The sequence below is a fragment of the Orcinus orca genome, chromosome 16, assembly GCF_937001465.1.
Source record: "Orcinus orca chromosome 16, mOrcOrc1.1, whole genome shotgun sequence".
NCBI classification, from domain to species: domain Eukaryota; kingdom Metazoa; phylum Chordata; class Mammalia; order Artiodactyla; family Delphinidae; genus Orcinus; species Orcinus orca.
Window position 1 is genome coordinate 58,032,458 of NC_064574.1, and position 144,179 is coordinate 58,176,636.

The 144,179-nt window shown below is 41.7% G+C and overlaps 2 protein-coding genes, 1 long non-coding RNA gene and 1 other non-coding gene across 22 annotated transcripts in view; 3 read left to right on the forward strand and 1 right to left on the reverse strand.

Annotated features, from left to right (window-relative positions):
- Positions 1 to 10,650: 10,650 nt before the first annotated feature.
- On the forward strand, positions 10,651 to 83,924 carry ATF7IP2 (activating transcription factor 7 interacting protein 2). Of its 18 annotated transcripts, XR_007472058.1 has the most exons (14): positions 10,651 to 10,776; positions 23,304 to 24,160; positions 25,174 to 25,298; positions 29,106 to 29,240; positions 29,801 to 29,899; positions 40,315 to 40,475; positions 59,711 to 59,781; positions 60,886 to 60,947; positions 61,387 to 61,453; positions 76,647 to 76,849; positions 77,100 to 77,284; positions 80,173 to 80,254; positions 81,685 to 81,770; positions 82,372 to 82,421. XR_007472058.1 is itself a non-coding variant. In XM_033428821.2 (12 exons), the coding sequence occupies exons 2-12, from the start codon at positions 23,314 to 23,316 to the stop codon at positions 82,436 to 82,438; spliced, it is 1,923 nt and encodes a 640-aa protein (XP_033284712.1). In that variant the 5' UTR covers positions 10,651 to 10,776; positions 23,304 to 23,313; the 3' UTR covers positions 82,439 to 82,537. The 18 variants fall into 18 exon arrangements, 10 of the variants coding, with proteins under 10 accessions (XP_033284712.1, XP_033284710.1, XP_049555059.1 ...); XR_007472059.1 differs by lacking the exon at positions 80,173 to 80,254 and having other exon boundaries at positions 82,372 to 82,537; XR_007472056.1 differs by having other exon boundaries at positions 80,173 to 81,770; positions 82,372 to 82,435.
- A 19,426-nt stretch (positions 83,925 to 103,350) lies between these two features.
- Positions 103,351 to 143,062, reverse strand: EMP2 (epithelial membrane protein 2). 2 transcript variants are annotated; one of them, XM_004270188.4, is made up of 5 exons: positions 142,914 to 143,061; positions 114,740 to 114,874; positions 112,454 to 112,544; positions 108,110 to 108,256; positions 103,351 to 106,896 (listed from the first exon to the last, which is right to left on the reverse strand). In XM_004270188.4, the coding sequence occupies exons 2-5, from the start codon at positions 114,815 to 114,817 to the stop codon at positions 106,709 to 106,711; spliced, it is 504 nt and encodes a 167-aa protein (XP_004270236.1). In that variant the 5' UTR covers positions 114,818 to 114,874; positions 142,914 to 143,061; the 3' UTR covers positions 103,351 to 106,708. The 2 variants fall into 2 exon arrangements, with proteins under 2 accessions (XP_004270236.1, XP_033284709.1); XM_033428818.2 differs by lacking the exon at positions 103,351 to 106,896 and adding an exon at positions 107,290 to 107,693 and having other exon boundaries at positions 142,914 to 143,062.
- Positions 130,329 to 130,404, forward strand: LOC117201556 (small nucleolar RNA SNORD66). The gene has a single exon (XR_004483620.1). It is a non-coding gene; the product is annotated as a small nucleolar RNA SNORD66 (small nucleolar RNA).
- LOC125961403 (uncharacterized) overlaps positions 137,665 to 144,179 on the forward strand; it is a 9,767-nt gene continuing 3,252 nt past the window's right edge. The window contains exons 1-2 of the long non-coding RNA XR_007472104.1: positions 137,665 to 140,326; positions 141,264 to 142,818. This is a non-coding gene — a long non-coding RNA (uncharacterized LOC125961403). The remainder of the gene's footprint in view (positions 140,327 to 141,263; positions 142,819 to 144,179) is intronic.

Sequence of the window (144,179 nt, forward strand, 5' to 3'; positions counted from 1 at the left end):
AGAATGTTAACTGCTCATGGATTGGAAGACTCAATATTGTTATGGTGCCAATTGTCTAGGTATGCAATACAGTCAAAACCAACATCACTGCAGTTTTTTTACGTAAAGTGACAAGTGGATTCTATAATTTATATGGAAATGAGAAGGACCTAGAATAGGCAAAACAATTAGAAAAAGAAGAACAAAGTTGGAGGATTTATACCCTCTGAATTAGAGGCCTACTATAAAGCCACGGTAATCAAAGCCATGGAATATCGGCATGAGGATAAATATATAAATCAATAGAAACAAATAGTGAGTCCAGAAATAGATATGCATATGGTTAAATTGCTTTCTGATAAATATGCCAAGTAATTCAAAGAGGGAAAGAACTGTCTTTTCAACAAATGTTACTGAAACAACAAGAAAAACAGTATGAACAAAAAAGTGAACCTTGATCCTAACTTCACACCACCTACCAAAATTAACTCAACATTGATCTAGACCTAAATATAAAAGCTATAGCTATAAAATGCCTAAAAGAAAACATAGGTGTGAATCATTGTAAGTTGGTTGCCAGGGTTCAGCAAACTATGGGCTGCTGACCAAATCTGAGCCACTACCTGTGTTTGTGAATAAAGTTTATACAGACATGCTTGTTCAATTATGTATCACCTATGGTTGCTTTCATACTACAGTAGCTGAACTGAGTAACTGTAACAGAGACCCTATGGCCCACAAAGCCTAAATTATTTACTTTCTGGTGAGAGAAAACGTATGCCAAGCCTTGAAGTTAAGCATATGCTTATTACATGCCTTCCCAGGTGGAAGAAAAACATACGATCTCTGAAAGACTTTTGCACAAATGTTCAGAGCAACTTTATAGACATAATAGACAAAACTGGAAATAACCAAAATGCCCATCAGCAGGTGAATGGATAAACAAAGTGTGGTCCGTCTACACAATAAAACTCTGTTCCCCATTCAAAAGGAAAAAACTACTGAACACAAAGCAACATGAATGGATCTCAAAAACGCTGTGCTGAATGAAAGATATAAAGAGCATATGCTGTATAATTCCATTTATATGAAATTCTAGAATAGGCACAACTAATATATCTTGATTAAAATCAGATCAGGAGTTTCTTGGGGCTGAGAATCAGAGGTTGCGGGTGATTACAAAGGGAACAGGGAACTTTGGGGGGGTGATCTTGACCATGGTGGTAGTTACATTACGCAGAACTCATTGTTTGCTTAAAACGTGTGCATTTTATTTTATGTAATTTTTATACCCATGAAGTCGATTTTAAAGTAAAAAAGAAAAAACATTTTTTTAGATGTTTATTTGTTTATTTTATTATTTACTTGGCCGCACTAGGTCTTAGGTGTGGCACGCTGGATCTTCGTTGCCACGCGCTGGATCTTCATTGCGGCATACAGGATCTTTTTTCTTTTTTGTTTTTTAGTTGTTACATGCGAACTCTTAGTTGCAGCATGCGGGATCTAGTTCCCTGGCCAGGGATCAAACCTGGGCCCCCTGTATTGGGAGCATGGAGTCTTAGCCACTGGACCACCAGGGAAGTCCTGAAAAAGATTTTTAACGAATCAAACTTGAACTCATAAAATAGAAACAAATAGTAAAGCAAAGTCTCACTTTAGGACAATATTGAAATAATCTATGCAGAAATGGACCACAGGTCTGAAGTCTATTATTGACATAAGCACCTTGGAGACTAACCCTTGATCCCATTAAGTAAATGGTCAGGAAAGTGCTGAGTTGGTTTGTGCTTGTTACCAACTGACAAGCATAAAATAATGTAAATGTGTTGGGTTGTGCTGTATAGATTTCCCATCAACACGCTGGAGACCAGAGACTTGTGATAAGCATATGGTAAACGAGCAGACATAGAATTTAAGTCTTCCCTCTAGGGAGGGGCCATAAATGAATACAGACCCTCAAATCAGGAGGGGGAAAAGCATCTGTAGCCTGCAGAGTCCTCACTCTTGTTGGGCCTTATCATCCACAGCCATACAACCACTGGGGACGTCCAGGGAACCAGAACCTAGTACCTTTACCTGTTTACATATTACCACCCTGTGGATGTTTCCATAAACTTTGTTACCAGAGTGTAGGTTCTTGTTTCATTACAGAAGGTATTCAGAGATAAGACATGGAGACCAAGTAGGTAAAGCAAGCATTTATTAACAGACGGAACGCTCTCAGGAGGGAGAGTGGGCAGGCTGAGTTCCTTCTGGCAAGCTGGTTATATGGGGTGTGAAAATGACTGGGCAGAATATTCACTGAGGAGGGTTTGGCGGGTAATTTCGTAGGTTTTGTCCCAGCTCCACCTTCCCAAGGGGAGGAGGAGTTTTTGTCCTTAGTTGGTCTTGCTCGGATCTGTCATGGTGTCAGTGCATGATGGGTACTGCTCTGGTTGCAATGCTAATTCTATTGAAATAAGGGCATAAAGAGCAAAAGGTTACTTTCTGATGCTAGAGATTCCCACTGTTCTTTGTTTGCCTCTAGGACCCCTGTCATCACAAGATGTATCGTTTCCTGTCACATGACTCGTGCCTCCCTTCTCTGCTCATATCTGGCTAACTGCCTGCTCTACAATTTTGCCATCAATGACACCTCATATTCTGTAACACTATCTGTGGGCATCTTTTAAACACATCACAGTCCCCAAATCTGATACCCATGTGGTGTGAATCCCCCAAAACTAAGCCTTTGACGAAAGTGAAATAATTTCAGAGTTGGCGGACTGAGTGCATTCTAATGTATATTATCTCTTAATATTTCAATTGCTAAACAGACACATCATCCTTTATCAAGATTAGACTTGAAACATGTATGCTTCCTTGTCTGCAAATTCGTCAGAAGAGCCTAAAGTAGGCAATGTCATGGTCATAATAGCCCTCACCAGCCTCTGTTTTCTCACAGTTCTGCAGGCTGGGAAGTCCAAGATCAAAGCACCAGAAGATTTGGTGTCTGGCAAAGTCCTGCTTCCTGGTTCATAGTTGGCTATCTTCTCACTGTATCCTTACAAAGCAGAAAGAGTGGGAGAGAGCCCTCTGGGGATTGTTATATAAATGCTCTTTATCATGTTGAGGATGTACTCTACTATTCCTAGTTTGTAAGAGTTTTTATGATGAGAGGGTGATGGGTTGTTTTTCAAATGGATTTTCTGCATCAATTAACTGATCAAGTGGTTGTTTGTTTTTTCTGCATTCTGTAAATGTGATGCTTTACATTCATTGATTTTCTTATGTTGAACCATCTTTGCATTCCTGGGATAAATGCCAATTGGTTATGGTGTCTCATCCTTTCAATATGCTGCTAGATTTGGTTTGCTTCTATTTTGTTGAGGATTTTGCATTCACATTAATAAGGTATATTGGCCTGTAGTTTTATTTTCCTGTGCTGTCTTTATCTGGCTTTGGTATCACAGTAATTCTAGCTTAACATGAGTTAGAACATGTTCCACATCTATCTGCGGGGAAGGGTTTAAGAAAGATTGGTGTTAATTCTTCTTTAAATAACTGGTAGAATTCATTGCTGAATCTATCTAGTCCTGGTCTTTTCTCTTTTGGGAGGTTTTTGATTATTGATTCAATTTATTTACTTCTTATAGGCCTGTTCAGATTTTCTATTTCTTCTTGAGTCAGTTTCGGTAGTTTGTGGATTTCTATGAAGTTTTCCATTTCATCTAGGTTATCTAATTTGTTGGCATACAGTTTTTCATAGTGTTCTCTTATAATCCTTCTTATTTCTATGTGGACAAGAATGTTGCCAGTCTTATCAGTAAACAAAGGATGTTGTGACCATCAAGCCATCAGCCACTACAGGCGCCCCAGAAGGTGTACCCTGAGGGGATTTAGGATGGAGAAAAACAGGATACTGGCCCTATATAGTTAAGGTGGATATCAAAGGAATAATTTCATTAAGCCCAGACTCTTGCATCTTCCCATACTTGGAAAGTGCTAAATTCATTAACCTGAGCTGTCTGATTTTTCTTTAATTAATAGTAATCTTTTGATGTTTGACAATTTGGTTTTTTGAAAAAACTCCTATGTATCCTGGCTCTTCCCTTACCTCTTTGGAAAAGTCCCCCGGAGCTACCTGAGAGGCTGTATCCAGGCTTAAGTCCTCAGTAAAGCTCCGAATAAAACACACTTCTCAACTTTCAGGTTGTACATTTTTTTCAGTTGACATCTATAAGGGTATTAGTAATGTTCCCACAATCATCCCTGCCTTTAGTGAGTCTTCTCTATTTTTTCCTTGGTCAGTTTAGCTAAAGATTTGTCAATGTTGTTGATCTTTTCAAGTAACCAATTTTTTTTTACTCTGTTGATTTTCTCTATTTTCTGTTGGTTTTCTATTCTCTATTTCCTCTATCTCTGCTCCAATTTTTATTATTCCCTTCCTTCTGCTGGCTTTTGATTAGTTTTAGGAACTTTCTCTAGTTCCTTAAGGTATAAAGTTTGGTTATTTATTTAAAACATTTTCTCTCTTTTAATATAGACATTTACAGCTATAGATTTCTCTTGGAGCACTGTTTTTGCTGCCTCCCGTAAGTTTTGGTATATTGTGTTTTCATTTTCATTTGTCTCAAAATATTTTCTGATTTCCCTTGTGATTTCTTCTTTGGCCCAGTGGTTGTTTAAGAACATGTTGTTTAAGTTCAACATACATCTGAATTTTCCAGTTTTCCTTCTGTTACTGATTTCTAATTTTATTCCATGTGTCCAGAGCATATACTTTCTGTGATTTCAATCTTTTTAAATGTTTTGAGACTTGTATTGTGGCCTAACATATGGTCTATCCTGGAGAATTGTTCCAGATGCACTTGAGAAAAATGTCTAGTCTGCTGTTTTGGTAGGAAATATCCTGTATATGTCTGTTAGATCTGGTTGGTTTATACTATTGTTCAAGTCTTCTATTTCCTCATTGCTTTTCAGATTAGTTGTTCTATCCATGTTGAAAGTGAGGTAGTAAAGCCTTCAACAATTATTATAGAATTATCTGTTTCTTCCTTCAGTACTGTCAATTTCTGCTTCATATATTTTTAGCTCTGTTTTTAGTGTGAATATGTTTATAATTGTTATATATTCTTTTTTTTTTTTTTTTTGTGGTACGTGGGCATCTCACCGCTGCAGCCTCTCCCGTTGCGGAGCACAGACTCCAGACGCGCAGGCCCAGCGGCCATGGCTCACGGGTCCAGCCACTCCGCAGCACGTGGGATCCTCCCGGACCAGGGCACGAACCCGTGTCTCCTGCATCGGCAGGCGGACTCTCAACCACTGTGCCACCAGGGAAGCCTGTCACCCTCTTTTTAATTGGAGAGTTTAATCCATTTACATTGAAAGTAGTTATCGATAAGGAACTCCTTACTCTATTATTTTGATATTTGTTTTCTCTGTCTTTTTTTTTTTCTGGTTGTACCTCAATTTTTCCATTACTCCCTTCTTCTGTTTTTTTTTTTTTTTAATGATGTACCATTTTTATTCCCTTCTCATTTCCTTTTCTGTGAAAATTTTAAAAGTTATTTTCTTTGTGGTTACCTTGGGGGATTACAATTAGACTCTTACACTTATAACAATATTTTGTATTAATACCACTTTAACTTCAATGGTATACAGACACCCTGCTCTTTTACAGATCTTTCCCTCCCCCTGTCTGTTGTTGTTATCACAAATTTCATCTTTACACATTGATTTACTTAAAGTCAACTTATTTGTAGCTGTTAATCATATCTACAAAATACCTTCACAGGAACATCTTTTATAGTGTCTGACCAAACAACTGGGTACCATAGCCTTGCCAAATTGACACATAAAATTTAACCATCACAACAATCACACCAACAAAAAATTATTCAAGATAATAATAGTTTTATCCTATAACTTAATGTTGGATTCATAATCAGCAATGTTTTAATCTTCCATTTTCCCTTAAATAAAATTTAGTTGTTCTATTTTGATTTATGCTAACAGAAATGATACCATAAATGATATGCTGAAAAATTCCTTCTGAATGAATTCATTCATTTGCTTTCATTTTATGGACTTTTAATGAGCACTTATTATGTACCAGATAATGGAAATAGGAATATATAATGATAATGAGAGGGTGGCAATGATGATTTTATTAGTAATAGTAGTTTTAAACTTTTATTAAGTACATACTATGGGTCAGGCACATCTTATTTAATATAATACATAAAAGATCGGTCACTGTTCTCAAGGTGCTCATAAGCAGTGGGAAAAGACAAATGAAAAAAGAGACAAAACACAGTATAATAAGCGTTATGGGCTTCCCTGGTGGCGCAGTGGTTGAGAGTCCGCCTGCTGATGCAGGGGACACGGGTTCGTGCCCCGGTCCGGGAAGATCCCACATGCTGCGGAGCGGCTGGGCCCGTGAGCCATGGCCGCTGAGCCTGCGCATCCGGAGCCTGTGCTCCGCAACGGGAGAGGCCACAACAGTGAGAGGCCCGAGTACCGCAAAAAAAAAAAGAAAAAAAGTGTTATGCTGTAGATAAAGATGGAACCACCTGACTTAACATGTGAATAGACATTAGCCAGGTGAAGACGAGGAAAAAGACTTTTCCAAATAGTTGGAGCAACTATGCAACAAATGCAAATTCCCAAGTCTTGATTTAATATGGTATTATTATCTCGATAATAATATAGCCTCTGGAAAGGCTGGAGATCAAGGGGGCAGAAATAAGAATGGTTAGCTAGGCAGGGGTTACTTCCCTGGAAAGTTACCACAAAGGTGTTTTTTCTCTCTGCCATTGCAGGCTTCCAGACTTCTCCGATGGCTTTTGAAAAAGATCCAGTAAAGACTGGTATAAAATCAACTGTCTAACCCCAGAGTTGTTTTTCACAGTTGACAGTGCTGAGAACTATATATAATCCTGAGTTCTTATGTTATAAGGTACTTTGTGGCTGCTAAAACTCCTCAATAGGTAGAGTACTGACAATGTGTATGTGTTTTCAAGATAGGAATGTCGATGATAGGTTTGGAAAACGGTACAATAAATTGGCATTTGGTAGTGTCAATTTTGTTAATCTTATGAATAACCCTTTAGATAAAATAGTAAAAACCATTTATTGAGCACGTACTGTGTGTTCAATATTCAGCACTTAAAATGGATTTATCCATGTAATTTAATCCACACAACAATTCTAAGAGGCTACTTTTTACTCTGTGTCATGCATTATTGGTAATTTCACTTTATAGATGAGGGAACTGAGGCATGGATAAGTCTATAAGTAGGGTTCAATCATGAAAATAGAAACTGCTCCAGGTATTTCAAGCATAATGGTATTTAGGACAGAGAATTAGGTGCTTAAAAGCCTTTGGAAGGGCTGAAGGAGCTAATGTCACATTAATTTTCATTTGTGCCCCTGCTTCTATGGTTGGTCCAGAGAATAGAGACGTTGCTGCTGCTGCCACCCAAAAGCCAGAAAAGTTCAGAAAAGCACTGTTGACTGTCTACTGAGGCAGAAACTGGCAGGGAAGCAAGCCAAAGCCCAAGCAAAAAACACCGAGCAATAATTTATGTCTTTCTGCCACTTTCCAGATCTCAGGAAATACATCCCACTTGACAAAATGTAAACGAATCCAGAACACTGGTGGTAAGGGCATCTGGGAAATGTAGTTCCCAGGATTCCAGTATGCCTTGGGGAGAGCTGAGAAGGGTATGAGAATGAATGCTATTATTAGTTTTCTATTGTTGCCATAAAGTTACCACAAACTTAGTGGCTTAAAACAATACCCACTTATTATCTCACAGCTCTTTAAGTCAGAAGCCTAGTGGACTCAGCTGGGAGCACTGTTTAGGGTCTCATAAGACTGGAATCAAGGTGTCAGCCAGCCAACACTCTGGGGAAGAATCTGCTTCCAGGCTTGTTCCAGGTTGTGGGCAGAATTCATTTCTTTAGTGTGGTTTTCATGTGGTTCCTTCCATCTTCAATCCAGCACCCGTGGTTTGGGTCCTTCTTATGTATGAAATCTTTATGAATTTCCTTTCTGCTGCATCTCTCTGACCTGCTATTTTGCCTTTAGGGGGTCATGTGATTATATTGGGTTCACCTGAAAAACCCAAGCTAATCCCTCCATCTTAAGGTGAGTTGATTAGTAAGCTTAATTATATTTGCAAAATCCCTTTTGCCAAAGATGTAACATAACCATGAGAGGAATACCAGGGCACAAAGATCATGGGAGTCAGAATTCTGCCTACCACAATTCTCACTGGAAGAAACTATCAAACAAAAAAATTCCAACACAAAAGGTTAAGAGATTTGCTCAAGATCATCCATGTTATTCAGCTTTATCAATTTTAATAATAATAACTACAATGTACCAAGTGTCTACTATAAGTCTGGAAATATTCAAGGAGGTATCTCCCTACTATCCCATGTATTTTTTTAAATCAAATATAGACTATATATATATATATATATATATATATATATTTTGCGGTACGCGGGCCTCTCACTGTTGTGGCCTCTCCTGTTGCGGAGCACAGGCTCCGGATGCGCAGGCTCAGCAGCCATGGCTCACGGGCCTAGCCACTCTGCAGCATGTGGGATCTTCCCGGACCGGGGCACGAACCCGTGTCCCCTGCATCGGCAGGCAGACTCTCAACCACTGCACCACCAGGGAAACCCCCTAGACAATATTTTATAAGAACTGTAAATGGAGTATAACCTTTAAAGATTGTAAATCACTATGTTGTACACCTGTAACATTTAATACTGTAAATCAACTATACATCAATAATAATAAATAATATAAAAATCAAATAGCAAATTGAGAGACTTCATAGTACTTCATATACTGAGTTATGAGAATTAATTTAAATAACATGGATAAGTGCTTAGTGCAGTGTCCGGGACAATTAAGAACTCAATAAATCCTTTGTTGTTATTATTCCCATTTTAGAGACAAGATCATTGTGGCTCTGAGAGGTGACCTAACTTGTCCAAGACTACATGGCTAATAAGTAACCCAGCACAATTTTGAATACAGATTGTCCAATTTCAAATGTGGAAATAAATGGGAAAAAATGCATGTAATGAACTTAATTGACACAATGTCCAGTAAATATCGATTCTTATTAAAATGGCACACAAGATACCCAATCACCCTAAATAGGCATGCTATTTCTAAAGGCTACTTACTCACTATTGACTGAATTAAGTCTAAATTCCTTATCTGGCTCCAGTTTACTTGCCTCACACTCCCTCCCACACCATCCTTCTCTCTCAGCAACCCTATACATACCCTTCAATTATATTCAAAATTGTTATTTTCTCAAGAGATCAGATTTGTGGTTAAGAGAGGTGTGGGGGGGCAGTGCTGGGCATGGAGGGAAGCAGTGGAAATCAGATGAAGCTGGTCAAAAGGTACAAACTTCCAGTTATAAGATTAACAAGTACTAGGAATGTGACATAACAACACGTTAAACACAGTTAACACTGCTGTATGTTATATGTGAACGTTAAGAGAGTAAATCCTAAGATTTCTCATTACACACAAAATTTTTGTTCTGCTTCTTTAACTTCGTATTTATATATGATGAATGTTCACTAAACATATTGTGATAATCACTTCATGATGTATGTAAGTCAAATCATTATGCTGTACACCTTAAACGTATACAGTGCTGTATGCCAATGATATCTCAGTAAAACTGGGAGAAAAAATTTTTACGAAACAAAAAAATTGTGCAAAGATTGGCAACATTTTACATTTTCCCTAGTGTTTGATGTAAAACAGCTGGATTCTCACATCTGTTTCTGCATTCAATCTGTTGCAAAAGACATCTCAATTTTCTAGAAGCTTCTGGAAAATTCCATTGAACACTTGCGACTATGAGAATGAAAAAGGCCAATAACATTTTCCTATTGTTATGAAAATAGAATGATCTTGTAGACCTCCAGGGATCCCTGGACCATATTTTGGGAACAGACTGGGTTAGAGTAGGTTTTTCTGTTAATGACCTATTTCTAGATTGTCCGACCTTGGCTCATTTTTCTAGTAGCCAGTAGTTATAGGCAGGCAGCTCCACCCTCCATGATGAGGAGGCCTTAATCGAACTAGCTGATGGTGATATTTCCTGCACCCGGTACAGTGAGGGTACTTAACTATTCAATGAACCCAGGATAATCACCAAAAGTGTGGTTATTCGGCCGCAGAGTAGGTCTCTTTAAGTCTGATGCAGCCTAGCTTGGCAGATCCCTGGGTCGATTTAGGAAACTCGAGAGAACACAATGGGGCCATGACCACTTGCCTGGGTTGCAAAATTTAAGGAGTTGTCACAAACCTCCGAAAGCAAGATCAATTATATTTTATTGTAGTGTTTTAAAAATTCAAATGGGTTAGCCAGTGCTTGCGGACGGGCCGCCTGTTTTTGTAAATACGGTTTTTTTAATAGTGATTTTCGGAAAACTTTCAGTCGCTCAAAGTAGAGGCCCAGCTCAGGCGCTTGGTCGCGTAACCCGCTGGTAGGTCTAACGTCCTGACAAAGAAGCGCGGGAAGGCGAACTTTCCGCACCCCTCAGCAGACTTCCACTTCCCCGCCGCGTTCTCCCCGCCCCCTTCACCCGCTCGTCTCTGACTGGTTGGGCTGCCGCAAGTGCGCGCTGCCATTGGCCGGAAGTCCATCGGGGCTGGGCGCAAGGGAAACTTACCTCAGCTGGTTCGCGCGGAAGCGTTATTGTGCTCGGCGGCAGCGGTTGTCGGCGGTTGTGGGGTGAGAAGCGGCTGGCGCGGCGCCGCTGTAGGTACGTTGGGGCCGGGCGAGAACCCTGCGCGAGCGACAGTTGGCCGGGACGGAGGTTTCTTGCGCGCCACGCGCCTGAGTGCCGGCCTCCGGAGGCCTCGGAGCGCCGCGCGAGCCGGGCGGTTGCGGCGGGGTTGACTCAGATGTGTCCGCGGAGTCGTTGGGGCTCCGACCCGGCCGGCAAGACAACGGCGAAGGGCGAAAGGACGTGTCTCCACCCGCTGTCCGAGCGGGCGGCGGGCAAAGCAGGAGTGGTGGGCGGCGGCGCGGGCGAGTCGGGGCCGCGGAGGGACGTTGCCTCAGGGTTTGGTACTCGCCGAGTAAGTAAGTGGAAGCGTGGGGCCCTACCGGACTACATTTACAGACTAACGGAGAAAATGTAGTAGTCCTCCGCGCAACTTTGGGATTCCGTCGCCAAATTTCCAGGAGTTTCAGTTATAATTTATCTGAGGAAACCAGGTGCCAGAACAGTTAAGTGATCTTCATCAGGCGGTGGGGAGGCTTTCCTTGATGTACATTTTATGCAGAAGGTACTAGAACATCAGGGAAAACAGAAAATTGCGAGCCTTAATGCCCACATGCCTTTTTAAAGGAAAGCGCCTGGAGCACAAACGTGTAATGTACACCTGTGGAGCTCACCAGTGTTGGGATGCTGTGATTGAAGGATGAAAGCCGTGTAACGGCAGGCGTGGTTCTTTAACACAGTTTATTTTTGAGGAAGTTAAAGAGAAAAAAACCATTTCCTGCTTGTCGCCCTTCCCTCACCTACTTTCAATTTTGGCAAGTTCAAGAATGTGTCCTGTACAGAGGAAGCAATTATTTTGCTTTGTCTCTCTGATTACAACCTTGCTGTGCTTGGAAAACTGGCTTGGAAAACTGACTTCCACCTTTCCGTGATACTGTGTTGAAGATGAAGTTTCCAACATTGTAAGCCAGCACGTGTTGCTTGCTTTGTGACGAGCCGGTATTCACTGCTCTGGAGACTCATAGATGGTCAAGACCTAGAAAAAGATGATCATACTGAGTAATTCATTAGGAATAAAATGTTAAAAAAATAGAAGAATTATGTGAAACCCACTTAAACGGGCTGTTATGCTAGATTGGGATTTCATACTCCTTTATTATGATTTTGTCATATATTGTAGCCAGTAAATGACTGGCGACAACTATTTGCAAAACAAATGGGGAAGAACGTTCAAGATAGAAATAATTTATATCACAGGAAAGCTATTGAAAATACAAAAATGAAGCATCTGGCTGAAGGACTGATTACATTGAGTTCAGCTCTTGTGAAGTATGTCTTCTTAGTTCGTTCATCCTTCAATACATTTTTGGAAATGTTGAGTCTGACCGTAATCAAATTAATCTACTTAACTCTCAGTCTTATCTGCAGATTTGTACAGACTACATCCTAAGATTGACTTCTGCCTCAACAGAAGTGCATGATTTGCATCTTTTAAGAACTGGTGTATCTAGGTACATCTTGAATTTTCAGCTGTTTATCTTATTGACGCTCGTACTTCACCTCAACCTTCAATTCTGCTGTATTTCCTTGCTACTTAATATCTTGAATTCTGGTATGAAAATATTGCATGATCCCTGCATCTTTGCATGTGCAAATCATGTAGTTCTCTTATAGTGGGTGTGTACAGATGTATTTCATTTGATATCAAATTTTAAATAATATATTGGATACTTGTTAAAAATAAACTATGATTTTAAATGCACAAGAGTACTAGTTCTCATTAAGTTGAGTGAGATTATATTAAAATACAAAGAAACATATTCTTATATCTTATTTTGTCTCATGTCCTTACATTGTTTAAATACTTATTCTGTTCTCTAAAGCTTAATTAAACCTTGACCCATACCTTTAAAATGCATTACTATAGACTCAGGTAACTTCGTATCCTTTTTTTATCTTTACCAATCTAAGTAGGACAGAAAGATTGTAGTCGGGTAATATCTAGAGGGAAGTAAACATAACTGTTTGGGTAGGGGAGATAATTGGATATAATGTGAATTTTTGAATTTCTGATTAAATTTCTAGGCATATAAGGGGTGTTTGTGTACAGATCTTATTAAATTTAACCATTAATTATATAGAGGCACTATATGTATCTACTAAATGTGGTATCATTAGTATACCTTTGAAGTTCTACTGTGTATAGTGCTGCTGATATGAAATAGCTTATGGTAAAGCTATGGCAAAAGTTGCTGAGGCCTGTTCTGGTACTCTTTATTAAGGAAAAAATAACCCTGGGTGGCTTTCCAGAGGTTCATTTTTATGAGTTGAGTATTCATTTAGGCAGCATTTAATAAAACTTCTACATGAAAAGCATCTCACTGAGGTTATAAAAGTAAGACAAGTCTCTGCCCACAAATATCATGACTAAAATATAAATTTCTAATGGGAAATTCAGATAAGGAAGTAGTTCTCTTGGGGGAAGTCTTTCTCTGAAGAGATGATCTTTAAACGAGACCTTGAAGGAGTGGAGAATAAGGGAAAATGTTGGTATATGACCGTTCTGATGAATTTGAAAAAAAAGTGAAGAATAGGTTTATAGGAAATTCAGAGATAAAATTTAATAGCTTCGGGAAAAAGGAAATATAAAAAAGATAATGCAGTCGTGATTCTCTGGTTATGTATTTGCTTGTAACAACTCAAGTATTGATTTAATTACAAATGTGATGAAAAGCTGTATAGGGTATAGAAAAGAGCTAAATCCTCATCTGTATGTATAGGACCTTGATAGTGGCTAAAATTTGTAATTCAAGAAATACTACTGTGAATGTATTTTAAAATACTGAGATTAAAAAAAAAGTTAGTTTAAAATGATTGTTACTAGGCATTGAGTGTTGACAAGCAACTACTTTATTTCACTGTGAGCATTTTATGCTGCTTAATTTTTTTTTTTTTTTTTGGTGGTACACGGGCCTCTCACTGTTGTGGCCTCTCCCATTGCGGAGCACAGGCTGCGGATGCGCAGGCTCAGCGGCCATGGCTCACGAGCCCAGCTGCTCCGCGGCATGTGGGATCTTCCCGTACCGGGGCATGAACCCGCATCCCCTGCATCGGCAGGTGGACTCTCAACCACTGCGCCACCAGGGAAGCCCTATGCTGCTTAATTTTATACCACTACGTCGATAAAATTTTTTTAAGTAAAAGCAAAATTCTACTAGCACTTAGAAGATGCTAATGCTGCTGGTCCATGGACCACATTTAGAGTAGTAAGGATTAGTTCATGCTCATTATAAGATTGTCACCTGGCACAAGTTGGTCATGTTTTGTCCTTTTGTTGACCACTATATATCCCTTAAAGGTAACCTTGTTACTTCATAATATCTGATTTGTACTTGTGATATGAGATTTGAGTCTTACAATCCTGGGTTTAAATACTGGCTCTGAACTGTGTTTTTCTGAACAAGTTATACAACCTAGCTTAGATTTGTTTTGGTGTAAATGTAAAATATAACAGGAATTGTGCTTTATTTAGTATTGATATTTATAATAAGGTAATATCTCAGCAACAAGGATCACTAGAGATAGAGACATTTTGTAATGAGAAAAACCAGTCCAGCACCAGGAATAGAGAAAATAAACTCAATCAGTATGTACCCATGGCTTCAAACTATATACTGTAGGGGGGGAGAGACAGTGATTCAGTTAAAAGAAATAGACAAATCATAGTGGAATAGACAAGTTGTGGAATCATAGTGGATCACTCTGAACACACTCCTGTTTTAATAGCTGGAAGATTATAAACAACACAGCTAAGAAATTTGAACTAGTTGGCGTCGACATAGAATAACACTGTACCCAACAATGTTGGAATACAGGTTTTGCTCAAATACACATGGAGCTTTTGAAAAAATTGGCTGTGAAACTAGCCTCAACAGATAATACAGGATGGAAATTATACAGAGGACATTCTCTGATTACAGTGCAATTAAATTAAGCTAACCTTCAACAACAAAACTGCAACTTGGAAATCTGCAATTGCCTGGAAATAAATGTATTTCTAAATAATGCACAGATCATAGAAGGAATTATAATGGAAATTAGAAAGTATTTTGAACCAAGTAATAAGAGGGCTTATCAGAATTTGTGAGACTTGACAAAGAGACAGGACTTAGAGGAAATTTTGTAGCTTTAAATGCAAAAAAACAAAAAGGACTGAAAAAGATTTGAGTTTTATCTCAAGCTGGAACAAAAATCAAGCCTGAAGAAAATTGAATCATAAAACTAACAGGAAATGATGAAATAGAACACTGCATACAATAGAGAGGAAAGTCAGAATGTCTGTGCTTTGACAGTATTGATTAAATGGATAAATTTCTAGTAAGAGTGACCAAGAGAAAGAAAAACAAAACATGTCAGTAATATCAAGAATAAAAAGAGACATCACTACAGATCCTGCATATATTACAAATGTAATTAGAGAATATTATGAAGAACTTTATAAACTTGAAATTCTGTTAAATTTTGAAACTTTGTGTGAAAAAAACAAAATTAACAGAAAAGTAAAATATGAATGATTCCTATATCTATTTTTAAAAATTCAAACATAATTGAAAACTTTTATCACTAAGTTAACTCCAAGCCCAGATGGCATTATGATGAATTATTTCTAACATTTAAGGAAGGAGTAATACTATTTGCAGACAAAAACTCTTCAGAGAATGGAAAAAGACTTTCCAGTTTTTTAATGAAGCCAAAATAACCCTGATTTCAAAACCTGATAAAGGAAAAGAATGACTCATCTTTCTCATAACATTGATACAAAGTCCTAAAAAAATGTTAGCAAGTTGAATACAGAAACATGAAGCAAAAAAATGGGCATATTATGACTGACTGAGGTTTCTTTCAGAAATAAGCTAGGTTTAGTATTTTAAGAGATCAACCAATATGATAGAAGTTAATTGAAAAAATGAGATTATATTATCTAAATATATATGAAAAGGATAAAATTGAAAATGCATTAATGATAAAATCTGGGAATAGAAGGGTATTTTATTAATCTAATATAGAGCATTTGTAAAACGTATAGCAAAAATCATAGTGGTGTTAGTGAAACTGCACACCCCTTTCAAGATTGGTAATGAGTGAAGGATGCCTGCTAACAGCATACCCATTCATAGCATACTGGAGGTTCTAACTAGTGCAATAAGAAAAATAAGGCTTAGCAAGAAAATTATGACACTACCTAGAAAGTTCAAAAGAACTTACTTGGTTTAATAAGTGAATTTAATGAATTAGTTGGAGATACGATCAATAAAAAAGCACTGATTGTATTTCTATATGATACCAGGCAGAAAAATGAAATTTTAAAGTGATGCCACATAGAAAGTATTAAAAAATGAGTATTAAAAAATGCATATTAAAAAATGAATGCCTATGGGATAGAGGAGCAAAAGACATGAAACATATAAAACAAAGTAAAATGGTAGCCAGAAATCCAGCTATATCAATATTAATGTCAAGTGTGAATGGATTAAACAATCCAGTCAAAAACCAGATTGTCAGACCAGAGGAAAAATAGCATCCAACTATATGCTGTCTGTAGGAGACACACATAGATTGAAAGATACAATTATGTTGAAAGTAAAAGCATAGAAAAAATCATGTGAATAGCAACTATAAGAAAACTAGAGTGGCTATACTAATTTCAGACAAAATAGACTTTAAAATAAATATTAGAGGTAAAGAGGGACATTTTGTAATAAAAGGTGCAGTCCCTTAGGAAGTTATAACAATTACAAACATGCCACTAACTAGCGCCAAAATATATGAAGCAGATATTGACAAGAACAGAGAAATAGCAAATTTCAACAATAATAGTTGGAGACTTCAATACAACACTTTCATAATGGAAAACTAGGTGAAAGATCAATTAGAAAAGACTTGAATAACGCTGTAAATCAACTAGACCTAAGAAACATCTTTTGAACACTCAACCAAACAAAAGCAGATTATATTCTTCTTAAATGTACATAGAAAAATTTCCAAAATAGACATTATGCTAGGCCATAAAACAAACCTCAACACATTTTAAAGGACTGAAACCACAACAAACTACATTCTGTGACCACAGTGGAATGAAATTAGAACCTAAGAAGAAGAAATTTGAGAAATTCACAGCTATGTGGAAATTAAACAACACACTCCTAAATAATGAGTGAGTCAAAGGAGAAATCATGAGGGAATTTAGAAAATACTTTCACATTAATGGAAATGAAGACATAACATACAAAACATTTTGGGTGCAATTAAAGCTTTTCTTAGGAAATTTGTTGTGATAAATGCCTATATTTAAAAAGAAGACTTCAAATCAATAAACTGACTTTTAATCTTAATGCAGAAAGAGGAAACTAAACCTAAGCAGAATGAAGGAAATGATTAGTAAAATCAAGAAAGAAAAAAATAAAATTAATAAAATCAAAAGTTGTTTTTCAAAAAGATCAACAAAATTGACAAACCTTTACCTAGAGTGACCATGAAAAAGACTCAAATTACTGAAATTTGGAATGAAAGGGTGCATTACTACTGATCTTGCAGAAGTTAAAAAGATAATAAGAGACTCCTATAGAACGATTCACTTATATACTGATCAGTTTTATAGATGAACTAGACAAATTCTTTTTTTTTTTTTTTTTTTTTTGTGGTACGCAGGCCTCTCACTGTTGTGGCCTCTCCCGTTGTGGAGCACAGGCTCTGGACACGCAGGCTCAGTGGCCATGGCTTACGGGCCTAGCTGCTCCGAGGCATGTGGGATCTTCCCAGACCGGGGCATGAACCTGTGTCCCCTGCATCGGCAGGCGGACTCTCAACCACTGTGCCACCAGGGAAGCCCTAGACAAATTCTTAACAAGACCAAAATGAACAAAACTGACTCAGGAAGAAATAGAAAATCTGAAAAGCAAGTAAAGAGATTGAATTAGAACACAAAGAAAAACTCAGATGGTTTTTGTTGTTGAATTCTACCAAGCGTGTAAAAATACCAATTTCTTACAAATTCTTCAGAGAAATAGAAGAGGAAGGCTCACTGCCCTGATCATTCTGTGAGGCCAGTATTATCCTGGTAACAAAACCAAAGACACTGTAAGAAAATGACAGAACAATATCTCTTATAGGTGCAAAAATTGTCGACAAAATACTAGCAAGTTGAATCCAGCAATGTCATGACCATGTAGGGTTTATCCCAGGAATGCAAGGTTGGTTTCACATCCAAAAATATATTAATGAATGTACCATATCTATAGAATAGAGAACAAAGCCATATGGTCATGTTAATGCTGAAAAGGCATATTCTGACAAAAATCCAAGGTTCCTTCATGGTAAAAAAAAAAAAAAAAGCAAAGAAGTAGGGTTAGTTGTGAAATTTTTTTTAACCTGATAAGAGGTACCTGTGAAAAATCTACAGTTAACATCATGCATAATGATTAAAGACTGAAGGTTTTCCTCCTAAATAGGGAGCAAGACAAGGATGTCCACTCTTGCCACTTCTAGTCTACATTGTACAGGAGGTTGTAGTCAGGACAATTAGGCAAGAAAATGGAATAGATTGGAAAGGAAGAAATAAAACTGTTGACAAATGACATGATCTTGTATGGAGGAAATCCTAAGGAATCTGCAAAAAGCTATTCTGAGATGAGAATAAGATCAATAGAGTTGCAGGATGCAAGATAAATATACAAAATTCTATTGTATTTCCATGTACTTGCAGTGAAAAATTCTGAAGTTTCATTAACAATAGTATCGAAAAGTGCAAAACTTTAACTCTGAGAAGTAAACATTATTGAAAGAAATTAAATGTCTAAATAAATGGAAAGACATCCTATATTCATGGATCAGAACACTTGATAGAATGAAGGTAATTGCTCCCTAAGTTGATCTAAAGATTCAACACAATCCCTATTGAAGTGCCATCTGGCTTCTTTGCAGAAATTGTTAATCTGGTCCTAAAATTCATATAGATATTCCGAGAACTCAGAATAGCAAAAACAGTCTTGAACATTGAGGACTCACACATCCTGAATTCAAAACTTACTAGAAAGCTATAGTAATCAAGACAGTGCGGTACAGGCATAAGGCCATACCTATATATCAGTGGGATAAAATTGAGAATCCAGAAATAAACCTTCACATTTATATAGACAATTGGTTTTTGTTTTTGTTTTTTTTTTTTGCATTACGCGGGCCTCTCACTGTTGTGGCCTCTCCCGTTGCAGAGCACAGGCTTCGGACGCGCAGGCTCAGCAGCCATGGCTCATGGGCCTAGCCGCTCTGCGGCATGTGGGATCTTCCCAGACTGGGGCATGAACCTGTGTCCCCTGCATCGGCAGGTGGACTCTCAACCACTGCCTCACTAGGGAAGTCCTAGGCAATTGGTTTTTGATGAGAGAAACAAAACAATGAGGGAGAAGGAATGGCCTTTTCAAAAGGTGCTGGAACAGCTCTATGTCCACATGCAAAAGAATAAGTGTGGACCTTCTCCCTCACTTTATTACTAACACACATAAAAATTAACTCCAAATGTATCCAAGGTAAAACAATAAAATTTTTAAACAGAGATAAATCTTCATGACCTTGGATTAGGCAGTGATTTTTTTTTTTTAGATATGACACTAAAAGCACAAGCAACAAATGAAAAAGTAAATTGGGCTTTATCAAAATTTAAAACTTTAGTTTCTCAAAGTATACCATCAAGAAATTGAAAAGACACCCACAAAATGTGAGGAAAAGTTTGGAAATCATGTCTATAGGGACTTAGATCTGGAATATATAAAGATGTCTTACAAGTCAACCATGAAAAGTCAGATAACCCAATTTTGAAGTGGACAGATGAGCCGAATAGTCATTTCCCCAAAAACAATATACCAGTGGCCAATAAGCTCATGAAATAATGCTCATCATCATTAGCCATAAGGGCAGTGCAAATTAAAATGACAGTGAAGTCATCACTCACACCAAGATGCAATACTAAAACAGACAGATGATAATGAGTATTGATGGATGAAGAGGTGCTAAAATTGGATCCCTCATACTTTCCTGGTGTGAATGTAAATTGGTCCAGACCCTTTGGAAAACAGTCTGTTTCTTAGAAGGTTAAATGTAGAGTTACTGTATGATCAGCAATTCCATCCTTGGGCATATACCCAAGAGAAATGAAAACCTGTTCACACAAAAATTTATACATGAATGTTCATAGCATTATTTATAATAGCCAAATCTGGTTCTTTAGCAAGATGTGAATATCCAGAGTTATTCTTGAAAGTACAGTTTACCCTTGAACAACATGAGTTTGAACTATGCAGATCCACTTATGTGGGTATTTTTCAATAGTAAATATTATATAGTACTACATGATCTGCAGTTGAATCTGCTGATGGAGAATTGTGGATATGAAAGCATCATAACTACATATATGAAAGGCCAACTGTAAGTTATATGTGGATTTTCAACTGCATGAAGAGTTGAACCCCAACCCCTATGTTCAAGGATCAAGTGTGTGTGTGTAAATATAATGTAAGAGTAAAGTAAAACCTGGGATATAAAGTTCTAAATTCAGTGAAAAGAAATCTCTTGACCTCAGTGGTTAATGAAATGTTAGCTGAAAAATGCTTTTAGGGAATGTTTAAATATACTAGGCTCCACAGAATTGTAAAGCATTTGTAGACCTTAAAAAATAGGACATTTTCAGGGCTTCCCTGGTGGCACAGTGGTTGAGAGTCCGCCTGCCGATGCAGGGGACGTGGGTTCGTGCCCTGGTCTGGGAGGATCCCATGTGCCGCGGAGTGGCTGGGCCCATGAGCCATGGCCGCTGAGCCTGCACGTGCGGAGCCTGTGCTCCGCAACGGGAGAGGTCATGGCAGTGAGAAGCCCGCGTACCTCAAAAAAAAAAAAAAGACATTTTCATACTAAAATGACATGGAGATAAACATAAATAATAAAATGTAAAACATAACAAGTTATAAAAATCAGAGGGCATAAAACCAAATGTAAACTAAAGCTTTAATGTGTCATTTACAATAAATGTAATTGGATTAAATTCTCCTATTAAAAGACATTAGTTTAAAATATTTTCAATAGGTTTTATAAGAGACATCTAAAAAAAGTTGGTGGGGTGAACAACAATATATTCAGCATGAGTTACATCACCAGATAAAATAGAATAAAAGGGACAGATTAGATTATGTTTTTACAGTTTAAAATTAATAGGATGCTTTCAAACAATTACAGGCATACCTTGTTTCATTGCGCTTCTCTTTATTGTGCTTCGCAGATAGTGTGTTTTTTACAGATTGAAGGGTTGTGGCAACCCTGTGTTGAGCAAGTCTGTGGGCAGCATTTATCTAACAGCCTTTGCTCATTTGTGTCTCTGTCACATTTTGGTAATTCTTACAATATTTCAAAACTTTTCATTATTATATTGCTATGGTGATCTGTGATCAGTGGTCTTTGACGTTCCTATTGGAATTGTTTTGGCATTTTTTGGACAATAAATTATTTTCAAATTAAGGTATGTATATTGTTTTTTTAGTCTATTGTACACTACACTACAGCATAAATAGCTTGTATATGCCCTGGGAAACCAAAAACTTCATGTGAGTCACTTTATTGCAGTATTTGCAGTGTCTGGAACCTAACCTGCAGTATCTCCTAGGTATGCCAGTATACATCTGAGGGAAAGCAAAATTACATCCCTTCCTATAACTATATCCTAAAATCTAGATGGATTGAGGATGTAAATTATAAATGACAAATCTTTAAGACTTGAGAAAATGTAGATGACCTGTCGTTCTGACCTTGTGCTGCAGGACAGTACCACGATTCCAAAGACCTCTGTGAAATGTGGCTTATTTGCAGCAAAGGACTCAAGTCTAAATGTCAGGATGGTGATGCCAGTGATCCCCCAATTAGACTGAGTTGTTGCTTTTTATGCTCCCAGTAATAAATTTCACTCACCCTCACTACAACACGTAAACTATTTCTTCACCTTTTAGGCAGTTACTAGTACAGTTGACCCTTGGAATTATTCTCCTTTTTTAAAATTCTTTTATTTCTATAGCTCTTTTTTTTTCAGACTTCATTTTTTTAGAGTAGTTTTAGACTCACAGCAAAATTAAGAAGAAGATACAGAGATTTCTCATATATCCCCTGACCCCCACATGCATAACCTCTCCCATTATGAATATCCCCCACCAGAGTGGTATATTTGTTATAATTGATCTTGATTCTGGTTAAATGGGTGTATTCAGTTTGTGAAAATTCTTTTAACTGAACACATGATATGTGCACTTTTTTGTAGGTACTTCAGTAACATGTTTGGAAAAAAAAAACCCAAAATAAAAAAATTAAAAATTGATCAACCTTGCTAGAGAAAAGATTTGGTTTGTCTTTGGGGAATATTACAAATATCATATTCATGAAAAGGCTGTCAAATATGTAGTCATATAGAGAAAATAGAGTTCTATTTTGTATCAGGCCCTTAATGAAAATGTGCTGTTTTTCTGGATTTCCTGATTTTTATGTATACATAAAATAAATATTTATTTAGCCTTCAAGTCTAACAAATCCTGGAACTGTTCCTGGTCAAATGATATAGTGAATGAAAAAAATACAGTAAATGAAAACTTCGAGTAAGAAAATAGATAAGGATAAATCAAATTATTCAGGTAGCTTTGACTGGGTTATTTGCACCTTAAAATGTCTTAGATTCTGTCTTCGAGTTTAATAAGTGCCCTATAGTTTGTTAGGTAACTGGTCTATCATGTATTATATAATTTTTTTTTTTTTGCTTGTATTATGCCTTTAAGTGCCTTGTAATTTGGCAGTTTTCCTTTCTTTTAAACCATTTACTTACCTATGGTTCAGATCAGGCTTGATGTGGGTTCTGAGAAATAAATACTAAAATATTTTTCCCTTCTATGTAGTAGATTTTTCTTAAATTAACAGAAATAATTCAGAATTAAGGATGTATTGAAACCTAACTTGGCTTTCTTATTTGAACTAGCATCACGTTGTGTATTTTAGTGCTCATTTCATACTGATGATTGTTGAGAATTACTCGTGCAGTACCATTAATTTGGAAATTTGAACATTAGGAAAGCTTTAAAAAGGTGCCACGGTATGTAGAAAATGGAACATTCCACACAAAACATTGTTGTTTGTTTTTATGAAGAAATGCAACTTAATCTTTAGATTATCTAAAGTATGGCCTACTTGGATTATTTAAATCAGAACTTAATGGTTATAGTAGTGAGGTGATATAACAAAAAGTGGCCAGATAAATTATCAGACTTAGTATCAAACAGAGGCTTACTGACAGTATAAATTTTGACTTTATATAGAGTTATAGAACAAAATTAAAATTATCAATGACAGATGAAAATGGGTATATTTTTCAATAAAAATAATTATCTAAATCTGGAAAGATTAGTCTCGGCATTATTTTAATATTGTAAGTAAATGTTAACTTTTGTCTGCTAGAGATATTCATTTAAATATGGTATCTTAAATTCTAGGATATGAAAGATGGCAAGTCCAGATAGAAGTAAACGGAAGATTTTAAAAGCAAGAAAAACAATGCCTGCAAGTTGCCGGAAGCAAGCAGAGATCCTGAATAAGTCAAAGAATGTTGAAGCACTAAAAACAGCAGCAATTGGGAATAATGTGTCAAGTAGTAATCAGAATTCAAGTACTGATGTCATAAGTAGCAAATGTAGACATTCTGAAAATGATGCTTCCTCTTTGGACTCTATAAAAAATTCAGTATGTGCACCAAAAAGTAAAGTATTTTCTCAGAACTTAATAAAACCACTAGAAATTGTTGATTCGAAAACAAGATTAGAATACACTGAAGAACAAGTTGTGTACCCTTATGAAAAGCCAAGTAAAACAGTAGAATCTCCCAGGAAACTCTTCACACAAGACGCAAAAGATTCACAAAACACTTCTGAAAGCCATTTTGAATGTCAGGCAAGTGTAACACGATCCATTTTTGAACATGAAGAGGATTGTAATCTGAAATCCATTTGCTGTCCATCCAGTGTATTGAGTGGTGTAGTTCAGATGTCAAAGTCTACAATAACCAATACCTTGGATGATAAGAGAACTGACAAGATAGTTTCCTATTTAGAAACAAACTCCAATTCTGAGTTTCGTGATAAAAGACAAAATAACACTTTAACTTTAAATTCAGATATCCCTTTTGTGCCTGTTGATAAAATACCTAACTTGGTAAATTCAGTCATTTCTAGTAACTGTGCTGCTGACATTTTGAAAAGTGAAGAATCCTGTAGAACCTGTCATTCCAGCATTTTAAGTTGTGAAAGTACAGATGCAAAGTGGCTGTCCTCATTTGACACTGATAGTAATAACAGTAAGTGCATACTTACGTTTCTCTTGGAGAAGTTAAAATAGTTACTTTGCTTTGGGCAGTTTCATAATCTCAGAAACAGTAGAGTACACATAAACAGGAAAACAGTAAATGATAATTATTTCAGAGTATCTTATTTCTGAACCATTCTTGGCGGGGAGGGGGAATGGTATCCTCTATGTCCAAAGGGAAGTAATTCTGGCAAAGAAGGAATCAATCACTTTCCTTTGAAAGTACAACAAAATCAAAAGGTTGTTTATAGAAATTGCTTGGTTTATTTCATTTACACCTTTTTCTTTTTCTTGAAGTTTTATTAAATTAGTAAGGAGGCTAGTTGAAAGGCAGAGTGGGTTTTTTAAATAGTTGAACCCATTTCTTTCCATAGAATTGGCCTGTATATCACATGCCAAGTGTAAGCGGATAGATAATAAGAATACATACAGGTTTGTGTGTAGAGTGAGAAACACATCAAATAATTAACCAATGAAGTTCTAGGGTTATAAAGTTATTAAAATAGCACAAGTAAATTTCATTAAAAGGGTGTTTTTGTAGGTTAATGAAATATAAGAAAAACTTGATTTACTAGGATAAATTGTATTTGTTTTCTTGTGTATGCTACAGAGTGATCATTTAACAAGGTGAATTTTAAATTGCTTAAAAATAATAGTAGGATCACCTATTAAAAATATGTAGGACTGCCTAAGTAACTCTAAAAATAATGTAAGACCACCAAGTAAATAACTGTAAACAGAAGATCAAATGCTGTAATTTATTGTTTTTGTTAGTATTAAGTGTATATTAAATACTCTGGAAGGAAAGTATATCTGAGACCAGGACTAAAATACTCTTTTTTTTTAAGGATTAGTTTGTCAGAATTTTTTATACATTTTCTAAAAAATGCTGCTGTGGTCACATTTTAGTTTTTTAATTTGCTTAGGGGTCCCTAAATTAGAGAATTCCCCTGTTTCCTTCGTTAGAAGGAGTATTTTTCTGTCTCATCTTTCCGTCTCCCCAAGGCCATAATCAAAAGAAGAGGACGTTTTCAGAACACAAAGAAAATGTTAAGCGTGTGAAAACTTCAGAGCAAGTTAATGAAAATATTTCTCTAGCTCTGGGAAAGCAAACAGCATTGCTGGAACAGGTAAAATATTGGGCTTAAATATTTGCTTCAGAAATTTTACTTTTGATTAGTAAAAAATGGTAAAAGTTAATTGATCTAAACAATGAGTACAGATAACTTTCATGATGCAGGGCAGGTATATGAAAACTGAATTATTAGCAGGTGGAGATATTAGGGAAAAATAATTGTTTACATCACCAAAACATCTCTAGATCCTTCAAAATGATCCTATGCAGAGTAACCTACAGAATCACATGAAGGTAGAGTGCTGTGGTAGAAAGAGAATGGGCTTTTTAGTCAATATTATGCTCAAATCTCTTCAAGTCAGACACTACCTGACCTTGAGCTTTGTGAACAATTCTGTCTCTTTTGTACTGGTCATGGCGTTCTTGATCTGCAGCTATAGCTGTTTATTATCACAATTGACCACTACTTCATAGACCCAGGCAACCTGGAAGTTCATTACAAAGTCCTGCTACATTCAGGTTTACTTGCCCTAATTTCCAAGAAATTAGGGAAAGGTTTACTTACCCTAATTTACACAGATATGGTGCATTATCTGACGTTTTGCTTTTATAGCATCCTTAAGTGTACTTTTCCTTTTCTTTTTGCCCCATTTCATCTCATTGTACTACAGTTTCCATTAATGTCTGATCAACTCTGACTTTAAGTGTAATGAGCTTCAATTTTAGTAGGTCCTGTATCAGGACTTGTTTTGATGATCATGTTTTGCTATTTTATTACCACTGAAATGCCACAACTAAAAGTCATTATGTGATAGATTGTCGTCAGCTATAGTGGACCAAAAAATGTCCCAATCCAAACTATCCTGCTGTTTCAGAAACAAAAACACTGTTTCTAAAACAGGCCATTACAATTACATAGTTACATGTTATATCAACATATATTCACATAATAAATGGAAACCATTGAAAGACTCATGCAGAATCAGCTTAAAAGGTGAGTCAATACTTCCCCTTTCTACTTCTTATTTTCTTCTGCAAGACCAAAGGAGACATTAATAAAAAATATGTAAATATTCTATTGTTTGCAGGGATGGGGTAGTGGAATTATGTTAAACATGGATCTAGCTTAAGAAGTTGGGCATTGCAGCTGTGTTACTCCCAGTGATTAGTAGCTGATTTCAGAAATAAGTTCTGATACGGACATATAAATACAAAATTTAATCTTTGAACATTTTAATTTCACTGGCACAGAAAAATCAGGGTTTTCATTCACTACTATTATCTATCTCACAAAATACTTGGTCCAAGTTAACAAAGAATATGGTCCTTGCCAGTGAGGTTGAAGGAATGCAGTTTATTTGTTATCCTCCCCCACCACTACCACCAGAAGTTTCTTACATTGTCGGGTGACAGCGTGTGATTTAGCTAATTCCTATCTTTTATCTATCTCTCAGTAACTAGCTCTCCCTCACTTGATATTTTAATTCCTGTCTGAACAGTTAACTCTCTAAACCACATCTGTTTGTTTTTCTTGTTTGAATCCCAGCGGAATAGGGCCTCCCATTCTGATATTGTTCTTCCCTACTGAGAGAGTCCCAGAGCAGTTAACTCTTATCTTTTGAGGTTTCAGAAGGATCTTGGCCTGGTTGATTCCAATTAAATTACTGAAGTAGAGGGGTTTTTCTTCCGAAGTCCAAGTTGTTAACCCTACCCACCATTGCAGAAAGTTGAGGCAGATAGGGGATATATATATATATATACATATATATATATATATATATATATACACACACACACACACACACACACACACACACACACACACACACACACACACACACACATAATTTCCAGTTTTTCTCCAATCTTTAGGCCACTTTGCCTACCATCTGCAAATTGTAGCTAGGACTTCATCTGATTCCATAATTTTTGACACATTACCATCTGCAGAAGATATTTATGAGGTATTTGGTGGAGGTTATTGTGTCTTCCTTCTGTATGAAGACCATAACCACTAAATGAGAACAAGTGTGTACTCTAGAGGACGCATGCCTTGGAGGGCAGTTAATCCAAAGTAACCAAGTTTTAAGAGTCTGCCTCCATCTGAATCACCAGGAGTACTTGTTTAAATTGTGGTGTCTTCAGCTCACTACTAATTGTTTTAAGCTTCTCTTTTCTCAGACTTACCCGATAAGAATCATTAGTGGTGCCAGGCCTCTTTTCAGGAAATTGGTGAATCAGGGTAGGTCCTAGGAATTTGTGAATTTAACAAGTATTCCATATGATTCTTCCTTACCAGGGAAGTTTGACGAACACTGTATGGCTTTTGCTTCTTAGCAAAACAGTATTTCCGTATTCAAAACAGTTAAATTTGTATTCCAAGATTCATCAGGGTATGAACTTCACGTATTGACTTCAGCCAGTGAACTGGCAAGCATGCAATAATCCATAAAAACCACACATGGGGACAGGTAATGGCTGTCAGTAAAAATAGTATGATTTTCTGAGCACTTATTTACATAATACATATGTTTTGAGCTGTTATTAATCAGATATTTAAAAGTTGTGAGAGTACAAATGACAATCATGTCTAATAATGTTGAGAAACCACTGTAGAAATGTTAATGAAGCATTACAGAAGAAATCGAGTAGATGATAATGTTGAAGATCAAGAACAATAGGGAATGAAAAGGAAAAACCTTGGGAATAATCAAATAAAATTACTGAATATGACTAATCATCTGGGTGACATCAGTATAAAGGAGTTTAACATAGAAACTATGTGCTACAGTTTTGAGCACCAAGAAACAAGATGATATGGGAAGATATAAATATTACTAATAAATACCTTAAATATATCATGACAGAATTTGTTATTAAGAGAGACTACCTACTATGTTGTGAAAGTTGCTAAAAGGGGCATATACATTGAGCAAACACCTGCAGTGGATATTTCTGAATGTATGGCTCAGCAAAGCCATTAATATCAGTAGGCACTGAGATTAATTATGCTACCTGAAAATAGGCCAACCTATTTTCTGAAAACTAGCCAGATAATGAAATTCATTAATGTTTCATGTGCTAACTACTATAGTCTGATAGAATAGCATGCATTATGCCAGATAGCATTAGTCACATAATTGCTTTTTTCACTTTAACAATAAGTCATCCCCTCCCCCTGCAAAAAAAAACTAAAGGAGATTATCTTGTATATTTATTTCTTTCATTTCAATTCAGTGTTTTCCATTTTATGGAGCTCTTATGCATATTATCTTTTTGTTCTTATGAAAATCCTATGAGCATCACTTGTTCAACATTGTATGACATCTACCCATTTGTGGACCAGGCAAATGAAGCTCAGAGATGTTGTGACTTCCCGAAGGTCATATAGCTTGTTAATGGTGGGGTCAAGGCTCAAATTTTCATAATTTCCTTTCTGTCTACTACAGATCAACCAGCCATTTTCACTGGGCTCTGGTTTTCAGATAAGTGGAGTCCCTTTTCATAGAATACTAGGTTTCAGCTATGGTCATTAAAAAGTATAAATGGGATATATATAGACTTTTACTATTCCTTTAATTTGTATTATGGAATTCAACCAAAACTGTAGGAAACTAAAATTAACACTAGGAGAATAAATTTAATTTCTAACTTACCCATATATTTAAATATTAGATGTGTTCTGCTGAATTTGGTATTTAACTTTTATAAACCATATTGACATAGTAATATAAATACATAAATAAAGTACCTTTTATTAGTTACAGTAAATCCAGAAAAGAGCAAAGCTGTTTTTAAGAAGTAGAAAATAAAATTGCTTTTAAATTTGAAACGTGGAGTGTTTTGGTTTTTAACATTCTAGGTCGGACATTTGATTCGACAGGAGATCTGTAGTATAAATTACAAACTATTTGATAACAAACTGAAAGAATTGACTGAACGCATTGGGAAGACACAGTGCAGGAGTAAACATGAAGCAATAGCTGATGAACTCTTTGTAAGTTTCTAATTTCATTTTATTTCATTTGAGTCCTTTTAAAAAGTAGAATTTAATGATATTTTACATATTAGGAAAGGAAAACAGTAAAGGTGGACCCAAATCTGATCCCTGGCCACAACCCTGATGTGCTATACCATTGGTAATATAAGTTATTATATCTCAGCTGTATTGGCCCTTGAGAAATACTTGTAGAACCATCAGCCATTCTGTGTCAGTTCAAAATATATTCTATATTAGAGCTTGTATAACCTGTTTCAAACTTTCTTTAGGTTTTTTGTTTTGTTTTACTCTTCTAGGGTTACTTGCTAATTGGTGTTTCTACCAACATTAATTTTATTGTGGACCAATTAGAAGTTTGATTTTTTTAATCTTCTATTCTTGAACATCTTATAGTAGATCAAACCTGATATAAATGTTTGGCTTACATAAGAATTTCTCATTTATTTGGTGGATGCCTAAGTCTCACAAAATTACATTGGCAAATATTTTTCTCTCCACCTCTATATGATATATTATTTGGTACTCCGGTTTTGTATTTATTTGTTTTTCTCTTCTAGACAAAAATAAAAAAACTTCAAAGACGTATTAGAACAGTAATGTTATCTCGAAGGAATTGTGTGGAACCAAACGTGGTATCCAGCAATACAGCTTGTAAGGTTGGTATAAACGTATAGGAGTTTTAATAACTTACTTGCCCCACATTATAAGTAGTTGGATTGTAAGAGCAGAATATACTTCCAACGAAGACATAGGTTTAAAAGACAATAAATTTATACTTAGAATGTTCCTCTGACTCTATCTCTGGAGAAGATACCCTCAGATAGCCAAAAGTAAATGCCACCTGTATTTATTTCATAAAGTGAGTAGAGAGGTGATTTGTGATTGCCTGTACTGCCTCCCTCCCCGCCGTTTTATCATGATGAAAAATTTCAAACATAGAAAAGCTGAGAGAATTTTACAGTGAACGCTTGTATAATCAACGTCTAACTTCTACCTTTACTCTTTTAATAAATTTATTTTTGTCATGTATCTGCCAGCCTACTCATCCCCTAAGCCATGTTCATATTTGGTACATTCATAAGTACTAACGTATTTTGTATCAAAATACACTTTGCAGTGTACACTTCCAAAATATTTCAGCATGGGTATCATTAAGTAGAGTTTAGTATCTGTTTATATTTTTTATATAAAATTTAAAATAGGGCTTCCCTGGTGGCGTGGTGGTTGAGAGTCCGCCTGCCGATGCAGGGGATGCGGGTTCGTGCTCCGGTCTGGGGATCCCACATGCCGCGGAGAGGCTGGGCCCGTGGGCCATGGCCACTGGGCCTGCGCGTCCGGAGCCTGTGCTCTGCGGGACAGGCCACAACAGTGAGAGGCCCGCGTAACGCAAAAAAAAAAAAAAAAAAAAATTTAAAATAATCATAAGTATACATTCACTGAATTTTTTCTTATGTCTTTATTCCCTGTAGTATCATATTTGCGCTAGCCTCAATAAATCAATTGGGAAGCATTTCCTTCCCTGTTTTCTGAAAGTTTGTGCAAGATTTTTATCACTTCCTTAAATGTTTGATAGAATCCACCTCTGAAATCTGGGCAAGGACCTTTCTTTGTAGGAAGACTTTTTCCTGAAAATGTAGTTCTTTCATAGGTATAAAGTAATTCAGATTTTCCTATTTCATTTTGTGTATTAGTTTTGTAAGTTATCTTAGCAAGGAATTTGTCCATTTCATCTAAGTTGATGATTTTGTTGGCATAAAGTTATTGATAAAATTCCCTTGTCCTTTTAACCTTTGTAGATCTGTAGTGATATACTCTATTTCATTTCTGATACTAGTATAATCTGTATTTCCTTTTTTTCTTTCTTTCTTTCTTTTTTACATCTTTATTGGAGTATAATTGCTTTACAATGGTGTGTTAGTTTCTGCTTTATAACAAAGTGAATCAGTTATACATATACATATGTTCCCATATCTATTCCCTTTTGCGTCTTCCTCCCTCCCACCCTCCCTATCCCACCCCTCCAGGCGGTCACAAAGCACCAAGCTGATCTCCCTGTGCTATGCGGCTGCTTCCCACTAGCTATCTACCTTACGTTTGATAGTGTATATATGTCCATGCCTCTCTCATGCTTTGTCACAGCTTACCCTTCCCCCTCCCCATATCCTCAAGTTCATTCTCTAGTAGGTCTGTGTCTTTATTCCTGTCTTACCCCTAGGTTCTTCATGACATTTTTTTTTTCGTAAATTCCATATATATGTGTTAGCATACGGTATTTGTCTTTCTCTTTCTGACTTACTTCACTCTGTATGACAGACTCTAGGTCTATCCACCTCATTACAAATAGCTCAATTTCGTTTCTTTTTATGGCTGAGTAATACTCCATTGTATATATGTGCCACATCTTCTTTATCCATTCATCCGATGATGGACACTTAGGTTATTTCCATCTCCGGGCTATTGTAAATAGAGCTGCAATGAACATTTTGGTACATGACTCTTTTTGAATTATGGTTTTCTCAGGGTATATGCCCAGTAGTGGGATTGCTGGGTCATATGGTAGTTCTATTTGTAGTTTTTTAAGGAACCTCCATACTGTTCTCCACAGTGGCTGTACCAATTCACATTCCCACCAGCAGTGCAAGAGTGTTCCCTTTTCTCCACACCCTCTCCAGCATTTATTGTTTCTAGATTTTTTGATGATGGCCATTCTGACTGGTGTGAGATGATATTTCATTGTAGTTTTGATTTGCATTTCTCTAATGATTAATGATGTTGAGCATTCTTTCATGTGTTTGTTGGCAGTCTGTGTATCTTCTATGGAGAAATGTCTGTTTAGGTCTTCTACCCATTTTTGGATTGGGTTGTTTGTTTTTTTGTTATTGAGCTGCATGAGCTGCTTATAAATTTTGGAGGTTAATCCTTTGTCGATTGCTTCATTTGCAAATATTTTCTCCCATTCTGAGGGTTGTCTTTTGGTCTTGTTTATGGTTTCCTTTGCTGTGCAAAAGCTTTGAAGTTTCATTAGGTCCCATTTGTTTATTTTTGTTTTTATTTCCATTTCTCTGGGAGGTGGGTCAGAAAGGATCTTGCTGTGATTTATGTCATAGAGTGTTCTGCCTATGTTTTTCTCTAAGAGTTTGATGCTTTCTGGCCTTACATTTAGGTCTTTAATCCATTTTGAGCTTATTTTTGTGTATGGTGTTAGGGAGTGATCTAATCTCATACTTTTACATGTACCTGTCCAGTTTTCCCACCACCACTTATGGAAGAGGCTGTCCTTTCTCCGCTGTACATTCCTGCCTCCTTTATCAAAGATAAGGTGACCATATGTGGGTGAGTTTATCTCTGGGCTTTCTATCCTGTTCCATTGATCTATCTTTCTGTTTTTGTGTCAGTACCATACTGTCTTGATTACTGTAGCTTTGTAGTATAGTCTGAAGTCAGGGAGCCTGATTCTGCCAGCTCCGTTTTTCGTTCTCAAGATTGCTTTGGCTATTCGGGGTCTTTTGTGTTTCCATACAAATTGTGAAATTTTTTGTTCTAGTTCTAATGAAAAATGCCAGTGATAGTTTGATAGGGATTACATTGAATCTGTAGATTGCTTTGGGTAGTAGAGTCATTTTCACAATGTTGATTCTTCCAATCCAAGAACATGGTATATCTCTCCATCTATTTGTATCATCTTTAATTTCTTTCATCAGTGTCTTATAATTTTCTGCATACAGGTCTTTTGTCTCCTTAGGTAGGTTTATTCCTAGATATTTTATTCTTTTTGTTGCAGTGGTAAATGGGAGTGTTTTCTTGATTTCACTTTCAGATTTCTCATCATTAGTGTATAGGAATGCCAGAGATTTCTGTGTATTAATTTTGTATCCTGCTACTTTACCAGATTCATTGATTAGCTCTAGTAGTTTTCTGGTAGCATCTTTAGGATTTTCTATGTATAGTATCATGTCATCTGCAAACAGTTACAGCTTCACTTCTTCTTTTCCGATTTGGATTCCTTTTATTTCCTTTTCTTCTCTGATTGCTGTGGCTAAAACTTCCAAAACTATGTTGAATAAGATTGGTGAGAGTGGGCAATCTTGTCTTGTTCCTGATCTTAGTGGAAATGCTTTCAGTTTTTCACCATTGAGGACGATGTTGGCTGTGGGTTTGTCATATATGGCCTTTATTAAGTTGAGGAAAGTTCCCTCTATGCCTACTTGCTGCAGGGTTTTTATCATAAATCGGTGTTGAATTTTGTTGAACGCTTTCTCTGCATCTATTGAGATGATCATATAGTTTTACTCCTTCCTTTTGTTAATATGGTTTATCACATTGATTGATTTGCGTATATTGAAGAATCCTTGCATTCCTGGAGTAAACCCCACTTGATCATGGTGTATTATCCTTTTAATGTGCTGTTGGATTCTGTTTGCTAGTATTTTGTTGAGGATTTTTGCATCTATGTTAATCAGTGGTATTGGCCTGTAGTTTTCTTTCTTTGTTACATCCTTGTCTGGTTTTGGTATCAAGGTGATGGTGGCCTCGTAGAATGAGTTTGGGAGTGTTCCTCCCTCTGCTATATTTTGGAAGAGTTTGAGAAGGATAGGTGTTAGCTCTTCTCTAAATGTTTGATAGAATTCGCCTGTGAAGCCATCTGGTCCTGGGCTTTGTTTGTTGGAAGATTTTTAATCACAGTTTCAATTTCAGTGCTTGTGATTGGTCTGTTCATATTTTCTATTTCTTCCTGATTCAGTCTTGGCAGGTTGTGCATTACTAGGTATTTGTCCATTTCTTCCAGGTTGTCCCTTTTATTGGCATAAAGTTGCTTGTAGTAATCTTTCATGGTCTTTTTTATTTCTGCAGTGTCAGTTGTTACTTCTCCTTTTTCATTTCTAATTCTATTGATTTGAGTCTTCTCCATCTTTTTCTTGATGAGTCTGGCTAATGGTTTATCAATTTTGTTTATCTTCTCAAAGAACCAGCTTTTAGTTTTATTGATCTTTGCTATCGTTTCCTTCATTTCTTTTTCATTTATTTCTGATCTGATTTTAATGATTTCTTTCATTCTGCTAACTGTGGGGTTTTTTTGTTCTTCTTTCTCTAATTGCTTTAGGTGCAAGGTTAGGTTGTTTATTTGAGATGTTTCCTGTTTCTTAAGGTAGGATTGTATTGCTATAATCTTCCCTCTTAGAACTGCTTTTGCTGCATCCCATAGATTTTGGGTCGTCGTGTCTCCATTGTCATTTGTTTCTAGGTAATTTTTTATTCCCTCTTTGATTTCTTCAGCGATCACTTCGTTATTAAGTAGTGTATTGTTTAGCCTCCATGTGTTTGTATTTTTTACAGATCTTTTCCTGTAATTGATATCTAGTCTGATAGCATTGTGGTGGGAAAGGATACTTGAAACACTTTCAATTTTCTTAAATTTACCAAGACTTGACTTGTGACCCAAGATATGATCTATCCTGGAGATTGTTCCATGAGCACTTGAGAAAAATGTGTATTCTATTGTTTTTGGATGGAATGTCCTATAAATATTAATTAAGTCCATCTTGTTTAATGTATCATTTAAAGCTTGTGTTTCCTTATTTATTTTCATTTTGGATGATCTGTCCATTGGTGAAAGTGGGGTGTTAAAATCCCCTACTATGAATGTGTTACTGTCGATTTCCCCTTTTATGGCTGTTAGTATTTGCCTTATGTATTGAGGTGCTCCTATGTTGGGTGCATAAATATTTACAATTGTTATATCTTCTTCTTGGATCAATCCCTTGATCATTATGTAGTGTCCTTCTTTGTCTCTTCTAATAGTCTTTATTTTAAGGTCTATTTTGTGTGATATGAGAATTGCTACTCCAGCTTTCTTTTCGTTTCCATTTGCATGAAATATCTTTTTCCATCCCCTTACTTTCAGTCTGTATGTGTCTCTAGGTCTGAAGTGGGTCTCTTGTAGACAGCAAATATATGGGTCTTGTTTTTGTATCCATTCAGCCAACCTGTGTCTTTTGGTGGGAGCATTTAGTCCATCTACATTTAAGGTAATTATCGATATGTATGTTCCTATTCCCATTTTCTTAATTGTTTTGGGTTCGTTATTGTAGGTCTTTTCCTTCTCTCATGTTTCTTGCCCAGAGAAGTTCCTTTAGAAGTTGTTGTAAAGCTGGTTTGGTGGTGCTGAACTCTCTCAGCTTTTCCTTGTCTGTAAAGGTTTTAATTTCTCCATCAAATCTGAATGAGATCCTTGCTGGGTAGAGTAATCTTGGTTGCAGGTTTCTCTCCTTCATCACTTTAAATATGTCCTGCCAGTCCCTTCTGGCTTGCAGAGTTTCTGCTGAAAGATCAGCTGTTAACCTTATGGGGATTCCTTTGTGTGTTATTTGTTGTTTTTCCCTGGCTGCTTTTAATATGTTTTCTTTGTATTTAATTTTTGACAGTTTGATAAATATGTGTCTTGGCGTATTTCTCTTTGGATTTATCCTGTATGGGACTTTCTGTGCTTCCCGGACTTGATTAACTATTTCCTTTCCCATATTAGGGAAGTTTTCAACTATAATCTCTTCAAATATTTTCTCAGTCCCTTTCTTTTTCTCTTCTTCTTCTGGAACCCCTATAATTCGAATGTTGGTGTGTTTAATGTTGTCCCAGAGGTCTCTGAGACTGTCCTCAGTTCTTTTCATTCTTTTTTCTTTATTCTGCTCTGCAGTAGTTATTTCCACTGTTTTATCTTCCAGGTCACTTATCCGTTCTTCTGCCTCAGTTATTCTGCTATTGATCCCATCTAGAGTATTTTTCATTTCATTTATTGTGTGGTTCATTGTTGTTTGTTTCATCTTTAGTTCTTCTAGGTCCCTGTTAAATGTTTCTTGCATTTTGTCCATTCTATTTCCAAGATTGGGGATCATCTTTACTATCATTATTCTGAATTCTTTTTCTGGTAGACTGCCTATTTCCTCTTCATTTGTTAGGTCTGGTGGGTTTTTATCTTGCTCCTTCATCTTCTGTGTGTTTTTCTGTCTTCTCATTTCGCTTATCTTACTGTGTTTGGCGTCTCCGTTTTGCAGGCTGCAGGTTCGTAGTTCCCGTTGTTTTTGGTGTCTGTCCCCAGTGGCTAAGGTTGGTTCAGTGGGTTATGTCGGCTTCCTGGTGGAGGGGACTAGTGCCTGTGTTCTGGTGGATGAGGCTGGATCTTGTCTTTCTGTTGGGCAGGTCCATGTCTGGTGGTGTGTTTTGGGGTGTCTGTGGACTTATGATTTTAGGCAGCCTCTCTGCTAATGGATGGGGTTGTGTTCCTGTCTTGCTAGTTGTTTGGCATAGGATGTACAGCACTGTAGCTTGCTGGTCATTGAGTGAAGCTGGGTGCTGGTGTTGAGATGGAGATCTCTGGGAGATTTTTGCCATTTGATAGTATGTGGAGCTGGGAGGTCTCTTGTGGACCAGTGTCCTGAAGTTGGCTCTCCCACCTCAGAGGCACAGCACTGACTCCTGGCTGCAGCACCAAGAACCTTTCATCCACACGACTCAGAATAAAAGGGAGAAAAAGTAGAAAGAAAGAATTAGTAGAAGTAGAAAGAAAGAAAGGAGGGAGGGAGGGAGGGTGGAAGGAAGGAGGGAAGGAAGGAAAAAAGGAAAGAAGATAAAGCAACATAAAGTAAGATAAAATATAATAAAGTTATTAAAATAAAAAATAATTATTAAGAGAAAAAAAATAAAAAAAAAAAAAAGACGGATGGATAGAACCCTAGGACAAATAGTGGAAGCAAAGCTATACAGACAAAATCTCACACAGAAGCATACACATACACACTCACAAAAAGAGGAAAAGGGGAAAAAATCATAAATCTTGCTCTCAAAGTCCACCTCCTCAATTTGGGATGATTCGTTGTGTATTCATGTATTCCACAGATGCAGGGTACATCAAGTTGATTGTGGAGCTTTAATCCGCTGCTTCTGAGGCTTCTGGGAGAGATTTCCCTTTCTCTTCTTTGTTTGCACATTTCCCGGGGCTCAGCTTTGGATTTGACCCCGCCTCTGCGTGTAGGTCTCTGGAGGGCGTCTGTTCTTCGCCGAGGCAGGACGGGGTTAAAGGAGCAGCTGATTCGGGGGCTCTGGCTCACTCAGGCTGCGGGGAGGGAGGGGTGTGGATATGGGGCAGGCCTCTGGCGGCAGAGGCCACCGTGACGTTGCACCAACCTGGGGTGCGCCGTGCGTTCTCCCGGGGAAGTTGTCCCTGGATCACGGGACCCTGGCAGTGGCGGGCTGCACAGGCTCCCCGGAAGGGGGGTGTGGATAGTAACCTGTGCTTGCACACAGGCTTCTTGGTGGCGGTAGCAGCGGCCTTAGCGTCTCATGCCCGTCTCTGGGGTCCGTGCTTTTAGCCGCTGTTCGTGCCAGTCTCTGGAGCTCCTTTAAACAGCGCTCTTGATCCCCTCTCCTCGTGTACCAGGAAACAAAGAGGGAAGAAAAAGTCTCTTGCCTCTTCGACAGGTCCAGACTTTTCCCTGGACTCCCTCCCAGCTAGCCGTGGTGCACTAACCCCCTGCAGGCTGTGTTGACGCTGCCAACCCCAGCCCTCTCCCGGCGCTCCAACCAAATCCTGAGCCTCAACTCCCAGCCCCGCCCGCCCCGGCGGGTGAGCAGACAAGCCTCTCGGGCTGGTGAGTGCTGGTCGGCCCCGATCCTCTGTGTGGGAATCTCTCCGCTTTGCCCCCCGCACCCCTGTTGCTGTGCTCTCCTCCGCAGCTCCGAAGCTTCCCCCTGCGCCACCCGTAGTCTCCGCCCGCGAAGGGGCTTCCTAGTGTGTGGAAACCTTTCCTCCTTCACAGCTCCCTCCCACTGGTGCAGGTCCAGTCCCTATCCTTTTTTCTCTGTTTATCCTTTTTTCTTTTGCCTTACCCAGGTACTTGGGGGGGGGGGTTTCTTGCCTTTTGGGAGGTCTGAGGTCTGCCAGTGTTCAGTAGGTGTTCTGTAGGAGTTGTTCCACGTGTAGATGTATTTCTGGTGTATTTGGCTTCTGAATAACTAGGCTTTAAAATGCTTAGGATCTGGACTCAACCTCAGCCAGTTTCTGATTAAAACTGAAGTGGCTCCTTTTTTTCTTGATCAGTCTTACTTTGGATATAATTTGTTCTTCTTTTTCCAGCTTCTTAAGAGACAAAGAGCATTAATTTTTAACCTTTTCTACTAGAAAACATTTAAAGCTATAAATTTTCTTCTAAGCACTGCTCTTTCTAAGCACCTTCTAAGCATCTTCTTAATGCTTATATTATGTACTTTTCAGTGTAGAGAGTATAATATAATCTGTATTATATTGTATTTTTGTTTTCCATCAGTTGAAAATAATTTCCAGTTTCCCTTATGGTATTGTTCTTTGACCCATGGGTTATTTAGAAGGATATGTTTAATTTCCACACATTTCTAGGTATCTTATTTTTATAGATATCTAATTTCATTTTGGTCAGAGAACATACTGTGTAAAATTGCAACATTGAGAGTTACTGACACTTATTTTATAGCCCAAGATATGCTTTCCCTTGTTGAATGTTTCATGTATACTTGAAAAGAATATTCGGTATAATATTCTATAAATGTCACTTCTATGCTAATTGTGTCAAGATGGTTGATAGTGGTGAATCATGGCCCTTAAAGGATGTCCACGACCTAATCCCTGGAACCTGTGAGTATGTTACTTAATGTGCTAAAAGAAGCTTATAGATGAGAAGATTATGCTGGTGGGCTCAATAAAATCACAAGGGTCCTTATAAAAAGGAGTCAAGAAGGCTAAAGACAAGATGGAAATGGGACAATGAAAGCAGAGGCTGGATGATTGCACTGAAGATGGAGGCAAGGGGTACAAGCCAAGGAATGCTGGCAGCTTCTAGAAGCTGGAAAAAAGGAAACAGATTTTTCCCCTGAAGCCTCCAGAAGGGATGCAGCCAGCTAACAACTTGATCTTAATGAAACTGATTTCAAACTTCTGGCCTTCAGAAGTGTGACGGAATAAATTTCTGTTGTTTTAAACCACCCAGTTTGTGGTAATTTGTTATCGCAGCCTCGGAAAACTAATATAGAATGTGGCACCAGGAAGTATGGCATGCTGTTGTAACCGATACCTAAAAATGTGGAAGTGGATTTGGAATGGTAGAGGCTGGAAGAATATTAAGGCGCATGATTTTTCAAAAGCCTGGATTGCCTTGATCAGACTCTTAGTATTATAGAAATATAGATGATAAAGTCTGCACGTGAGGGCTCAGGAGGAAATGAGGAACATTGTAGAGAAACCCTGTATAGTCTAAGAGAATACCTAAATCTTCATAAACTTTTGGCAGAAATACGGATATTTAAAAGCACTGTTGGTGAGGACTCAAAAGAGGAACATGTTATTGGAAATTGGGGAGGGGATGGGGTTCTTGTTACATAGTGGCAGGAAGCTTAGCTGAAATGTTACCTACAGTAATATGGAAAGCAGAATTTGTAAATGATAAACTTGCGTGTTTATTAGGCTGATGAGATTGTTGAGCAAAATGTTGAAGGTTTGGCTTGGTTTCTTGCTTCTTACAGTAAAATGTGAGAGAGAAGAGATAAATTGAAGGAGAAACTTTAGCAAAAAGGAACCAGGATTTGATTGGGGAAATTCTTAGCCTATCCAAAACTCATCAACTAGAAGAGCAACTTGGAAAATTGATTTATTTCTGGTCTTCACTCTTATTAGAAGTATAACAAAAGTAAAAGTTTCCTTGTTGAAGTCTAATGTTTATTCCTAAAGTTTAGTATAATAGGAATAAAATGTTGTCTAAGTACTTAGGTATTTGTTTCTCCTTCTTTCCGTTCAAGCTAGGAAGTTGATTTGTGCTGTCATTATTTTTATTCCTTTTGAAGTATTTTTTAAAATTCATTTTGGCAGAGTAACTGCAATCATGGTCATCAGCCATTGATATACATATAATTTAATATATGTTTTACTGTGTGTATGCAAGAATATTTTGAGAACACTTTCCAAGTGGAATTTTAACCTATCATCAATTTTGTTGGAAGAGCACAATTGGTAACCCTCCCCTCAACTGCTTTTTCCTCACCCAACTAACAGGTTGCAAATTCAGAGACTATGAATTTGGATAAGAATCCAGAGTCAGTTAATAGTCCACAGGAAAGAAAAACTTCTGTGAACGCTGAACCTTCTAACCCTTCAGAAAAAGCAAGTGAAAAGATTAATTTGTCACGGGAACATAATGAGGCTGTTTCTGAAAGGTAGGCATTTCTATAAAAATGCATAAACTTATCTAAATATGTTTGTAAACACATATGCTCAAGCATAAAATACCTTAAAGCTTCATATTTATATGAATGCTGTTTTTGTCCATTATGAAGAAATTGGTTCTCAAAAGCTTTTATTGTTGTTTTAACTGTACTAAATAAACTTTTGAATTGGTTAGGTGATCAGGTTTTTCATTGTGATGCTTTCCATCTTTGGTATGGCAACTGGAGTGATCAACTGGATCACTCCAGTAGTTTCCACTTCTACACATGGAAGAATCAAGGCCCTATGAAACAGTGGTTTTAAAGAATTACACAGAGGAGTAAGACTAGGAGAAAAGTGTCTAAAATTAGTTCCCTGAATGTGGAAAGTAGTATCATGATAACTTCAAACTATAGTGAATAGGTTAACTTATTTGTCTGATTGATCACAAAGCAGCTGAGACACCTAATCTCCAATCTAGTCTAATAGAAGATTTGGGGCTGATAGGGAAGAAATAGTTTAGTTTAACAAAGACCCTTGATTGGTGATCCTGGCCTGGATTGATGTTCAAGGATAGGGGGATGGGGACATTTTAATGAATTCTCTTGACTGGTGATTCTCAACAGTTTTGGAGCTTTATAATATTATTTATTGTTAACATTTCACTCCCTAAAATGTCCTATGGTTTTGCTTTTATATGTTAAATTATATGTCAGCTTTTAAAAAGAGGAAAATTTATAACTAAAAATAAGTGAATTAAATGATGGCCATTGTTTGGAGAACACCACTCTTTCCCCCAAATAACTATGCATACTCAAGGATGCTATAAAATGAAAGAGAAGCATTACAGATCGACACCATTTACAGGAGATTCTTGGTATTTGGGAATTCACATGCAGTTCTGGCTCTTCAGAAGAAACCCTAATATTCCATGATATTGAGGCCTGCATTTTAGTTTTGAGCCAGGAAGCTGCTGTGAAGAAGGCACTTATTTAGTTGACAAAGGAAAGAGTCACATTTCAGTGAGTGTTTGTTGTTACCACTTACTTGATGCCTGTGCTGAAACTCATAAGGTGACAAAAAAGAAAAATGCTGTTGATGGAAGTGAAAGCGCCGTTAAAGTAACATTTTATAGACTGATATGTTAACTTTATCAGTGGCTTATACCCGTGATATGAACAATTCACCTCATGCTCTATAATGAAGGAAGAATGTGCAATTTATGAAACTGTTTCAGCCCATGGTGAGTGTGAGAATAGGTGTAACAATTGTGTAACTTGACCCTGATGGGTAGGTTCAGTGGTGAATTTTATAAAACATTTAAGAAAGAAACAATACCATTTTTAAACAAACTATCCCAAAGAATAAAAAAAGAGGGAATATTTTTCATTTTATGAGACTAGATGCTAAAATTTGGTATAACTCTGATACTCTGATAATAAAATCAATTTAAAAATTTTACAGAAATGGAAAATTACAGTTTACTTTTACCCACAAAATAGATGCAGATATCCTAAACAGAAACTAGTAAACCAAATTCAACAGTCTATAAAAGTTGAGTTTTTTCCAGGAATGCTGCAACATTGGTTTAACAATAGCAAGTCAACTTACATAATGTGCCAGGAGAAGAGTCATCATCAGCTCAAAATAGATGTAGGATTTTATAAAATACATGTTTATGATTAAAAAAAAATTCTTGGCAAACTTGGGATAGGAGGTACCTTCCTTAATTTGGTAAAGAGTATCTATAAAAACCCTAAAATCTGATAGTGAAATATTGGAAATATTCCCTTTGAGATAAAAATAGAAGGATGCCTGCTGTTACCACTTTAAGGTTATACTGGATATCTTAGCTAATGCAAAAATCAGAAAAACAAAAGAAAGAAAAATATAAAAGATTCAAAAAGAAGAAACAATAAATATTATTACTATTCCTAGATGATTGGGGGTATATATGTAGGAAATCCAAAGGAATTTACAGATAAATTATTAGGATTAATAAGAGTTTAGCAAGATTGCTAAACTCAAACATATAAGAAATCAATTGTATTCCTATAAGATATAAAAAATTCGGAAATGAAAATTTTTTAAACATATTATAGTATTAAATGTATCAAGTACCTAGAAATACAATTAACGAGGCATGTAATAACTGAAGAAAATTTCAAAACTTTGAGATATTGAAGAAGAATTCATTGGAGAAACGTACTATGTTTATGGTTTGGACAATACAGTATTAAAAATGCTTTTACTTTTGTTCAAATTAATTTATAGAGGACAGTTTCAGTCAGTTTCCCAGTGTGTAATTTTATGGAACTTGACAAGCTGATTTCATTCGAAAATGTATATATAAATGCAATGGGTTAAGAGGCCAAGATACCCTTTAAGTAGAGAAACAGAATGGAAGGAGTTTGCCATCAGATGTCAGGACATTATGAAACTGCAGTAATTAGGATAATGTGATATTGGCAAGTGCTAGACAACAGAGCTGTGTAACAGAGAGTCTGGAAACCTATACCTATAATGTATTATGTGATTTGTGTTGGAGATTGTATGGCAGATCAATTGGGAAATGATTGACTTTAGTAAATTCATATTGCTGTTCATATTGTGAGAAATATAAAAGAAATTGGATCCCTGAGTCCAATCCCTGTACATCAATCTCAAGTGAATTAAGGAACTAAATATCTAAAGGAAAATTATGAAGCTTTTAGAAGGTAACATAAAATGTCTTCATGAACTTCGGATAAGGAAAGATATCTTCAGACACAAATACCCTTACCATAAAAGAAAAAAAAGATCAATTTTACCACATTAAAATTAGAAACTTCTTTTCTCAAAAGGCACTATAAAGATAGTGAGAAGACAGGCCATCGAGTGGGAGAAGATACTTGCAGCACATATAACCTATAGAGGACTAGTACCCAGAATATATATAAAGAACTTCAACAAATCAATGAGTAAAAGCCAGATAATGCAAAAGAAAAATGGGCAAAAGACTTGTACATCTACTTCACAAAAGAGGAATTCCAAATGGCAAATAAACATATGAAAAGGTGCTCATCTTCACTAGTAATCAGGGAAATGCAAATTAAAACCACAATGAGATACCATTTCATATCAGGTAAGGAAAAGTAAAACATTTTAAAATCTGACAATACCAGGTATTGGTGAGGTTTTGAAATAAAAGGAATTGGTTTTAGTTAATATTTTGTTGGGTGAGTAAATTGGTATAGTATTTTAGAAAAAATTTGGCATTATCTAGAAATATTGAAGATCTGAATATCCTTTGACCTAGCGGTCCTATCCCTTGGTATATACCCTAGCTAGAGACATGTTCACATGTGCAATAGGACATATCTAGAGGAATGTTTATTAGCAGCATTTTCCATAATAGCCAAAAACCAGGAGGAAAAAAAGTCCATCTACAGCTGAAAAGAAAAATAATTGCTGTAAGTCCATACGGTAGAATTTTGTACATTAATGAAAGTGAAGGAACTACAGTCACATGTAACAGTATGTTACTCCCACAAAAAACATGACTGAAAGGCAGACACAAGGAATAGTATGATTCCATTCAAATGAAGTTCAGAAATAGCCAGCAAAAAGTACATTACTTATGAATTCAAAGCTAGATGGTAAATCTAAAGAGTAAAACAAGGGGATTAGTACCACAAATGCTATTTATGGAGGAGATTTATGATTCAGGATGGAGGCACGTGGGTTTCTGAAGTGTTGATAATTTAAAATGTATTTATCTGGGGCTTCCCTGGTGGCACAGTGGTTGAGGGTCTGCCTGCCGATGCAGGGGACACGGGTTCGTGACCCAGTCTGGGAAGATCCTGGGAAGATCCCACATGCCGCGGAGCGGCTGGGCCCGTGAGCCATGGCCGCTGGGCCTGTGCGTCCGGAGCCTGTGCTCCGCGGTGGGAGAGGCCACAGCAGTGAGAGGCCCCCGTACCGCAAAAAAAAAAAAAAAGGTTAAAATGTATTTATCTGAGTAGTGGCTACATGGATGCTAGCTTTATAATTATTTATTAAGCTGAATATGTATTTTTAATCCAATTTGAAAATAATTATTAATTGGAAATTTTAGATTATGTTTAATGTAATCTTACTGATATATGTGGGCTCATAACTATAATCTTAATACTTGTTTTCTATTTGTTACATTATTTTATGGTCCTTTTCCCTTATCTGTGTCTGTTTCTTTCTCTACTTATTTTAGCCTTCTTTTGGATTTCTTTTTCCCATTCCCCATTACCTCATTAATTATACATCTTTCATTGTACCTTTTGAAGTTATCCTAAAGATCATGATATGGATTCTTGAGTCTAACATTAGAGTCTAATATGAATTGCTACTTTTACCATTTTATAGGCAATGCTTGACCTTAGAACACTTTTAACTCCATTTAGTGCTCCCTCCCATTGTTTGTTTCATGCATTTAAGTTTTACATTATTTTAAATCTCATAAGACAATATCATTACTTTGTACAGTCATTCACTTAGAGTTACCCAAATACAGTTGTTGACTCTTGAACAACAAGGGTTTGAACTACTTGAGTCCACTCGTATACATGGATTTTTTTTCAATAAATATAGTACCTATAAACAAATAATTTCTTTTTCACATTTTCTTTTCATTTTTGATGTCTAATGTTTGTAATACATATAACATCTATGGTATTTATATCATTAGGACAATATTGATATAGGTACTGACAGACGATTCATCTTGTAAACAGACAGCATAAACTTATAGTATCAATAAATAGAGGACACTACTGCAACTGTATTTTCCTTATGATTTCTTAATTTTTTTTCTACCTTTATTGTAAGAACACAGTATATAATATATATAACATACAAAGTATGTGTTAATCGACTGTTTATGTTAACAGTAAGCCTTCTAGTCAACAGTAGGCTATTACTAGTTTGGGGGTGAGTCGAAAGTTATACTTGGATTTTCTGATGCCTTCATTGTGCAAGGGTCAAGTGTATTTACCCTTTCTGTTGCTCTTTATTTCTTCCTGTATTTCCATCTGGGATAATTTTTCATCTGCCTGAATAATTCCATTTATTATTTATTTTAAAAATTCTGCTCAGGATAAACTTTGTTTTTATTTGTCTGGAAATAACTTCATTTTATCTTTTTTTTTTTTTCTTTATTTTTTTTTTTGCGCTGTACGCGGGCCTCTCACTGTTGTGGCCTTTCCCGTTGCGGAGTACAGGCTCCGGACGCACAGGCTCAGCAGCCATGGCTCACGGGCCCAGCCGCTCCGCAGCATGTGGGATCTTCCCGGACCGGGACACGAACCCGCGTCCCCTGCATCGGCAGGCGGACTCTCAACCACTGTGCCACCAGGGAAGCCCTTGTCTTTATTTTTAAAGGATATTTCAACATAGGTATTGAATTATAGGTTGGCAGTTATTTTTAGCACTTTCAAGATGTCATTACATTGTTTTCTGACTTCTATAATTTCTGTTGAAAAGTTAGATATCCATCTTCTTGTTCCTTCTTTGAGGATGGTGTCTATTTGTCTAGCTGCTTTCAAGATAGTCTATATATTTTTGGTTTTCATCAGTATATTCTATGATGCTGGCGGTGGGGGGGGATTAATTTATCCTAATTGGGGCTCATAGTTTTTCTTGAATCTGTGACTTCATATCTTTCATTATCTTTGGAAAATTCTTGGATATTATCTTTTTAGATATTGCTTCTGCACCATTCTGTCTCTTCTTCCCTTCTGGTATTCCAATTATACTCTTCTGTGTACACTCCATCTATTTTGTTCTCCATGCTTTTGTCTGGATATTTGCTACAATTTTCTAGTTCATTCTCTCTTTAGCTGTATCCAAGTGGCTGTTAAACTCAGGTATTTAGTTCTTAGTTTCAGTTTTTTTAATTTTCCAGTCTCCTCTTTTCATTGGATCTATTTTCTCTCCATTATTATAACTCTAGAGAAATCCAGGAGGCTTTATAATTGTTTCTTCTGATACCCCAAGTGTTGAAGGAATTAGTGCCACTACTAACTTTCTATGTCTATAGTCATGGTTCGATTTAGAAGTTTAAGCATTTTCTTTTTAGAATGTGAAGAAAATGGGAAAGGCAGTAACAGCTGAGCTGAAGAAGCTCATAGAAGAGAAGGCCTGTGGACCAGAACACATATTTGATGAAGGAACTTGCTTAAATAGAAAGAAAAGGCTTTCATATGCAATCTTTTCCAAAGAGGAAAAGTAAGCATCAAGGTCTAAGGCACCCAAGAACAGACCACTTCACCAGTGTTGATGGAATGAAACATTAATATTGTCTGAAAAATAAGTCTTGCATTGAATTTCATGTGAAGAAATGTTTACAGAGATACAAAGGAGAAAAAAGTAGTTACCAGCCATAGTATTATAAGAAATTTTCCACTGTTTTTCATGTGCTCCTTCCTACTCATTATTAACACTTACTTAATCTCACGTTTATGACATATCCCTCTTTAACAGATCAGGAAACCAAGTTTCCTGTCCCCCAAACACTGAGCTAGTAAATGGCAGAGCCAGGATTTAGACCTAGACAGTTTTGTCTCCAGATCCCATTATTGAACTATGTACTACATTATAACATTACCTGGAGAATTTTAATTACTGATTTTAGACACAGAAGTTTTTCTCCAAGGTAGAATACAAGTAGAAAAATAGGTGCATCTAGAAGACCACGAAAATCATCAGTGTCCTCAGTTTTCCTCCCAGATATGGTTCATTAAAAAAAGAGCCATCATTGGAAGCAGTCAGTGGAACAGTTTCATGAAAGTTATGTATCATTAAATGCTCGTGGAATTCCAATCTTTAGTGTGTAGATGTATAAATGAATTTCTCAGGATAAGCATTAGCAGCTTTACATACATACATACACAGACACATAATTTTTAAAATAAAGTTAATTGACCTATAATACCTACTGAAAACTGCACAAACAGTAAATGTATAGTTTGGTGAATTTTGAAAAAGTAAACACATTTTGTAATTATCACCCAGATCAAAAAACAACACCAATGGCATCTGTTCTGCCTCATGCCAGTCACAAGTCCCACCCCTACCACACTGACTTCAGTAAACATCATCCTAACCTCTAACACCATAAGTTGTTTTCGTTTACTTTTCCCCTTTATATAAATGGAATCATACTCAATGAACTCTTTGGTGTCTTGCCTCTTTTGCCCAACTTTATGTGTTAAGAGATTCATCCATGCTGTTGCTTAGCAACAATAATTTGATCATTCTCATTGCTATATAATGTCCATCATATGAATATACCACAGCTTATTCCATTCACAACTGTTGATGGACATCTGAGTTATTTGCAGATTGGGGAAATTATGATTAGTGCTGCTATGAACATTCCTTTACGTGTTTGTTGGTGAATATACATAGGTAAATTTCTGTTGGACCTTTGACTGGAAGTGGAATTGGTAGGTCATAGGGTATGTGTATTTTCAGGTTTAATAGATACTACTAAATACCAAAGAAGTTGTATCAAGTTACACTCCCAATGAGAGTATATGAGGTTTTTCTTATTCTGTATCCTTGCCAACACTTGGTATTATCTGCCTTTTTCACTTTAGCCACACTGGTATGTTTATAGCATCACATACAGGCATGCCTTGTTTCTTTGTGCTTTGCTTTATTTTGCTTCACAGATATTGTGGTTTTTTACAAATTGAAGGTTTATGGCAACCCTGCGTCAATTCTGTTGGCACCATTTTTCCAATAGCATTTGCTCACTTTGTGTCACAGTTTGGCAATTCTCACAATATTTTTTTTTCCTCACAATATTTCAGACTTTTCCATTATGATTTGTCATGGTGATCTGTGATTAGTGATCTTTGATGTCACTATTGTACTTTTTGGGGGTTGCCACAAACCACACCCGTATAAGACAGCAACTTAATAAATGTGTACATTCTGACTGCTCCACTGATGTCATCTGTCTCCTTTCCTCAGGCCTCCCTACTCCCTGAGACATAACAATATTGAAATTAGGCCAGTTAATAACCTTACAATGGTCTCTAAATGTTTAAGTGAAAGAAGACCTACATGTCTCTCACTTTAAGTCAAAAGCTAGAAATTAAGCTTAGTGAGGAGGGCATGTTGAAAGCTGAGACAGGCCAAAAGCTAGGCCTTTTGCACCAAATAGTTAGCCAAGTTGTGAATGCAAAGGAAAAGTTCTTGAAGGAAATTAAAAGTGCTACTCCAGAACACGTGAATGATAAGAAAGCGAAATAGCCTTATTATTGATATAGAGAAAGTTTAAGGTCAAATCAGCCACAGCATTCCCTTAAGCCAAAGCTTAATCCAGAGCAAGGCTCTAACTCTTCAATTCTGTGAAGGCTTAGAGTGATGAGGAGGAAGCTGCAGAAAAAAAAGTTTGCAGACGTTGGTTCATGAGGTTTAAGGTAAGAAGCCATCTCTATAACATAAAAGTGCAATGTAACGCAGCAAATACTGATGTAGAAGCTGCAGCAAGCTATTCAGAAGATCTACCAAAGATAATTAATGAAAGTGGTTACATTAAACAAAAGATTTTCAGTGTAGAAGAAACAACCTTAAATAGCAAGAAGATACCATCTAGGACTTTTCATAGCTACATAGAAGTCAATACCTGGCTTCAAACTTCAAAGAGCAGGCTGACTCTCTTTCTGAGGGCTAGTGCAGCTGGTGACTTTTAGGTTGAAGCCAGTACTCATTTACCATTCCAAAAATCTTAGGGCCCTTAAGAATTATGCTAAATCTGCTTTGCCTGTGCTATATAAGTAGAAGAACAATGCCTGGCTGACAGCATATCCAGGCTTGAATTACTGAATATTTTACTCAACTGAATGTTTGAGACCTACTGCTCAGAAAAAAGATTCCTCTCAAAATTTACTGCTCAAAGGGGACTTCCCTGGTGGTGCAGTGGTTAAGAATCTGCCTGCCAGTGCAGCGGACATGGGTTCAATCCCTGGTCTGAGAAGATCCCACATGCTGCGGAGCATCTAAGCTCGTGTCCCACAACTACTGAAGCCCGCGTGCCTAGAGCCCAGAGCCCGTGCTCCGCAACAGAAGAAGCCACCGAAATGAGAAGACTGCACACCACAATGAAGAGTAGCCCCCGCTCACCACAACTAGAGAAAGCCCACGCACAGCAACAAAGACCCAGTGCAGCCAAAAATAAATAAATTTATTTTAAAAAAAAATTTACTGCTCATTGACAATGCACCTGGCCACCCAAGAACTCTGATGGAGATATACAATGAGATTATTGTTGTTTTCATGCCTGCTAACACAACATCCTTTCTGCAGCCCATGGGTCAAGTAATTTCAACTTTCAAGCTTATTATTTTAAGTACTTTGTAAAGCTGTTGCTGCCATAGATAGTGATTCCTTCAATGGATCTGAGCAAAGTAATTTGAAAACCTTCTGGAAAGGATTCACCATTCTAGATACATTAAGAACATTCATGGTTCATGGCAAGAGGTCAAAAGATCAACATTAACAGAAGTTTGGAAGAGGTTTACTCTAACCTTCATGGATGACTTTGAGAGGTTCAAGACTTTAGTGGAGGAAGTAACTGCAGATGTAGAAATAGCAAGAGAACTAGAATTAGAAGTGGAGCCTGAAGGTGACTGAATTGCTGTAATCTCATGATAAACTTTAACGGATGAGCAAAGAAAGTGGTTTCTTGAGATGGAATCTATTCTTGATGAAGATCCTGTGAAGACTGTTGAAGTGACGACAGAGGATTTAGAACATTACATAAACTTAGCTGATAAAGCAGTGGTTGGGTTTAAGAAGATTGACTCAAACTTTGAAAGAAGTTTTACTGTGGGTAAAATGCTATCAAACAGCATTGCATGCTTCAGAAAACCAATCACTTGTGAAAGGATGAGTTAATTCATGCAGCAAATTTCATTGTTTTATTTTAAGAAGTTGCCAGAGCCACCCCAGCCGTCAGCAACCACCACCCTGATCAGTCAGCAGCCATCAGCATCAACACAAGACCATCCAGCAACAAAAAGATTACAACTTACTGAAGGCTTAGATGATGGTTAGCATTTTTTAGCAATGAAATATTTTAAAATTAAGGTATGTATTGTTTTTTTAGACATAATGCTGTTGCACACTTAATAGACTATAGTATACAGCACACTATAGTATAGTAAACATAACTTTTGTATGCACTGGGAAATTAAAAAATTCAAGTGATTCACTTTATTGAGATATTCGCTTAATATTGTTGTGGTCTGGAATCAAACCTGCAATATCTCTAAGGCATGCCTGTATTCGTTTTAATTTGTTTCCTTCTAATAATGAAATTAAGCACTTTTTTTATATTTGTTAGTCATTTGGATATCTTCTTTCATAAAGTTTCTCTAAGACTTTTGCATGTTTTTCTTTTGAGTTGCCTGTCTTAAGTTTTTTATCAGATATATTGACAACAAGTATCTTTTCCCATTCCAAGTCTTTCCACTTTCATAATAGTGCCTTTATATGTATTGACTCTTCTTAATTTCAGTGTAGTCTTTTTTTTCATAGATTATGCTTTTCTGATGAATGTTCCATCTGGTTTTGACTATTTTCCCATCTTTCCTCAGTATTCTTAAAACTATTCATCATAGTTTTTGGGGTTTTTTTCTTTTGTTTTGTTTTGTTTTGTGGTATGTGGGCCTCTCACTGTTGTGGCCTCTCCCATTGTGGGGCACAGGCTCCAGACGCACAGGCTCAACGGCCATGGCTCACGGGCCCAGCCGCTCCGCAGCATGTGGGATCTTCCTGGACAGGGGCACGAACCCGTGTCTCCTGCATCGGCAGGTGGACTCTCAACCACTGCGCCACCAGGGAAGCCCAGTTTTTTTTCATGTCCTTGTTTTATAACTCCAGTACCTCAATCATCTGTACATATGTTTCTATTGTTTTTCTCTGTTTCTAGTCATTTGATTCTGTCTGTTAGTGTGCTTGATAGTTTCTGAAGAATTGGTGAGGCTCTGAATAATATCTTTCTATAGACGAGATTTATTCTGTTCTCTGGCAGGTAGAGTAGGGCCTGGTCACCTAATCTGCTCAGGTAATGGTATAAATTCAGGCCTGTTGTTATTTTGGTAAGTCTCCTATATCTACTTCACTCTGGCTTTTAAGATGTAGCCCTTAGTGGATTCCAGCTGAAAGCTTGGAGTGTTCACCAGGGCCTCTCCGCCTCGGTGGCTTCTAAATCTTTACCTTTACCTCCTCAGCCCAAAATTCCAATGAGATTGCCAAAAATTTCACTCTGATTTTTAGTCTTTCTGCTTAATGTCTTAGACTCCTTAGTAACATTATATTTGATATACTGTAGCAGCAAATAAAGATATTTAAAACATTAGAAATATAGAAATATTAAATGAAGAATTTTGAGATTGATAAGAGATTTTGACTATAGTATAATGAAAAGAGTTGCTTATAGTTGTAGTTAAGCAACAAAATAAATACAGCTATTAGTCTTTCATCCACTATATGACTATTATTGAATACTAGTAGAAAAAAGTATATACAAAATAAACTTTGTAAGCTGTGTTAAAGGCCAAAAATGAGTAGAAGAGTAAAATATTATTGATAAAATTTAGATCTGAACTTTTTTGTTGTTAATTGAACTTAGAAATAATAGCTTTTGTCAGAATCTTTTATTGATAAATTTGATATGGAAAAAATTATTGAATTTGTTTAAAAGTGCACATGAAAAACAGTTGATTTCACAAAATGGAAATCAGTGTGTGGGAAATGTATCCTTCTGCTCATGAAGTATTAACTGCACAGGAATTGTTCTTTTGCTGTAAACAAACAGAAAACTAAACTAAAGAAAAGAAATTGTGTTTAGACATTGTTCAACAGGGAGCACACAATTATGATCCCTGTGAGAAAAGAAACAAAAGAAATGCACCCTACCATTGTGCCAGTTCTGCCTGGAGGCATTTCCCAAGTTGAAAAGCAGGGGTGGGAGGAGCCCAAACAGCCTGCTGGTCTTGGTGCATTTAGATCAGATATTGGAGAATATGAAGTATCTAGAATTTGTGAGGCAAAGCAAGAGAGGTAATTGCATAAAGGTAGAGCTCTGGAGATCTGCAAAGGGAACCCCTTGAATCATTGGCTGAATACAGATCTATATGTGCAAAGCATGAAACTACAAGAGGCTGGGTCAAGAACCACTGAAAAGAAGAAGGCCATACATTTTTTGGAGGTTGCACAGGGCTGGGAACATTTTGCTTTCTCACTGGCTGTAGTGAAGAGACTTAGCATGCACCAACAGGTAGAGTCCTTGGATGGGTATAGCTGTAGTGAGGCTAAATTAATTCTGGACTAAAAGACTCCAGTGGACCTACCCCAGAAAGCTAAAAGGACTCAAAGGAGTCAGAACTAATCATGGGTAATTTAACTGTATGCCAGAGCAAAGTCCAACACTCTGATAGAATGAAACATCATCCAACAGTGTGAATTTAACAATGTCTGACATCTAATAAAAACTTACCAAGCATGCAAAATATGAAAAGTAACCCATAACAAGGAGAAAACCAAAATGATAGAAACAGAATTAATATGGTTGTTGGACTTAGCAGACAACATAAAATAGCAATTATCAGTATATTATTCATATCTAACAACATAGAGGAGAATGTCAACGTGATAGAAATGGAAGATGTAAAAAAAAAGACCCAAATTGTACTTCTAGAGATGAGAAAGACAATAAAGTGAAAAGTACATTGGATAGGATTAATAACAGAATAATTACTGGCTTTTTAAAAATCAGTGAAATACCAGAAACTGTTCAGACAAAAGCATGGGGAGAAAACAGGCTAACAAAAAAATGAACAGAGCATCAGAGACTTGTAGAACAGTATCAAGTAGTCTAATATATGTATATATCATTGAAGTCATCACTAGGCAGGGGGGCAGGAAAATATATCTAAAATTTGTCCAATTCTAAACCCATAAATAGAAAGGAAGAAAGAAAGGTTAACAAAGCTAAGCAGAAGCATAAAGGAAAAACACATCATAACCAGACTGCTAAAAATCAATGGTGACAAAATCTTAAAAGCAGCCAGAGAGAAAAGACACATTACATAGAAAGGAACAAAAAATAAGATGAGAATTCTCACTGTAAACTATTCAAACTTTAGCGGTGTCGAAAAGGAGACATCTCTAAAGTACTGAAATGGAGAGACATCTCTAAATCATTAAAAGAGGAACTGTCTACAGTTTCTACAGTTCTACACTCAGTGAAAATATCTTTCAGACGTGTACAAGAAAATGGACTTTTTCATACTCAAAAAAAGTGAAAGAATACATCAGCAGCAAAATTGCACTACAGGGAATGCTAAAGGAGTTTCTTCAGGTAGAAGGAAAATAATATCAGATGGAAATTTGGATCTGTACAAAGGTAAAGTTATGAAGGGTGCTGGAAATTATAAATATGTGGATAAATATAAAATATTTTATTGTTTCTATATAGGGTATATATGTGTGTATATATCACACTATTCCTTTGTACTATGTGGTGTGTATATATATGTTATAATACTGGTTGTCTGTAGTATTTCTGTGTACAGGCAACAAACAGTTGGAATTTTAAATTAATACCATTTACAGTAATATCAGAGTATGATATTCATAGGGGTAAATTACCAAAATACATATAAGACCTAACTCCAAAACAAGATTTCTGGTCCAGCCTGTAAGGTGTCATCATTCCATACTAACAAGTAAAAGCTGAACAGACTGAAAAAAACCACTCTTCTTTGATCCACCAGAGAAGTAAGGTCATAGAGCAAACTACTGACACCCAATTTGGAGACAGAAACAGGCGGAAACAGAATCAAAACGCCCTGGAAGTGGAGCAAAAACCTCCGTGGCAACCACTGCTGGGGTAGGGAAACCTAAATTGTAATTGCTGGAGGCTCAGAGTAAATAAATCTCAGAGATAAAAACTCCAAGGGGGGGGGGGGTCCAGGTAAGGGAGGGGCACAATTTTGTGAGTTTTACCTCTAGAGCTCTACTGATCTTTGCAGTGAATATTGAAGAAAAATCCTCTCATGCTTCCAGCAGGGGGCAAGATAAAAAGAAGCTTTTGAAATACACCAGAGCACTCTGTTCTTAACAAGGCCTGCCATCAGGAGAAAGTATTACCAGAGATTAACCTACCTGGAGGAAAGGAAATATCTAATACCTACTCCCTCCAGCCTTCCACATGGAGGAAGAGAAATACCCAACTCTAGCCCCCTCTAGCCATCCTGTCCCACCTAAGAGGGGTATGGAGACTGGGCTGCATTAGTGAATTTCATACTCTAGGGGCACAGGCTCATTAAAAGACTGAGACCTACTCATAGGACTAGTAGAATGCTTCCCCTTCCCCCACATTTTACCACTACATTACTAAAGGCATGTTTACCATAGTTCCTTTTACCCAGTACATCATGTCTACCTTTCAACAAAAAGTTACATATTAAAAACATATTATAAAAAAAAGACATATTAAAAACCAGAAAACACAATTTGAAGAGACTGAGCAAGCATCAGAACCAGAGTCAGATATGGCAGGAATGTTCAAATTACTAGACCAGGAATTTTTTTAAACTATGATTAATGTGCTTTAATGGAAAAAGTAGACAAAATGCAAGAACTGTTAGGTAATGTAAGAAGAGAGATGGAAATTCTAAGGAAAAGAAATGGTTGAGATCAAAACTACTAACAGAATGAGGAAAGCCTTTGATGGGCTCATTAGTAGAATAGACATGGCTGAGGAAAGAATCACCAACCTTAAGAATATGACAATAGAAACTTCCAAAATGGAAAAGCAAAGAGAAAATAAAAGACAAAAACAACCCAGAATATCCAAAAACTTAGGACAACTACAAAGGGAGTTATATATGCATAATGGGAATTCCAGGAAGAAAAAAGAAAGGAACAAAAGCAATATTTGAAGTAACTGTAACTAAGAATTTCTCCGAAATTAATGTTAGACACCAAGCCACAGATCCAGGAAGCTCAGAGAATACTAAGCAGGATAAATACCTAAAAGAGTACACCTAGACATATCACATTTAGACTTCAGAAAATCAAAGCTAAAATCTTGAAAGAAGCCAAGGAAAAACACCATACGTGTAGAGGAGCAAAGGTAAGACTTACATTCAACTTCTCCTTAGAAACTATGCAAACAAGAAGAAAGTAGAGTGAAATATTTAAAGTGTTGCAAGAACAAAACTTACCAACCTAAAATTCTTTACAGTGTGAAATTATCTTTCAAAGGTGAAGGAAAAAGACTTTCTCAGGCAAACAAAAATTTAGGGTATTAGTTGCCAGTAGATCTGCCTTGCAGGAAATGTTAAAAATTCTTCACGGAGAAGGAAAATAGTATGTCAGAAAATCAGATCTACATAAAGAAAAGGAAGATCATCAGAGAAGGAATGAGTGAAGATAAAATAGAATGTTTTATCTTTCTTATTATTAATTGATTTAACTGACAAGAGTTTGTTCAAATTAATAGCAACAATGTATTTGATTATGTATGCTTGTGTGTGTGTGTGTGTGTGTGTGTGTGCATGCTGCATTCACGCACTTATATATAAGTGAAATGAATGGCAGCAATGATTGAAAAGGAACAGGAAAGAGGAATTAGGAATATTCTGTTATTATAAGGTACTTGTACTACTTGTGAAGCAGTATAGTATTATTTGACAATTGACTTGGATTAGTTGTCAATGTGTATTGCAAACTCTGGGGCAACCACTAAATACAGAAGTATAGTTTGCTAAGAAAGGAGAGAAAATGGAATCATATAAAATGTAGTTTTATTCATAACTGCCAAAACTTGGAAGCAACCAGGATGCCCTTCAGTAAGTGAATGGGTAAACAAATGTGGTATAGGGTTGGCCAAAGTTTCCATCGGTTTTTAAGTAAAAATAAAAGAAACATTTTTCATATTCACCAAGAACTTTGTTGAACAACATATTCACCATTTTGTTCCACTACCTTCTGACATTTTTCAGGCAACTTCATAATTCCATCTTCCCAAAACTTGTTACCTTTTTGAGCAAAGAACTGTTCCAGGTGCCTTTTACAGTCTTCCAGGGAATTGAAATTTTTTCCATTAAGAGAATTTTGTAAAGAGTGAAATAAATGGAAATCCAAAGGTGCAAAGTCTGGTGAATACAGCAGATGAATCAGAACTTCCCAGCCAAGCTGTAACAGTTTTTGCCTGGTCATCAAAGAAACATGTGGACTTGGGTTACCCTGATGGAAGATTATGCATTTTCTGTTGACTAATTCCGGATGCTTTTCATCGAGTGCTGCTTTCTTTTGGTCTAATTGGGAGCAGTACTTGTTGGAATTAATCGTTTGGTTTTCCAGAAGGAGCTCACAATAGAGGACTCCCTTCCAATCCTACCATATACACATCATCACATTCTTTGGTTGAAGACTGGCCTTTGGTGTGGTTGGTCGTGGTTCATTTCACTTGCCCCACGATCTCTTCCATCCTCATTGTTGTACAGTATCCACTTTTCATCACCCGTCACAATTTGTTTTTAAAATGCAATGTTTTCATTATGTTTCAGTAGAGAATCGCACGTGGAAATGCGGTCAAGAAGTTGTTTTTTGCTTAACTTATGTGGAACCCAAACATCAAGGCGATTAACATAACCAAGCTGGTGCAAATGATTTTCAACGCTTGATATATTTTGAGTGTGTCGGCTATCTCTTGCCTGGCATAATATTAATTGTTCTCAATTAATGTCTTGATTTGATCTCTATCAACTTCAACTGGTCTACCCAACCGTGGAGCATCGTGCAGCAAGAAAATCTCCAGCACGAAAGTTTGCAAACCACTTTTGACGTGTTCGATCAGTCATAGCACCTTCTCCATACACTGCACAAATCTTTTTTTGCATTTCAGTTGCAAATAATAAAGCATAATGTGCCGAAAATGTTGCTTTTTTCTTCCATCAATATCAAAATGGCTTCACATAAATTTACCAATTTTGATACGTTTTTTTAAATGCATGCTGATATGGCAGCTGACACAATACAATCTAACAAAATTGTTTTGAATGAAGTTAAAGACATCTAAGCACTACTAGATCCATGTTACGGAAAAAACCGGACAAACGTTTTGGCCAACCCAGTACATTCAGGCAATGGAATACTGTTTAGTGCTAAAAAAAAAAAGATCTATCAAGCTATGAAAAGACATGGAGGAAACTTAAATGCATATTATTAAGGGAAAGAAGCCAGTCTGAGAAGGCTGTATACTGTATGATTTCAACTATATGACATTCTAGAAAAGGCAAAACTGTGGAAATAGTAAAAAGATCAAATGTTGCCAGAGGTTGGTGGGGAGGGATGAATAGGCAAAGCACTGGGGATTTTTAGGGCAGTGAAACTATTTTTTATTATACTGTAATGGTGGCTACATGTCATTATATACTTGTCAGAATCCACAGAATATCCTAACACTAAGAGTGAATGTTATTGTAAACTATGAAGTTTGGGGGTAATGATGTTAACGTAGTTTCATCAGTTGTAACAGCAGTACCCACTGGCAAAGGATTGTGTGGGAGGTTGTGTGTGGGAGGGATAGGGGGTATATGGGAAAACGCTGTAGTCAATTTTGCTGTAAACCTAAAGCTGCTGTAAAAAAAACCCCAGTTAATAATTTTTAAAAGTACAAAATATTGCTGTGAAAAATTAATGGAAATATAAATATATGGTGAGATATGCCATAAATATATGGTGAGATATGCCATGTTTACAAATCAGAAAATTCATTGTTAATATCACTTCACCCAAATTGTTTTGTATATTTAATGCACCCTTAAACAAAATCATGGCATCCTTTTCTGTAGAAAGTAACAAACTGATCATAAACTTGTATGAAATGCAAAAGACCTAGAAGGTGAAAACAGTGTTACAAGAGAACAACGTTGGAAGACATACACTACCTGAGTTCAAGACTTACTATAAAGCTATAGTAATTAAGAGAATGGTGTTGGCATAAGGATAGAAATATAAATCAATGGACAAATTAGAGAATATATATAGAGTCCATTGGTTTTCAGCGAAGATGCCAAGGTAATTTAATGGGGAAGAGAGAGTTGTTTCAACAACTGTTGCTGGAATAACCAGAGGGGAAAAGTGAACCTCAACTCTTACACCATACACAAAAATAACTTGAAATGGATCATAGGCCAAATACAAAGGCTAAAAATTAAAAACATCTATAAGAAAATGGTACAACCCTGTGTGTAGAAAATTCATGTAGCAAATTAAATGGGCTTACTGAAATTTGTGTCAAGGTTTTCTTAACAAAAATTCTGATTTTAAATGTCACATTCAAAAAAGTGGAGTCGGGGTCAAATGGGAGCAAAAGACAGTCTCATGACTCAGAATATTCTGTAACCATAATCAGCATCCTTTATCATCATTGCATAGTAAATATTGCTACTATAGTGATATAGAGTAGTGGCAGAATTAATTTTTTAATATCTTTATTTTTTATAGTTCTATATCAGTAACAAAGTTTTAATCAGTTTCTTTTATACATTGTTTCATTTTCAAGAAGGCAAGTATATGTGCTAGAGTGACTTTTGTATATTTTGTACATTTATATATGTTGAATACTTATAGTTCATACATTTGGATTTATTGTAAATGGATTTCTATTAAGTTTTTTTTAATAAATTTATTTATTTTTGGCTGCATTGGGTCTTTTGCTGCTGTGCGCGGGCTTTCTCTAGTTGCGGCGAGTGGGGGCTACTCTTCGTTGCAGTGCATGGGCTTCTCATTGCAGTAGCTTCTCTTGTTGTGGAGCACAGGCTCTAGGTGCACAGGCTTCAGTAGTTGTGGCACATGGGCTTAGTTACTCCATGGCATGTGGAATCTTCCCGGACCAGGGCTCGAACCTGTGTCCCCTGCATTGGCAGGTGGATTCTTAACCACTGCGCCACCAGGGAAGCCCTCTACTAAGTGTTAAGGGTCTATGTTTATTGTATATCATGAACTTTCGGTCATATAAATAATTGGCTATACACAGGGTTTCTTGGGTACTTGGTTTTATCATTTTCATTCCACATCCTCCCCATTGTTAGATTAAAACATATCAGTTATGGAATGTTAAATTAGAAGAATTAAAACCATTGATTGCACATCTCAGCATAATCACGTTTATTTTATTTATTTATTTATTTATTTATTTCAGTAAAGATGATATCATGTTGATTTCTGTGGAAAGTCCTAATTTGACAACTCCAATTACATCAGATCCAACAGGTATCTTAAAATATGACCTAGCAAATCAGAAAGCCTCAAATCAGTATTTGTTTAAAATAGAGAATTGAATATTATCTTTTAATAAAATAAAAGTTTTAATTCTACTCTCAAAAATGTTTAATTTATATCTGTGATTAATATTACCTGAATAAATCAGTGATTGCTTAATAAAATTGAGGTTTCTTGTTAACTTTGTGTTTATCAATTTATGGCCTTTTGTTTCTTTACTGTGTTTAATGGCTTTGTAAATTATAAAACTACTTAACCTTTCATATCCGTTATTTGTACTTGTTTACTCTGGTCTTGTTGCTGATAGTGATGGTTTATTTTTTGTTTGTCTTTTGTTTTATCGAGTTATAGTCTACTAGTTTGTCTAATCTTTAGTATCTTTGATTTTTTTAAACTTTTATAAATAATACTTCTGTTACTCTTTAGAGTTTCTCATTACACTTAATGTAAAAATCTTTAACCTTAGATTTCCAATAAATTTCCTTTCCCTTAAAATAGCTATCTTTTTTGCCTCATAATTTCTCCTTCAAAATTCCCCATTTCCTTTTCATTTTTAATATACATTAGAGACTTTAATTTGCATCTTAATTTCAGAAAGCTTTGTCTGCACTTATATAGCTACTTAATTGCCACTATGATTTGGGCTGTTAACATTGTAAATCAGATAGTTAAGGGATATTAAGCATTTATCTGAGGCTTTTACTGGTTCTGTGAAGAATCCTCCTCAGCCATCTCAGGTGGTCTAGTCTAAAGATACTATGAATAAAAAATGTGTAAATTTCCAAGTTATTTCCTCAAATGCTATAGTGGTTTACAGATAGATACTCAAAAAAGAGTTACTAGTATAGCTGTAAAGTTACAGAAGGAAAAAATCTTTTGAACCAAAATTAGAGTTTGCTTTTTTTGGACTGGTTCATTGGTCTTTGGAATAAGTAAAGTCGATTGAGTTACATTTTTGAGTTACAACCATGATTATATAATGGTTAAGTAGCATCCCCATTATTATTGTTTCAGCATTCACATATTATAAAGTCCATAAATATTTAATAGTTAATAAACTTGTCAAATGTTCATATTTTAATAATTTTCTTTCAGATACTGGAAAAATTACATCAGGAAATTCTAACAATTCACCTGATGCTGAAACTGAAGCTATGGTAGGTATTAAATATTGTCTCTGAATATTGTTTATTTGAATACGTTAGTTCTAGGAACTTTAGTGTTGCTACATGTTGGATGACTCATCTTTGTCATTCATTCTTTGGGAGATTCATTCTCTGAGAAATTAATGTCTCCTAGTTAGCGTGACCAGGTTTCAGTCCAGCTTAAACATTAAAAAGCAAACAGCTAATGGTAAACATATTTCACAACCATATTTATTACCAAATTAACTCATTTAGACTCTGCTTAGTTATATTCACAGAAACCATATAGTATTTCACGAGCTTCTCTTTCATAGTAGAGTTAAATTAAGCTGTAAGACTTATAGAATGTTCAATCTCTAGCTTCTAAATAGTAATTTTAAATGATATGTGTTTTATTTTTTAAAAACATTTTCTGTTGGGGCAAAATCTTATTTTTTTAACAACTTTTCAGGCTAAAGAGAAGAAACTTGATTCTGTGATTGATCTAACGAAAGAAGGCCTGTCACACTGCAACACAGGTAAAGGATTTGTCTTTTTCAAGAAAGAGGGAAGGGTAACAACTCAAAATACATTTGACCCATTTATGAAGTTTTTTTGTGTGTGTTAGTGTGTGTATTTAGTAGCTCTATGCAGTTTTATCACGTGTGTAGATTTATGTAACTGCCACCACACTCAAATTATACAACTGTTCTATCATTACAAGGTTCCCTCATGCTATCCCTTTATAGGATTTTTTTAAGAGTTTGTTCCCAGTCCCTAAACCCTGGCAACCACTAATCTGTTCCTCACTATTATAATTATATGTTGTTTCATGGATGTTATATAAATGTGATGTAATATGTATCCTTCTGATATTGGCTTCTTTCCCTTAGCTTAATTTCCCCCAAGGGTCATCCAAGTTGTTTAGTAACTATTCCTTTTTATTGCTGAGTAGCATTCCATGGTGTGGATGTGTAATGGTTTATCCATTCACTCACTGAAAGACATCTGGGTTGCTTGGGACTATTAGAAATCTCTTTTCTACCTGTGAGACACACTTTTTTCCTTAACCATAGCAATACTGGCTGTGAGAGGATGCTAGGGCATAACATGAAAATGCAGAGGGAGAGTGACAGCAGTGCCCTCTTTCTCAGATTTAAACAAAAAGAAGTGAAATAGAGTCTTCTGGGGCTGGTAATCAATCATAAGGTTTCATCTCTTAATTGCACTTGAATGTTTATGGTACTCTTGATGAAATATTTGATTCCACTTATTAGCATTAGTAAATTAATATTTAAAAATGGAGATTACTACAGGAACTATATAGTCCAGTTCATTCTCTGATCTCAACTGTGGATCCAAACAAAGGTTGGAACCATTGGAATCTTTAGGCACCCCATGATAGAATCAAAAAACCCTTCAGTTTCCAATTTCATGAAGATTAGAATGAATTAAAAAATGAAATTGGAGTCCATAATGAAGTATCATTAATGATTAACAATTTTAACATTAATATTAACAATTAAGATTACTAAATATTTTTTAAAGTACACGATACAGTATTCGAGTTGCAGTAAAATAAAAACATAGATTCATTCAGTGCTTGATAAAATAAGTTATACCTGTAATGGGGTTGAGGGGGGATTCACTTTGAAATCGAGCAGTTGGAAAGATAAATCATGCCAATTCATGATGCTAACTCATGATAATGTGAATGTGAATCTGTCTTGTAAAATGTTCAGTTCTGAATAAGGGTATAGTTAGTTAGTCAGATGAAACTTGGACCGTTTCTCACATTCCCAGGCTTGATGAATGGTATCACCAACTCATCCAGTTTCTCAAGCCGGAAGTAAGAGTCACTTTTGACTCATAGATATGCCTCATTCCACTGTGTAGTCAGCTTTCAAGCTCATCAGTTGTCTCCTGAAAAGCTAACAGATGTAGTCCATATATTTCCTTATTTCAGAATTCTATCATCTGTAGTCTATTGCCATAACTTAATAACTAATATTTCTGTCCTAACTTACTGCTTTTAATGAATCTTCTAAGTTGCCACTAAAATATTATTTCCTGTATCCAAATCTGGTTATGTTTTTGTCTTTAGGATAAAATCCAAATTCTTTAACAAGATATACAAAATTCTTAATGACTTAAACCCTGAAAACGTTTCTAGATTTATCTTCTACAGATTCCTTACCTCTTCTTTGATGGCTTCTCAGTAGGTAGTGCTTCTTCTCTCCTTGCCATCACCACATATCCTGTTCTCTTTGCCAGGAGTGCTTCACCAGGCTTGTCTGATGACCCCACTTCTCATCCTTCAATATTCAGTTTAGACACTTGTGACAAACTGTTCTGGCAGAAATTGTCATCTTTGCTCTCCTTACCCTTGGTATTTTGTGCATGCCTATATTATACCTTTATTTCATTGTTTCTGTACATATCTGTTTTCCTAAAAGGACTTGAAATTCGTTTCAGCAGCATTAATGTTTTTATTAATCTGTATGTTTTCATCTTTTTAGCACAGTGCTTGGCACACAACATACGTTCCAAAAAAAAGGGTTGAATTAATGCAGATTTTCCACTAAATAGTTTTAAAAGAAATGTAAGTTTATATACTGTGAATGGGAGTGTAAATTAATCTTTCTGGAAGACATTCTGTCAATATCAAAACTTTACAAATATGCAAGCCTTGTGACTCAATTCTTTGAATAGTTACCTGAAGAAAATAAAGTATAGGGGAAATACGAAAATGTTCATTGCAGTGCTATTCATGAAATATAAAACTTTGGAAACCCTTAAAGTTCTAGGAATAAGGAATTAGTTACAAAAATTAGATTTATATGGTACAACCATATTCAACCATTAAATATAATGTTGAGGAAGTATATGTATTGATGTAAACATGTTAATAATATAACAAGAGAAAAAAGTTATAAAAGTATATATGTAGAGTCATGGTGGAGTAAGTGGGCTCAGACTTAACTTTTCTTCAGTAAACAAGTAGAAAACTAAACAAGATATAAGAAAAAATTTTTTAGATATTGCAGTACCGGACTGCAGTCCCTGAGAGAAGGGAAATGCATGAGATGAGCCCTATGGGCTGCCCCAGCTTTCTTCCTAGATTGTGGTGCACTGATGGAGATCCCAAGCAGAGAATGGCTGTCTTGCTGAGGTAAAGAGAGATTGGCATTCAGAGAGGCTGAGGCAACTGGAATGAGGGGAAGAGTACTATCAGATGAGGAAGCCACTTGGAGAAAGAGCTCCAAGAGGTTAGCATAGGAGTCCTTTTGAGTCTTTGCGGAAATATTAAGTCACACATGCAGAGTGAAATTGCATGAATCTGGGCAGAGAATGACCAAGGACCTTTACACTAAACAATTTCCAGAGCTCAAACAGCAGTGGGAAATGTTTCAGGTCTGACCAGCCATTGTGGTAGATTCTTACTGAATATACGGGTGTAAACTCATCTTAGAGCAAAGGCAACTCTAGCATTGCCCTAATAAAACCAAACTCAGAATTCAACTCACAACCATGTAAAATTCATAATATCCATCATCCAATTTTAAAAAGTCACTCGAGATATGAGGAAGAAAAATGGAATCCATAACCAGGAGAAAAATCAGTCAAAAGAAACAAACTTAGAAATGACAGTTGACAGAATTAACAGACAAGGACCTTAAAAGAACTGATAGAAGTACACTCAGAGATTTAAAGGAAAACATGAACATAATAAGAGAAATAAAAGATATAAAAGAGAACCAAATGAAATAAAAATACTTGAAGTTCAGTGAATGGAATAAATATTATTATATTAATAAATATTAATTAATTAAATGTTAATAAATATATTTAATAAATATTATTAAACACCAGAGAAAGAAAAACAAATTGGTATACTGGAAGAAATAGTACATGACTGTATAATTTGGAAAGAAACTATACAAATTAAAGAAAGAATATGAAAAGAAAAGAAAAAAGACTGGGAAAAAGGAATCAGACCTTTAGTAAACTGTGGGACAATATCAAGTGGTCTAACATACATGTATGGTCAAAAGTTTTACAAATTTAATGAAAAGTACAAGCCCACCATAACCAAGAACTTCAGTACTCTGCAGGCAGGATAAATACAAAGAAAACCACATCGAGGAACATCATAATCAGTTCCTGAAAACCAGTGATTAACAGCAACAACTTTAGAGCAATCAGAAAGACACCATATATATAAGATATATAGGGAAGAACAAAGAATGCACAGTTATCTCAATTGGAACTATGCAAAACAAATCAAATGGCATTATTAAAAGGCTGGGGGAAAATAATTGTCAACCTAGAATTCTATATCCAGCTAATATAACTTACAAACATGAAAGCAAAATTAAGACTTCTGTTTATTAAGATAAACAAAAGTTGTTGCCAGCAGACCTTCACTGTCAAAAATAAAGGAAGTTCTTCAAGCAAAGGGAAAATATAAGATGGAAAGTGGATCTACACAGAGGAATGTAACAGTATGTTTTGGAGTTTATAATTTATGTAGAAGCTAATGTATGCCAACAGTAGTGTGAAAGATGGTCAGAGGAATGGAAGTATGCTGGCTGTAAGGGTGTTACATTGTGAGTAGTATAATGTTATTTGAAGATAGACTATACGTTATTAAAGATACTAGGTACATACATACGGCAGTGCCTAGAGCAATATTTTTTTAAGTGCAAGTATGGCTGATAGACCAATAGTGGAGGTAGAATGGAATTTTTAAAATACTCAATCCAAGAGAAGGTGCAAAGAACAAATGACACTAAATAGAGAACAAATTACAGGATGGTAGATTTAAACCCAACCATATTGATAGTTAGAATAAGTACAGAGGGTCTAAACACTGCATTAAAAAGCGCACATTGTTGGACTGGGTAACAAAACAAGACCCAACTATGTGACAACTACATGATGTATGTTAAATATAAATATATGGATAGGTTAAAATTAAAGGGACGTAAGAAGATAAGCCATGCAAAAACATACAAACAGGGCTTCCCTGGTGGCGCAGTGGTTGAGGGTCCGCCTGCCGATTCAGGGGACACGGGTTCATGCCCTGGTCCGGGAAGATCCCACATGCCGTGGAGTGGCTGGGCCCGTGAGCCATGGCCGCTGAGCCTGCGCGTCTGGAGCCTGTGCTCCGCAGCGGGAGGGGCCACAACAGTGAGGGGCCCGCGTACCGCAAAAAACAAAAAGAAGCATACAAACACTAATCATAAGAAAGCTAGAGTGACTATATTATTATCAGATAGACTTCAGAACAAGGAATATTACCAGGGATAAAGAAGGCTGTTTCGTAACAGTAAAGCAATCATTTCATCAGAAAGACACACTAAACCTACGTTTATGCATATAATAGTAGAACTTCAAAATTCCTGATATAAAAACTGATCGGACTGAAATTATAAGTAGACAATTATAATTGGAGTTTCCAACACTGCCTTCTCAGTAATTGATATAATATGTAGTCAGTAAAATTTTGGAAGCCTGGGCAATACTATCAACCAACTTAACCTACTTGACATTTATAGAACGCTCAAACCCAGCCACAAAAGAATACACATTCATTTTAAGTGCATATGAAACATATCAGGTTCTGGACCACAAAACTAGTCTCAGTATATGTAAAAGTTTAGAGAACATACTCTGTATGATTACAGATACAATTAAATTAGTAATAGAAAGCTAGTTGGGAAATCCCTAGATATTTGGAAGCTAAAGATTACATTTCTAGATAACCCATGAGTCAAAGAAGAAATCAAAAGGAAGGTTTAAAAATATTTTGAACTGGGGCTTCTCTGGTGGCGCAGTGGTTGAGAGTCTGCCTGCCGATGCAGGGGACATGGGTTCGTGCCCTGGTCCGGGAAGATCCCACATGCCGTGGAGCGGCTGGGCCTGTGAGCCATGGCCGCTGAGCCTGCCTGTCCGGAGCCTGTGCTCCACAACGGGAGAGGCCACAGCAGTGAGAGGCCCGCATACCGCAAAAAAAAAAAAAAATTTGAACTGAATGAAAATGAAAACACAGCATATCAGAATCTGAGGAATGCAGCTGAAGCAGTGCTTAGAAGGAAATTGCTAGCATTAAATGTTTATAGTAGGAAAAATGGAAAGTAAAATGAATAATCTAAGATTCTACATTAAAAAGAGCAAATTAAACCCAAAGCAAGTAGATGACACTTCACTAGAGAAGATATGGGGATGGCAAATAAACACAAGACATCCTCAACATTGTTATTCATTAGGGAAGTTAAGACGACAATGAGATACCACAACACATCCACTAAAATGGCTAAAATGAAAACAACTGAAAATATACAAAGTGTTGGTGAGGATGTGGAGTGACCTGGAATTCTCATGTTTTGCTGGTAGGAGTGTAAAATGGTGAAATCACTTTGGAAGTGGTCTGGCAGTTTCTCAAAACATTAGCTATACTCTTAGCAAATGACACTATTATTCCACCTTTAGGTATTTATCCAAGACAAATGAAAACCTACATCTACACAAAGACTTTTACACAAATGTTCATAGCAATTTATTCATAATAGCACTGAACTATAAACAGTCCAAATGTCCATCAATAGATAAATAGGTTGTGGCATATCTATCTCTACAGCTAAGTACTACTTACTCAACAATAAAAATGAACAAAATATTATTATATGCAACAACATTGATGAATCTCAGAAACAAAATGTTGGGCAAAAGAATTATACATACTGTGTGATTTGCTTTATGTCAAATTCTAGAAAAGGCCAATCTATAGTGACAACAGACCTGTGATTTCATGGGGCCAGCGGTGAGAGGGATTGAGAATGTTACCAAGACCAAGTTCATACTGCTCGCTGCACAACAGGCCAATAAATCAAGAGATGAATTGTTGGGTCAAGGAATGGCGACAGCAAACCGAGAAGATGGTGGACTAGTGTCCCAAAGAACCATCTTCTCCGAATTAGAATTCAGGCTTCTTTTATACTAAAAGAGGAAGGGTGTGTGGTTGGTTGCTACAAACGTCTTGGGGCTGGAATCCTTTGTTCTTGGCAGCTAGCTGTCCAGTAGGTCATTTCACAATGTTGCTATAAACTTCCAACAAGACAAATGTTATTCTCTGTTCTACAACTTTTTACCTCTATTTAAATGGATAAGTGTTATACCTTTTAAGGTCAGGGCCTTGAGAAAGAGCTATCCTGTATATTTCAGGCTACCGGCAACATTTTTAACTTGTAGCAAAATCAATAGAATACAAAGGTTAAAGTAAAAGAAACAGATCCAATGTGGAGTCAGATTTGTTCTTCCATATTACCAGAAGGGACACTATTTGGGGTAATAAAAACATTCTGTCTTGATTTTGGTGGTGGTTTCACAACTGTAAATTTGTCAAAACCCAAAGAATGGCACATTTAAAATGGGTACATTTTGGGGACTTCCCTGGTGGTCCAGTGGTTAAGACTTCAACTTCCAATGTAGGGGGTGTGGGTTCGATCTCTGGTTGGGGAGCTAAGATCCCACATGCCTTGTGGCCAAAAAACCAAAACATAAAACAGAAGCAATATTGTAACAAATTCAAGAAAGACTTTAAAAATGGTCCACATCATGGAAGCAACCTAAGTATCCATCGGCAAATGAATGGATAAAGAAGATGTGGCACATATATACAATGGAATATTACTCAGCCATAAAAAGAAACGAAATTGAGTTATTTGTAGTGAGATGGATGGACCTAGAGTCTCATACAGAGTGAAGTAAGTCAGAAACAGAAAAACAAATGCCGTATGCTAACACATATATATGGAATCTAAAAAAAAACAAAAAATGGTTCTGAAGAAATTGGAGCAAGACAGGAATAAAAATGCAGACGTAGAGAATGAACTTGAGACATGGTGAGGGGGAAGGGTAAGCTGGGACAAAGTGAGAGAGTGGCATGGACATATATACACTACCAAATGTAAAATAGCTAGCTACTGGGAAGCAGCCACATAGCACAGGGAGATCAGCTCGGTGCTTTGTGTCCACATAGAGGGCTGGGATAGGGAGGGTGGGAGGGAGACACAAGAGGGAGGAGATACGGGGATATATGTATATGTATAGCTGACTCACTTTGTTATGCAGCAGAAACTAACACACCATTGTAAAGTAAAATTATACTCCAATAAAGATGTTAAAAAAAAAAAAAAAGGTCCACACCAAAAAAATCTAAAAAAATAAAATGGGTACATTTTATTGTATGTAAGTTATATCTGAATAGTTAATTTTTAAATACAAACTTTAAAAATCATGTCTATCATATAAATATTTACATAAGTGGACGTGCGTCTACATGTGCATATACATGCAGCAAAGGATCTGAAAGGTCAAACACCAAAGGGGTAAGTTGAGACCAGAGGCCACAATTCTCACCTAGCAGTTTAATGAGGAGGAACTTTAAAATAATCGGGTACTGGCTCCTGTTGCTTTGAGAATACAAAGTGCTAAAGTAACCATTACTGGACTTCCCTGGTGGCGCAGTGGTTAAGAATCCACCTGCCAATGCTGGAGACACGGGTTCGATCCCTGGTCTAGGAAGATCCCACATTGCCGCGGAGCAACTAAGCCTGTGCGCCACAACTACTGAGCCTGAGTTCTAGAGCCCGTGTGTCGCAATTACTGAGCCCACGTGCTGCAGCTACTGAAGCCTGCGCACCTAGAGCCTGTGCTTCACAACAAGAGAAGCCACCGTACTGAGAAGCCCACGCACCACAGCAAAGAGTAGCCCCCACTCGCTGCAACTAGAGAGAGCCCATGCGCAACAGCCAAGACCCAACACAGCCAAAAAAATAAAATAAATTTTAAAAAGTAACCGTTACTCATTTTTATATAGATAAGGGTAAAAGCTGCAGAGTATTTACAAGACATTGACATTGGTGACACAAAGGATCTAAACATAAACTGGTTTGGGATAAAAATCCTGTTTTATCTCTTATCATAAAGTTGAGTTTCTGTCTTAGCCTGTTTTAATTTGCCAAGGGCTTGTTGACTTACTACCTTGAAAGAAGGAATGTTAGTTATGGGAAGTTATATCTATTAGAATTTTTTTTTGTATGAAACTGTTCACTTGAAAATTTAAAGGAGGTTATTTGTACCAGCTCTTGTGCATTGATTAAGCTGCAGATTATGATTTCACAAATTTAGTTCTAATTAACCAGTTATAAAAAGGGTGTATAGATTCTCCTACAATTTGTAATTTTTAAAATTTATTTCTTATACAGCAGGTTCTTATTATGTTTTATACATATTAGTGTATATATGTCAATCCCAATCTCCCAGTTCATCCCACCACACCCCCCCACTTTCCCCCCTTGGTGTCCATAGGTTTGTTCTCTACATCTGTGTCTCTATTTCTGTCTTGAAAACAGGTTTATCTGTACCATTTTTCTAGATTCCACATATATGCATTAATATATGATATTTGTTTTTCTCTTTCTGACTTACTTCACTCTGTATGACAGTCTCTAGGTCCATCCATGTCTCTACAAATGAACCAATTTCATTCCTTTTTATGGCTGAGTAATATTCCATTGTATATATGTGCCACATCTTCCTTATCCATTCATCTGTCGATGGACACTTAGGTTGCTTCCATGTTCTGGCTATAGTAAATAGAGCTGCAACGGACATTGTGGTACATGACTCTTTTTTTTTTTTTTTTGCGGTATGTGGGCCTCTCACTGTTGTGGCCTCTCCCGCTGTGGAGCAACATGACTCTTTGAATTATGGTTTTCTCAGGGTATGTGTCCAGTAGTGGGATTGCTGGGTCATATGGTAGTTCTATTTTTAGTTTTTTAAGGAACCTCCATACTGTTCTCCATAGTGGCTCTATCAATTTACATTCCTACCAACAGTGCAAGAGGGTTCCCTTTTCTCCTCACCCTCTCCAGCATTTGTTGTTTGTGGATTTTCTGATGATGCCCATTCTAACTGGTGGAGGTGATACCTCACTGTAGTTTTAATTTGCATTTCTCTAATGATTAGTGATGTTGAGCAGCTTTTCATATGCCTCTTGCCCATCTGTATGTCTTCTTTGGAGAGATGTCTATTTAGGTCTTCTGCCCATTTTTTTATTGGGTTGTTTGTTTTTTTAACATTGAGCTGCATGAGCTGTTTATATATTTGAGATTAATCCTTCATCCGTTGGTTCATTTTCAAATATTTTCTCCTATTCTGAGGGTTGTCTTTTCGTTTTGTTTATACTTCCCTTTGCTGTGCAAAAGCTTTTACGTTTCATTAGGTCCCATTTATTTATGTTTGTTTTTATTTCCATTACTCTAGGAAGTGGGTCAAAAAAGATCTTGCTGTGATTTATGTCAAAGAGTGTTCTTCCTATGTTTTCCTCTAAGAGTTTTATAGTGTCCAGTCTTACATTTAGGTCTTTAATCCATTTTGAGTTTATTTTTGTGTATGGTGTTAGGGAATGTTCTAATTTCATTCTTTTACATGTAGCTGTCCAGTTTTCCCAGCACCACTTATTGAAGAGGCTATCTTTTCTCAATTGTGTATCCTTGCCTCCTTTATCATAGATTAGTTGACCATAGGTGCATGGGTTTATCTCTGGGCTTTCTATCCTGTTCCATTGAACTGTATTTCTGTTTTTGTGCCAGTACCATATTGTCTTGATTACTGTAGCTTTGTAGTATAATCTGAAGTCAGGGAGTCTGATTCCTCCTGCTCCATTTTATTCCCTCAAGACTGCTTTGGGTATCCAGGGTCCTTTGTGTCTCCATACATATTTTAAGATTTTTTGTTCTAGTTCTGTAAAAAATGTCACTGGTAATTTGATAGGGATTGCATTGATTCTGTAGATTGCTTTGAGTAGTATAGTCATTTTCACACTACTGATTCTTCCAATCCAAGCACATGGTATAGCTCTCCATCTGTTTGTGTTATCCTAGATTTCTTTCATCAGTGTCTTATAGTTTTCTGAGTACAGGTCTTTTACCTCCTTAGGTAGGTTTATTCCTAGGTTTTTTGTTGCAATGGTAAATGGGATTGTTTCCTTAATTTCTCTTTCTGATCTCTTGTTGTTAGTGTATAGGAATGCAAGAGATTTCTTTGCATTAATTTTGTATCCTGCAACTTTACCGAATTCATTGATTAGCTCTAGTAGTTTTCTGGTGGCATCGTTAGGATTCTCTATGTTAGTATCATGTCATCTGCAAGCAGTGACAGTTTTACTTTTTTCTTCCAATTTGTATTCCTTTTATTTCTTTTTCTTCTCTGATTGCTGTGTCTGGGACTTTGAAAACTATGTTGAATAATAGTGGTGAGAGTGGACATACATTTGTTGTTTCTCATCTTAGAGGAAATGCTTTCAGTTTTTCACCATTGAGAATGATGTTTGCTATGGGTTTGTTGTATATGGCCTTTATTATGTTGAGTTTCCCTCTATGCCCACTTTCTGGAGAGTTTTTATCATACATGGGTGTTGAATTTTGTCAAAAGCTTTTTCTGCATCTATTGAGATCATATGGTTTTTATTCAATTTGTTAATATGGTGTATCACACTGATTGATATGCCTATATTGAAGAATCCTTGTATCCCTGTGACAAATCCCACTTGATCATGGTGTGTGATCCTTTTAACTTGTTGTTGGATCCTGTTTGCTAGTATTCTGTTGAGGATTTTTGCACCTATATCCATCAGTGATATTGGTCTGTAATTTTCTTTTTTTGTAGTATCTCTGGTTTTGGTATCAGAGTGATGGTGGCCTTGTAGAATAAGTTTGGGAGTGTTCCTTCCCCTGCAGTTTTTTGGAAGAGTTTGAGAAGGATGGGTCTTAGCTCTTCTCTAAATGTTTGATAGAATTCACCTGTGAAGCCATCCGGTCCTGGATAGTCCTGGACTTTGGTTTGTTGGAAGATTTTTAATCACATTTTCAATTTCATTACTTGTGATTGGTCTGTTCATATTTTCTATTTCTTCCTGGTTCAGTCGTGGAAGGTTATATCTTTCTAAGAATTTGTCCATTTCTTCCACGTTGTCCATTTTAATGGCATAGAGTTGCTTGTAGTAGTCGCTTATGATGCTTTATATTTCTGCTATGTCCATTGTAACTTCTCCTTTTTCATTTCTAATTTTATTTTATTTTATTTTATTTACATCTTTACTGGAGTATAATTGCTTTACAATGGTATGTTAGTTTCTGCTTTATAACAAAGTGAATCAGTTATACATATGTTCCCATATCTTTTCCCTCTTGCATCTCCCTGCCTCCCACCCTCCCTATCCCACCCCTCCAGGCGGTCACAAATCACCGAGCTGATCTCCCTGTGCTATGCGGCTGCTTCCCACTAGCTATCTACCTTACAGTTGGCAGTGTATATATGTCCATGCCTCTCTCTCGCTTTGTCAGAGCTTACCTTTCCCCCTCCCCATATCCTCAAGTCCATTCTCTAGTAGGTCTGTGTCTTTATTCCTGTCTTACCCCCAGAATCTTCATGACTTATTTTTTCTTAAATTCCATACATATGTGTTAGCATACAGTATTTGTCTTTCTCTTTCTGACTTACTTCACTCTGTATGACAGACTCTAGGTCTATCCACCTCATTACACATAGCTCAATTTCGTTTCTTTTTTATGGCTGAGTAATATTCCATTGTATATATGTGCCACATCTTCTTTATCCATTCATCTGATGATGGACACTTAGGTTGTTTCCATCTCTGGGCTATTGTAAATAGAGCTGCAATGAACATTTTGGTACATGAATCTTTTTGAATTATGGTTTTCTCAGGGTATATGCCCAGTAGTGGGATTGCTGGGTCATATGGTAGTTTTATTTGTAGTTTTTTAAGGAACCTCCATACTGTTCTCCATAGTGGCTGTACCAATTCACATTCCCACCAGCAGTGCAAGAGTGTTCCCTTTTCTCCACACCCTCTCCAGCATTTATTGTTTCTAGATTTTTTGATGATGGCAGTTCTGACTGGTGTGAGATGATATCTCATTGTAGTTTTGATTTGCATTTCTCTAATGATTAATGATGTTGAGCATTCTTTCATGTGTTTGTTGGCAGTCTGTATATCTTCTATGGAGAAATGTCTGTTTAGGTCTTCTACCCATTTTTGGATTGGGTTGTTTGTTTTTTTGTTATTGAGCTGCATGAGCTGCTTATAAATTTTGGAGGTTAATCCTTTGTCGATTGCTTCATTTGCAAATATTTTCTCCCATTCTGAGGGTTGTCTTTTGGTCTTGTTTATGGTTTCCTTTGCTGTGCAAAAGCTTTGAAGTTTCATTAGGTCCCATTTGTTTATTTTTGTTTTTATTTCCATTTCTCTGGGAGGTGGGTCAGAAAGGATCTTGCTGTGATTTATGTCATAGAGTGTTCTGCCTATGTTTTCCTCTAAGAGTTTGATACTTTCTGGCCTTACATTTAGGTCTTTAATCCATTTTGAGCTTATTTTTGTGTATGGTGTTAGGGAGTGATCTAATCTCATAACTTTTACATGTATCTGTCCAGTTTTCCCACCACCACTTATGGAAGAGGCTGTCCTTTCTCCACTGTACATTCCTGCCTCCTTTATCTATTTTGTGTGATATGAGAATTGCTACTCCAGTTTTCTTTTCATTTCCATTTGCATGAAATATCTTTTTCCATCCCCTTACTTTCAGTCTGTATGTGTCTCTAGGTCTGAAGTGGGTCTCTTGTAGACAGCAAATATATGGGTCTTGTTTTTGTATCCATTCAGCCAATCTGTGTCTTTTGGTGGGAGCATTTAGTCCATCTACATTTAAGGTAATTATCGATATGTATGTTCCTATTCCCATTTTCTTAATTGTTTTGGGTTCGTTATTGTAGGTCTTTTCCTTCTCTCATGTTTCTTGCCCAGAGAAGTTCCTTTAGAAGTTGTTGTAAAGCTGGTTTGGTGGTGCTGAACTCTCTCAGCTTTTCCTTGTCTGTAAAGGTTTTAATTTCTCCATCAAATCTGAATGAGATCCTTGCTGGGTAGAGTAATCTTGGTTGCTGGTTTCTCTCCTTCATCACTTTAAATATGTCCTGCCAGTCCCTTCTGGCTTGCAGAGTTTCTGCTGAAAGATCAGCTGTTAACCTTATGGGGATTCCCTTGTGTGTTATTTGTTGTTTTTCCCTGGCTGCTTTTAATATGTTTTCTTTGTATTTAATTTTTGACAGTTTGATTAATATGTGTCTTGGCATATTTCTCCTTGGATTTATCCTGTATGGGACTCTCTGTGCTTCCTGGACTTGATTAACTATTTCCTTTCCCATATTAGGGAAGTTTTCAACTATAATCTCTTCAAATATTTTCTCAGTCCCTTTCTTTTTCTCTTCTTCTTCTGGAACCCCTATAATTCGAATGTTGGTGTGTTTAATGTTGTCCCAGAGGTCTCTGAGACTGTCCTCAGTTCTTTTCATTCTTTTTTCTTTATTCTGCTCTGCAGTAGTTATTTCCACTGTTTTTATCTTCCAGGTCACTTATCCGTTCTTCTGCCTCAGTTATTCTGCTATTGATCCCATCTACAGTGTTTTTAATTTCATTTAATGTGTTGTTCATTGTTGCTTGTTTCATCTTTAGTTCTTCTAGGTCCTTTTTAAATGTTTCTTGCATTTTGTCCATTCTATTTCCAAGATTGGGGATCATCTTTACTATCATTATTCTGAATTCTTTTTCTGGTAGACTGCCTATTTCCTCTTCATTTGTTAGGTCTGGTGGGTTTTTATCTTGCTCCTTCATCTTCTGTATGTTTTTCTGTCTTCTCATTTTGCTTATCTTACTGTGTTTGGGGTCTCCTTTTTGCAGGCTGTAGGTTCATAGTTCCTGTTGTTTTTGGTGTCTGTCCCCAGTGGCTAAGATTGGTTCAGTGGGTTGTGTTGGCTTCCTGGTGGAGGGGACTAGTGCCTGTGTTCTGGTGGATGAGGCTGGATCTTGTCTTTCTGGTGGGCAGGTCCACGTCTGGTGGTGTGTTTTGGGGTGTCTGTGGACTTATTATGATTTTAGGCAGCCTCTCTGCTAATGGGTGGGGTTGTGTTCCTGTCTTGATAGTTGTTTGGCATAGGATGTACAGCACTGTAGCTTGCTGGTCATTGAGTGGAGCTGGGTGCTGGTGTTGAGATGGAGATCTCTGGGAGATTTTTGCCATTTGATAGTATGTGGAGCTGGGAGGTCTCTTGTGGACCAGTGTCCTGAAGTTGGCTCTCCCACCTCAGAGGCACAGCACTGACTCCTGGCTGCAGCACCAAGAGCCTTTCATCCACACGGCTCAGAATAAAAGGGAGAAAAAGTAGAAAGAAAGAAGTAGTAGAAGTAGAAAGAAAGGAGGGAGGGAGGGAGGGAGGGAGGAAGGAAGGAAGGAGGGAAGGAAGAAAAAAAGAAAGAAGATAAAGTAACATAAAGTAAGATAAAATATAATAAAGTTATTAAAATAAAAAATAATTAAGAGAAAAAAATTTTTAAAAAAAGATGGACAAATGGTGGAAGCAAAGCTATACAGACAAAATCTCACACAGAAGCATACACATACACACTCACAAAAAGAGGAAAAGGGGAAAAAATCATAAATCTTGCTCTCAAAGTCCACCTCCTCAATTTGGGATGACTCGTTGTCTATTCATGTATTCCACAGATGCAGGGTACGTCAAGTTGATTGTGGAGCTTTAATCCGCTGCTTCTGAGGCTGCTGAGATTTCCCTTTCTCTTCTTTGTTCGCACAGCTCCCAGGGGCTCAGCTTTGGATTTGGCCCCGCCTCTGCATGTAGGTCGCCGGAGTGCGTCTGTTCTTCGCTCAGACAGGACGGGGTTAAAGGAGCAGCTGATTCAGGGGCTCTGGTTCGCTCAGGCCAGGGGGAGGGTGGTCCATGGAGTGTGGGGGGAACCTGCGGCAGCAGAGACCGGCGTGACATTGCACCAGCCTGAGGTGAGCCGTGCGTTCTCCCGGGGGAGTTGTCCCTGGATCCCGGCACCCTGGCAGTGGCAGGCTGCACAGGCTCCCCGGAGGGGAGGTGGGGATAGTGACCTGTGCTCGCACACAGGCTTCTTGGTGGCGGCAGCAGCAGCCTTAGCGTCTCATGCCCGTCTCTGGGGTCCGTGCTTTTAGCCGCGGCTCGCGCCCATCTCTGGAGCTCCTTTAAGCAGCACTCTTTTAATCCCCTCTCCTCGTGTACCAGGAAACAAAGAGGGAAGTAAAAGTCTCTTGCCTCTTCGGCAGGTCCAGACTTTTCCCAGATTCCCTCCCAGCTAGCCGTGGTGCACTAACCCCCTGCGGGCTGTGTTCACACCGCAAACCCCAGCCCTCTCCCTGGGCTCTGACCGAAGCCCGAGCCTCAGCTCCCAGCCCCGCCCGCCCCAGCAGGTGAGCAGACAAGCCTCTCTGGCTGGTGAGTGCCGGTCGGCCCTGATCCTCTGTGTGGAAATCTCTCCGCTTTGTCCCCCGCACCCCTGTTGCTGTGCTCTCCTCCGTGGCTCTGAAGCTTTCCCCCTCCGCCACCTGCAGTCTTCGCCCGGGAAGGGGCTTCCTAGTGTGTGGAAACCTTTCCTCCTTCACAGCTCCCTCCCACTGGTGCAGGTCCGGTCCCTCTCCTTTGGTCTCTGTTTATTCTTTATCTTTTGCCCTACCCAGGTACCTGGGGGGTTTCTTGCCTTTTGGGAGGTCTGAGGTCTTCTGCCAGTGTTCAGTAGGTGTTCTGTAGGAGTTATTCCACGTGTAGATGTATTTCTGGTGTATCTGTGGGAAGAAGGTGATCTCTGCGTCTTACTCTTCCGCCATCTTCCCGGAAGCCTCTCTAATTTTATTGATTTGAGTCCTCTCCCTCTTTTTCTTGTTGAGTCTGGCTAAAGGTTTATCAATTTTATTTATCTTTTCAAAGAACCAGCTTTTAGTTTTATTGATCTTTGCTATCGTTTTCTTTGTTTCTATTTCATTTATTTCTGCTCTGATCTTTATGATTTCTTCCCTTCTACTTTTTGTGTTTTGTTTGTTCTTCTTTCTGTAGATCCTTTAGGTGTAAGATTAGATTGTTTGAGATTTTTCTTGTTTCTTGAGGAAGGATTGTATAGCTATCAACTTCCCTCTTAGAACTGCTTTTGCTGCATCCCATAGGTTTTGGATCGTCATGTTTTCATTGTCATTTGTCTCTGGGTATTTTTTGATTTCCTCTTTGATTTCTTCAGTGATCTCTTGGTTATTTAGTAATGTATTGTTTTTCCTCCATGTGTTTGTGTTTTTTTACATTTTTTCCCTGTAATTTATTTCTAATCTCAAAGCATTGTGGTTGGAAAAGATGTTTGATATGATTTCAATGTTCTTAAATTTACCGAGCCTTGATTTGTGACCCAAGATGTGATCTATCCTAGAGAATGTTCCGTGTGCACTTGAGAAGAAAGTGTAATCTGCTGTTTTTGGATGGAATGTCCTATAAATATATAGTAAATCTATCTGGTCTAACGTGTCATTTAAAGCTTGTGTTTCCTTATTAATTTTCTGTCTCCATTATTTGTCCATTGGTGTAAGTGAGGTGTTGAAGTCCCCCACTGTTATTGTGTAACTGTCGATTTCCTCTTTTATAGGTGTTAACAGTTGCCTTATGTATTGAGGTGCTCCTATATTGGGTGCATATATATTTAAAATTGTTATATCTTCTTCCTGGATTGATCCCTTGATTGTTATGTAGTGTCCTTCCTTGTCTCTTGTAACATTCTTTATTTTAAATTCTGTTTTATCTGATATGAGTATTGCTACTCCAGCTTTCTTTTGATTTCCATTTACATGGAATATCTTTTTCTATCCCCTCACTTTCAGTCTGTATGTGTCCCTGGGTCTGAAGTGAGTCTCTTGTAGACAGCATATATATGGGTCTTGTTTTTGTATCCATTCAGTGAGCCTGTGTCTTTTGGTTGGAGCATTTAATCCATTCACGTTTAAGGTAATTATTGATATGTATGTTCCTATTATCATTTTCTTAATTGTTATGGGTTTGTTTCTGTAGGTCATTTTCTTCTTTTGTGTTTCCCACTTAGAGAAGTTCCTTTAGCATTTGTTGTAGAGCTGGTTTGGTGGTGCTGAATTCTCTTAGCTTTTGCTTGTCTGTAAAGCTTTTGATTTCTCCATCAAACCTAAAGAGATCCTTGCCGGGTAGAGTAATCTTGGTTGTAGGTTCTTCCCTTTCATCGCTTTAAATATATCATGCCACTCCCTTCTGGCTTGTAGAGTTTCTGCTGAGAAATCAGCTGTTATCCTTATGGGAGTTCCCTTGTATGTTACTTGTCATTTTTCCCTTGTTGCTTTCAGTAAGTTTTCTTTGTCTTTAGTTTTTGTCAGTTTGATTACTGTGTGTCTCAGCATGTTTCTCCTTGGGTCTATCCTGCCTGGGACTCTGTGCTTCCTGGACTTGGCTGGCTATTTCCTTTCCTACGTTAGGGAAGTTTTTGACTGTAATCTCTTCAAACAGTTTCTCGGGTCCTTTCTATCTTCTCCTTCTGGGACCCCTATAATGAGAATGTTGGTGCATTTAATGTTGTCCCAGAGGTCTCTTAAGCTGTCTTCATTTCTTTTCATTCTCTTTTCTTTATTTTGTTCCATGGCGGTGAATGCCACCATTTGTCTCCCAGGTTACTTATCTGTTCTGCCTCAGTTATTCTGCTATTGATTCTTTCTAGTTCATTTTTCATTTCAGTTATTGTATTGTTCATCTCTGTTTGTTTGTTCTTTAATTCTTCTAGGTCTTTATTAAACATTTCTTGCATCTTCTCGATCTTTGCCTCCATTCTTTTTCCGAGGTCCTGGATCATCTTCATTATCATTATTCTGAATTCTTTTTCTGGAAGGTTGCCTATTTCCACTTCATTTAGTTCTTTTTCTGGGGTTTTATCTTGTTTCTTCATCTGGTACATAGTCGTCTGCCTTTTCGTTTTGTCTGTCTTTCTGTGAATATGGTTTTCGTTCCACAGGCTGCAGAATTGTAATTCTTCTTGCTTCTGCTGTCTGCCCTCTGGTGGATGAGGCTATCTAAGAGGCTTGTGCAAGCTTCCTGATGGAAGGGACTGGTGGTGGGTAGAGCTGAGTGTTGCTCTGTTGGGCAGAGCTCAGTAAAACTTTAATCTGCTTGTCTGCTGATGGGTGGGGCTGGGCTCCCTCACTGTTGGTTGTTTGGCCTGAGGCGACCCAGCACTGGAACCTACCCGGCTCTTTGGTGGGGCTGATGGTGGACTCTGGGAGGGCTCATGCCAAGGAGTATTTCCCAGAACTTCTGCTGCCAGTGTCCTTGTCTCCACGGTGAGCCACAGCCACCCCCCGCCTCTGCAGGAGACCCTCCAACACTAGCAGGTAGGTCTGGTTCAGTCTCCTGTGGGGTCACTGCTCCTTCCTCTGGGTCCTGATGTGCACACTACTTTGTGTGTGCCCTCCAAGAGGGGAGTCTCTGTTTCCCCCAGTCCTGTCGAATTCTGCAGTCAAATCCCACTAGCCTTCAAAGTGTGATTCTCAAGGAATTCCTCCCCCCATTGCCAGACCCCCAGGTTGGGAAGCTGGACATGGGGCTCAGACCCTTCACTCCAGTGGATGGTCTCCTATGGTATAATTGTTCTCCAGTTTGTGAGTCACCACCTAGCGGTTATGAGATTTGATTTTATTGTGATTGCGCCCCTCCTACCGCCTCACTGCGGCTTCTCCTTTGTCTTTGGATGTGGGGGTATCTTTTTTGGTGAGTTCCAGTGTCTTCCTGTCAATGAGTGTTCAGCAGTTAGTTGTGGTTCTGCTGCTCTCGCAAGAGGGAGTGAGCACACATCCTTTTACTCTGCCATTTTGAACCAATCTCTCATGCATCGATTCTCTTACAATTAAAAGCGTAAAATCATTACCTTTACAAAAACGTATTTTAACACCAGTAAATAAAGCGATTAATAAGTTATCTTTGAAACAGTGTAGAATCTCAATTATCCTTGTCAGTTAAAAGAAAAATACAAGTAAAAAATTTTATTGGGGGAGATTCTTAAAGTACGTTAAACAGTTATATCACTGCACACACAGTGGATTAAAAATGATTTTTGCTGCTTATTAGATATGTTCAAACTTCTGAAATTTTTAGCTGTCTGGTCCTATTACTTTCCAACATGGAGGCACTTTTCTTACTATCCCCATGATACTTTCCCCAGTTGTCCTCAAACCATTCTTGTGCCTACTAAACCTTCTTTCTCTCCCTCACACCCACATTTTCTCTATTTTCCTCCTTTTCTTCTTCTAACCATCTCTCTTTCTTCCATTCTCTCTTCTGTCTCTCCTCCCTCCCCCTCCCTTTCAGCAGTCCACAATTGATGTCTAATTCCCTCTAGGCTACCATGGGATACCTCCAACCCCAGCCTGCATGAGTTTTAGTTTGAATTCCCAGGCCTTGTTTGTATCACACATTCTTATAGGATTGTAAACAGTTCTGTGTTTGCAAACATCCTTGTTGACCTAACAGAGCAAAATCTGCCTCTAAGACTGCTAAGCAGGAATCCCTCTACCATGGGTAATTTTTCCTAGTTCCCAGTTGCATCATGACATCAGTGTTTACCTTGAGGAATTTTTGTCACATTAAAGAAAAATTCTCTATATTTGATACCTTTGCATATCAAAAGTTATCTTCTTATTTCACAGTTTTATAATTTTAGTTCACATTTAATTACTACCCAAGATGTAAACTACTGTTTGCTTTAAAGGCTATGGGACTGATTATTGTAGATACATTTTACTTTTAAACCTTCTGTTGTTCACAGAAAGTCCAGTATCCATGCTTGAGTCACCTACGAAAGCTATTTCAATCTCAAAAGAGACAACCCCAGAGGCACAAAATGCAGCCCAGGTACTGATATGAAATGTTCTGTAAGGGATATTCGTTCCAAATTGAGTGGAAGTATCCATTTTACTCATAAAGAAACATTTGGGTTACATTTCATCTTAGAAAGCACTTTAATATGCTTTTTCAAATGTGCTATTGTGAGTCTACTTATTTACTCAATTAAAATAATTTAATTGAATTTTCCAGAAGCTACAGAATTAGAACAACTACATTTTTTAGTCCAACAAATTGGAAAAGATTTTTAAGAATAATAACCATTGTTGATGAAGGTGGATGGAAATGGGTGTTCTCCTACACTCACACGTTTCATGTTTGGGAACACAGGTTTGGAAATGAGATGGAATATTTCTCCAGAATGTCTGGGCCCTAACCCATTCTGGATTAGTGATATTCCAGAGTGTAGAGATCTTAACTCTTAAAGAAGCTTATGCTTGAAAGAAACTGGATCCAGCCTCACGTATCCTTGAAGCATCCTTTTGTTCTTATGATTTTGATAAATGGATTGAAGAATGGGAAATATATATTGTAGAACTGCAGTTGACCACTTAAAAAAAATCAGAACCCACCAATTCAGCTTGCTAAACTTTTTATAAATGTGTTTTAGGTTCTTGAATCCTTTGAGCACCTGCCACCTCTCCCAGAACTACCACCACTACTACCCGAACTGGTAGACAAAATCCGAGACACACTTCCTCCCCAGAAGCCTGAGCTCAAAGTAAAACGGGTGCTGAGACCCAAGGGCATTGCCCTGACTTGGAACATAACCAAAATCAATCCCAAGTGTGCCCCCGTGGAAAGCTACCACATCTTCCTGTGCCATGACATCCCTAATAATAAGATGAGCTGGAAGAAAGTTGGAGAAATTAAAGCTTTACCACTCCCAATGGCCTGTACTTTATCTCATTTTTTAACTTCCAACAAATATTATTTTACTGTCCAGTCAAAAGACATTTTTGGGCGATATGGACCATTTTGTGATATAAAATCTATTCCTGGGTTTTCTGAAAATCTTACCTAAAAGTAAGAAAAGTATTTGATAATTATATATTGTACTACATTTTTTTTTCATACTTCAGTTGTTTGTTTACAATGGTTCTCTAACCCTATTCAATGTCTTAAAGGGCCAGTTCAGATTGTGAACCCTTTATACAGGGACAGTCCTTTTCCCTATGTTGTAAGTGGCCTCTAGTTTCATGAATTTCTGATTTGCATTCAATAAATACTTCCAATGGATATGTTCTAAGACATACACCATCATGGACCCATGTCGCTAAGCTGTGTTAGTTACAATACATTCGGTAACTATGGAGCTGCTGCTTCTATCAGAAGCCCTAGGATGCAAGCAACCACTATTTCCTCTCTTGAATATCAGCTTTTGGTGACCTGCTTGTGGTCAGTATAGGTACAGGAAAATTCAGCTCTTTACTGAGGCCAGATCATCCTTGGGGTGCATCTACACCAAGATTTTATGAAAATATGTTTTCCCGTTCTGTTCAAATTCTAAGGGCTATTAATTTGTGCCCCTCCCTACTCCCCCCTTTTGTTTTAGGCCATGTCAATCATTTAGGGAAATAGTCTAGGTTTTCCCGAAATCGGTTTGTATACTTACATATGTAATAAAACTACTTAAACGTATGCTGTGTACACAAAAAATACAGTATCTCTTGTAAAATAAAAAATTACCCAACCTGCTATTTCAGTGGAGGAAAATGGAGTTGTCTGCCTTAGATTTAAGGCTTTAATTTGCTGATTCCCTAATGAGACCCTTTGCTTATTTCCTGGCTACCGTCATTACTTACAACATAACACTAAGGGGCTCCCATAGATGTCCTGCTTACCTCTGTCTGAGGGAACACTGATGTGAGCTGTGGCTCCTACAAGTAGCCCAAGAAACTTGACGGGTGAGCAGACTGGGTAAGTGTAAGTCAGTCCCTAATGCGACAAACCGTGGATGAGTAATACTAGGACACTGAGAAAACAGAAAAATAACAGTTAGTGTGAAAGTCTGTTCAAGAGAGGCATTCTTTTCTGGTATATAGTGAAAGTTCAGGCCTCAGAGGCTCTGAGATTTAAAAAATTGAACAGGAATGGCTTTCCTTGGCATTTTGTGAATGCTGTCACATCTTCAGTCATAAATAAAGATGTTATTTTTCAGTCTCCTGTGTCTACCTTTTAAAACATTATGACTGAAAGAGCCAAATTCTGACCTGAATTTGAAGAGATGAGCTGCCCTCTGTGAGGTCCTATTTCAGGCTCGGAGCAGTGGAGGGTGTCCTGCAGCACAGGACAAGGGCTTCACTTGAGGACAACTGCACCCTTGGGTTGGCATCAACTAGCCATTCACTCACTAAGCGAAGCCCAAAGCCAAGACTTTGGTGTGCATCAGCAGAGCAAAACTGCATCCCAACCAGCAGATCTTCTGGAATGTTGATAGGTATACAAGTCTTAAGCAAAAGAGCTCTTCACAATAGTAGAATGAGGAGGAACGCTGATAGCAAGCAAGCATCTTACAGCTGGTGGCCCAGAAAGCATTAATGTTTCTTGCCTTTTGGAGGGGCAGGAGCAAGATCCTCAACTGTTACCTATCAGGGACACCAGAAGAGAACCGGCCTGAGAACAAGACCCAGGACTGTACAGTTACATAGTTCAAGGTAAACACCCCACCTCCACCCAGGAAACGTTTCATGCGCTTTTGGTGGGAAACCTTTATGCCTCCTTGAAGCAACAGAACCAAACTCCTGATTGATGAGCTAAAATTGAATATATTGAGAAAAGGCTGTGGGGCGGTTCCTGGAATCAGCAGGGAGCTGAGAGACTCTGGCTTGGAAAACAGGAAAGGGGAAAAAAAGATACTTTGCAACAAATTCCCATGAGGTTTCAAACCTGAGACAGTTTATGCAATTTATACCCCATAATGATATGTTAAGATATTTTCTGCCCATTTTAAAGAGTGGAAACAGGTCCAGGGAGCTTAGTTGGCTTGCCCGAGTCACAGAGACCCAGCCCATTCACATGTGGCGCCCTGGTCCTGGGTTCCGGCTGTATACACAGGCTGTGCGGCCTCGTGGGGACAATGGGCGGAACAGAAAGCCTTTCCCACTGTCCTTGCTGCCTTGTGGTTCCAGAATCAAAGCCCAGACACATATCAGATTGGCTTATCCTAGGGCATGTGTCAAAGCTGCAAGGCGAACAAGAAAGTAAACCTCTGGCATTTTTGGTCAGTGAGAGGTATACTCCGCTACTCTTGACACTCAGGGTAGGTGTAGTGGCTTTGGATGATGTCCATGTCGCTAAGCTGGAACTACCTTTCCAAGGATGTCCTTCCCTGGCTGGTTCAAGTTTAGCGTTGGTCACGAGACACTGCATGCAGTTTGGAGCAGAAGCAAAACATCAGTTCTGTGTTTTATGTTCTGAAGATAGACACGGGGCATCAGAGCGTGGAGGCTTCTATGCTCTGCTGGCTCATAGACCCACAGCTCCTGCCAAGTGCCTGGCCAAGTGAAGGGCACCTCTGCGTGCTGCTCTGTGCCTTTCCTATAGGCCGTGTTTCCTGTGGCTTCGAGGCTGGAGGTGGTCACACACAGACGTGCTTCCAGTTCGTACTTGTCCGCTTCCTTCCTTCCTTCCTTCCTGACGGCCACCTGGCTGACCTCTGGCGACTCCAGACTCAACACTAGACCCAGAGGGAACACTTTGCATAGGCTTCTCCACCAGCTCTCCCACACTGGGCCAAGCCTAGCCCCTGTAATCAGTTCCAAGTTCTATAGTTTTGATGGCTTCCTCACCAAGACCACAGGGCCCCCAGACAGAGGAGGCGCATCCTCACCCCAGGAATTGAGTATCAGGGCAGTAGCTTGTCCACCTGTCCTGGACACTGAATGTCTCCTACGTTGTTCTCGTGGGATAAGGAATTCACAGACAGACCCTGAGTCTGAAAGCCAGTTCCAACACTTACCGTGAGGTCAGCATCTCTCTGAGCCTCCTTTTTCTCAATGTGTAGAATGAAGGCAGTGCTGACTCCTTCCTTCTGCCTCTTTCTCCCTCTCTTTCCTTGTTTAACTGGTTCTGCTGCCTGAGCTCAAGAGCCCTGATTCAGGGTCATTGTAAGGAGTTAACGATGTAACATAGAATACCTAGGACAAAGCAAGTCCTTTATTAGTAAATGGTAGAAAGCAAAAACGTAAAACCTTTGCTGGGGATGGGTAAATTAGAAATACCTTGTTTCCGAGGTAACTGCTAATTTACTGGGCCAAAGGGTCAGCAGGAGATGGCATGTCACTCAGAGGTGGCCATGGAGATAGAAGAAAATTCTTCTAAAAATCATAATGTGAACACGTTTCCAATATGGAGATAGAGGCAGAGATTGGAGTGATGCAGCCACAAGCCAAGGAACACCGGAGCCACCAGAAGCTGGAAGAGCCTCTGGAGGGAGCACAGCCCAGCCAACACCTGGATTTCAGACGTCTGTAGAGCTATGAGAAAATACACGTCTGTTGTTCTGAGCCACCAAGTTTGTGGTAATTTGTTACAACAGCCCTAGGGAAACTAACACAAGCACTCTTCCCTGGGACCACGATTTGTTCAAAACGTGGACACCTGGCCCTTACCCCATATGCTGCGGAGGTGGGGCCTCCTGTGTGTTCCTAGACACTCATGTTGGCCTGGGGGGGTGGTTTTATGCCCCCAACATGGAAGATGCAAAGCCTCTGTCAATCATTTCACAATGTCTTCTGTCAGTGAGATGTGCCCGACATCGTGACATCAGATGGTGGCTTTATCTTTAACTGGTAGATGGCAGCTGTTGAAGAATAATCAGTATCAAGGCTTCAGAAAACAAAGAGCCTTATTTGGGGTCCTAAGAATTGCAATTCGGGAGTCACAGATTCAGGTAAAACCAAAAGAGTATTCTGGGGAAGAGGGAATCAGGGGCTTATAAAGGCAAAAGCCACAAGGTTATGGTCTGGCGAGAATTATGACTGATGCAAAAAGGAAATATTTGTCTTTAAGGGATCGGCTGAAACGAGTTATTTAGGGTAAGGGTCTAATAGGTATCTTGAACTTCTGGAACATTGTGCAGATGTTCTGGATGCCCGTGTTAAGATACTAAGTGGTCAAAGGTCAGATTCCACCCGGAATGAGACGTGCGTGAATCCCACTTCCTCGACAGCCTCCTGGCTCCTTTCCAGAGAGCTCTCTTAGCAATACTCACTCCATCTTATTTTCCTTTGACACAGCTGAAGTGGCAAATGCTCAGAGATAGACTTACATTACCTATTACCACAAATCCAGAGGATAGAATTAAATCATTGAATTTTAAAAATCAGGAGTCCTACAGTGCAGACAAATCTAATTCAGTCAGTTCCTACCTTTCAGCCTCCTGAGATTTTCTCAGGGGGAGGATGTGGCTACTTGATTTTTTTTATCTGTGTTGAAAGGGATCAAAACGTGCCACCACAAAATATGCCACTTTGGCATAAGGATTATGTTGAGCTGAATGCATTTGAGAAAACCAAAGACACAGGAAGAGTTCACTTGCCTCCCCCTTTCTGCCTAAAATCAAGGCATAAATTTCCACTTGTAAAGGTGACATAAATTTCCTTCTGTAAAGGGGTTTCCCTCTCCAGTACCTGGAAGACCTGAGATGAATCTGCATAACAAACCCTGTTAAGCAAACCTTTATCTGCTATATATTTCCTAGTCACCTTCCCACAATTTACCACCTCTAGGAGCCCCAAATCCCTTTCCTTTGTCACTTCCCCATAATTTAATCGCCCTTTGTTAAAGCCCTCCAGGTCTAACCACTTCTTTGGGGTTTCACGTGTTTTCTCTGAAATCTCTGTGCATGTAAAAATATTAAAATTTGTATTCCCTTTCTCCTATTAATCTGTCTTTTGTCAGTTTAATTCACAGGCTCCATTCATAGCCCCTAGAAGGGAAGAGGAAGTTTTCTTCCTCTACAATGTGAACTGTGGGTGGTAGAACTGTGTTGGGTTAAAGAGTCGCACCCACTGGGATCTAATCCTCCAAATACACAAGCAAAGTCTGAGACGACAGAGACCACAGCAATTACGATGGGTGGTGGGAGAGCTTAACAGATTAGCTATTTAGATGGTGGAAAAGAACAAACATTAGTTAAAACTCAGACCATCACTGGTCAACAAGCAACAACTCTTATACATAGACAATGAATTAATCATCCATATACCAGGATGTTTTTCTCAAATTTCTTTGAAAGGAAAATTTCTTATCATTTTAAAACTAGGGCCAGGGTTTTGTGAGATTGAAAGCGAGCAGGACCCTGCAGGGCCTTCCTAGTGGTAGATCCCTCAGTGCCCCCTGTTTCTTGTTTGTAGGAGAAAGGATTCAGTCTCCTCGGCCTTCCCCAGGATCCAAAGAGCAGACTCAAGCAGTTACTAATTAGAGAAGTGAGGGAATGCAGAAACAAAGGAAAAGCAGTCCAGCAAGAAAATTAATGATAGCTTAAACAATAGGTCAGCCGTAAAACAGAGTCACAGGACCTCAGTTCCTCCTCAAGGGATATAGATAACAATCGGACACATATCCTTGAGTTGTTTTACAGAAACCAGGGCCTCACTGGATAGAAATTGCTGACCACAAGCACGTAGACCCCAGATTGGTTGGAGTCAGAAGACTGATGGTTAAGATTGCCCAAACACCTCCCTGTTACCTCACCACCGACCAATCAGAAGAACATCCATGAGCTGATCATGTACCCTGCAACCCTCACCCCTAACGTTGCCTTTAAAAATCCTTCACTAAAACCCATCGAAGAGCTCGGGTCTTTTGAGCATAAGCTGCCTGTTCTTCTTGCCTGGCACTGTGCAATGCACCACAACCTGGTGTCCACAGATTGGCTTTTCTGTGCGTCTGGCAAGTGAACCCGAGTTCAGTTCAGTAACAAGATGGACAGCTGTTTGTCAATGCCAGTGAAATAAAACACCTTAAAGATTGCAGTAAGTTGGATCAATGAAGATGGTATCAGAAAACATATCTGTAGATGCTATGACTGACCACAGGGGCAAAGACACCTGAAGTTTCTTTTCCTTACTTTGATAGAGGGAAATGACGTCTGATGTATGAAGAAAATCTATCTACACTCAAGATTTATTTAAAACGATTTCTAACCCAATTATGTTTCCCTGGATTTTGGCTGTAGGGGAATATAGTAAATGCAGTTGGACAGGTTCGGATGGAATTTGGGCCAAGATAATACAAAAGGCAGATCATATTTGATTTTTGCCATACAGAGTTTTAACTATTCACATTAAAGAGAGTATTGAGTTTTGGGGGGTTCCTAAAGATCTGAGTAATCTGTGGGATGGATGTCCAGAGTGCCTGTGAAGGATACAGATGCAGCACAGCTGGTTCTGTAATGATAGCAAACAGCCAATTCTGGCCGTGGCAAACTCTGCCACCATGGAAACCACACATGGTGGTAAGGATCATGGGGAGTGTGAACTACCCACAAATTGCCCCCATCACCTCCACAGCTTGAGGTCAGTTCCTTTTGAGCTAATTGTGCTTATCTACCACTTCTCTCTCCATGAAAAAAAATTATCCCTTAGCCTGGGGATACTCACCCATGTCTAGCTCACAGACTGGGACCCATGTGCAGCAAGCAGAGCTATTTGGGGTAGTTTAAGTAGTAGGACTGAGGGCCCTGTTTCAGGCCACATAGGCGCTGTATAAATGCAATTTGGTAAATTTGTGGGCAGGGGTTATTCGTCTGAGCGAAATAGAGGCCAAGCTTAGGTAGGCTGGGTTGTAGCCCAAGACACAGGAGAAATTCTTAGCAGCTGTGTTAAGAGGTTTACGACATGGTAAAAGTTTGGTAAAGACATCAGCCCCAGCAACCCAAAACTCTATTTTCACCCATTGGTTAAAATTTCACAGTGAAATATTCATGTGTTCATTCATCAAGGGATCTACCAGATTCCAGACACCGTGCCAGGTGCTAACATGGAGAACAAGACTTATCACTGTCCCTGCCCTCTTGGAGCTGACCTAGTGGGGGACACAGGAGACAAATGGAAAGTACACACATGAGATTTTCAGAGAGCAATGTGATGTTGTCCATATGAAAATAAGGAGGGAGATATGGTGGGGCATGATGGGGGCAGTGAGGTTATGTGAGACAGGCTGGTCAAGAAGAGCTTCCTGGAAGAGGAAGCACTTAAGCTGAGGGATGATAAAGAGAAAGGCATGAGAGTGCCTGGGGGAAGGGCTTGTGCCTGACCAAGGAGCTTAATGCACATGGGGAAAGTCCTCTGAAGGAAAAGGATTTGGGTGTAAGAGGGGATCCCACAGGACAATGAAATGCAATGCATGACCCACAGTGGATCCTGGATTTAGAGGATATTATTTGGACCTTGGTGAACTCTGACTATGGATAACAGTGTTAAATCACCTGAAAGTGATCATCGTATTCATCGTATTGGGCTTACGTGGGAGGACAGTCTTGTTCTTAGGAGATACTGCCGACGTCCTTGGAGGCAAAGTGCCTTGATGTCTGCAGCTGACACACAAATGGCTCATAAAATATTTATACACACACACACACATACAAAGAGAAAGATAAAAGCAAATGTGACAAAAATGTTCATAGTCGGTGAATCTAAGTAATGTTATTCTTGCAACACTTCTGCAGGTTGAAAATTTTCAAAATAAGCAGTGGGGGGACAAAACAATGGATCATGGTCTCTTAGAGTCCACATAGGGTCAGGTGAGACTACCCTCTAGAAATCCTGATTTAGCTGGGATCTGCAGAATGGGTAGAACTCACCAGGTTAAGTGCACAGGAAAGGACATTTGCAAGAGGCAGGTGGCTCTGGACAGTCTGGTTTGGGGCCTGCGGGACGAGGCTAGACCTCCTAGTACCTCCCAGGCCACTTGCCTCTCTCCCCTGCCTGGAGGTGGAGTCTCTCTCTCCACCTCCTTGCCTCTGGGGAGATCTATGATTGCTTTGACCAATAGAATACAATGAAAGCAATGCTGGGCCAGCTCTGGGAGCCAGCCAGGCGGCTTCTACTTCCTGCCTCTTGGACACCAGCCACCACATAAGAAGTGCAACCACCCTGAGATTACCAGGCTGTGGGAAGCCCAGGCCATGAGACCCTGGAGGACAAGATGCCACATGGAGAGAGGGAGAAAGAAAGAGACAGGCCAGGGAGCACTGAGATGGCAGACCCGTGAGTGAAGAAACCATCTTTGGAGCAGATCCTGGATTGCAAATGCCCCAGCTGAAGCCACGTGGAGCAGACGAATAGCCAAACTGAGTCCTATCCAGATCTGGACCCACAAAACTGTGGGCAAAATAAGTTATTTTGGGCTTCCCTGGTGGCACAGTGGTTGAGAGTCCGCCTGCCGATGCAGGGGACACGGGTTCGTGCCCCAGTCCGGGAAGATCCCACATGCCGTGGAGTGGCTGGGCCCGTGAGCCATGGCCGCTGAGCCTGCGCGTCCGGAGCCTGTGCTCCGCAATGGGAGAGGCCACAACAGTGAGAGGCCCGCGTACCGCAAAAAAAAAAAAAAAAAAAGTTATTTTAAGCCACTAAGTTTGGGGTTTGTTTATGAGGCAAAAACAGCACCTGGGACACTGCTAGAGACTGTTGTCAATGTTAAGAAGTTTGGTCATCATCTTGGGAGTAACAGAGAGCCATTGAAGCCTTCAGGCCCGATGGATGACAGGACCAGAGTGGAGGCTGTGGTCACTCTGGCTGCCACATAGAAAATGGGCTGGGGGCTGGGGTGGGGGCGATGGGTAGGGGGGAACCAGGATGACAAATTACAAGTCCATCACAATGGTCTGGGTGACACGACAGCATCTGGGACTGGGTTTGTGGAAGTGATGTCCAGAGGAAGGGGAACTGAAGAACAAATCCTTTCCAGGGAAACGTCAATGCACATACCTGCCCCAGACCCCAAGGTCCAGTTATTCTGTCCCGATGCCACTAAGGAAGCCAGAATAAATGTGCACACCCTTCTTCCTCCGGGAAAAAAATAACATGGCAGAAGGAAATGTAGAATGACCACAAAAGGAATCACTGTAACGATTTCTCTTCTTTGGGAATATACGATTTGAAAAAAAAAAAAAAAAGGAAATTTTATCTGACCAGACTAAACCAAATTGTTTTGGTTTATGATTGGGATTGTAATTGAATATAGAAATGTATAATATGCAGGTCAGTAGCCAAATGTTGAGGCTTTGGAATGTTTGCGGTTTACTGCCGGCCTTCAACATCGCAAATTTCATCCCTACAAGACCTGAACGAACAGTTTGGAAAATTGGCCACCAGGTGGCGGTAATGCCCCTTCTCCACCTTTCTGAAACTGAAAATAAACCTGCTTTTTGTCATGTTTGGTGTTGAAACAAATCGATTGTCACAAAACTACCAAACAACATATTTGAAATATGGTGCCAGCGTAGCAAGACTTTGGCTAATATTTAGGTACAGCACAGTCCTTTCTTCCCAGACCTCCACATTGATTCTCAGTTGATTTTGAGTCTTGAGTCAAAATTTTTAACTGGAATTGCTTCTCTAAACTTAGAGTCAGAAGCTCTTCCTTGACTGTGTTCTCCATTCCAGAGCTTCAGTTCCATTTAGAAACAAAAGCCCTTGCAGGTGGATTTTATCATCCTCACTTCATTTCATCAAATTGGAATTGATGTAGATTAGAGGCAGTTAGTTTAAGCTGAAAATCCAATGCAAGTCAAAAAAGACTCAGATCTCAATGAGGCTCTGGAAGCAACTTACCCTTAGTTGTCTGTGATGAAAATGTAAAGCTTTTCTGAGGGACTGGATTGAAAGTGGCAAAATGTATAGCATAAAAACGACTCACATTACCGCCCCATCTCCGCTCCTCCCCTCTCCCCATGACAAGTCAAAACAGGACAAAGCTTTCCAGAACTCTGCAGCAGCATGCGGACATAGATTAAGAGAGAGCCTGGGACTTCCCTGGTGGCGCAGTGGTTAAGAATCCACCTGCCAATGCAGGGGACGTGGGTTCGAGCCCTGGTCCGGGAAGATCCCACATGCCGCGGAGCAACTAAGCCCGTGCGCCACAACTACTGAGCCTGGGCTCTAGAGCCCGCAAGCCACAACTACTGAGCCCACGTGCCACAACTACTGAAGCCTGCGCGCCTAGAGCCTGTGCTCCGCAACAAGAGAAACCACCGCAGTGAGAAGCCTGCGCACCACAACGAGGAGTAGCCCCCGCTCGCTGCAACTAGAGAAAGCCCGTGCACAGCAATGAAGACTCAATGCAGCCAAAAATAATTTAAAAAGAAAAGAAGGCAAAAAATTAGCATCTGTTTAAAAAAAAAGAGAGAGAGAGAGAGAACCTTAGTTCCCAGAGTTGTCTAGCGGACCAGAATTTCAGCAGCAGAGGGGTTTATGGGCGGGGCCTGGGGTAGCCCACAGAATTGTGCTGTAGGCTAGAGAAGGCTCAGAAAGGAGCACAGAGAATAATCAAAGGAACAGGAGCTAATGGAGAGAATAAGATGCAGCTGTTTGAGGGCTGGGTTTTCCACCCTCACAAGCCTAGGAGAGAAATGTTGATTGACTTGGCTTGGGTCACGTGCCACCAGACACCCTGATGGATCGACCTGCCCACCCACTGGGAGGGAGAGATGATTCCAAAAGGAATTTGGGGTGTTGCTACCAAAGCAAGGGGAACTGCATATTAGGTGACCAGAAAGAAAGCAATCCGTGTCAACGCGATTCACAGGTATTTTCAAAACCTGTAAACCATGAAGTGAGATTTCTTTTCTTTTTAAAATTTATCATTTTTGATTGGACTGCAGGTCACTGCATTTCCAAACCACCTCTGAGGTCTGTTTATCCTGCTCAGTGAGACAAAGAAGAGAACCAGCAGAGAAGAAAGGAAGTTCAGGTTGGATGGGCCACGACCACCTCTTAATTTGGGCTGTCTGGCCTGGTTTTCAGTGTTAAGCATCCCATGAAATACTCCCAGCTGTGATCCACCAACATCGTTTGGTCCACATACCTGGAGAGCTCGGTAAGATGGCCGGTTCCAGGGTCCCACCCCTTGAGGGTCCCACTCCACAAGTCTGGGGTGTGACCCAGGAATCTGTATTCTCAACATGCTCCCCAGGGAGTTCCAAGGCAGCAAGTCCTTGGACTAGACTTTAAGAATCAGCCCCCTACCCCACCCCTTCCCCACCAGCAAATTATAAAGACTTTTTCACGTACAAGGAGACAGAAATTTAGGCTGAATTTGAAATCAGTTGAGCTGCTGGCAAAATCTGGCAAATCACACGTTTTGCTCGCTGGCTCTCTGCCTCCTTTGCCAGAAAACAAGCCAAGCAAGACGGAGGCTGGAACTGGAGGCTGAGTCATCCATCCTTTAAATAAGCACGCTGGTTACTGCGTCAACTCAGCCAGGGGCAGGGAGGCTGCAGGCCACACCTTGCTAACAAGCGGAGGCAATTCTCCGAGGCTGGCTGTCTGCAGTTCACACTGAAGGCTCCAGATCCCGGCTTGGATCTCCTAGCAGCCCTTCTCTCCCATTAATCCCTTGGGAAAGCCTTCCGCTCCAGCAGCTGCCCCACATGTTGGGTCCACATTTTCCGCCTCTTCCTGGAAGAGCCTGGAGGCTCCTCATCCAGGAAGCCCTTCTGATTCAGTCCCCCTGTTTTCAGCCTCTGCCCACCCTGGAGCCTTCAGCACTTCCCTGAACCACCCGTTTGAGCCTGTCTTTTTTTTTTTAAGTTGTGGTAAAAAAAAAAAATTTTTTTTCATAACATAGCATGAGATTACCCTCTTAACAAAGTTTAAGTGTATGGAACTATACCGTTACTTATAAGGACTATGTTGCACAGCCTCTCTAGAACTTTCCCTCTTGCAGGACTGAAACGCTGTACCCATTGAACAGCAACTCCCCATCCCCCCTCCCCAAGCCCCTGGCAACCATCCTTCTACTTTCTGTTCCTATGAATTTGACCACTTTAAATACCTCATGTAAGCAGTATCAGCTGATATGGGGAAAGAAATGACAGATGAGTAGAGAAAGAAAATGTGGTATGTACATAGGATGGGATATTATTCAGGCACGAAGAAGAAGGAAATCCTGTCACACGCTACAACGCGGATGAACCTGGAGGACATTATGCTCAGCGAGATAAGCCAGCCCTGGGAGGTCAGATTCTGCCTGAGCCTGAGTGTCGTTCACCTGAGTTATAAGGCGGCACGTTAGAATCACCTGGAGACCCTCAACACTCTCCACACCTGGCTGCTCCCCAGACCAAGGAGATGGCAGCCTCTGCAGGATCCAGCCTTCAGAAGCCTCCCAAGTGATTCCAGCATGTGGCAAGGTTGAGAACCCAAGATTTGGAGTCAGAAAATCTAATTTTAGTCCTCAAGTCTGCCGCTTACTTGGTAGGTGGGCTTGGCCCAGTGACTTGATGATAATAAAAGATGAATAGCCCTCACTGAGCGCTGGGTGTAGGTCCCCTGCTGTTGCTGTCACAGCTGTTCCCATTTTACAGGCAGCAGAGGCACAGAGAAATCAAGCAGCTTGCCTGAGGTCATACAGCAGGAAAATGCTGAGACCTGGTTTGAAGGCAGGCAGCCAGCTCACCGGGTAGAGTTAGCCCTGGCGTGCTGGTCTCATTGGTCCTAGTGAGATATTTCCAGACATCACACCTTATTCTGAGAACGTCTGGGGACCTTTCAGGGTCCTTTTTCTCAGGACAAAAGACCATCCACCCCAGGAGACAGAGGGTGACAAAGAGAGAAAGCGGGCTTCAGGAAAATGCAAAGCTAAGCACAACTAAGAGGACAGAGGCATGGCGACCACCTTGTTACACCCCGTTCCCGATCACCAGCTCAGCGTCAGACTAGGGATGCGGATGCTTTCCTGGCCAGGCTCTCCTCTCCAGCAGCGTTCATCTCTGGACGAGGCAGCAGCACATCATGGCAATTTAACTTCCCCCAATGGCAAAAAAGAAAAAAAAAAAAAGATAGCTGTTATTTAAGGGAACCCTGTGCCAAGGTTAAGTCATACCTCTCTTTCCTCACATGTGTCCAAGTCCCCCGTGAAATTACACTGTTGTCCTTCTACAAACACAGAGAGGCAAGTCTTTCCTGGTTCCTCCGGTCTCTGTTTGTTCTAGTTGAAGACAAATATTGAGCTAATATGCCGTTTAAGCTTTGGGACCAGGAACATCCTGTGCTGTTCAGAGACAGGCCAGGGGCCACGGTGGGGTGGGCTGTCACTGGCTTCTCCCTGTTTCCTCTCCCAGTGGCATGACCTGCTGTGGACCCTGGTGGCCTCCTCATGGTTGCCAATCACTGTATTTCCTGGTATATAAAGCCCTACAAGTGGAGGTTCCCAGCTGGGGGCAATTTTGCCTCCCCTCCCCAGGGGACATCTGGCAATGTCTGGAGACATTTTGGGTTGTCACACTCGAGGGGTGCAGTCGACATCTAGTGGGTGGAGGCCAGGATGCTGCTAAACATCCTACAGTGCACAGGACAGACCCCCACAGCTGAAAACTATCTGCCCCCCCAATGTCGATTGTGGCAGCGTCGAGAAACCCTGACAGATAATATGAAGCTCTTTCAAGGAAAAATTTTGAGAAAAAACGTTCACAAGTACTTTTCATAATACAATTATTCAAAATGGCTTCCAAGTGGTTTTGCACTTAAAATATATTCTTCTCATGCAAGAATAGTAAATTCTACACTGACATCCAGCTGCAAACTGTAAATCCCTCTCAATGTAATAGTCTACTAGCTGAAAACAAGAGTACAAATTTTAAAACTGAGCTGAAAATTAATAAATTGAGCTCAATGAAAATAGCTACATAGCCATGTCTGGTAGTAATAGATTAAACTGTAAAGCAGTGAGGAATAACTCAAATTAGCTCTTATCAGCTGTCTTGTATTTGGCTGAATTGTATGTGAAAGAAAAAAATCTTTGCTACGGTGCTTTATTGCTCTGTTGTGTTGCCACACACCACCACTAGGAGGCGGTAGTATTACCTTCTATTTCACTCCCTGGGCACTTGGCCTTTCAATGCCCGTAAAGCAAATGCATTGGAAGCAGGATAATTTTTGGACACATATGTTTTGGAGGGAGGAGTAGAGATTCATATTCATGTCCATACATAATATACTTCTTGTTCCAGTGTTTACCTCCAAATGTAAAATGAAAACCCATCTGTACATAGGTCTGATCCCTTAAAATGATGGTTTGCAAACTTTTGTGATCATCAGAATAAACTGAAAGGCTTATAAAATTCAGATTCTGGGTCACGCCCTTAGAGATTTAACAGGTTTAAAATCTGCACTTTCACAAGTATTCCATCTGTGCCCTAAATGGTTCAACTGTTTCACACACACATGTACACACACACTATTCTCTATTGCATGGCCCTAATTGGAAGCCTGCAGTAATAGATTACATTAATGGCCCTAATCTGCTCCCACCCTCACCTCCCCATCCCCTTCCTTGTGTTCCTCTCACTGAAGGAGGGAGTTGATTTCCCCTCCTGTGAACCTGGGTAAGATTTGTAAACTGCTTGGCCAGTAGAAGGCAGAGAAGTAATGGTATCTTAATTGCAAGCCTAGCCCTTAAGAGGCCTTATGTTTCCACTTGCTCTCCTGCGTCTCTGCCATCACATGAGACTATACCCGAGTCAGTCTTATACAGGACAGGAGACATATGAACAAGGTTGAGTTGCTTCAGCCAAGGGCATTATCAGCCAACACCCAGACCCATGAGCACATCCAGCCAAGGTCAGCAGGGCTGCCCATCCAGACTCCAGCTGATCCCAAACACGTGAACAACGAACACTGACTGTTGTATGCCACCATGCATTGTGGCTATTTGTTACCCAGCAGTAGCTAACTCACCAGCTGCTGTCTTGCAAGCATCCACTGTCGATCAAAGGAGGTGACTTTTGGGGATCCGAGAGACCAAAGGGAAAGGCTTTGCCTCCTTGCTCTATTTAACTGTTCTTCCCATCACTTTCCCATCAATAAACTGGGCACACCAGTGTCTGCCCTATTTGGTGAGTGGTCATGAGAATCAAATTAAATGATACAATTCACATGAAGGTGCTTTGTAAACTGAAGTTCTGGGTATCTCTGGAAGCACAATGTTCCCTACATGGTGCCAGGTCCTGTGTATGCATTACCTTATTTAATCCTTACAGCCGTGTATCCTAACTGGCCCTGCTGCCCAGTCCTTCCTGCTCTCAGTCGTCCTGATACAGGTCTTAGCTTAAATGTCGTTTCATCAATGAGTCCGTCCCACATGGCCTATGTTGCTCTCTTTACATGACAGTAGTTCCTTCACAGATTATATCCCAACTTGTAATTTTATTTATCTTTTTTCTTGCCTATTGTCTGCTCCTCTCCCCCACTATAATGTAAGCTCTGTGAGCGCATGGGACTCTTCTGTCTGGTACATCTTTGTGTCTCTGGTGCCTAGCCCAATGTGTGGCACATAGTAGGTGCTCAACAAACATTGGGTGAAGGGGAGACCAATGGAGTAAGCATTACCCTGGTTTTGCAGACTAGAACACGAGGTTTAAAGAGTCTAAGTAGCTTACTCAAGCCTCTTGGCTCCTAATTGCAGAGTTGGATTGGAACTGTGGTTTACGCTGCCTCCCAGGGAGGGTTTGGTCGGTTGCAGAAGTCCTGGGTCACGGCCTTGGGTAGCGGCAAGAAAAGCAGCGATCGGAACAGAAAAAGGCAAATGAAAGCTCCTGGCCCCTGGGCAATGAGTCAGAAACCTCAGCTGCTTGTTTTTTTTTTTTTTTTTTTTGCGGTACGCGGGCCTCTCACTGTTGCGGCCTCTCCCGGACGCGCAGGCTCAGCGGCCATGGCTCACAGGCCCAGCCGCTCCGCGGCATGTGGGATCTTCCCGGACTGGGGCACGAACCCGGGTCCCCTGCATCGGCAGGCGGACTCTCAACCATGGCGCCACCAGGGAAGCCCAATCATATCTCATTTTTAAAGTGGGTCACTAATGACAACGGATGCTAATCTCCAACTTACTCCAGAAATCTGAAATTTCAGAAAATCATAAATTTAGTTTTTCTTCTGAATAAATGTATTTATATAAAAAGAGTTGATTTAAGGAAAAATGTTCAGTGAATAATAGTGTAGTATGTACGTACATATGAGCAAAGAGCATGTGGATGGGTTATAGATCAATAAAGTTTGGGAAGCACTAGCTTGGCTGTGGGTCAGTAGGGAACTGGGCTTCTGATGGGATTCAGCAAGCATTGGCCTTTCTGTTTGCCCAGTATCTGAGTTTCCTTCCTTCGTTTGGGGCATTCCCTTCCTTCTGAGTCTCGGTGGGCTGCAGAACTTACCTCCCACTGTAGAAACTGAAGGTGCTTGCTAATCATTTCCCAGCCTCCTTTGCATTAAAGCCATGGTCATGTGACCCAGCCTTCACCAATCAGATGCACCATGCCCGGCTCCGAATCTAAAGAAGTAGGGGTAGCACAGATGCTTTCCATAAGATCAAGTTCTTGGTGCAAGAACTTGGTGTCATGTTGTGGTGACAGCAGTGGTTTCCTCAGCAAACTGTGCTCTGTGGGGGAGAAGGCTACCTGATTTCCTTTTAATGAATTCCTTTTCTATTTAAATCGACCAGTCGCTGTTGCTTTCAACTAAGAACCCTGATTTATACAGAATGTGGGTGCTACAAGCAACAGACAGGTGGCAGAGCAGAGGGCAGCTGTGACCCGCTTCCCATGCTGGGAAGCAGTGGCCCTGACATTGCTATTGCAAAACATTTGGTTTACACCAAGGTTTGGCAAACTTTCTGTAAAGGGCCAGCTAGTAAATGTTTCATGCTTAGGTCATGTGGTCTCTTCTGCCGCTACTCAGCTCTGCCTTTGAAAGCAGCCTTGAACAATATGTAAATCAGTGGTTGTGGCTGTGTGCCAATAAAACTTTGTTTACAAAATCAGGTGGTGGGCTGGATTTGGCCCTTGGTCCATGGTTTAACCCTGGTTTAAACTGTCACCTGCCAACCATGTACCCATGGATGTTGTAAGCATCAGAAAAACTTGTAGAAACACATCAGGATGTTGCCATGTTCAGCTTCTTAGAGCCTTGAGTAAGTTCCTACAAGAAAAAGTCAATCTTGGGTCAAAGATGGTCCATTTAACAACAAAAAATGGAAGAAAACATGGCTTTATTGAGACTCTTTCTGCCTGAGGCCTGCAATCTAAATTGGTGGAGAATCCAATGATTTGGAGATTTGCAGGGAAAAGCAAGTCAAATTCTGAAGCAGGGGCTGGTAAACTTTCTTTGTAAAGGGCCAGTATTTTAACTGTTACAGGCCACATAAGGTCTTTGTTGCATATTCTTCTTTGCATTTTTAAAAATAACTCTTAGGGCTTCCCTGGTGGCGCAGTGGTTGAGAGTCCAACTGCTGATGCAGGGGACATGGGTTCGTGCCCGGGTCCGGGAAGATCCCACATGCCGCGGAGCGGCTGGGCCCGCGAGCCATGGCCGCTGAGCCTGTGCGTCCAGAGCCTGTGCTCCGCAACGGGAGAGGCCACAACAGTGAGAGGCCCGCGTACCGCAAAAAAAAAAAAAAAAAAAATAACTCTTAAAGAATGAAAAAGCATTCTTGGCTTGAGGGCCATAAAAAAGGCAGGGCTTTGGCTAACAAGCCAGGAGTTTGCTAAGCCCTGCTCTAGACTAAGGATCCATGGTGTGGAGGCAAAAAGCTTAGCAAAGACATATGGGATGACAGGAAAACATATACCAAATCCTCAAGCATTCTTCACCAGACAAAGGACCAGCCTGGGGACATAGCTTGGCTCGAGGGCTTGAAGAGACAGAGTCATAAGAGAGAACAGACTTGTGGTTACCAAGGGAGAGGGGTGGGTGGGGGAGGGGTGGACTGGGAGTTTGGGATTAGCAGATGCAAATAGTATACATAGGATGGATAAACAACAAGGTGCTACCATGTAGCACATGGAACTATATGCAATACTCCGTGATAAATCATAATGGAAAAGAATATGAAAAGGAATGTATATATATGTATAACTAAATCATTTGCTGTACAGCAGGAATTAACACAACATTGTAAATCAACTATACTTCAATAAAATAAATTAAAAAAAAAAAAAACTGGGAGGCAGGAATTCTCAGGCTCAAAGATGAGGTCCACCTCTTTCATATAAGACTGTAAAGCAAAACCACCCTAATACACTGCTACTGGATTCCTGACTGTCAAAATTCGTGTGATAATAAATGTTTGTTGTTTTAACCAAAAAAAAGTCCAGATAAGAGCTCTGGCTGGCTTGGCCTTCCATGGCTAAAGGAACCGAGAACCTCCTGTGACTAGCCAACCCTGAGGTACTTCTGAGACCCTAGGCTTCATGACCACAGGAAGGAGGGAAGGGCCTCCTCCCCAGCGCCCATCTTAGATACAACCCTGGAGGACTGCGGACTAGAGAGATCGTCCCTCTGAGCGGAACCAAGGGCCCTGCATTGACCAACCCCTGATCTTACTCCCGACCAGGGAAGGGAGTTCTTGGTGTTGGTACCCAGCACAAAATGTGGGCCACTGGGCATTGATGCTCATTCTGCTTATCCGTTTTCCGAAGGGGAACATTTATGGTAGGAATCCTGTTCCTTTTCCTCCATTCTATACTGGGTGCCTTTGGGAGTATATAACTTTTACTCATAGGTTGCTGGGCCATGAGGAGACACACTGGGCCTGATGAGAGGATATTAACACATCACCAAGCGACCCTGGAGTGGTTGTGACTTCAGGGTGTGTACCTCCCAGGAAGGGGTTGGTTCATTTCATGAATGTATAAGAATTTTTAAACTTCTTATAAAGTTGTGCATGGATCTAGACAGCAAAGGGACGGACTTGAGCAGATAATTTGGTTGCCCAGCTCACAGTCAATCCCCGCTTTTCTTTCCTAATAGTGTGGTTCATAAGTCTATCCCTCACTGAAGGAATTTGACCCCCAGCTTGGAGGTCAATGCTAAGCATGGTAATTTAATTACCTCTGCCAGTGATTGGGTTAAGCTTGAAAACTGGAATCCTCAAGCCAATGACACCAGGGAGAGTTTGCTAAAGGGCTTCTGGGAAATCTCTTCTTGTTCCTAAAAAAACAACTAGAAAAAAGACAGTTCCTTCTTACCTGATTAAGCCAGGGGATGGATGGCAACATTTTCTCCTAGCCAGAGAGTACTGAAGGCTTTGCAGACCATGTGAATTGGGTGGTAACTCTGCCACTATAGCGTGAAGGCATCCATACACAGTATCTAAACAAACAGGCGTGCCTGTGTTCCAACAAAACCTTCTTTATGGACACTGACATTTCAATTGCATATAATTTTCATGTGTCACCAACTACTATTTTTCTTGTCACTTTTTTTGGGGGGAAATTGGGACTCAAATAGGCTAGATCAGAGCAGGGACTAAGTTTATCACGATGTACCTGACACCTAGCCCAGTGGTTATGCCATAATTTGTACACAAATATTTGGTGAATATTTACAAAATCCTGGTGATGAATTGACCCCTTTATCATTATAAATATTTATGTACCCAACATCAGAGCACCTGTATAAAGCCAATATTAATAGATGTGAAGGGAGAAATTAGACAGCAATACAGTAATACTAGGGGACTTCCATACCCCACTTTCAACAATGGATAGATCATCTAGACAGAAAATCAATATGGAAACATTGGATTTGAGCTACACTTTAGAGCAAATGGACCTGATAGAACATTCCATCCCACAGCAGCAGAATACACTTTCTTCTCGAGTGTACATGGAACATTCTCCTGGATAAACCATATGTTACGCCACAAACATTTGGTGAATGAACGATAGGTTAATTTCCTGACTGGAAGAAATATAAAATTGAGTGCTCTGGGGTGATCACTATCCAATTGCCACATGGAAAAAAAAAACAAAAAATCTAGAAACACGAAGAATATGGACAGCAACCCCTGTGTGGAGACAAGGAAATGTGTGAGTTCCCGAGACAGAGAGCTGTTACTACTTTGGGCATTCCTTAGGTTAAAATGAAAGCTCTCTCTCTCTCTGGTTGAATTTTCCTTCCTTCCTTCCTTCCTCTCTTTTTTTTTTCTGGAGAGTGCGCTATTACAATAGTCTCATTTTCATCATCACCAAACTCTTTAAAGCCAAAGTCTTATTAGATACAAACTGGAGAACAGAACCGGCTACACAACTTGCAGAGACCATCACAAAATGCAAATGTGGGGCTGTTTGTCCAAATATCATGAAGAGTTTTAAGACAGCGCTAGCAGATCATTAACCAAGCATGGGGCCCTTCAAGGTGTTGGCTCCTGTGCCACTGCCAGTCATTCGTCCAGGGAGCTGGCCCATGAAAGCAGCAGAGGGAGTGGGAAATCGTCCTATGGCCAATTGTCAGATATCCCTGGCTCACTGTAAAAGCCACATGTTATGATCTTGATGAGAAATCAAATGACCCCTTGCCACTCCAGACAGCAGCTTCTTCCTCTAGATACTGGCACCGCTGGGAACATTAGAGTCTGTTGCTCCAGGCAATTTGGTTTTAAACTTTATTTTTCAATGTACAGTTTCAGATTATACAAAACATAGAAAATGGACTACTTTAAAGGCACATTAAGTAGAAAGTATCTAACTACCCTAAAATCACATTTGTCCCCCGACCAAGATTCAAACTTAACCTCTATGCCTTTCCCTAGCATCTCCCCATCACCACTGCCCCCCAATAGACAAAACTATCCAACTTGCTGTATTGTAAGTAACCTTTCAACTATTAGCAAATTTAGTAATTCCCATCCAGGCAGATTTTAAATGATGCTATAGCTTCTATTCAAGCTACCGTGTTTAGTGTGCTTACGTACGGGCTTGGGGGTCTAGGTTTCTTCATCACCAGTGAATATAGAGCATCTTATGAATTCAGCCTGATTAGGGATGCGCACAGGCACACAACCCATGGCAGAGAGTGTGTGGCAGGGTGGGGGGATGTCTCCAATTTCCCTGTATTCGGGTATGAACGACATTCACGCAGAGCAACCAATCAAGCATTCTCCAAACTCATTTGAACAGAGACCCGAAGTAATTTTAATGCAAGTAACAAAAATGAGTTAGTCTGTCTCCATCCATAGCCCCTCAAATGAACGAATTACAGTACTTTATAAAAATGTCCTAAAATATGCAAACTACAGTTCCCTCCAATGCAGTTGTTACCAGTAATATATTTGGTCCTGATACTTGCTTCTTGGATGTCTTAGCTAATCGTCTTTGTTGTTGTCTGTGAATAACTGATCATAAGCACCAAGTGAGGGCTGAACCTACTGACGGGTAAGAAGGCTGGGTATTTTCTCGCTCATGCCATCCCCTTTCCCACCTCCCCAGGGCACGTCACACCACAGGGGGAAAGGCAGCACTCCTGTTTCGCAAAAAGCCCCGGCATCACAGATGGATGTGGGCACTGAATGCTAAACAGTAGTGGAGACCAGCCAGGAAAATCCATGGGTCATTTCAGATACCCACTCCTGAAGTTTTTGGGGGATGGAAATTCATGCATTGCTTGGGGATAAGGCTTTCCAGATTTCTGGTTCTAAGGGGTTTTGTTTGTTTCCATTGTGACTACCAGGGAATTATAGAAAAGCCGCCTGAGCAGAAAGCTTGGGGCACTTAGAACCACCTTCCTCCACGAGGTATACATAGCATCCTGCCAACTCCAGGGGTGTGACCCGCACTCCTACCCAAAACAGGAGTAATGACAGTTTTCCACTGAGGCAAGAAGTGACCATTTGTCCTGCCTCTGGCCCCACGTCCCCCTGTACTGTGCTGGTGGCCTCTCTGTGGGAGGGGCCCTGTCTCAGGCAAGATGTCTGGATTCGCTTGCCCCTGTGTTTTCAGAGCCTTGCACAGTGCTTGGAACACAGTAAGCATTTAATATTCTGTTGAAGCCGAATGAATGAATGAGTGAATGGGTAGATGGAGAGAAAACCCAATCCTGCACTAAAGAGGTATCCACGGTGGCCCTAAACGACTCAAACCAGGCATTTCCCCAGCTCCACTGGAATTGCACTGAGGGCAAACCATTGCCCCACGTAGCAGAAGGTCATTTACATGGTGCCAGTGCTGACATGCGCAGACGGGTCCCAGGCGCACCTCCCAGCAGCAGGCTCACGACACACAAGGGAAAAGACAGTGAGGTGCCAAGAGCTTCTCCCGTAGGCACTTCCTGAGGTCCCCGCGTTGCCACAAACCTCACAGCACTGAGGACCAGCTCCCCAGAGCCCTACCCCTCAGTACAGTCTCTGAATCCCTGGCGGCACTTACCCAGACCCTAGCAGGCAGCATCCCCCGAGAGATGCTGTACCCACTGAAGTTTGAGAACCACGGCAATCTGGGACCCTCCCAGGGCTTCGTTTGCTGTCAGGACCCTGGGCCCCTCCAGGGAAGGAAGTGTTTTCCGGGTGTAACGCACACAGCACCGCCCCATCAGTGCCACCTTGTTCGGGCTGAGTGGAGTGAGATATTTAGGCTGATCTAAATCCTAAATGCTTTTAACAGGCAGGCATAGGGCAGGTTCCCTCCTGCCCACCCACGGGCCTCTCTTCTGAATCCTTGGTTGTGTTCTCTGCAGCCTTCACTGCTCTTTGTAATTCATTTTTCTAATTGGTTTTTAATCTGTCTCCTCTGCTAGACAATGAGCCCCACGAGAAGAGAGACTGTCTCGACATGGTTTCCCCTGTGCCTGGCATAAGCATCCCATCATTTATGTTGACGGATGAACGAAGGAATGGTGAACGGTCCTCTGAGGCTCCAGAAATGGGGGTTAGTAGAGGCCAGGCAGTCTTGAAGGCAGGCCAGGAAGAGAAGGAAAAGGCCTTCTGAATTCGGGTAGGGAGGAGGCTGCACCCCCATCCCAGGGTGTCTGGCTATCGGGATCAAGGCCTGGGACTGGAGTTTGGATGGTCCAGATGTGAGCAGCTGTGCAAGAGACAGTGAAGAATGAATAGCTGATGGAGGCCAAGGTTTGGGCCTCCAGTGGCGTCTAGACCCACCTCCCCATCTCGACATGATGAGATCTTTAACATTTGTGAGGCAGCTCTGCTCACCTGGCCCTGGGACCGTGGTCCTCAATCTTAAGGCACCTGAGCATCACCAAGGAGCTTGTTAGAAATGCAGGTTCCCCGGCCCCATCCCTGAAGACTGATTCTGTAGGTCTAGGGAGGGACCCTGATAGCCTGCATTTTACTAGGGGTCACATGCTGAGATTAGGGCGAGCCTAAATCTGAAACCCAGGTTAAAGCTCACCTTCCCTAAGGCAAGCAGGTGACTTTGTCAGCAAATCTGGGTGGCACTTTCTGGACCCAGCCCATTACAGGAGGGTCGGGGCTCTGGTCTGGATGTAGACAGAACACCAGGGGCTACACCACATGTTTCTCATGTGGAACTTGGCTAAACATCTGAGGAGGTTTCCTCCCTTACCTGGACCCCCCTCACTCCACCTTCTACCACTAACACAGAGAGATTCAGGAAGAATAGCTGAGGTGAGGGAGGCTCAGCATAGCCCAAACCTAGGGGAAGATGTCCCCCGAGACCTGGCTTTCTTGGCCTCTTGTCACATCACATTACATCCCCATGGTTAAGAAAGATCCTGCTGAACACTTTTGGATTTGAGCATTGCTGGATTTTTGGCTTTGTTGTGTTGAGTCTTTCGGATGGGCAGGAGTTCTGAATTCCAGCCTTCATAGTCTATTCTCTGATCTCAAGAATGCAAAAATTCTTCTCTCCTTTTGGCTTTTAAAGGAAACAATGTGTTTGCTAGAAAAACCACAAAAAAAAAATTGATTATATACAAAACGGTTATCTGAACGTGGATTCTGTACTGCAGCGAAAGCGACCCAGCTCCTGGGCTCTATTTGCGCTTCCTCAGTATCAGGTACATGAGGCCGCTGATGAAGGTGAAAGCAAATGCCACCCAGGCCAGGATGAAGGAGTAGCCGTAGCTGCCGTCCGAGGTCAGGGCGTACAGTGTTGGGTTGTTCTTGTGAATGTCTTCACGCCGGTCTGTATAAATGGAAGCTGCAATCATGACACACAGGCCTGTCGGAAGAAAGCCAAGGTCCAAATAAATCACAGACCACAGCACGCACCAGGGACCTGAGGGGACTATGGTCAGAGCTGAAGACAAACTTCAGTTTTTGTTATTAGTAGGTATTTACTTTAGTCTCTTGGAAAGATTACAACTAATATTTTGTAGCAGAATATTGCTGACTACCCTGTAGCCATTTTGCTTCCCATTCTTGCTAGCTGAACTCAATGTTGTTTGGGCAGCCAGCTACCCAGCCCAAAGGGTCATAATTGGTCCAAGCCATCGGTCAGCCGGGCAGGAAGTAGTCTGCTTCGCAGGCCGCGTACGGTCTCTGTTGCAACTACGCAACTCTGCTGTCGCAGCATGAAAGCAGCTATGGATGATACACAAATGAGTAGGCGGGGCTGTGTTCCAATAACATTTTATTTGCAAAAACAGGCAGTGGGCCAGATTTGGCCCATGGGCCCTAGTCTGCCAACCCCTCTTGGCAATCCTGTTCCTGTTTACTTGCTATAGTTTATGGTTCCGTGTGTCCCAGTTCTGGCCACAGAAAATCCTTCCATGAAAAATATAATACCCTGAAAAGAGGGAGATGTGGGAGGAGAAAGCATTTTTTTTGTTGCTGTATTTTCCCTTGCTTACTGTTTTAGAAACTGTTAGGCCAGGATGAATGTCTGGAGCTGCAGCAGCCTTTTGGGGGCCATGAGGTCATCACTGACACTCTGAAGATGACAGCATGGAAGGATGGAAGGAGTGGGGCTTCTTGATGCTGCTGCTGAGCTGCCAAAGCAACTCTGACACCTTCCACCTTTAAGCGATTTGTTATAGAAAAAAAGTAAAGGTTTTTGTGCCGAAGTCATTGCTAATTGGATTTTTCTCTTACTTGCAGCCAAAAGCATCCTCACTGAATCACCAACACTCACAGATATTAGTGGTAGGATGAGGTTAAGTACCCAGATTTTCCTTGGGGGACCTATGCTTCTCTCCTCTGTACCAAGACAGCAACTCCTACTTACCCTAGAGATCCCAGCTCAGGCTTCGTGTCTTCAGGACGCCTTTCTTGACCCCCTAACTAAATCTGAAGTCTGAAGTATAAAACATCCCACCATGGCACAGCTGCCAACCTCTCTTTTCCAAGTCCTCACCTGCCACACTCTTCCCAGCTTCTGCTCATGATTGGCTGGGAAGAGAGTGTTTACTCCAGAAGTCCATCCTTTTACTTACATGACATGAGCTGGATGATGGAGGTTAAAACAAATCTCTCTCCCTGCTTGAGGCGGAAGAGCTGGAGCACGAAGATCAGAAAGGCAATGCAGCAGAGAATGGTGGACAGGATCATGGTGGCCTGGACCGCCTGCACTGTGGAGAATTCTGTGGGGAAAGGGCAAGAGCTCATGACTGAGGACCACAGACCACCCGGGCCCCTGGGGTGCTCAGTGACAGCTCCAGAGCAGGGATGATGGGAAGCAAAAGGGCACCAGGCTTTCATCTGCACAGAATGAGCACAAGGGCAGCCAAGGAGTCTTCCTGACACCCCCTCCCTCCAGTGTCCATTTGTGCAATTGACCAGATGATCTCCAACATCCTTATCTGGAAAATGGAGCAAGAACCACCCACTCTGCAGTCTTCCTGGTTTGGGTATTGCCCCCAAGTGCCTGGCTCATGGTCAGGTTTTTTATTTAAACTACAAATCCTCAGGTTCCAACCCGGCAGATTCTGGATCAAGAGGCTGGAATGGGATGGGCTGCGTCAGGACTGGGGGTCTGCACCGTATAAAGACCTCCAAAGGGATTCTTGGCGATACAGGCCTCACAGGGCTGAGGGACCTTCTGGAAGTGTTCTGTGGACACAAAATACCCTCTAAGAGGGTGAGCCTTGTGACTGTTATTTAGGAAAAGGGAAAGTGAGGGTTTTTGCAGATTAGACTTAGTGAGTGGGGCATGAGAGCTTGGGGCTCAGCACCGGGAATTTTCAGCGAATAAAGGAGCTGGTCTTGGGTGGAGGACACTGCGTGTGGAAAGGACACAGGTGAGGCTATGAAGGGGTCAAGTGCAGGGACTGGAGCCACCTGTGTGGGTCTCAGTTTCCTCACCTGTAAAATGGGGATAGCAATAGCTCCCACCTCATCAGTGGGGGAACATGGAATGAACTCAACTATGTAAGGATTTCGGGCGGTGCTAGCAAAAAGGGAGTCCTGCGTAAGGGCTGGATGTTATCACCAGGATGCAGCTAAGACAGGTGAGGGAACAGTGCCCAAAGCCGCAGAGGAAAACCTAAGGACAAATCCTCTTTTTTTTTTTTTGTTTTTCAATTTTACCTGAAACTGACTGGAGGGAAGCATGATTTGTAAGTACTTAATCCAACATTTACAGCAATGGATCCTGGTCCACTGGATCTCTCAGAGAGCATCTAGCCCCCTCCCCATTCCCTACGGTGAGAACAGAAACCAGAGCCCCACCCCCCACCCCCACACATACACACCATATGATTTCATATGAAGCCCAAGAGTAGGAGAGAGAGAACCATGGTGACAGAAGTCAGAAACCCTGCTCCTTGGGGCAGGGGGTGGTGGGAAGTGAGTGGAAAAGGGCTCAAGGAAACTTTCTGAGGTGATGGGAATGTTCTCTATCTTGCTTTGGATAATAGTTACATGGGTATATATATATAATTGTCAAAACTTTGAACTGAGCCCTTAAGAAGTGTGCATTTCCTTGTTTGTAAATTATAGTTCCATTAAAAATAAAAATCCTGCAGGCTACCCTGAGGTAAAATAAATCAGAATCTCTGGTGTTGGGATCAGACAAGAAGCGGGGCAGGGCATGTAAACTCCCCCAGGGAATTCCAGCGTGGGGCCAAGGTTGTGACCCTCTGGCTTAGAGCAGAGCTTCCCAACTTTGCCCGATCCCGGGAATCACCTAGGTGCTTCTTAAAATAGATTCCTGGGCCTCTTCCCCTGAGATTATGGTACAGTCGTTCTGGGATGGGCACCAGGAATCTGTATTTTTAGCAAGTACCCCAGGTGATGGGGTAAATATGGAAAATATGGCTGCTGCTGTAGACTGAATGTTTGTATCCCCCCCAAAATTCATATGTTGAAATCCTAACCCCCAGTGGGATGGTATTAGGAGGTGGGGGCCTTGGGGAGGTGATTAGGTCATGAGGGTGGAGCCTTCATTAATGGGATGAGTGCCCTTATAAGAGACACAATAACTTGTCTTGCTCTCTGCTCTCTGCATGGAGAGGACACAACAAGAAGGTGGCTGTGTGCAAACCAGGAAGGGAGGCCTCACCAGACACTGGATCTGCTGGCACCTTGTGAGAAATAAGTATTTGCTGTTCAAGCCACCCCATCTATGGTATTGTCTTAGCAGCCCGAATGGACTAAGACAAAGGCTTTAAAGAAAAAGATGGATTCATTTATTTTTAGAGCAGAGTTTCTCAAAGCTGGGGGGTGGGTGCAGCATGTACCACTGTCAGCTGATGAGATGAATGTAGGTGGAACCCAACCAGGTCACTGAACAACCAAACCTCACCTAAAGAGAGGAATGTTCCCTTTGCTCGTGTTTAAATTCATCCAAGGACCCCCAAGGAGGAAGAGGAGCTCTACACCTGGTGCTTTTGCACTTTTGTAACACCTGCCAGTATCTGGGTGCTGGTGGTGGTTTTGGTTTTTAACCAGGAAAGAACCAGAAACAGATTCAAAGCCATCAAAAGGCAAGTGCATCTGTTCAGAATTTAATAACATCATTTGGTTTTCAATGTAGTTTTTTTTTTTAATGTTTTCTTTCTTTTATGGTAAGTCATACCAGTGTATCACTTACAATAGGCAGATAAAGTTCCCTTTAAAGTAAATTTATGTAGGGAAAAAGTGAACTGTTTTAAAGCAGGTGTTGGCATAGTTTTTCTGTAAAGGCCAGACAGTAAATATTCTAGGCTTTGTGGCCATACAGTCCCTTGTTCATTGTCTTATTTTGGGGGTTTTTTGCTTGTTTTTTTTTACAATGCTTTAAAAATATAAAAACCATTCTTAGCTCATTGGACTGAATCTGGCTGGTAGTTTGCCAGCTAGTTATTTTAAAGGAAAATAAGGGAATTTCCTGGTGGTCCAGTGGTTAGGACTCCGTGCTTCCACTGCAGGGGGCCCAGGTTCGACCCCTGGTCAGGGAACTAAGATTCTGCAAGCTGCGTGGCACAGCCAAAAAAATTTTTTTTTTCAATTTAAAAAAATAAAGAAAAATAAGCGGTAAGAAATGCACACAGGGGCTGTTGTATGCAAACGACAGAAGCTTGGAGACATTGCCTCAGAGCACAGCCAGTGCTCCCAGCTGACCGGGCACCCTGGCAACGGTGGGGCTCCAACAGGGAAGAATTGCTGTTTCCAGGGTCAAGGGTTAGCACAGCAGAGAAACAGACCCAGAGGGGAGGTGGCGTGGATTGCATTATGTGTTTTAGAATGCAGGCTTCAGAGCTGGTCATGTCTAGACTGGAATCCTAACTCCATCATTTACTCCTGACTTTGTGAACTTGGGTTTCTTCTCTGTGTCTCAGTTTTCCCATCTTAAAACAGGGCCAACAGTCCCTGCAGACAGGGACAGGAGATCACTTACGTAAAGGACTTAGCCCAATGCCTCCCAGTAAACCTTCAATAAATGATGCCTTCTATTGGTATTTTTGCTTTTATTATGAATGTTGACATTGTTATTGCTGGAAGAGCGAGACTTTAGGACCCAGTGATCAAGGTCCTTTGCTCTCTAAATAGGATTCCAGGAAAAAAACCATAAAAACAGGATGCTCGTTAAATTTGAATATCAGGTAAACAAAAACAATTTTTTTAGTATAAGTATGTCCCATGTAATATTTGGGACATACTTATACTAAATTATTAGTTGTTTATGGGAGATATAAAATTTAACTGGGCATCCAGTATTTTATCAGGCACTGGGAGCCAAAATGCCTCTTCTATCAGTTCTACAACAGAAAACCAACCCATTCACTCCACAGTGGAGAGGGGTTGGCATGTTTTTAGGTGCGATTCTCTGTATTTGCAAAGCCCTTTTGTCTACTGTGGCTCCTGTACAGGGACAGGCACTGCCGTCACCTGCATGTACAGCTGACGCTATTGAGAGTCTGAGCACTCACGTGACCTGCCCAAGGTAAGGTCACACAGCTCTTAAAGGAGCCGGCTCTCAGGTTTCTGCCCATTAGGCTGCTCAGATGCAGGGAAGTAACACAGATGCCTCTGAGCCTATTTGGAGGTGTGGGGAGAAGATTCTAGATGAGGGCGGAAGCTGAGAAGGGGTGAGGGAGGGAAGCTCTGCTTGGCCAAGAAAGAGAGAAGAGAAGGGTGGGGCCCAGCATTCCTGGAGTTGGTGCCCTCTGGCCTCTGGCTTCCCCACCCCCTCCTGTCCCCAGCTTATGCTGACCCCTGCTCAGCATGCCCTGAGCGGCAGCCAGGCCCCTCTCTGCACAGGCTGTGATGAAGGAGGGGTGAGGAGTCATACAACAGGGAAGCCTTTCTCCCGAGGGATATTTTGTCACTCAGTGCTTTCCCAGCAGCTTCACACCCACCTTGAATGGAGTCATCGATTTCTGTACAATTTGTGTTGTTGACGCATACTCTCCAGATATCTGCAAAAAACTCCTCTCCTACCCACCAGGCCTGTAACACGAAATGGAAACACAGGGAAAGGCTGTTCGTTCATTATGAAAACACGGGCCCCTAATCAGGTGAGGCACAGGAGTAGATGAAAATTCGGGACCGGTTCTTCTCAACCTGCGGTGTGCACGCAGGTCACCTGGGGATCTGGTTAGAATGCGGATTCTGGTTCAAGGGGTCTGGGGTGGGGCCTGAGAGTCTGCATTTCTAACAGGCTCCCAGGTGATGCCCACTCCACTAGTCTGCTGAAAGGGAAGGTCCAGGCCCTCCCAGGACGTGGGTGAGGAGGTGAGGCTCAGCTGGTGGTGATAAGAGCAGCCGGTGGTGAATTCCAACAGAACTGCAGGGGCGATGCCGGAGGGGAGGAGGGAAAGGATGAGATCTAGCGGGGAGAGTCTGTTTCGGATGAAATAATCAGACAAAAGGCTCTCCTGCTTTCCATCCAAATGCTTCTGTTTCTCTCTGTGCTCCTGCTGCTCTTTGCCCCCAGATGGGCCTCCTTCTGCCTTCCGTCCACCCGAAGACTGGAATCTCCCCCCCCACCCCCATCCAGGCAACAGTCGGTCACTGAGCTCCCACTACGCGCCTAAGGGTAGTGCCAAGCGCGATTCCTAACTCACTGCGTGACTCACTGACTGGCAAAAATGCCTACCTGTGTCTTCTCAGTAAGGGCCATGGTAACAGAAACACCCACAGGATTAGCTGTTGCTGTGGCTGATGGCTTTTCTGCCCTTAATGTTAATCTATCCCTTTCACTATGTCTGGGACCTTTTCAGGATCCCAAGGGACTAGATGAAAGCAACAGAAGAAGATTCTAAAAGAACATTCAAAACCACTTAGTTCACAGAGAGTGGGTCCTTTGGATAATGGTAGGTTCCCAGGACTTTAACTCACAGCATCAATGTGGTCCCTGCCCTGGCCACTCATGACAGCTCTTCCAGAACCTCCAGGAACCCAGACCCAATCACTGCACTCCTTACAGGATCCTTACAGGATGTAGAGCCAGGAGCCTCTGGAACGCTTCAAATCCCAGCTCTGCCACTTTCCTGCCATGTCAATTCCAGCAGGCTCCCTAAATGCCCTGAGGCCCAGTTTCCTCATCATAAAATAGTGCCAGGAGAGGACCTATCTTGTAGACCTGAGGGGAGGATTAGATGAGATGATGCACATAAAAGGGCCGAGCACAGGTGCTGCCAGAGTTAGTACTCCCTAAGTGACAGGTGTTGTCCTGGTCCGTGTTGCTGTTATTTTGATGATTAATTGACAGGAATCTATATGCAGCCAGACTGGATGGTTGCTTGTAGGTGCACTTTTTGGATTTCTGAGCAGACTTTCTGACTCTGAATGTCTCCACAGTCTGAAACCATCAGGATTGAAGCCAGGCCTTTGGATCAGGGTGTGGGCCATAGGGCATCTCTGGTAAAAAGCTTCATTTCCTGCCAGGAGGGATGTTAATCTATGCCCGTAGGTTATTTATCAAATGCTATACGGCTGTGAGCTGGACACTCAAGGAAAGAACGAAAATTTGTCATGGGCTCATGGGCAGAATGGGGAAAGTTCCAAGCATGAGCTCTGCCGGGAAGGGCATGGCCAGGTGGGCTGGCAACAAGGGATCCTGTCAGTAAGGAGATGTCAGAGACAGGAGGGGGCAAAGATCACCTGGGATGGGTCATCTGGGAGATCTAGGGCAATGGTCCTCAACCAAGGGTGATTTTGCCTCCCACGGGACACTTGGCAATATCTGAAGACATTTTTGGGCATTACAGCTAGGGGCTAGAGTGCTGCTGGCATCACGCGGGTAGAGACCGGGGATGCTGCTAAACATCCTACGATGTGCTAAACGTCCACAAAAAGAGTGATCCAGCCCAAATGACAACCGTGCCACGGTTAAGAAAATGACCTGCATGAGCTGAAGTTAAGCCACATCCTCAAAGGGCTTCCTACGGCCAAGGCATCTTGCCAGGCTCTGTGGGGGACTCAGGGATGAGAGGACCAAGGTCGCTGCCCGTCCAGACACATGCGATGCTTCGAACCACCACCCTTAGGCCAAGAGTCCTCGGGCCCAGGCTGAGGAGACGGGTGTGCTTTGTAGGGAGGTTGACTCCAAATTATAATCACCTTGGGGGAGTTCTCAATCCTACTTCTACTGATTCTAGGATCCAGAGGTTCTGGGACGGTCAAAAGGAAAGGGAACTTACATTGTCGATGGTGGCAATGAAGAGCAACGCCGCAGACGTGATGTGGAAGATGATGATGAAAGCCAGAAGCACCAACATTTTCACGGGGCACGGTGGCGCACGGAGTAGTAGCGTTTAAAGCCCAGAGGAGATGCGCTAAAGAGGGTGAAAGAAATTCAAATTTGTCAGTGACAAAGCTCTAGGAAAATGAAAAATAAGCAACTTTTCATGGGGTTTTAGAAAATCTTAAACAGCTCTTCCCATCTTTCATTTGCCTAGAGACTTTACTGGACAAAGTCTGGCAGGAGAAGCTCTTCTCTGTTGCATCCGGACGCCAGATATTCTTGTGGAGGAGGAGGGGTGAGGACCAATTAAAATCCCTAATTTAGAAAAGCATTGCAATTCTTCGAAGCAGCACACCGCAGGCACCAGGGCAGGAAAGAGTAGCTCTGTGTGTGCTAAAATGCTGTTTCAGATCCCCCACCCACCAGGCAATGCCATGGGGATTTCACAGCACCAGAGTAAGCTCACTGTCTGAGTATTCGTTATCACAGTCCCTGCTGCCCTGCTGCGTAACAAAGCAAAAGTGATCAAATAGGAAAATATTTCCTAATGATCTGACCATTTATAAAATTAATCCCAATGTAAGTTGGTGCAGCCACTATGGAAAACAGTATGGAGGTTCCTGAAAAAACTAAAAATAGAATGGCCATATGACCCAGCAATCCCAGCCCTGGGCATATATCCACAGAAAAGTATAATTTGAAAAGATACATGCACCCCAATGTTCATAGCAGCACTATTCACAATAGCCAAGACATAGAATCAACCTAAATGTCCACTGACAGATGAACGGATAAAGAAGTTGTGGTATATATGTATACATAATGGAATACTACTCAGCCATAAAAAAGAATGAAATAATGCCATTTGCAGCAACATGGATGGACCTAGAGATTATCATACTGAGTGAAGTAAGTCAAAGACAAATATCATATGATATCACTTAATGTGGAATCTAAAATATGATACAAATGAATTTATTTACAAAACAGAAAGACTCACAGACACAGAAAACAAACTTATGGTTACCAAAGGGGAAAGAGGGTGGGAGAGGGATAAATTAGGAGTTTGAGATTAGCAGATACAAGCTACTATATATAAAATAGATAAACAACAAGGTATAGCACAGGGAACTACATTCATTATCCTGTAATAAACCATAGTGGAAAAGAATATGAAAAAGAAAATATATGTATATGTGTGTATATATATATATATATAACTGAATCACTTTGCTGTACACTAGAAACTAGCGCAACACTGTAAATCAACTATACTTCAATTAAAAATTAAAAAATTAATCCCCACTCAAACACCCCTCAATATCTAACCCCATCTGAATAACATCCAACCACAAAAGGCAAACACAATGTGTGGCCGACAGCCGCAGTTTCATTTTCCTCTCTCTGCACATGAAAAGACTGCATTTCTCAGCCTCGCCTGCAGTTAGGTCGGAGCCTTGTGACTAATTCTGGCCAATGGGCTGTAAGCAACATTGGCTTATGTCATTTCCAGGCTGAAGCAGTTCCGGGCTGAAGAGCAGGCGTGAGTTCTCCATGCTCCGTCTCCTTGATGAAGTAGTTGGGATGGTGGAGCCGTGATATGTTGAAGCCTCACACTTTGGACAGATATTGTGATTGGGAAATAAGCCTTTGGATGTTAAACCACTGAGATTCCAGGGTAAACTTTTTTTACTATGGTTGGACAGTCTTAATCATAGAAAACAGAAAGCGATAACAAAGTGACATTGGAAATCTTGCAAAAGAACTAGGGTTATATCAGGTTGATGAAAGTGACACTGAAGAACCGGTCAAAAGGCACCGAAGGGGTTAACACATGAAGACTTGTCCAAGCTGAACTAGTTAACAATAAAAGAGGAAAAAAATAAACTTGAATGATGTAGAAGAAGAAGAAAAAGGAGAAGGAGTGGAAGAAGAAGGAGGAGGAGAAGAAGAAGAGGAAGAAAGCAAAGAAAGCAAGCATTCAAAAGAATGCTTTGAATATCGAAGGATAAACAGCGACACTTGGGAAAACTGATGAAGTCTTTGAACATTTTTGCAAAAATGACCATCGTCTTGGTCAAACGACACGCAAACGTCAAGCAAAAATGTCACATCAGGGGCTTCCCTGGTGGCGCAGTGGTTGAGAGTCCACCTGCCAATGCAGGGGACACGGGTTCGTGCCCCGGTCCGGGAAGATCCCACATGCCGCAGAGCGGCTGGGCCCGTGAGCCATGGCCGCTGAGCCTCCGCGTCCGGAGCCTGTGCTCCGCAACGGGAGAGGCCACAGCAGTGAGAGGCCCGCGTACCAAAAAAAAAAAAAAAAAAGTCACATCAACAAATCCTGTTGGACGAGTGAATGCTACTAACTCCCCAAATCAACACTTGATTCATTCTTCTTTCATTCCAATAATTTGTGACCAGTTACTATTACTAAAATTTTGTGTAACATAAAATTAAGTTTTAGTTTCACTTTTAAAAACCAAATCAGACCTTGTTTTCACTATTTATGATAACATTATAGCACCAGTTTTAAGTGGATTGATTTTATTTGTTAACAGTCTCTTTCTCTCCCTCCAAATACTCCACCCCCCCACACACATTTTTTCTGAACCATTTGAGAGTAAGTTGCCTCAGCCATAATTTACGTCTAGATATTTCTGTGTGCGTCTCTGAACAACAAGGACACTCCCGTACATAACCACAGCATGATAATCACAAAAATTTCACATTTTACAATATTTTGTCTCACCTACAGTCCATATTCAAATTTCTCCAATAATCTCAGTAACGGCCTTAGCTATGTTTTTGGTCCAGGACAAATCCAAGATAACGCACTGCATTTTGTTATCACAACATATTAGATTCTAATCTAATCTAATCTAATCTAGAATGGTTCCTTAGCCTTTCTTGGCCTTTCCTGGCATTGATATTATGTAAGAGTACTGACCATTTATTTTGTAGAAAGTCCCTCCATTTGTTTAATGCTTCCTAACGATTAGATTCAGGGTATGATTTCTTGGCAAGAATACTCCATACTCATGTGTCCTTAGTGTGTCCCACCAGGGGGCATAGGATGTCAGGTTGTCCATTATTGGTGATGTTAACTTTGATTAAGGGGTTAAGGTTCACCAGATTTCTCCATTGTGCATTTTTCCTTTGTAATTAAAAAGTAATCTCTGGGGAGGTATTTTTTAGTGTGATAAAATGCACATAATTTTAAAATGTACTACTAATGACAGTTAGTACTTTCACAATGTTGTACGTCCATCCCCACTATCTAGTTCCAGAACACTTCCTCACCTTGAAAGGAAACCTTGTACTCATTAAGCAGACACTCCCCATTCCTCTCTCCACTGGCCCCTGGCAACCACTAATCTGCTTTCCTTCTATGGATTTGCGTATCCTGGACATTTCATAGAAACGGAATGACACAAGATTTGTCCTTTTGTGTCTGCCTTCTTTTATTCAGCAGTGTTTTCAAGGTTCAGCACATGTAGGGAGATATTTTGAGATGATGTAAAGATCTAATCTCTCATCAAAATGTCACCCCAATAGTTTGAGCATCCACTGGTATTTCTGAAATAGAATAATTTAAAATCGACTTTTTGGACAAATACCATATGATACCACTTATATGTGGAATCCAAAATACGACACAAATGAACATATCTACGAAAAAGAAACAGACTCACAGATATAGAGAACAGACTTGTGGTTGCCAAGGGGCGTGGTGGGGAACGGTAGGACTGGGAGTATGGGATTAGCAGATGCAAACTATTATGTATAGAATGGATAAACAACAAGGTCCTATACCAACAAGGTATAGCACAGGGAACTATATTCAATATCCTGTGATAAACCATAATGGAAAAGAAAATGAAAAAGAATATATATATATATGTACGTATAACTGAATCACTTTGCTGTAACAGCAGAAATTCACACAGCATTGTAAATCAACTATACTTCAATAATTTTTTTTTAAAAAGAATAAAATAGCCTTTTTCTGATACCAACTCTCCCACTTAGAGAGCTGTACTGCACAAAACCCTCCAAACCCTCCACCCTTTCTCTGACCAGGCTCACTCCCACTCGTGGGACGCATTATTCCCTCATGAGACTGAACAAGCCTCGTGAGCTCACACAGGGGCCCCTCTTTGAGACCCAGGACTCATTAACAATGAGCCAGGAGCCATGTGGCTTCAGAGTGACTCAGCCTGGGCGGTCCCAGCCGCAATTCTGCGCATCATTTGGAAGAACCCAGTGAATCAGCTCACAGATTCTCCCAATTCTTTTAAAAAGGACAAATTCCCCTTTGTTTAGGTCTGCGGCATTCTTAGCTGCCATGCCATGCTGCCTCCAAATAGATGCGTTTCTGACCCTCACAAAAAAAAGGTGCATTACCACACTGAATGCCACGTTACTTTAATATCAGCTGGAATGCCAAAGCGCTAGCATCACAGGCAGTGCCAATAACTACAGGGTGATAATAGCTTTACATATTGTCCAGCTCAGATGACACAGATACGTAAGGACACATAACTAAAACTTTCTAGAAAAGGAAAGAAAGGCTTTAACTAACTCTTTCCTAAAGTGTGGAATTCAAATGTTATAAGGCATGATTTTGGATGGTGCATTGATATGGCATTAAATAACAGTGAACCACTGAACAGTGAACCACGTAGTAAGAAAGTCCCCATTCTAATCCTTCCAAGTCCATCAAGGAAAAAGACCCTGGGGTGCTAGACTGTCTCTAACACTTAGCAATTTTCTTTCCAACCAAAAGAAAAAGCAGAACTCTGGATGGGTCACAGTGCGTAGCCAGAATTTAACAACGCTGTTTAGATTTTATTATATTTCTTTTTGAGGTTCTTTCTTTTTATAAGAAGTAATAACATTTATAGTAGTGATAGAAAGTCGCCTTTTAAAACAACTTTATTGAAGTTTTAAAAGTCATTTAAGAAAAATATTATGTAAATAAAAGGGCAGGTGGTCTTCAATGTCAGCAAAAATCCTGACGGTGGTTCTCAAATGCCTAGTGTCTGTGATTCCAGCTGGAATTCTGCTGGAATTCTGCTGGAATGAAACACTGCTTTCACACCTGGGAGTGATTCCAGTTGGAATTCCAGACATTAGAAATAAACCCCTGGAGAGAAAAGAGTAAGTTTTTACGAGAGGTCAAGTAAGGTCTTGAGCTCAGTGTAAGAGAAAAGCCTAGAGGCATACAAGGGTGGCTGTGGCTTGATTTGAACCATTAGGAGTCCAGGAAAATTAGGGAAAACAGACATGTCACCTACTTAGTACTCTCCCATGTTGGTGTCTGGAATTCAGATCCCCAGTGAAAAACAAAATGAGGTAAATCAGCGACAGAACTTTCAGACCTAAGGCATTGCTCGTAACCTCACCAGAGGGTTTGGAGTCAATTATTCACAAACACAGAAGACCCCATGAACTTTTTTTTTTTTTTTTGCGGTACGCGGGCCTCTCACTGTTGTGGCCTCTCCCATTGCGGAGCACAGGCTCCGGACGCGCAGGCTCAGCGGCCATGGCTCACGGGCCCAGCCGCTCCACGGCATGTGGGATCTTCCCGGACCGGGGCACGAACCCGTGTCCCCTGCATCAGCAGGCAGACTCTCAACCACTGCGCCACCAGGGAAGCCCCCCCATGAACTTTTAAGAGACTAAAAATGATCCTCTACCCTTGCATCTCTATACCGAAAGAAGTTCCCCTTCATCACTATCCCTGACTCACTCTTCAAGTTCCTTTCCTTTAGTGACCCACTCTTCCCAGTTTCCTGTGCGTTTTTCCAGAAATATTTCTTAGGTGGGAACACTTACTCCACACTCTCCAGGTTTCCACGTGGAGGGAGCTGCCCCACGGTAACACTCCTGGCCTCAGGTCCCGCCCCTCACTCACTCCTTTGATCCTGACTGGAGGGTGCATCAGTGTCCACTTTCTGAATTGGTGGAGCTCAACCACTGAGAGGCCACCTTGCAGCGCTTTTTCTTTGTCCTTCCCCACACCTCCTCCCTAGACAGCGAGTGGGTGTGTCTGTCCCCCAGAGCCCCAATTTCCCTTGGCTTAGGGGTCCAGGGGCTCCTGGCGGGCAGGGGTGTGGAGCTAAGAGCCCATCCTCCAACCCAGCTTTTCTCACTTGATAATCTCTCTAGAGATCATTCTTTTCTAGCATCTCTAGAGATCATTCTTTTCCAGCATCTGGATCCACCTCATTCTCGCGATGGTTGCCTGGTGTTCGGTTGGGTGGCTATGCCACGATCTACTCCACTAGTTCCCCACTGATGGCCATTTAGGGCGCTTCCAGACTTTTTGCTACTCCAAACTACACTGCAGTGAACATCCTTGCACTTATTTCTTTGCATGCTTGTGTTAGTATTTCTGAGGGGCAGATTCCAAGAAGTAGAGGTGCTGGGTCAAAGGATAAGTACATTTAATTTATTTTACTTTTAATTTTTCAATTCAATTCGAACTTAATTTACTGCAAGGCATAAACTGGACACTGTTAGCGCTGTGCCAGCCTTGATCTTCAGAGGGTTTGCAAAGGGTATAAAGTACTGGACCAACTGTCATGTATGGACTGGCTAGGTAGACAAGCCTTGATGTCATGTTTTCTGAGTTAATAACATCCCTTAGTTCCCCCAGAAGTATAATTCTAGCCTATACAGACTAGCCTCTGTCATCCCCGTGGCTCTTCCCAGCGGTGCTCTCTCCTTCCCATGTTTTCTCCTGCACTGGGACTCTGTGGACCCTCTCTGGAGATACTGAAGAACAGACAGCTCCCTGGGCTATAGATGTTGGATGAAGGCCAGCCCAACAAACCCAGGGTGGCATCAAATTCCTCTTTGCCATTCACCGAAATTTCTTTTCCCTTCCAAAAATGTCATACTGAATGCTGATCCCTTTCGTCTCCCCTTTTCCTTGTGGGCTTCAGTGCTCTGCCAGCCAGGTCTGGTCTCAGTTCCTTGGAGCTGAGCTTCCAGGAGCACCCTGTCCCTTCCACCCTCAGCTGGCTCTCTCGCGCTGTCCAGGTCTCAACTCAAGCATCCCCTCCTCAGAGAAGCGGCCCTGATCACCCAGTAGCCACGCCCCTCCGGTACTGTGTATCCCATCAGTATCTGTCCCATCCCCCTGGCTTATTTTCTTTGGAAGATTTTCACTGTCAGAAAGCATCTTATTTGTTCACTTGATTGTTATCCATTCCCCCTCTTTCTCTGCTGTGCTGGGTGCACAGAAAGCTATTTGCTGTCATTTCTAGTTCTAGGAATGTAGAACTATAAAGGTTCTGGGAAAACTCAAAGCCCTGATTGTCCAGAGGCAGGAACTGAGGCCAGAAAGGGCCATGACACGCTCAGATCCCACAGCAAAGCAGGAGCAAGAGAAGGACTAGGGGGTCTCCCGGCCCCCACTCCGATTGCCCTTTTGACCTCAGTGGGAGACCCCTCCCAGGGTGCACAGCAATCTTTCAATACTCAACAACCATTTCCCAAAAGCCTCTGTCACTTTCAAGCACAACTTTCACCGAGCAGTCCGAATCGCGTTGTTTTTCCTTTGCTGATTTCTTCAGGGGCTGAGCAGGACATTCTGAGAGGCCGCCTGGGTTGGGGTGTTGCCCTGTCTGAAGGTGGGAGACTGTACTAGGTGAGCTTTAAAGTTCCTGTCTAGAAATCAAAGTCTTATGATTTGCAGAACTTCTCTTTTAAAAATATGATTTGATCTACATAATACATGTGATGATTAAGAAAAAAGAAGGTTGGGCTTCCCTGGTGGCGCAGTGGTTGAGAGTCGGCCTGCCGATTCAGGGAACAAGGGTTCGTGCCCCGGTCCGGGAAGATCCCACATGCCGCGGAGCGGCTGGGCCCGTGAGCCACGGCCACTGAGCCTGCGCGTCCGGAGCCTGTGCTCCGCAACGGGAGAGGCCACAACAGTGAGAGGCCTGCGTACCGCAAAAAAAAAAAAAAAAAAAAAAAAAAAAAGGAAAGAAAAAGAAAAAAGAAGGTAATAGAATCAAAGGCATATGATGAAAACCACAGCCTCTGCCCTACAGTCCTGATCCCCGGAAGCGATCTCTTTTAACACTTTCAGTTGTTTATTTTCCCCATAGTTCCATATGTCCAAACAAGATTCATATATTTCTCTTTCCTGATTCATCTATTATAAACATTACTGACTTCCTGCCTAAGGAAGAGTTTCTTTCACCATCATCACTGTCCATCTTCCTACTCCCACCGTCCCAATATAGGCTTATCACACATCGATAATTCTCATTTACGCTATGACCATGCAAATGTTGCACACTGCAGGGCCCAATAGTGTACTATGACTGCACTTCTTTCTTAAAAACTCTTCTCTTCCCTAGCATTACTAATTGTCTTTTCTCTGCTCTCTCTGTGGCTCTATTTTCCCCATTTCTTCAGTTCTTTCCAAACTTCTTATCACTCCAGGACTTCTACTGCAGAACCCCAGATGCAGAGCAATGCACAGTTTCAGTCGCAAGCCTGTAATTAGACTCCTCCTTTGCAGTGTACTGTCTCAAGCCAGTCCCTCTCTTCTAACTCTGCCCTCCCCTGCTCTCTGCCAGGCGCAGCCTCAGCAACTGCTGCTGTCACAGGACAAGCAAGACAAATATTCTTCAGGCAAGACCAGCAAGTCTGCCCCTAACTGTGACCAGGGCACAGGATGCCAGCATAACCTCGAGACAGGTAGGAGACAAAGCAGATCCCTGGGGAGGGGGTGTGCTCAGAGGGGGTCATCCCACAAGAAAGGAGACTCCTCGTGATTAAAGGTCGAGTTGCACAGCGTATCTTGTGTTGGATCTTCATGTCAACCCTGTGAACCTGGCAGGGCAAGGTATCATTATCCCCATTTTACAGATGAAAAACTGAGGCTCACAGAGACATCACATGATTCGCCAAAGTTCACAGAGTTGGGACTCTAACCTCTGGTTTTCCAGCTCCAAATCCAGGACATTTTTATACTACCCACTTTCCTGCTCCCATGCTTAGAGCCTAATGAAAATCAGGCGAGAGGGCACAGGCAGCATCAAGTCATGCTTCACCTTTGGCTGGATTTCCCTCAAGCTTTGCACCAGGCAGGGGGGATTTGGGAAGGCAGCGTCTCTCTGCCCTGGCCATTAGCTAAAGTTGAGATATGACTGGGCTAATTAAGAGAGGACTTCATTAAAATCTATGCTTTAGTCATCATTTGTACTAAAAATAGAATTTCTTGCATTTCTAATCCTATTAGCTCACCGGCCCAGCTGAAGCATGTGTTGTCTTTACTGATCTACTCTGAGATTGGTTTGGACTTTGGGTAGAGTTTTTCCTTGATCACTAAAAGGATTTATTCAGACACAATAGAATGGACTCAGTTCTGTTTTCTAAATTTATCACAATGCACCCCCTTTCCACCCAGAAACTCAGGTGGATCTCGCCACCCTAATTTAGGTGCATTGTAGGAATCGTGGTAAAGCATTTTCAGACCGAAGGCCTAAATACTCACTATTCTATAAAATACCCATAAAAATAATCACGTAAAATAATAGAGAACACAGAATATGAGAACTTAAGATTTCTTTTTAAGGAAGAAGAATCAGTAGCTGGAGTAGAAGGAGCAGCAAATGGGTTTCCTTGAGCAGAAGCAAGAACCCTCTGGGTATCAGACCTGGAGCGAGTAGGGGAGCGGGGAGGAGGGGGCGAGGCACTGGGAGGTGTATGTGGGGCTATGGAAATTCTGCACACAGAAGGCAGTTTTCGTGGTTCAGTGAACTTCAAGTTCTAAAGGCTGATGGTTAAAAAAAAAACGGCTGATGGTTTGGGATAAGGGATGGTACTCCCAGAAATGTTCACCCAGACCTCCGGTGACAAATAGGATATACCAAGAACTGGCATCTCCTCGCTGCCTCCTAAGTAGCAGTGCTGTCCTAATACACCTTGGTCCAATGTTTGCTTGAAATGTGTGTGTGTGCGCGCGCGTGTGTGTGTGTGTGTGTATGCTGCACATCTAGCACTGGGTGTGGAGAAAGTCCTGCTGGTGACTCACTGGCCCTCCCTCCCCCAGAAGCAACTTTTGATCTGTCGTTGATGGTGGGACATCACCAGTAGGGTCTTACACATGAAGAGAAGGCCAAGGGACCTTCCCACGGGTGATGTAAGTGTCCCCTCCTCTCCTTCCCTTCAGAAAAACACAAATCCCCACCACAGGGAGCCCCGGCCCCTGCCTGCTGTTGCTGAAAGGAAGCTGCTTTGGCCACGTTCCATTACGTGCAGGGGAGCGAGAGTGAGCCAGCTGCTTCCCGCGGCTGTTAGGATGACCACCCGACCACCTGATTCTAACCCTACCCTCGGGAGTTCTCCCTGCAATCTAAACCACGGCCCATTCTCAGCTGAGTCGGAGCCTTTTCCCGGAATTGTAAGCAAACGGACAATCCTGAGGTCTAGAACCTTTCAAAACAGACCTGAGATGTTTGGTGTCTGAGGTTTCCCCAGCCCAGAAGGGCTCCACCCACAGGTCCCCCGCTCAGAAGGCCAGGGAGGCTCTGGGCGCTGAGCCTGGGGAAGGCCAGCTGGTAAGCAGTCTCCCAGGCCCCACGGCTAGAGGGACTCCAAGGCCCGCTCTAGAGCTGGCGGTTCTGCCCCAGGCTGGCTGAGACCCCGCACCTCCACCACATACCACCCACAGCACTCAGAAGGGACAGTGGCTTTGGCCTGTCTTCAGGAAGGCAGAGGTCAGCTCGGCCTCCTTCCTGCCCTGGTATCTGGACACCAACCAGCCCGAATGGCCAGGCGTCCAAGATGCCCTGGGGATGATGGAAGCCCTTCGCCCTGGGTGGCCCAGCTTTGTGCTCACCGCGTCTGGGGCTTCTAGGCACAGAGCCAATGCTTGCCTCTGTCCGGAAATGGACACTGGGATTTGGCAATGCTCCAGGGCAGAAGCCACTGAGGACGATTCTGTCTGAGCCTTTCAATCCACTGTAATAATAATAACTACTATATCAGCAATAACGATAGCCAACATTTATTGCCTAGTATGTGCCAGGCACATGTACTAAATTATGCATTCCTCACAAAAACACTATGCTGTAGGTGCTATAATTAGCCTCATTTTATAGGTAAAGAAAATAAGCCTCAGAGAGGTTAAGCAACTCCTCTAAGACCACACAGCTAGTAAAGGCTGGAGCTGGGATTTGAAGTTAGACAACCTGCCATCCGAGAAGCCACCATGTTGCCCACCTTAAATCCGAATTTCTCTTCCCTTTTGGGATCCTGTCATCCTCTGGCCTGATCAGGAGATGGGTCCAAAGTCCTGGGGCTACATGTGGCGTTGGATGCCAGCCATCACTACATGTCAGGCAACAAGCACTCATTGAGCGCCCACCGCTTACCAGTCCCTGGTGACCCGCGGGTGAGTAAGGCAGGCTCCACGTCCCATGGGAGCTGCCAGGTACATGAAGAACAAGGGCGTATAAATAAATAAACATGATGTGATGACATGCGTGCTACGAGAACGTAAAGGAAAGTGTGACTAGCCCCATGCTGGGGTCAGGGCAGCATCAGAGGCTCCATGGAGGAAGCAACATCTGGACTAGGTCTCAAACGATGGGCAGGTTGCCAGGCAGAGCCGTGGGGACAGGGTGTTGCAGGCAAAGGGAACGGGATGCTCCGAAGCACAGAAGCATTACCAGTGTGAGCAGGGGGTGAGCTGGGCAGGGCCCGGGGCTGAGCCAGAACTCTAGGCCAGGTGAAAAGCTCGATGGGGCTTGGACGTTTGAGTGTTATCCTGGGGGCAGTGGGGAGAGGGGGAAGGCTTTGAAGCAGGAAAGGAATAAGATCTGCCTGTAGAAGAAAAACAGGCCACAATCAGGAGGATGGATTAGAAGGAGATGAATTGGGGGAAGCTGTCAGAGAAGCCCTGGTGAGAAAAGGAGAGGGTTCAGATGAAGGTGAAAACTGGGAGGTGAGCAGAAGGGAGGGACGGAGACTCTTCAGAAGGAGAATCAGCAGGACCCGGGGATGGGTGGGGCGTCGGGCAAAGGATTCTGGGGGCTCACAGTGGCCGCTGGTTCCACTAACGTGCTTGCCTTAGAGCAGGAAGAGCACATTTGAAGGGTGAGGGAAACAGTTCACCGGCGTTAGAAATGTCTGGTTACCAACGGTGAAGATGCTCCCGGGCAACTGGAAATATGGGCGGCACTGTCACCCAGGAGGAGACAGGAGCTGGGCACAGAAATCCCTGTGTCGTGGGTGTGTGGATGTGAGATACAGCCGCTAGTAACTATGAAACAGCACCAGAGAGAAAGGGCTGGGAGAGAGGGGGGGTCGGGGGAAAACCAAAAGCGGATGGTGGGACCCCAAAGCCGAGAGAGAGAGAGAGAGAGAGAGAGAGAGAGAGAGAGAGAGAGAGAGAGAGAGTAGGAAAAAGGAATCAGGATGGAAAATTAGCTCACTGGCCAACTTGGTAATAACAATTTTAGTGAAGTAAACTAAAGCCCTTCTTTATTTTTCTCCTCTTAGCACCTCTCATGGCCCGATGTTACGTTGTAGTTGTCATTTGGGGGTTAACTTTCCCCCCGGCCACAGTGTCAGGGACCTGGCAGGTTCTGCAGGTCGGTATTCTCAGCACTTACAACAGTGTCTAGTTTATAGATGGTGCTCAATAAATGTGCTGAATGAATGAAGCAAAGGGAGGAAGGGAGGGAGGGAGGGAGGGAGGGAGGGAGGAGCCAGATTTCAAGGGGCTAAAGTGCTAAAGAAGTCAAGAAATGTTAACGAACGTTGTAAATCAACTACACTTCATTTTTTTTTAATGTTGAAAAATAAATTAAAAAGGAGTCAAGAAATGGAGCCAGACTTTTCCTTCCAGTTTGGCAATACAAGAAGAAAGAAATATTTATCAAAGCTCTGGAGTCCCTTCCCGGAGAGAGAACTCCAGGCCCAGATGGCCTCACTGGCGAATCCTGCCAAACATTTAAGGAAGAATAATACCAACTCTACACACACTCTTCCAGAAACTCGAAGAGGAGGGAACGGCTCCCAACCCATCCTGTGAGGCCTGCATCACCCCGATCCCCAAACCAGGCACGGCGTTCCAAAGACAGGAAAAATACAGACCAGGATTTCTTATATTCATACGTGCAAAAGGTTTTAACAAAGTGTCATCAGCAAATTGAATCCTCCTATTAAGAAGTGGAATCTATTTCCCCACCCACTGAACCTGGCTGCCCTTGTGATTTCTTTTATCGATAGAAGGCAGCAAAAGTTCCAATTCTGAGCCCAGGCCTCAGGAAGCCTCACACACTTCCTGTCTGCTCAGCTACCACGCCAACGAGCCCAGCCTGGCCTGCTGGATGGTAGGAGATTACATGGAGCACAGATGAGCTTTTCTCCAGCAAGGGCCACCTAAGACCAGCCAGCCCCCAGCTGACCCACCTGCTGGCCACAGAGACATGAGAGAGACCAGCTAAGCCCAGCCCATATTGCCCACCTACAGAATGAACTAAATGTTTTCTCTTTTAAGCCATTACAGCCTCGGAGATACTTCAGGTTCAGTTCCAGACCACCGCAGTAAAGCGAATATCACAATAAGGTGAGTCATGTGACTTTTTTGGTTTCCCAGTGCATATAAAAGTTACGTTTACACTACACTGTAGTCTATGAAGTGTGCAATAGCGTTATGTCTAAATAAACAATGTACATACCTTAATTTTTAAATACTTTACTATAAAAATTGCTAACCATCATCTGAGCCTTCAGCGAATTGTAGTAGTAACATCAAAGACCACAGATCACATAAAAAATAATAATGAAAATGTTTGAAATGTTGTGAGAATTACCAAAATGTGACAGACATAAAGTGAGCAAATGCTGTCAGAAAAATGGTGCCAGTAGCCCTGCTCAAAGCAGAGTGGCCACAAACCTTTAATTTATAAAAAACGCAGTATCTGCAAAGTGCAGTCAAGAGAAGGGGCAATAAAACGAAATGTGCCTGTGCATTTCAGGATGGTTTGTTACACAGCAAGAGCCAACTGACACAGGGGAAACTCTGCGTTGTTAGATTCAGAGTTCCTCAAAGACAGAAACCATGTCTTACTCATCCCCAGTGCCCAAGGTTACTCAGCAAACACTTGGTGAATGCCTGCTAGTTTGCACGGCTTTGGCGGAAGAGCTAACAACCGCCATTCTGCCAATGACTGCTGTCTGACCCCATCAATTAAAGAGCTCCCTGCTGGCTGCTGTCATCCAAGGAGCTCCCTATAATTATGCCACCCACTAAACCCACACCCCAGGCCCAGAGAAGGCTGGGACCTGCAGGCACTCAACATGTCATTCAGATTAGGTGGCTGAGGTGAGGCAGGTGTCAGACTCGGGGTGTTTGCCGTCCTCACAGCCATTTGGTTAGGAATGCTCTTCCCTTCACAGAGCATCTCGTATTAGTGACTTTCAAGTAACCCTCAGGAGATCAGAGGCACTCACTTTAGCAGCCTTTTCATCTTTCCTAAACTGTCATTTCTGTGGGTGAATTTTGCCAGCAAGTTAGGGACTGGGAATCACTGCCTACAACTCAGCCAGACCCAAGGGGCCCCAGGACCAGGAAGCCAGGCCTCCACCTCCAGGTAAGTTAACCCATGAAGGGGACAAAGGCGAGAAGACCAGCAGGAAGTAATACATGCAAAACACAGAAGAGCACAGACAGAGCCAGACTGGACCGCAGTCTAGCAGCCTAACAGCTCAATGCCTCAGTTTCCTCATCTGTACAATGGGGATGACAATGGTATGCCCACCTCCTAGGACCACTGGGAGATAACAGAGTGATAGTGCTTAGAACAGCATCTGGCACAAAGCAAGTGCTTTGTACATGCACCGATCATGACCAGCATCACAGTCGAGGAGTTTCTTAGAACTGCCACCTCCAGACCTTTCCCCTCCCCACAGAGTTCTCTCCTTGTCCACTGCCACTTTCAGGTGGCAGTCATCAAGTGGAAATAAATCACCCAGCTGTCTCCAGAGGGGAAGAAGTGCAAACAGACAACAGGCAGCTCAAGGCATGTGGACAGTTAGGGGATATTTCAGGCACCGTCCTCACTGTGCTTGCGTCAATGTTCCCCCAGTCAGCCATTCCTGCACCACCTGCAGAATCTCAGGTATATCCACGTACCACCTGTGTTACTAGTAGCCTACTCACTTTTTAAACTTACATTTTTATAAAAAGAAACCTTATATCACAACCGAAATGGAAAGTTAGCAGTTGCCTGCCATAAATAGAGGGTGCTGGGAAGAAAGAAATACAAGGAAAACAGAACAATGTTATTCAATTCGAGCTAGAAACTGCTGCTGCTCAAGACTCTGAGTCCAAGGCCAGCTTCCTTTCCCTTTGCTGAAGCAGGATGTCACGTGTGTTTGGGAAGTTTTATTAAAGACATGTTAGCACAAAACTGAGATTTTCTCCTTGGAGGGTTGGGAGGGAATTTAAAAGAGAATGATTTAAAAGGGATTCTATCTTATTTAATGCTGTGTATCTAGTCCACCTGAAGTATCTGTGATCATTAATTTTCTGTGTCAACGTGGCTGGGTCACAGAGTTTCTGTGAGGGTGTCTTTGGATGAGATGACGATTTAAATCAGTGGGCTTTGAGTAAAGCAGATTGCCCTCCATAATGTGGGTGGGCCTCATCTGATCAGGTGAAGGTCCAAATAGAACAAAACACTGACATCCCCCTCACCCCCGAGCAGCCTTTGGACTTGAATTGCAACATCAGCTCTTCCCTGGGTCCCCAGCCTACCAGCCTACCCTGCTGATTTTGGACTTGCTAGCCTTCATAACTGCGCGAGCCAATTCCTTAAAATAAACCCCTCTCTCTCTCTCTATAAACACACACACACACACACACACACATACACACACACCCCCTATTGGTTCTATTTGTGGGAGAACCCTGCTTAAACACAGCGTCTATCCATTGGGGTACCCAGCCCATACAGACTCACTAACCTGAGAGCTGGCAGGTCATGTCCTTTAACTAGGGGTTTGGGGGCAATAACAGGAAGGGATGCCCTCTATTAAACACCCAAGATCAGGCAGATGCTGAGCCAGCTAGGGAGCCATCCCCATGAACTTGAAATGACACTCTAACATTTCCCCACCAGCATGACCCGGGGGACGGTGAGGTTGCCCTGCTGGAAAGAAAGGCAGGCTCCCAAACCTCTTGCCCTTCCGACTGGGGAACCTCTGATGACGTGTGTCTGCAGCTATGACACAGTCCAGCCGTGGAATTGGGAAACAGACCCCACACAATGAGAACTGCAGACTCATGCAGTCTTAGCTGAAAGGTGCTGTGTGATCATGCAGAACCACCCCTGCCCCAGCCTCTGCCTGGATTATTTTTATAGCAACCAGTTTCCATTTGTATGGGCCCCAGGAATGGAGACCTCACCACTTCCTGACACGGCACCTGATAATCGGGCCCTAAACATTAGAAGAAGGTTTTCCAAACTTCAGTCACTGGCTTACCTCCTTCCTGAGTCCCACCGTGAGATTTTACTTCATATCTGTCATTAAATAAACCCACTCTCTAACAGAAATACATGTATTTCAGGAAGAAATATTTTGCTCCTGGGAATGGAGAATCAGCATGACCTGCCACAGAGATTGATCGTGAAAATTAATAGCCACCCCCTGCAAAACAGTTCACAAGTTCTGGTTCAGTGCTGTTGTCCACCAAAGGGCTGAGCGAAGACCTGCTCTGTCTGGTTAAAGAAGGAAAAGTAAGGTCGAAGAGACGTCTTCTCCTTGATGGAATCCCTGGCGGCCAGTGGTTAGGACTCAGTGCTTTCACTGCCATGGACCTGGGTTCGATCCCTGGTCAGGGAACTAAGATCCCACAAGCCATGTGGCGTGCCCCCGCCCCACCCCCCAAAAAAGGAACAAAAACAACAGAGTGTGACAGCCATAAAATGGAATATTACTCAGCAATGAAAAGGAACAAAAGGAACAACATACTACATGTACAACACCATGGATGACTCACAAAACCTTATGCTGAGTGAAAGACGCCAGACTCAAAGAGTGCATACTGCCTGTGACATTGTGACGTATAAAAAATATAGCTTTAAAAAAAAAAAGAACAAGGAAAACTAGAGTCGAAGAGGTATCTTCCCCTTGATGGAATCACAAGAGCTGAGAGAACATTGAAAAGGGAACCACTTTGTCATTGAGTGATTTAATGTCATTTAATGTCGTATCCAGCAGCACCTAAAATCACTCTAGCATCGTGCAGAAAACAGCCTTACGGAGGCTCTGCCTTCCGCGGATTCCAATTCTCTCTCAGGTGGTCCCCATGTGCCCTTCAGTCCTTCCCACCATCCCCCAGCCTACTCAGGTGGGCCCAACCTGTCCCAGACCTAGGAGCCTCGCTTAGCCCCAGGGGCCCTGGCCCCCAGCAACCTGCTCTAGATCTACAGGAATTTCACCAGTGGAAGTTTCTTAGGAGCCAGAAACTAGGACAGGACTGGACAGTGAATTAAAACCTGGGGAAGCAGAGAAACTGGAGGCCTCATCCACTGCTGCTGGGAGTGTAAAACGGCGCATCCACTTTGTGAAGCAGTCTGGCCGGTCCTCAAACAATTAAACATAGAGTTATCGTAGGAGTCAGCAATTCCACTCCTGGGTAAATACCCAAGAGAAATGAAAACACAAGCACAGAGAACTATACTCACGATCTTGTAATAACCTACAATGGAAAAGAATCTAAAAAATAATATATATATGTACATATATATATATATATATATATATACACAATAACTGAATCACTTTGCTATACACCTGAAACTAACACAACATTGTAAATCAACTATATTTCAATAAAAAATTTTTAAAAAGGAAACGAAAACACATGAGCAACAGAAACGTACAGGAATGTTTACAGCAGCGTTATTCACAATAGCCAAAGGGTGGAAACCACCCAAATGTCCATCAACTCATGAATGGATAAACCAAACGGGTTATATCCACACAACAGAGTATTATTAGGCCATAAAAAGAAATGAAGTACTGATAGACTCCACAACACGGATGAACCTTGAAGACATTATGCGAAGTCGAAGAAACCAGACCCAAAAGATCACACAGAGTACGATTCCATTTACACAAAATGTCCAGAATAGCAAATCAAGAGGGACAGAAGGCAGATCTGTGGTTAATTAGGGCTCAGGGGGATGGGAAAATAGGAGGGTGATCTCTAAAGGGTACGGGGGGGTTCTTCTGGCCGTGGTGAAATGTTCCAAAATTGACCGTGGGGATGGTTGCACATATCTGTGGATATACTAATATACACTGAACTGTACTTTTAAAAACTCATTAAGAAAGAGATTTTAAGAAGTACAATGAGAGAGCTCTGAGTTCACTGGAGGCTGGTATTTCAACACCCCCAACCCCCTGGGTCTGACACAAGGACACCTAAGAGCCCTCTGTGGCCCCTGAGGTGGGACGGAGGGTAGAAACCATGGGTCAGGACCCCAGGCCTCGAGTTGGTCTGAGCGAGAAGTCCCACCCCACCCACCATGGCGCCCAAAGGTGACCATCCCACACCTACAACTGACCACCCACCCCCTAGCTGAGACTGATCCAGCCCCTCACTTTCCAGGACACCCCAAGAGTTGGGGAGCATGTGACCCCATTTCCCAGCCGTCCCGAGCATACAGTAGGTGCCACTCGAGGACATGAGCACATGGACCACTCACTCAGTCCTGACCCTCACAGAGCGCCCCAAAGAGCCAGCGGGATGAGTCAGGACCCCAAGCTGTGCCCTTCCTTCCCCAAGGTCGGGGGGAAGAAGACTGAGCTTGCTTTCCCCCCCGCACCCAGGGCACCAGGATGTTTGCACGAGCTGTTCCCTGTCTAGAAAGTTCTTAGATCTGGGGGTGAATGGCTCCTTCCCTTCATCCAGCCTCAACTCCAAAGCCCCCTCCTCAGAGAAGCCTTCCCAGACCATCCAAGATAAGTGACCCTGTTTTATTTTCCTTAAACCACTGCACATCACCTGCTGTTTCCTTCTTGATCTCTAGTCCCTTCTTTTGTTCTGTCTCGTCCCTCTTGACTGCAGGCAGGGGCTTACGTCTGTTTTGTCCCTGCTGTGACAGTGCCTGGCACACGGTGGCTCGAGGGATGGTGACCTGTCAGGTGCTCTCCTCCCGACTCAGGCCTCACCCGGAAGGCCCAGAGCAGCGAGGAGGTGATGACCGGGAGAGTGTCCAGTGAGGGGCCCTCACTGGTGATGAAGGCTCGGCACCCTCCTGTCCCTCGGGATTCTCACGGCCTCCGGCTCATCTCTGAGGGCAGGAGCGTGAATATTCTGAGGTCCCTCATCCCCTGCCTGCAAACTGCAGAAAAAGCACCTGGGACAACACAGGTGAGGTTGGGGGGGGCTCAGGCCAGGCTCCGGGGCACACCTGGGGCCGTGAGCCCAGGGAATGGGGAGCATAACTTCCCAGGCATCTCCAGACTTCTCGAAATTCCTGGGGAGAAGGGGAAGCTGCGAGTCCTTAGCAGCCAATACTCACCGCAGCTGGGGGTGGGCACATCATCCAGTAAAGGGGACCTGGATGGGTCACCAATGGTGTCAACACTACCACCATCATTCTGCCCTGTGTCCCACCTGTACTATTCATGACCCACACTGTCTTTAAAACACGAGTCTCGGACTTTCCTGGTGGCGCAGTGGTTAAGAATCTGCCTGCCAATGCGGGGGACATGGGTTCGATCCCTGGTCTGGGAAGATCCCATGCGTGGAGCAGCTGAGCCCATGTGCCACAACTACTGAAGCCCGTGCGCCCTAGAGCCTGCGTGCTGCAACTACTGAAGCCCGAATGCCTAGAGCCCGTGCTCCGCAACAAGAGAAGCCACCGCAATGAGAAGCCCGTGCACCGCAACGAAGAGTAGCCCCCGCTCGCTGCAACTAGAGAAAGCTCACACGCAGCAACGGAGACCCAACACAGCCAAAAAAACCCAAACCAACCACGAGACTCACTTGATTAATTTTTCAATGTGTATTATACCATAAATGGAAAATCAGTGTCACTTGCCAAGAGACTGACATTTTACTAATACACTTTAAAAAAAAATATGAGCGTATTACAGTTTGTAACCTTGCCTGTATGCTACAGAAATCATCTCCAAATGCCTGTGGGCGTGCAGACCACACTCTGGGCGGGAGGATGATTAAGTCTCTTCTGGGCTCCGGCCTAGAAGAATGTGACCCCGTGTCACGCTCACATAAAGGGACGCTGACCGTGCCACTTGGGCCTGATGCCCTCCAGGCAGGACCAACTACAGGAGGGGGAGGGAGCCGCTGCCCAAGCCCCTCCCCCACCCCTCCCCCACCCCACCCCTGCAACCTACAGCTGGCTCCTCACCCAAGGTGTGAGGGCCCCCCTTCTGCCACCCCTCCCTGGGGTGGGCTAAAAAGCAGGAAGCCGGGAGGACACCCTCTCTCAGCTATTCATGCAACAGATTTATTGAGCACCTACGGCACCCTTAGCTCTGGGCTGGATGCTGGTGTTAGCCCAGGGAACTCAACAGATCCGGTCCCTCAAACAAAGACCATCAGAAGTAATGGAAGTGATTACCGATTAGACAGAGGGTTCCTGTCCAAAGCAGAGTTCCCAGAACACCCTTCTCCACTCCACACACATGTGAAATACAGGAATCAAGATGGTTTTGCCCAGGGGAGGGGTGGGCATGAGTTCTGTTCTCTGTGACCAGGCTGTTAAGGGCAAAAGACCCTCATGTGGTCCAGCACCCTTAGGACTGAGAAAGCTGACTTTGGAGGAAGAACACCGGCCTCCAAGACACCCACTGGCACATCTGCAGCAAAGGTACTTTCTTGGCCCAAAGGGGCAGGATTGTTTCAAGAGGACGCATATATCTGTATTGAAAAAGAGGGATGTTGATGGGATATATCCATCCAATAGAGCAGGGTCTGTGGGGTCCATGAGACTTGGGTTCAATCCTAACCCCCAATTTTTAAGACCCCATTTCTTCATCTATAGGGAAGGGGTAGTCATTACCTCATATGGTTGTTCATTTTAAATGAGATGGAGGATGTAATGCACATGGCCCAAGCTGCTCTGCACCTATAAATGCTATACTAATAGCAATGGTAAATTATTGCTATTAAGACTGGCAAAACGTAAGTCATTTTCTCCTATTCTCAAACACCAACCTAAAGCACAGTTCCTGGGCTTCCCTGGTGGCGCAGTGGTTCGGAGTCCGCCTGCCGATGCAGGGGACACGGGTTCGTGCCCCGGTCCGGGAAGATCCCACATGCCGCGGAGCGGCTGGGCCCGTGAGCCATGGCCACTGAGCTTGCGCGTCCGGAGCCTGTGCTCCGCAGCGGGAGAGGCCACAACAGTGAGAGGCCCGCGTACCGCAAAAAAAAACAAAAAAATTAAAGCACAGTTCCTGACCCAGGTCTTTATGTGTTTCTCTGAATTTTCTTCAAAGGCCCAGACTCCCATTCTCAATGGTCTCCTTGATACCTTTCCAGAGATCTCATAATGGCCCTATTAACACACCTTAAATGTACCACGTTGCCCCCTCCCCAAACCACCCCTTGTCTGTTAACAGCACCCAGACAGGAAACCCATCACGCCCGTGAGGGGTCCACAAAGGGATGTTTCAAGAGGCATGTTCCATGGGGGCTGGATGGTACACGTCCCGGTTACCTTGCCCCTGAATTACTGCACTGCTGCCACCTAGTCTGTCTACCATGCCCTCCCACTCCTAAAGTTCCCCGCCCCAAAACCTACAAAACTCGCACTGCTTACTGAATTCAGGGAAGACTATTTCATTATTATTGAACTTCATGTACACACGTAATCTGTGAATATATTCTCTCTGTTACAAACAAGACTGGAGTCCCGTGGCCCATTCCTTCCTCTCCCCTCTCCCCACGGCAGCCACACTGATCGATTCTGATGTATCCTTCCAGCCACTTTTCTTGCATACATGTAATAGGTATGAGGCCACAGGAATGCAGCGACATTTATAAATAGCCTATTTCTTCATATATTGTTTCGCTACTTGCTCTTTCTTTTTTAGTTCAATAGTGTCTTATAGGTTTTTCTATATTGGTACACAGAGATGAACCTCGAGGTTTTTTTCTCTGCGATCCAAATTTGTAAAAAAATTTTTATTGAAAATATAGTTGACATACGATATGTTAGTTTCAGGTGTGCTACCTAGTGATTTGACATTTGCACACATTTTGAAATCATCTCCCCAAGTCTAGTGGTTCAATATATTACATCCCATGGCTTAATCACTGGAGGTTTGTACCTCTTAATCCCCTTCACCTATTTTGCCCCTCGCACCCACCCCGCACCTTGTTCTTTCTAACTTCTGTAACATGACTGATGGATTAGTTGCTTCTAGGTTATTTCCACTTTTTTCCTTTTTCTCTCTCTTTTTCATCCCAACATTGCTGTGTGAACATCATCATGCCTGCCTCCCTAGCCAGGTTCATTGGGATGTGGAGGGAAGCCCCCTTCGCCTTCGCCCTCCCAGCTCTACCCCCCCAGCCCTGCACTCCCTTCCCGCACCTTGCACTGCAGGCTAACTGGACGCTCAAGGCTTCTCAAGCAGGGCTCCCGCCTGCAACCTCGGCCTTTTCTTTCCCTCCCTTCTGCAAACCCGGAAACATCATTGCCCAGGGAAATTCTAGGGACTCTTCCGAGTCCATCTCCAGTCCTACAGCCTTAAGGAAACTCTTGAACACCACGACATGGGCTTCCCTGAAACCCCATCTCGTGACCCCGGTCCTGGGGGTACATCCTTGGACCCACCATCCTCTTCACTGGACTGTAACCTCTTTGCCTACCCAGCTCACTGCCCAGTCACTTAATAGCAGCCCTCAAGATGAGAGTGGGCAAGCCAGCCCCTCCCCCGGCTTTCCTTTGGTTCAAGCAAACCACAAATATCTCAAGCCACTTCCATGTATAATACATCAATACACCGACTCCTCCGATCCCTGGAACAACCGTCCAAGGTCATCCAGGCAGCACGATGACCCTCATCAAAGATGGGGAGGACTCCCTTGGAAACTGAGTGGCGGGTTTGGTCTGAAGCTGAACCTCGGGGCCTCTTTGCAGAAGACGAGCTTGGGTGGGGAGCCTACAGACATTTCAGGTTTAGTCATGTTGTCAAAAGGATGAACATCTCAGCCCCAGTTATGCGAACTCCCAAAAGGCAGTCAGTCTCTCCTGCACTAAGGTTTGTGCCGAATCCAAGGGTCACCTGCGCTTATTAATTATGCCCTCCCATTATTTAAAAAAAATGCTTTAAAGTTTAAAATATCAACTTAAGTTTCACCCTACACAGCAATGAAACTATGGGTCTGTGTGCTGTTTGTGTTTTTTTCCCAACTACCAACTGAGAAAAAGACATAATTATTCTTTTTCGTTTCATGTTCAGCTGTGAACTTTTTAAAACGATCTTGGTTACCACCAGTGATAACACGCTTTGGGAAACGTTCATTAGAATAAGATGAATGAGACTTTGGGTCATATTTATTCTCTGCAACATTTTTAAACTAATTTCATTTTAAGGAAAGCGAGCCCTCCAGAGAAGTTTGTGATCAGAAGCGCCAGAAAGAGAAACCTTCAAAGCGACTTCTCTATCAGGCAAACTTACTTGCTCTTAGGCTACAAGCAATTTTCACTGAGGGACTTAACTTGTCCATCTCTGCATCCTGCAGGGTGATAGATGTTTCATATCCACATTTCTCAGAACAATCTTGACGCCAAATATCACACCGGCGACCGCTCCCTCAGCTCTAGACCCAGGAGTGCTAGGAAGCTTCTAGAAGCTGATGTCATCCAACCTGTCTGAGGAGGGCAGGAAGCTGGGCAATCTCTTCACCCTCTGTTCCCTTTTGGATCAACAGAAACCCAGCCTCCCCAGGAAAGTGAGAGCCCTGGAAATTCAACTATTCAGGTCAACAACTCCTTGTTAAACCCTTGAGAGACCACGTGAACAAACCACGTGTCTTCGGATGGGAAGACGGTCCTCCTCCAGCCTCCGTCTTCCTACTCACCCCCGCCCCCAGGATGGACGACATCGTCAGAGCCCAACAGCTGTGGCCGGGAGCGACCCAATGCCAGTGGGAAGTGACCCACTGCCTGAGCATGGCTCCCGGCCCACCTTTCCCCGATCAGCATACCAGACGGACGACACATGCCATAAGGGTCCCTGACCCTGGGGACCTGGCCTGGAAACCCACTGACCACTCCCAGCCATCAAGCTCCTCAGCAGTGAGTCCCCAGACCCAGATCTCGTCCAGGTACTGCCGCCAACTTGCTGAGTGACCTCGGGTGAGTCACTCCACCTCTCTGAGCATCCTTAGCTGACAAACTGGGACTTTCTAAGGCCCTTTTGTCCCTGAAAATCTTAGTCCATGGCTGCCCTGAATGCAGAGTGCTCTCACCCCTCCCACCCTCTGCCCAAGGCTTGGCTGCCTGGAAGAGCCCCAGTGGCTGGAGCAGAGCAGAGCTAGTGCTGCCATGGGTGTTGGGTTACCAGGCCGGCACTCTCCCTGGGTAGCAGCTCTGTCTCGGATATTTTTAGACTCCCCCCTCGGCCTGTCCCTAACAAGAGCCAGATACATCTGACAATTCGCCCCATGGGTCAGTCCTGCCAAAACTGCACTTTTGGGTCACTCCTGCAGGGAGCAGACTCCATCGCTCCTGGGGTGAGAAAGGGAGCCTCCTCTTCCCACCACCCCTATTCCTACCCCCATCCTTCCCTGGACAAGATGAAGCCAACATCCAAGCGTCAGGCTCCAGTTCTGTCTAAGGTGCCAGCTGCCCTCGCTCCCTGTTCCAGCTGCTGCTGCCAATTGCCTAAGCCCAGTAAGACGTCCCCGGAGCCCATCCTCCTGCACTGGAGTCCTGTCGCCGACCTTTAACTGCCTCTTCTGGAAGGACTCTGCTCCGCAGTCCCAATGCCTGGGACCGCACCCCACCTTTGGGGGATGGCTGCCACCACCCCGTAGCTGGGGAGCCCACCCCCATCCCGCCTTAGGCCCCGAAGCCCATGTCAGAGGCCTCACTTGTCCACAGAGCTGGGCAGCGGCCGCATGTTGCAACACACACACACACACACAACTATGTGCACCTCCCCAGGACAGTGGCTGCACTCCTGCCCTCCAGACAAATCCCGCCAAGCAGCCAGCAATCTACCGCCACCCCCATCTGGCCTGGAAAGGCATTCATGTATTTTTGTCTCGACAGACTTCCCTTCCTGGTCATGTCTGGCAGAGTTTACTATGACACAGAGGCGGCCTCAGCTGTGCCCCCTTCAACCAGGAAGGCCGCAGAGGGCAGGAGAGTCAGCACGCGCCTGGGGTGAGAAATTGGCCTGTTGAGCCTCCTGTGAATCACCTGTTGCTGGAAAATGGCGAGTCCGTGCTCACACACGCGTGGTTTCAGCTCCTGCCCTGCAGATATCATGCGCACGGCAGAGAAAGGAAATCTAGGTGAAACACTCACCTCCATTCCAGAAACAAAGGGCCTTAGACACTACTTGTGTGTGCAGGGGAGTGGCGGGGAGGGCTGGATGGTTGTGCCCTGTATTTACAGTTAGTGGCCGCAGACCCCTCAGCCCCTTAAGAGCTGTGCCCTAAACTGGGGCCGGGAAGCCAGAAGAGGGCCCGGGCCCTCCCCTCTGGGTGGGGCAGTGCAGTGTCAGCCCCACCCGGATGGCCCTGCCCTCACCGCCCCCCCCACCGTGGGACACCTCTGCGGCTTCCAACACGAACACCTGTCCCCAGATTTTGGGTGAATCTCAGTTTCCCCACTGGAGGGACAGAGGCGGCTACAGGCTATGCGGCCCACGCCCGGCCTCCCCTCCCCAATTCCCGGCGGGGCTGGAGGCAGCTGATCCAAAAACCGTCAGTGGGAAAACAGGTTCTGCACCCTCCTGCCACCCCCACGCCCCTCCCTCTGCTGTGGCCTTGGTATCTGCCAAGGGCCCCGTGGGTGTCTGGGCCCTGATTTCCCCAGGAGGGTCTCCCCCTGACTCTTCAAAACCCACCAGGGCATCTCCGGGTGGAAAAATGGGGAGGGCTTGTGGGGAAGCGGATGGAGGTTCAAAGCCTGGCTCTTGGCACGTCACTCGCTCAGGGACCTTGAGAAACTGACTTAAGGTCTCTGACCTGGCTTTCCCCACCTGCAGCCCAGGAGTGGGGATGGGCCGGCGCAGGGGGAGGCTTCCAGGAACGCTGGAGGGCACGGGGCAGCGCGCTCCATCAGAGGCTGATGGAGCGTCATCATGGGCCTGGGGTGAGAAATTGGCCAGTTGAGCTTCCCTGTGAATCACCTGTTGCTGGAAAATGGAGAGTCCGTGCGCACACACTCGTGGTTTCAGTTCCTGCCCTGAAGATATCATGCGCACGGCAGAGAAAGGAAATCTAGGTGAAACACTCACTTCCATTCCAGAAACAAAGGGCCTTAGACACTACTTGTGTGTGCAGGGGAGTGGCGGGGAGGGCTGGATGGTTGTGCCCTGTATTTACAGTTAGTGGCCACAGACCCCTGTGGCAGCTCCATCAGCTGTAGCGGCTCCATCAGAGGCTCCATCAGCTTCTGTCCCCTTCCTTGTCCCTTCCAGCCTCCTGGGGAAACCTGGCTCGTGTCCCTTCCTCACCCGCCGTCCACTTCCTTACTGAGGCCAAATTCTGGGGAGAGGTGGCCGGCAACCGTGAGCGGATTCTGGAATTTCTAACTGAATCAAACTGAAGCACAGGTGGCTGCACACTCTCTGTTTAATTGTGGTAAAATATACATCACAGAATATTGAGCACTTTAACCACTTTTAAGTGTAGAATCCAGTGGCATCAAATACACTTACAATGTCGTGGAACCATCACCACTCTCTATACCCAAAATGTTTTCATCCCCCCAGCTCTGTACCCACTAGCAATAACTCCCCATCCCTCTCTGCCAGCCCCAGGTACCTCTGCTCCACTTTCTGACCCTCTGAATTTGCCTATTCTAAGTGCTTCCTGTCAGTGAAATCATACAATATTGGGGCTACCAGCTGCTTAAGACCCTCTCCAAGCCCATTACCTTACTCCTCACTCTGCCTGTCACTTTTTAGACTGGGCTCTGCATTTTAGACACAACTAAGTTAAAAGATCACCCCACCTCACCCCACATACACATCTTTGCAGCTCGGGAGGGGGCACTGCCCCTTTTCCCAAACCTGAAACTGGGCTGTCATTCTTGTTCCAAAGTAAGAGGTGGGTCCTGTAGTCCGGAGGGAGGGCTTTGCTCTCTGTAGTCTCCCTCAGGCACAGGTGCCCCCAACTAACCCCCATTTATGAGGTTCCCATGTCAGTCCCAAATTAGGGCCTCCCTGGGGTATATTTAGGACCCTGGATTTGGGGAGGGTGTATAGTCCTCCTGTATACGAGCTCTAGGCTCCCCCTTCTCCGGACCCATGGGTGGGGCCCTCGTAGCCCCCCAAGCCCAACCGGAGTGGAGAGGGGACAGGCGTCATCCAAGCAGTGCCTCCAGCTCCTCCGCTCGTCCAACCTAAGGCAGATGCTCCCTGCCGCTGGGGGGCGCAACGGAGCCGCCGCCGGGGCCGAGAGGGGACCCAATGACCCAGCCAGGGCGCAGCGGGTCCGGCGCGCTCCGTGAGGCGGGGGACCGTGCGCCAAGGCGCCGGGGGACTTCACACGACGAGAGGGGGGCTACCCGGGACTCCGAGAACCCTGGGAGTGGAGTTGGCGGGGGCGAGGGGAGTCGCCCTGACTCCTCCCCAAACTTTTCCCGCCCGCCTCGACGCAAAAGGCGAAGGAAGCAGTCCGGGGGTGGGGAGGTGGAATTCGGGGTCCCGAGCGAGCTCGGCGCAGGCGGGAAGTCCGCGCCCTCGCAATCTGGCAGAGGAACAGTGGATTTTCGGCAGGGAGGGGCCTCGGCCCCTCCCTGTCCGCCACCAATTGCAGGGACCTCTCTGGGTCCGGTAAGTGCAGTGGCTGGCGACCCCGCTGCCCCGTCGCTCGCAGCCCGGAGCCCCCCGCTACCTGCGCGCGGCTCCCGGGCGAGACCCCGACTCACCGGACGCTGGCGGCTGGACAGACAGTCGGGCTGGGGCGCGAGGCGAGGCCGCCGGACTGTTTTGAAGCTCTGGGCTGGGACTGCGCGCCCTCCCTCCTCCCTCTCCGTGGCGCCGAGCCGCCTCCCCACGTCCCCCCTCCTTCCCCGACCCCGCCTCCCGGGTCGTGATGTCAGGAGCCCGGAGAGCAGAGTGGGAGGGACCGCGGGAAGCGGGTGGGGACACTGGAGAGAAAGGCCGGAGCCTGGGGAGCGCCCCCAGCCCCAGCCCGCCTCCCTGCGCTACTTGGGCCAAGTTTAGGGCAGAGCTGGTAGCGCAGTTCTGGGGAAAGAGGGAGAAATCCGAGCTTCCTCGCAGCTGGAAGGCATTCCGCGCTGCGCTCGCCCTGACGGGTTTCCAGCTGCGCCTCCTCTCCTGCCCTTCTTCTCCCGCGTTCTTCTCTTCCCTTCCGGTAAGGGTTAAGGACGAGTATTCTGGAATCCGACTCCCTACTTTAGAACCCCTTCCCTGGCACTTTTCTTAACTTAGTGATCTCCTTAATTTTGCCTGCCTCAGTATCCCCTTCTGGAAATGGAAGTCACAATAGGTCCTCTTTCCTTGGGTTGTTGTAAGGCCTGAAAGTGTCATACCTGCGCGGTGCCTGGTACATAGTAAGTGCTCAGTTAATCTTAGCTATGGTTATTTTTATTTGCCGACATAGAGTCCCTGGCCTTGGTGGGAGGTGGCAGGGCAACCAGGGACGCAGTCTTAGGACTCCTCCAAAGTCTGACTCACACAAACCATCTTTTGACCCCGCAGCCCTGGAATCTACTGTCCCTGGCAATGACATCAAAAGACAAGGAAATGTCTTTCTCCAGCCTCAGTTTCCCCATCTGAGAACTGAGAGGGCTGATCTGCCCTGGAGGTTCTTATGGGATGGGGGAAAAGACCAGAGGGGCCTGAGCCCCATCTGTGGGGCTGTGGAGTAGGGAGGGAGGAGTTACTGTATTGAAACACTGAAGCAGTTCCAAAACAGGACCACAGCATATTACAGTATATTTTAAGCTTTTAATTGAACACAGTGATGTTATTTGCACACACCCCAAAATATAAGGCAATGGACTTGTGCCACTAACAAAAGAATTAGAAACCCTTTTAAGAAATGCTAACTTATTATGCAGTAGCTGGTCTGGCTGGGACGCCACGCTTAAACTTTCTGATGCGTCTTTTTTCAATCCTGTTGGGGAAGTCTGCAAGGCGAGAGCCTCCTTGGGTCTAAATTAGAAATG

What these genes read in the sequence shown, in the direction of transcription:
- ATF7IP2 (XM_033428819.2), top strand. Translation starts at nt 23,314, where the DNA reads ATGGCAAGTCCAGATAGAAGTAAACGGAAGATTTTAAAAGCAAGAAAA. An exon ending in TGACACTGATAGTAATAACA is followed by an intron (nt 24,161 to 25,173) that starts GTAAGTGCATAC and finishes CGTCTCCCCAAG; the next exon opens with GCCATAATCAAAAGAAGAGG. An exon ending in CCAGCAATACAGCTTGTAAG is followed by an intron (nt 29,900 to 40,314) that starts GTTGGTATAAAC and finishes CCCAACTAACAG; the next exon opens with GTTGCAAATTCAGAGACTAT.
- EMP2 (XM_004270188.4), bottom strand. Translation starts at nt 114,817, where the DNA reads ATGTTGGTGCTTCTGGCTTTCATCATCATCTTCCACATCACGTCTGCG. An exon ending in TCATTGCCACCATCGACAAT is followed by an intron (nt 112,545 to 114,739) that starts GTAAGTTCCCTT and finishes TTCGTGTTACAG; the next exon opens with GCCTGGTGGGTAGGAGAGGA. An exon ending in AATCGATGACTCCATTCAAG is followed by an intron (nt 108,257 to 112,453) that starts GTGGGTGTGAAG and finishes CTTTCCCCACAG; the next exon opens with AATTCTCCACAGTGCAGGCG.